Source organism: Ovis aries, chromosome 12, assembly GCF_016772045.2.
Source record: "Ovis aries strain OAR_USU_Benz2616 breed Rambouillet chromosome 12, ARS-UI_Ramb_v3.0, whole genome shotgun sequence".
NCBI lineage: Eukaryota > Metazoa > Chordata > Mammalia > Artiodactyla > Bovidae > Ovis > Ovis aries.
The window spans coordinates 28,610,890-28,754,756 of record NC_056065.1 but is presented as its reverse complement, the minus strand read 5'-3'; the positions used below and the strand labels follow the sequence as shown (position 1 = coordinate 28,754,756).

At 45.8% G+C, this 143,867-nt stretch overlaps 2 protein-coding genes and 1 non-coding gene across 6 annotated transcripts in view; 2 read left to right on the top strand and 1 right to left on the bottom strand.

Moving 5' to 3' along the window:
• Positions 1–7,081: 7,081 nt before the first annotated feature.
• TRNAG-CCC (transfer RNA glycine (anticodon CCC)) lies at positions 7,082–7,154 on the bottom strand. The gene has a single exon. It is a non-coding gene; the product is annotated as a tRNA-Gly (tRNA).
• A 47,497-nt stretch (positions 7,155–54,651) lies between these two features.
• Positions 54,652–95,761, top strand: PARP1 (poly(ADP-ribose) polymerase 1). The gene is made up of 23 exons (XM_012187147.4): positions 54,652–54,948; positions 60,325–60,490; positions 67,371–67,495; positions 68,997–69,211; positions 70,619–70,718; positions 72,558–72,674; positions 73,271–73,447; positions 75,936–76,080; positions 77,827–77,967; positions 78,613–78,855; positions 79,118–79,186; positions 79,300–79,432; positions 81,535–81,730; positions 84,737–84,865; positions 87,716–87,799; positions 89,438–89,560; positions 90,093–90,221; positions 91,669–91,767; positions 92,264–92,416; positions 93,332–93,459; positions 94,208–94,269; positions 94,823–94,937; positions 95,216–95,761. Exons 1-23 carry the CDS (start codon positions 54,829–54,831, stop codon positions 95,295–95,297), a joined length of 3,051 nt encoding a protein of 1,016 aa, XP_012042537.2. The 5' UTR covers positions 54,652–54,828; the 3' UTR covers positions 95,298–95,761.
• A 41,446-nt stretch (positions 95,762–137,207) lies between these two features.
• Positions 137,208–143,867, top strand: part of LIN9 (lin-9 DREAM MuvB core complex component) — a 90,335-nt gene continuing 83,675 nt past the window's right edge. For all 4 annotated transcript variants that reach the window (XM_060396056.1, XM_042257148.2, XM_042257149.2 and 1 more), the window contains exon 1: positions 137,208–137,538. In XM_060396056.1, coding sequence (XP_060252039.1) covers positions 137,460–137,538 — 79 coding nt within the window. In that variant the 5' untranslated portion in view covers positions 137,208–137,459. The remainder of the gene's footprint in view (positions 137,539–143,867) is intronic.

Here is a 143,867-nt window from a genome sequence, read left to right as displayed (position 1 = left end):
TTAAAGAACTCTGGGAGAGACTCTCCTTCACCAGGAGTCACCACATCAGGAGGATGCGAATCCATGGCAACCAGCATCCATGGTACCCGCAATGAAGTAACATGAGCAGGGGTCAGCTTGGCCAGATGAAAAGAGAGAACGTCCCCAAGAACTTTAAGCAACTGGACCTAGCTGCGCCAAAAGGGACAGCAACCCTGTTATATCAGTAAATAGAGTTTCTATTTTCAAGAAAGAGTTCTGTCAACCCCAGAATTCATGATAATATAATGGTTGTATATTCATGCTATTATTTTCATACCTCCTCATGGTGCTCACGGAACATTTATTAATGTTCACTGACTTACAAATATAGGGTGTATACAACAGTTGAAGTTTTTTTACAACCACAATTATCCTCCAAAGCAGCTAAGCTAATTCTTATGGGGCTAGAGCACAGGACAGAGTTCCATGAACTGTAGGTTACCATAGCTCCCACCGTACCCCTTCGAAACATACCTAGAAAATGTACAAATGTCTCCTGAACAGTCTTGGTACTAAGAATTGATAGTATTACCTGTAAATGTATCTTTTGCCACCTTGGCCAACCAGATCTGTATAGGCAGATTAAAAACAGGAAATAATTTTTAGGATGGACCCACTCATCCTGTTGTGCCTCTTTTATGATCACCCAGAACCTAACAGCAACAATTACAATCACAATCATGAAAATACTACACATCTACACTTTTCTAACCTAGAATACTAACCATAAGGTCTGGTTATTCAGTTCAGGAGGCCCAAGTGTCCTCAATTCAGCAGGAATGATCAGGGCTTGGCAAATTTGATTTAACCGGAGTTCCAAAGAAATGACTTGAGGAACCAGAATGACTATTTATTAACTTAGAATGAGAAACATGACATTTAACATTTAATTGACAAGATTGGAGAACTTACGTTGTCTGCTCTGAACATTGTCTTCTTGGTAAGAAAATCTACTTGAAAAATTGAATTAAGGAGGCCAGTGGGTAAACATGAAATGAGACTAATGGCCTTGGATAGTCATACTGTTTGTTTTCCTCAGGCTGGAATAACCAGATGACTCATGTTTGTCCAGTTGTCAGAGGGTCATTTCCACAGGTCAGAGCACACTCTCTAACAGACAGAGCCACAGACTTCCTAAGAAATCCTTCCATATTCATGCAATAGTTCCCTCTTCCCCTTCTGCTCTGGGCATTCGAGACGTTCTCATCACTCAAGGCTAATTTCAATAAAAGACTCAGAAGAAGGTAAGCAGGAATGGGAAGAATCTAGAAGCTTCTCTGGTGGACTTTGCTGGTTGCCTACCCCGCCCTCCTAACAGAACACCAATTGAATCCTGGGGCCATGTTCATTCCATGTAGCCCATGTGCTTCAGTTCAGTTCAGTACAGTTGAGTCACTCAGTCCTGTCTGACTCTTTGCAACCCCATGGACTTCAATACACCACGCCTCCCTGTCCATCACCACCTTCCAGAGTTTACTCAAACTCATGTCCATTGAGTCGGTGATACCATCCAACCATCTCATCCTCTGTCCTCCCCTTCTCCTCCTGCCTTCAATCTTTCCCAGCATCAGGGTCTTTTCTAAGGAGTCAGTTCTTCGCATCAGATGGCCAGAGTATTGGAGTTTCAGCTTCAGCATCAGTCCTTCCAATGAATATTCAGGACTGATCTCCTTTAGGATGGACTGGTTGGATCTCCTTGCAGTCCAAGGGACTCTCAAGAGTCTTCTCCAAGACCACAGTTCAAAAGCACCAATTATTTGGCGCTCAGCTTTCTTTATAGTCCAACTCTCACATCCATACATGACTACTGGAAAAACCATAGCTTTGACTAGATGGACCTTTGTTGGTAAAGTAATGTCTCTGCTTTTGAATATGCTGTCTAGGTTGGTCTTCACTTTTCTTCCAAGGAGCAAGCAAGCGTCTTTTGATTTCATGGCTGCAGTCACCATCTGCAGTGATTTTGGAGCCCCCCAAAATAAAGTCTGCCACTGTTTCCCCATCAATTTGCCATGAAGTGATGGGACCAGATGCCATGATCTTAGTTTCCTGAATGTTGAGTTTTAAGCCAACTTTTTCACTCTCCTCTTGCACTTTCATCAAGAGGCTCTGTAGTTCTTCTTCACTTTCTGCCATAAGGGTGGTGTCATCTGCATATCTGAGGTTATTGATATTTCTCCTGGCAATCTTCTTTCCAGACAGACTGTGTATCTAGCCCAGCATTTCTCATGATGTACTCTGCATATAAGTCAAATAAGCAGGGTGACAGTATACAGCCTTGACATACTCCTTTTCCTATTTGGAACTAGTCTGTTGTTCCATGTCCAGCTCTAACTGTTGCTTCCTGACCTGCATACACATTTCTCAAGAGGCAGGTCAGGTGGTCTGGTATTCCCATCTCTTCCAGAATTTTCCACAGTTTGTTGTAGTCCACACAGTCAAAGGCTTTGGCATAGTCAGTAAAGCAGTAGATATTTTTCTGGAACTCTCTTGCTTTTTCAATGATCCAACGGATGTTGGCAATTTGATCTCTGGTTCCTCTGCTTTTTCTAAATCCAGCTTGAACATCTGGAAGTTCATGGTTCACGTACTGTTGAAGCCTGGCTTGGAGAATTTTGACCATTGCTTTACTAGCGTGTGAGATGAGTGCAATTGTGCGATAATTTGAGCATTCCTTGGCATTGCCATGTGCTTCAGGAGAAGTTAAACTATCACCAGCTCTAGGAGCAGCTCTAGGACCAGGAGCTGACTGTGGCTCAGAACATGAACTCCTTATTGCAACTTCAGACTTAAATTGCAGAAAGATGGGAAAACCACTAGACCATTCAGGCATGACCTAAATCAAATTCCTTACAGTGGAAATGACAAACAGATTCAAGGGATTAGATCTGATAGAGTGCCTGAAGAACTATGGATGGAGGTTTGTGACATTATATAGGAGACAGTGATTAAGACCATGCCCAAGAAAAAGAAATGCAAGAAGGCAAAATGATTGTCTGAGGAAGCCTTACAAATAGCTGAGAAAGGAAGAAAAGCTAAAGTCAAAAGAGAAAAGGAAAGATATACCCATTTGAATGCAGAGTTCCAAAGAATAGCAAGGAGAGATAAGAAAGCCTTCCTCAATGATCAATGGAAAGAAATAGAGAAAAACCACAGAATGGGAAAGACTAGAGATCTCTTCAAGAAAATTAGAGATACCAAGGGAACATTTCATGCAAGGATGAGCACTAAAATAAAAGACAGAAATGGTATGGACCTAACAGAAGCAGAAGATATTAAGAAGAGGTGGCAAGAATACACAGGAGAACTGTACGAAAAAAGATCTTTATGAACCAGATAACCACAATGGTGTGATCACTCACCTAGAGCCAGACATCCTGGAATGTGAGTGAAGTCAAGTGGGCCTTAGGAAGCATCACTACGAACAAAACTAGTGAAGGCAATGGAATTCCAGCTGAGCTATTTCAAATCCTAAAAGATGATGCTGTAAAAGTGCTGCACTCTATATGCCAGCTGCTGCTACTGCTGCTAAGTCGCTTTAGTCGTGTCCAACTCTGTGCGATCGCATAGACGGCAGCCCACTAGGCTCCCCCATCCCTGGGATTCTCCAGGCAAGAACGCTGGAGTGGGTTGCCATCGCCTCAAATTTGGAAAATTCAGCAGTGGCCACAGGACTGGAAAATGTCAGTTTTCATTCCAATCCCAAAGAAAGGCAATGCCAAAGAATGCTCAAACTACCGCACAATTGCACTCATCTCACACATTAGCAAAGTAATGCTCAAAATTCTCCAAGCCAGGCTTCAACAGTACGTGAACCGTGAACTTCCAGATATTCAAGCTGGATTTAGAAAAAGCAGAGGAACCAGAGATCAAATTGCCAACATCCGTTGGATCATTGAAAAAGCAAGAGAGTTCCAGAAAAATATCTACTGCTTTACTGACTATGCCAAAGCCTTTGACTGTGTGGACTACAACAAACTGTGGAAAATTCTGGAAGAGATGGGAATACCAGAACACCTGACCTGCCTCTTGAGAAATGTGTATGCAGGTCAGGAAGCAACAGTTAGAACTGGACATGGAACAACAGACTAGTTCCAAATAGGAAAAGGAATATGTCAAGGCTGTATATTGTCACCCTGCTTATTTAACTTAGATGCAGAGTACATCATGAGAAATGCTGGGCTAGATAAAGCACAGTCTGGAAAGAAGATTTCCAGGAGAAATATCAATAACCTCAGATATGCAGATGACACCACCCTTATGGCAGAAAGTGAAGAAGAACTACAGAGCCTCTTGATGAAAGTGCAAGAGGAGAGTGAAAAAGTTGGCTTAAAACTCAACATTCAGGAAACTAAGATCATGGCATCTGGTCCCATCACTTCATGGCAAATTGATGGGGAAATCACTGCAGATGGTGACTGCAGCCATGAAATCAAAAGACGCTTGCTTGCTCCTTGGAAGAAAAGTGAAGACCAACCTAGACAGCATATTCAAAAGCAGAGACATTACTTTACCAACAAAGGTCCATCTAGTCAAAGCTATGGTTTTTCCAGTAGTCATGTATGGATGTGAGAGTTGGACTATAAAGAAAGCTGAGCACCAAAGAATTGGTGCTTTTGAACTGTGGTCTTGGAGAAGACTCTTGAGAGTCCCTTGGACTGCAAGGAGATCCAACCAGTCCATCCTAAAGGAGATCAGTCCTGAATATTCATTGGAAGGACTGATGCTGAAGCTGAAACTCCAATACTCTGGCCACCTGATGCGAAGAACTGACTCCTTAGAAAAGACCCTGATGCTGGGAAAGATTGAAGGCAGGAGGAGAAGGGGAGGACAGAGGACGAGAAGGTTGGATGGTATCACCGACTCAATGGACATGAGTTTGAGTAAACTCTGGAAAGTGGTGATGGACAGGGAAGCCTGGTGTATTGAAGTCCATGGGGTCGCAAACAGTTGCACATAAGTGAGTGACTGGACTGAACTGAGCTTAGGAGCAGGTCTAATTAGTCTCCAGGCACCCACATCTCCCGTGATGTGATTGGTTCCAAAAAGAACATGAGACCTAATATAAGCCAATCAGTGGTGGCTTCTGGAAAGTGAGCTTCACTTCCCCTCTGTGAATATTTTCCTATTTGACCATGAGGCTGAATTTCAGGCTTCATCTTGGGCACCAGCCTGAAGATGAAACCAGCACCCACAGGAGGTCTGAGTAAGAGGTTCACAGAGAAACAGAGCCAGAGGCTGTGGATGGTGTCTCCCCTGACATTGACCCCACACTAGGACTTGAGTATGCCAGACAGTAGATGTCCTTATTGTTTAAATGAGTTGAGCTATGTTTTTTATTACTGGCAGCCACAGGCAACCTAACTGAACCATTTCCTCATTTGAGGATTATTTGGAGAGACAGGAGTGTTTGTTTGGTATCCTGGGGCAGAGTAAAATAAACTCATCTCCTTTAACAGTCATTTGATTAGATGCTGAACAAATGTAGGTGGAACAAGGATCCTCACAATCAGATCCCTCATTAGTTAACTCATACACTTTACTTCCTCCTATTCATAAAGACAGTCCCAACCCAAGAAAAAGAGGAAGGAGGAAAAGGTGAAATACTATGACTGGTGCAGGGGAGAGTTTGAGAGTTTTATATACAGCAGTTTATCAAATGAAAGCTTCAAGGAGCCTGTTGGGTAGCTGGGTCTTCTCCAGGCCTGGCCTAAGGTTCTGATGCTCCTGGGGGTTGTGGGGGAAGGGCGGGGGTGGGGTTGGGAGGGTGGAATGGGATGAGCACAGGGGAGGGAGGAACCAAGAGTTACATTATTCAGAACAAGCTGTCCAAAGATAGCCCTAAGGTATCTAGAACCTCCCCTCTTCATCTGACTCCTGCCTCATCCTTCATAGATAAGACTGTGGCTCAGCTGGTAAAGAATCTGCTGGTGCTAGAGACCTGGGTTTGATCCCTGGGTTGGGAAGATCCCCTGGAGAAGGGAATGGCTACCCACTCCGGCCTGGAGAATCCCACGGACTGTATAGAACATGGGGTCGCAAAGAATCAGACATGAATTGATGCTTTTGAACTGTGGTGTTGGAGAAGACTCTTGAGAGTTCCTTGGACTGCAAGGAGATCCAACCAGTCCATTCTGAAGGAGATCAGCCCTGGGTGTTCTTTGGAAGGAATGATGCTAAAGCTGAAACTCCAATACTTTGGCCACCTCATGTGAAGAGTTGACTCATTTGAAAAGACTCTGATGCTGGGAGGGATTGGGGGCAGGGAGAAGGGGACGACAGAGATGAGATGGCTGGATGGCATCACTGACTCGATGGACGTGAGTCTGAGTGAACTCCGGGAGATGGTGATGAACAGGAGGCCTGGCATGCTGCGATTCATGGGGTCGCAGAGTTGGACACGACTGAGCGACTGAACTGAACTGAACTGAACTGAGCGACTTTCACTCGTACACTTGTAAGTTATTAGGGAATCACTGACCAAAAGTGCCCGTCTTGGCCAAGAGCAATGATAACCACTCACACGTGTTGTCTCACAACAGAAGGTCCCTGTGAGGAACGTAGTGCTGCCTCTGAAAACAAACCAGAATTCAGGAGGGGCCAAAAGGAGGGAGGAGACACCAGCCCATAATATTGTCCTATCAGCCTCCTAGAATCCTTTGCACTGGCGTCTATGTTGGCTGAGAGAAGCCTGTGTCACCAGGGACCTGAGTTCTGACCTGAGTCAGACCAAATATGTGCCAAGCAAGATGTCTGGCCAGAGACAACCCAGAAACTAATCCCATCCCCTTGAAACTTGAGGCTGTGAGCCACATGGCAGAGCAGTTCTCCTGGATTCCCTTACCCTGATGCTCTCTGCCTGGGTGCTCTTTCCCAACAAAGACTTTCTCTTTGTCAGCATGTGTGTCTCCTCAGACAATTCATTTCTGAGCGTTACTTTTTGTTTGTTTGTTTTTTAATACTTGCTTTTTAAAAAAATTTTGGCTGTGCTAGGTCTTAGTTGTGGCACGTGGGTTCCTTAGTTGTGGTATTCGAACTCTTAGCTGTGGCATATGGGATCTAGTTCCCTGACCAGGTATTGAACCAGGGCCCCCTGTATTGGGAGTGCAGAGTCTTAGCCACTGGACCACCAGGGAAGTCTGAGTGTTAGATAAGAGCCCACTCTAGGGCCCTGGAAGGGGGTCCCCCTTCCTGCAACAAAATTATAAGATAGAAATATTCACTAAAATATCTTTTAATAAAATTTAATATATAAATATTTTTAAAAGTTAAAATATTGTAGTGAAGAACGGACTAGGTAAAACAAAGCTGGCTATAGGATGTATGTAAGCCAATTATGGGAAGAAACTTCCATTTCATAAAAACATTAAGTAAGAGACTATATGACAGTCGGAGGGCTCCCCTGATTCCACCATGACACTTGGCCTGAAGAGGAGAAGATGTTGAGAGAAGACACGTGAACAGAGGTCTTGTCGAGCAAAGCTGACTTGCTATGTGGCCCCAGAGCTCAGGATGCCTCCCAAGCTTTCTTCTCCCTGCCCCCTGCCATCTCCCCGCCCATCACCACTCAACACGCTGAACTGGCCAAAGCAGCTTCTCTGTGACTAGTGCTCAGCAGCCAAGGCTATTGCTTCACACAGCGCTGCACAGATGTTAAAAATGGATCCCAGGGCAAAGTTTCATGGGAGCCCCTACCTGGGCCTTCCCACCCATGAGTGGAACTGAGTTTGGCTGAACAAGGAGAAGTTTCTCAAAGAGTGAGAAAGCACGTGTGTTTATTCTTCAGCGAGGAGAGGCTGTTTAGCCTAGGAGTTTGGGTGAAGTGGATTCTCTGCCGTGGGAATAGCCTCAGGCAAGTATAGACTCCAAAGTAGCTGAGTGGACAGAAGCCCCAACCCTCTCCCCACCTTTCCCTTTCAGGCTAAGCTCTAACCAGGACTCCACAGCCCCAGGACCAAACCCACTACAGAGAGGGGAGCAGAGTAGCCTCCATCAGCATTTTCAGCCACTAGAACTCAGCCTGCTTCAGAGTCCAGCTTTGGTTTGGGGCTTTTATTTTTTTTAATATATTCATTTTTTTCTCATTTTCTTTTCTTTTCTTTTTACAGATTAATTATTTCTACTTTTAATTAAAAAGTTTATATAGTCAACTTTTTTTTCGTGGGTTTTTTTTAATTTTAGTTTTTTATTTTATAAATTTTAAAATCTTTAATTCTTACATGCGTTCCCAAACATGAACCCCCCTCCCACCTCCCTCCCCATAACATCTCTCTGGGTCATCCCCATGCACCAGCCCCAAGCATGCTGCATCCTGTGTCAGACATAGACTGGCGATTCAATTCAATTTTTTTTCTTTCAAATTCAAGTAAAGAAGAAGTAGGCAAAAAATCCTACTACCTGCCAGCAACTAGAAATGAATGTAACAAGAGTTGGGCAAGACCTTAAAACATATGGAAGGACACAAAGGAAGGCTGGAACCAACGGAATATTATGCCATTTTTTAGATAGGAAGACTCATAATAAAAAAAAAGTAATTCTCCAAAATTTAATTTATAAAATTGAGACAACCCATTACAAATCACAACAACAACAACAAAATACTAATTTTTTTAACCAGACAAGCTGGTTAAAGTTTAAATGAAAAAATGAACAAGAATATCTAGGAAAATGCTGAAAAAGAAAAGCAATGATGGGAGATGAGGCCTCCCAGATAGTAAAATATGTCTATATAAAACTTTAGTAATTAAAACAACTCGAACACACAGACCAATGGAACAGAGTGAAATTTTTTAATGGGCCCCCAAGTATAGGAATTTTGTATATGATAAAAGAGGCCCTCAGATTGATGGAAGAGATGAACTATTCAAAAAATGGAGTCGGGAAAACCAGATAGTCATCTGGAAAAAATAATTAAATAGGAGTCATGCCTCACACCACACAACAGTATACGATCAAATGTTCAAATAAAAGAAGAAAAAGAACCATAAAATTACACATCCCGAGTCCAGTTCATTCACCTCTCAGGCTTGGGCTACTGGCTGCATGGAGAACACTGACCACGGATGCCATAGCCTGCTTCCCCAGCCACTATCTCCATCTCTGGGATGTTACCCAAAAAACTGAGTTCACCTCTCGGTGGCTGTTGAGGAAAAAAGACAAAACCAAGCCAAAGATTTGAAGAAAGAAGGATTCGTTGCTTGGAACAAGTAAGAAAAGTACAAAGATTTTTCCCAAAGCAGTGTCTCCCCAACAACACAATTGGGGAAGCTTTAAGCCAAGGGAACAGGTGTATTCACGAAGGAGCGTAGGAGAATTCAACTTAGAATTGGAGCAAAGGTTGACAGAGCCCAGGCTTTAGCTGAGTGAGGTCACAAGGATCTGAAAAGGTCAACATCTCCTTTCCATCCTCTGCCTGGGTGGGGACCTTACTTCCTACAGAACTCAGAGATACATATCAGATTGAGGTGTTGATTTTACAGGTACACTCATTTGTCAAAACTCTTTAAAAGGGACTTCCCTGGTGGTCCAGTGATTGAGAGCTTGCCAGCCAATGCAGGGGACACAGGTTCGATCCCTGGTCTGGGAGGATTCCACATGCCACAGGACAACTAAATCTGGGTACCACAACTACTGACGCTGAACACTGGAGGCCCCGAGCTACAACTGCTGAGCGCACAGGTCCTAAAGCCGGTTCTCCGAAACAGGAGAGGCCACCACAATAAGAAGCCCTGCACCGCTGCTGGAGAGTAGCCCCGGTTTGCTACAATTATAGAAGGACTGCGTGCAGCAATGAAGACCCAGTGCAGTCATAAATAAAATAAATATTTTTCAAAAGAATGTTAACTATTCAGAAAAAAATTCTTTAAAGGGTGCAATTAAAATAAGTCCATTTTATGTATGAAAATTTAGTCCAATAAAGAAGATTTTAAGACTATACTGAGATATGCTGCACCTATCAGATTGACAAAATTCCAAAAATTTGATAACACATTCTATTGGCAAAACTGTGAGGAAAACCACTCTTATCAGTATTGATTAGTACATTTACAGATGGCAATTTGCTGAATTAATCAAAATTACAGCTTCATATGGGTTTCCCTGGTAGATCGGACAGCAGAGAATCCATCTGCAATGCAAGAGGCCTTGCAGGTTCGATCCCTTCTGGGTCGGGAAGACCCTTTGGAGAAGGGAATGGAAACCCACTCCAGTATTCTTGCCTGGAGAGTCCCCAAGGACTGAAGAGCCTTGCAGGCTACAGTCCATGGGTTCACAAAGAGTCGGATACGACTCAGTGATAAGCACAGCACAGCTTCATATTCCTTGGCCTAGCAATTACGCTTCCAAAGATTTATCCTATAGGAATACTTAGGCATAGGTAAATTTATATATATATACAAGGCTTTTTACTGCAACATAATTTGGAATAGCAAAAGTTTGGACACAATCTAAAGGCTTATCAATAGGAGACTTTTTTAAAATCATGGTATTATCATGTTCTAAATCTGGCCTCCCAGATATTAAAATATATTATGAACCACAGGGCAACCATACAAACATTGACGATGCTGTTTGTATTGATAAAGACCTCTGAGATATATTGTTAGGGGAAGGTAAGGTACAGAGCAGCATGTATGTATTAAAAAAGGAGAAATTTAAAAAAAATGTTTCATTTACTTATATATGCATAAAGAAACTCTAGAAGTATATACATGTTGTTATAATATTAGGATAAACCAAAAGATATAATGAAAAAGAGGAGGAACCTGAAGGGAAACTGGCAGATGGACCTATAATGAAGACTCATCACTGATTTTTAATTCTTTCTGGCTGCACTGGGTCTTTGTTGCTGTGTGCTGGCTTTCTCTAGTTTCAACAAGTGGGGGCTACTCTCTAGTTGCAGTGCACGAGCTAATCACTGCGGTGGCTTCTCTTGTTGCTGCTCCCAGGCTGTAGAGCTCAGGCTCAGTAGTTGTGGCTCACGGGCCTAATTGCCCCACGGCATGTGGGATCTTCCTGGACCAGGGATTGAACCCATGTCCTCTGCACTGACAGGCGGACTCTCAATCACTGGACCATCATGGAAGTCTTGATTATTTTCTTAGTTTGGGACCATGAGATATAATATCTAGTTGGAAATTCTATGAAAAAAATTTTAAATTTAGCAGTATAGAAAAATATACCCCTCCCTCCCCCCACAAAAAGGAGGAGAGGGGAATGAGGAGAAGAGAAAAATCCCCCAATGTTCTGGCACCACAGCCAGCAGTAACACTGGTGACCACTGGCACCTGGAAAGAGGTTTGCTCAAAGTCTCTCCTGGCTGTGTCCCAGCTGTCGTAACTCCTTCCCAGTAGAGCTGGCAGAGAGCCTGCGTGATGGGGGCCCTTGCAGGCACTGTGTCTTAACCAGTGTCTGCAGGCCATAGGATCATTTTGTTAAGGAGAACCGAGCTTGGCTAGCTCACCCTCTCCCATCTGTTAGGCTCAGATACCAGCCAGCTTCAGAAAGTCCAGTTATTTCTGTTGTTCCCCAGGGGTATGTCAGGTGTGCTAAGGAACAAGTCCCGGCTGTCACTTTCCCTTCCTCTCCAGATACGGTCTCCTCCAGCAATGGCTGCTGCTGGAGCCTTGGCTGACTACCAAGAATCGAGAAGGCGCATCGCTGCTGCTTCTGGGGCCATTGACCCCGAGGGCACCGCTGGTGCGGCTGATACGTTGGAGTCCCTGCTCAGGCTGCTGGCTGGACAGTGGCCTGTGGCGGAGCAGGAACAACAGCCTCTTTTCTGCAATGTTTTCCAAAGAGGTCCTAAAGCAGGGCTGCCTGCACACTGATGATCTGGAAACATAGTTGTTGATGCGCCAACACTCATTCCCCTCAAATGACTGGTCTAATCCAGTCCCAGTAATTCCATCTGCACATCACAGCTGGAGCTGCCGACCCTCAGGACGGCACAGTAAGAGACAGAAAGAGCCCTGGAATCAAGCCCGAGAGTCTGATGAGCTGTAAACTTTTCTATTACAAGAAATAATAATATTGTCTAGGTCATTTTGAGTTGAGGTTTCTGTTTTAAGCAGTTGGAAGAATCCAAATTGATTCCTTTGAATCAGAGAATTTTAGTGAGTATATAGCTCTTCACCTTCTCTCCCTCCTTGGTCCATGGAGAGCGGGGCCAGTGAAAATCCAGTGACAAATCTCACACTGGGCTCACAATCTCCCTCCCTGGAGACTGTGCCAGGAGCAAGTCCAGCTTACACAGGTAAATGGCACTGGCTGGGTACTGGGCCATGACTTCATACTTGGGACATGGTGGAAGCATTGGAGTTGTGACTTGCACTCAAATCTTATTGGCCATGTGCTGGTTCTCCACCTCCAGTGAACTGTTTGCCCTCCTTAGACCTCACTATCTTACCTATGAAACAGAAAAAATACAGTGTCTACCTTAATGGGTTTGTCCATCTCTTCATTCACTCCCCAGAACTTTTTTGAGTACAGCTCATGTACCACTGGGCACCACCTGATGTGAAGAGCCGACCCATTAGAAAAGACCCTGATGCTGGGAAAGACTGAAGGCAGGAGGAGAAGGGGATGCCAGAGGATGAGATGGTTGGATGCCACCACCAACTCAATGGACACGAGTTTGAGCAAGCTCAGGGAGGTGGTGAAGAACAGGGAAGCCTGACGTGCTGCAATTCATGGGGTTGAAAAGAGTTGGACCTAACAGAAGCAGAAGATATTAAGAAGAGGAGCCAAGAATATACAGAAGAACTACGCAAAAAAGATCTTCATGTCACAGATAACCGGGATGGTGTGATCACTCCCCTAGAGCCAGACATCCTGAAATGCAAACTCAAGAGGGCCTTAAGAAGCACCACGATGAACAAAGCTAGTGGAGGTGATGGAATTCCAGTTGAGCTATTTAAAACACTAAACGATGATGCTGTGAAAATGCTGCAGTCAATATGCCAGCAAATTTGGAAAACTCAGCAGTGGCCACAGAACTGGAAAAGGTCAGTTTTCATTCCAATCCCAAAGAAAGGCAACGCCAAAGAATGCTCAAACTACTGCACAATTGCACTCATCTCACACGCTAGCAAAGTAATGCTCAAAATTCTCCAAGCCAGGCTTCAACAGTACATGAACTGTGAACTTCCAGATGTTCAAGCTGGTTTTAGAAAAGGCGGAGGAACCAGAGATCAAATTGCCAACATCTGCTGGATCATGGAAAAAGCAAGAGTACCAGAAAAACAGCTATCTCTGCTTTACTGACTATGCCAAAGCCTTTGACTGTGTGGATCACAACAAACTGTGGAAAATTCTTAAAGAAATGGGAATATCAAACCACCTTACCTGCCTCCTGAGAAATCTGTATGCAGGTCAGGAAGCAACAGTTAGAACTGGACATGGAACAACAGACTGGTTTCAAATAGGGAAAGGAGTATGTCAAAGCTGTATATTGTCACCCTGCTTATTTAACTTATATGCAGAGTACATCATGCAAAATGCTGGGCTGTATGAAGCACAAGCTCTAATCAAGATTGCTGGGAGAAATATCAATAACCTCAGATATGCAGATGACATCACTCTTATGGCAGAAAGTGAAGAGGAACTGAAGAGTCTGTTGAAGAAAGGGAAAGAGGAGAGTGAAAAACCTGGCTTAAAACTCACATTTAAAAAACTAAGTTCATGGCATCTGGTCCCATAACTGCATGGTAAATAAATGGGGAAACCATGGAAACACTGGCAGACTTTAATTTGGGGGGGGGCTCCAAAATCACTGCAGATGGTGACTGCAACCATGAAATTAAAATGCTTGCTCCTTGGAAGAAGAGCTATGACCAATATAGACAGCATATTAAAAAGCAGAGACATTCCTTTGCCAACAAAGGTCCATACAGTCAAAGCTATGGTTTTTCCAGTCATCATAAAGTTGGACCATAAAGAAAACCGAGTGCCAAAGAATTGAAGCTTTTGAACTGTGGTGTTGGAGAAGACTCTCAAGAGTCCCTTGAACTACAAGGAGATCCAACCAGTCAATCATAAAGGAAATCAGTCTTGAATATTTGTTGGAAGGACTGACGTTGAAGCTGAAACTCCAGTACTTTGGCCACCTCATGTGAAGAGTTGACTCACTGGAAAAGAATCTGATGCTGGGAGGGATTGGGGGCAGGAGGAGAAGGGGACGACAGAGGATGAGATGGCTGGATGGCATCACTGACTTGATGGACATGAGTCTGAGTGAACTCCGGGAGTTGGTGATGGACAGGGAGGCCTGGCGTGCTGCGATTCATGGAGTTGCAAAGAGTCCGACACGACTGAGTGACTGAACTGAACTGAACCATGCTGGGAAAGATTGAAGGCAGGAGGAGAAGGGCACAGCAGAGGATGAGATGGTTGGCTGGCATCACCGACATGAGTTTGAGCAAGCTCAAGGAGTTGGTGACGGTCAGGGAAACCTGGCGTGCTGCAGTCCATGGGGTCACAAAGAGTCGGATACGACTGAGTGACTCACCTGAACTGAACTGAACTGAGCAAGTGAACAACCACAATACATACAAGTGTCCTAGGTGCCAGGAAATAAGAAAATTAAGTGAGATTTCAGGTGAAAGATGTTCAATAACCTTTTTCACTGAAGTCAGGGAACTGTAACCTTTTGGAGCTCAGGAAGCCAGGACTAGGAACTTTGAGTCAGGCATCTCCTGTTAGCAGTGGCCCACTGCCCCAGTCCACAACAGAGGGGTGATTCCCAGAATGCGTAGACCCCCACTCCTGGACCCTGCACCAGGAACTAGGAGGTGGGGGTCGGAGAGAGGCTGGGCCCCGCTGTCCAACAACCACCAGACACCAAGGGGCGCTGCAAGCCAGCGGGGTTGGGGTGGAAGACAAACTGTCACAGTTCAGGCACAGAAAGGCCTGGGAGCCAGATCCTGATGGTTAATCCACAGAGGCAGTGGTTGTGAATCCAGGCTTCAAGTCCTTGTCATGATCTTTTCCCACCAGACTTCACTTACAGAAGCTCAAATTCATAAAGTTACTAAGCATTCCAAGGGCACCCACTACAGAGCATTAAACCTAACACCTGCAGGCACTTCTATCTGTGGGGCCCTGTACAACCCATGTGCTCACCTCTGAAGCCAGGCCTGATTTGAGGCTATAATTATAGGTGCTCAGAAAATGCTTGTTAATTAATTTGAGACTCTTTGAGAATTTAAAGCAACTGGAAATCTTCACTGACATTTATTCGTCTTGCTGGACCATGGCAATGCTTCCCCAAGTGTGGGCCCATGGGCTCTCGTGGTTAAAATGCAGATCCCTGGGGCCCACTCCAGACCTCCTTAGTCAGAATTGGGAGTGAGGCCTGGGCATCTTCACATTTATGGCTCATCCTCAAGACTCTTTAAGGACTGAGAGACTGAGAACCACTGAATTCAGGCTGTGAGGCCAGAAAGCATGGGATCTGTTGATGGATCCCATGCTCTATGTCCCTATTCTGCTGCGGACTTCTCTTGCCTGGGACGATGCTTTGTCTTCTGTCTTTAGATGGATATAATGTCTGACTGGCTCACCCAGCAGGGCTTCTGTAAAGGCCACTCCCTCCGGGTCTGTGGACAGGCCCAGCTCCTCTTAGGACCCTCTGTGCTTGAGCCAAGGAACCAGGTTTACGGGATTCACATCTGTGAATGCAACCCAAGTCTTTGGCTCTTCAGCCTCGAGGCTTTGCTGAAGAAGTGTCTGTTTAATTCTGTTGCCCATTCTCCTCCATCCTCCCACATATCTTCATCTCCTCATCTAGTGCTGAACACATCCAGTAATGGGAGGGTTTATGATGGTCATGAAGGTAGCGACCTGGGTGCTACTCGCCCACCTCCTCTGTTACGTTCCCCAGCTGCTTCCACCCTAGGGCTGGTCCTGAGCCTTGGGCTGTCTGAGCTTTGGGTCACCAGGGCTCCCAGACTGGGCTCCATCCACACTTCAGACCCGACCCCTCTGAGCAGCCAAGGGGGAGGTGGGAGGAGAGAACAAGCATGGAGGTTCCCCAGAGAAGCACTTCACTGCCCGTTGAATTAATGTTCTCAGCAGACATCTCGAGTTTTATGAAAGCCTGCTTGCGTCTGATAGACTAGGGCAAATCAGGAAGGGAAGCTGCCACTCCCCAGAGGCTCTGCCTCTGCAGAAGGGAGTGTCAGTTGCTTCCCACAGACTGTCCAGCAACAACCACTCTAAAGAGTGTTATCTCCAGTTGATGTTCCCTCCTTTCCTGTTATGGCAAACAGGCTGGGTTCTGTCTACGAGCTGAAGCCTAAGGCTGATCAGAATAACCATCATGGAGTCTAAGCCGCCTCCATCGCTCTGAGGGGCCAGCCATTCCTGGTCCCCTTGCCTCATCTATACATGGATAGTCGATGCAGCCCTCCACCCAGAGCCCTCGCAGGACCTGGGACTCCAGTGTTCCTACATACGACAAGACCAAGATGGCAGAAAACCCCACAGCTCTGGCTTAGGCCCCTGCTTTGCCAACTGATAGCTCAGTTGGTAAAGAACCCGCCGGCAATGCAGGAGACTCCGGTTCAATTCTTGGGTCAAGAAGATCCACGGGAGAAAGGATAGGCTACCCACTCCAGTTTTCTTGGGCTTCCCTTGTGGCTCAGCTGGTAAAGATTCTGCCTGCAATGCGGGAGACCTGGGTTCAATCCCTGGGTTGGGAAGATCTCCTGGAGAAGGGAAAGGCTACCTATTCCAGTACTCTGGCCTAGAGAACTCCATGGACTGTATATAGTCCATGGGTTGGAAAGAGTCCCACATGACTTTCATTTTCTTTTCTTCTCTGGAAGGGAGTACAGAGCCCTGAGGCTCAGCTTCAAGGGTAAAAATCTCCCATCTCCAGCAGCCCAGCCCAGGGGAACGCCCAGCTCTGCCAGAGGTGAGCTGACAGCCTCAGACCAAAGCCTGGATGTCCCTCTCTAGGGATAACCTAATTTGACTTCCATCCTTATTCATCACTGTCTCCAGCAGGCCCCATGCTTTCATTAACATGGTGGAGTCTGGAGCCCGCAGCTGCCCGGGTTAATTGGAATTCCACGCCTCCAGCTAATTGGAAATTGATAACCGCCTCTGGGTGAGGAATAAATCGTGTTTCTTGGCAGCCCAAGGTCCTCACCCCAGGCTGTACTCGACCGGGTCTGTGCCCTCCCCTGGGAAATGCACCATGTTCATCGTTCCAGCCTCCCTTCTGATGGGCACAACGTTGGTAATGCTTCCTTGGGGGGTCAGGTACCTGAACAGGGAGCAGCCCAGCCACACCCTCCAGGCCCTCACCACCCTCTGTGCAATTCCAGGACGTGCAGGCAAAGTGAAATTCTTAACCAGAGGATGCAGATAACCCATTTCGTCATTTATAGGAGGATATATGTTTTTTCACTTATGTGGGGAAAAACCTCTTAAATATGTCCAATCAGAGTGGTGACTCAGTTTAACAATGTTAATCCAAACCTCAGCATGTGTGCTGTGAAATTTTAAGAGTGCCAAGCAGGGGCTGTCTAACCCAGCAATTGTGCTATTATAGGTGCCATGGAAATCCCCCACCAATTGCAACTCCAGTTTGTTTTGGGATGGCTTCTCAGAGCTGTCCGGAATCAAAACTGAAGAGCCCAAAGCTGGGGGGGGGGGGGGCGGGCGCGTCAGAGGAGTGTGCAGACGATGATGCTGGCTTGAAGCGCCATATTTGGGCATCTGACTCTCTGGTAAGTGTGAAAGTTCTCCTGCCCAAGGGCACCAAGATGAACTGCTGCCTGGAGAACCATCTGTGATCAAGGAACAGACCAAGCACAGCTGGGCACCAGTCTCCAGGCCTGGCTCCTCACCACCATGCCTAACCAGCTCTCTCTCCACTTGCCTACAGCATCCCACAGACAGGATGGCCACGTGGGTGGAAGCTGTGATCCTTCGCTGATGTCCCCACTGGCAGTTCCTGGAAAAAGGCCCAGATACTTGCCTCTCAACACACTGCCTTGTCTCCCTCCGCTACCGTGGCTTCTCAGAGAGACAGCCTTGGCCAGCTCTCCCCCATCCTATGCTCCTTGGGCCCCCTGTCTTTCTCTCTGGGACTGGGGGCTGAGAATCTCTCTAGTCTTGGCTCTCAGCTGGATGATTGAACACTTTAATTTATTTGCCAGGAGATGTCTTTACAGCTCCGGCCTCAGTCATTCTCCCTGCAGCCATCTGCTGGGATGGGTATAATTCAGTGCCAAGAGGGCTCTGGGATGTACTGCTTGAGATAAAACTGCTAGGAAGAGGGCTTGGAGAAGATCAAAGCAGAGGGAGAGAGAGGCTTCTGGCTGGGGGTGGATCCTGCCCCAGCTGGGGGCTGGCTCAGTGCTATCTCCATGCTGGCTGCGCCTTAGAATCACCAGAGGAGCTTTAAAAGTGATGATCCCCGAGCCCCACCACAGACCAATTAAATAAGGCATCCCATGTTTTTAAAAAGCTTCCCTGGTGATTAAGTTCATCCAGAGATGAGATCAACAGGCTCAGCTACGGCTGCTGGGGAGGGAGAGAGAGGGGGTCACTCCCAGCTGGAGGGGTGTCAATCCCACACACATCTCCTCCCAGAGAACAAGGGGATGGGGGTGTAGACCCTGGGTGTGTGCTCCTGTCTCCAAGAGAGGAGGTTGGCCTTGCAGAGCTGGCTGGGGTGGAGGGGGGTGGGGGCAGTGGCCTGCTGCTCAGATGCCCCAGAGAGTAACCAGCGAAGGGGGCCCCAAAGTGGCCAGGCCTCTTTCTGTGTTTCCTTTCTTCCTGATCCCACCTCCCGCTCCCTGCACCCCTACCCACAACTTTATCCTCTAAATCCTCCCCATCCACTAAGGCCCGACTCAGACGGCACCTCCTATTCATTCAACAAGCAAACACATAGCACCTACTGTGCAGCAGGCACTAGTTTCTGGGGGTGGGAAGTGGGGACACGGTTCCAGCCTGAAGTTGCTCACTGCAGAGGGACCCTGGGAATCACAGCTCTCCATAGCATGCAGTAACTGCCATGGGGGCGATCTCAGAGAGACGGCTGTGAGACGTCCTGAAGAGAGATCTTCACTTTCATGCATTGGAGAAGGAAATGCCAACCCACTCCAGTGTTCTTGCCTGGAGAATCCCAGGGACGGGGGAGCCTGGTGGGCTGCCATCTATGGGGTCGCACAGAGTCGGGCACGACTAAAGCGACTTAGCAGCAGCAGCAGCTTGGATGAAAGGGATCTCCAGGTAGTACTGGTGGCAAAACAAACAAACAAAGAAACCTGCCTGCCAGTGCAGGAGACAGTAAAAGACTCCAGTTTGATCCCTGGGTCAGGAAGATCCCCTGAAGGAGAGTATGGCACCCACTCCAGTATTCTTGCCTGGAGAATCCCATGGACAGAGAAGCCTGGCAGGCTACAGTCCATAGGGTCACAATGAATCTGACATGACCGAAGTAAATTAGTATGCACACACAATGCTTGGATGAAAACTAGGAATCCTAGCTGCTAGACCAGGGGCTAGAGGTTAGAAGCAAAGTGGCCCAGGCTCTTGCTCTGTTTGAAAGCAAAAATGTTTCAGGGAGGCAAAAAAGGCAAAAATAGGTACGATATTTATTATTAGAGACACAGCACAATTTATGGGAGAGCACACAGAGAAACAGTTTATTTATTTAAGACAGAAGCAAGGCAGAAATGAGCACTGGAAAGAAAGGGTATGGGTGTCCTCTCTGATGAAGAGGTGTAAAGGAGCACTAAAGAGGTGATGTAAATCACTTATATAGGACTGTCCTTCTGGGTCTTTGTTTACCTTTGGTCAATTATCTTGTTTCTATTTTCACACCAGTCAGGTGTGACCCTCCCTGATGTGCATGCACAATTTTTTTGCTAAGATGGATCCCACCACAGAAGCCTGTGGGTGCATGTCCACACTTATTATGCAGTGGGGCCCCCTCCCTTTTTGACCCCCGAGAAGCCTTCCAACACATATGCAGACAGGGAAGTTTTCCTTGACCTCAAGAGTGGGCACCTTATCTCTTTACTCCAGCAGAGCTCAGCTTCTGCCACTAGCTTTGTCCTTTGAGTGTTTGGAGGAAAACAAAGCTTCAGTTTTACTCCAGTTGACAAACACCAGTTGTCCAGCCCAGGGATCCATCTATCTCCTACCTCAGGGTTGCTGGGAGCACCTGAGGGCCTTCTTAATGAGACTTGAGGTCTTCTAGGGGGATGCAACACTTAAGCAAAGTTTTCAGGGGCAGTAGTGTTCCTTGGAGGCTTTCTCGGGCTCTCACAGCCTCAGTTAACATCCCTCTTTTCCCTGTGACCAATGCATGGGCACCTTCTCTACATCAGGTGTCCTGTAACAGGTGTTTTGTGGCTGTACCTGAGAGCAGAAATGAGGTGCTTAGGTGGGAGGAAGGAGACTTGGCAACCCCAAAGCCTGGCTTGGCAACTGGTGTGCAGTAAATACCCAATGAATGGTTGTTGAACTAAATCCAGCTCTGGCTCTCACTTTTGTTGGATGAGGGGCAGTAAAGCGAGGGCTTTCCTACAGTCGTATCCTCAGGCCTCCTTGGGCCCAGGCCCCCCGCTCCTCTCTGTGTGCTCCGGGGTGCAAGCAGGAAGAAGGGGAGGGAAGGGCTGTGGTGCACGGCTGTGGGCCTTGAGGAGGAGTCCAGAGGCTGCCCGGCAAGAGGACAGGAGCCAGGCTTTGAGGGCAGCATCCTCTCTGGAGAGTACGGGTGGCCAGGCCTTCTCGCCTGAGGGGACGGGTCCACCACCATGGATCTGCTCTAGGGCTGTGCACAGTTTGCAGGAGGGCTGAGGGACAGAGAGAGACTGAGAGGGCCTGGAGGTGTTCTGTGAAGAAGAAAGGGAAAAGTGAGGAAAGAGAGCGTGTGCAGTATGTGGCAGTTTGAAGTGAGGAGAAGGTCAGAGAGGAAGAGAGACGTGGCCTAAGGCCACTGGGAGGCCTTGACCAGCAGCCTTGCCAAGTAAGAGCCCCAAGTCAGTCTCGCAGACTGCGCCTCAGCTGCTTCTCCCACCAGGCCCAGAGGTGGATAAGGGTCACCTGTGTGAGATTTTTCAACGTACACTGGCTCAGGTCCAGCAGTCCTGAAGATTCTGATCTAGGCAGGGGCCCAAGATGTTTGTTTGAGGGGGAATAAAGGAAAGGAATACACGTAACGTACTTAGAAGGGCTCACACAAGCACTCAATACATCTTAGCTGTTTTATTCATTAATATCCAAAAAAGTCTACCTATTTTGAGTATCGATGTGGCACTGACAATCTCACATTGATAATCTAACACCTCTGCCATCTGATAGAAAGAGAGATGGAAACTAGTAAATTCAAGGAGTGCCAGATCCGATCTTTCATCTAGGCCTGCCTGTCTGTCCAGCCTCCAGATCCATCTCTCTGTTCCTATCTCACACAGTCATGGTCCAGGCCACCATCACCCCCCAACCAGGGTGGCTCCGACAGCCCCTGTTTTTCTCTGCCTCCTGTCTTGCAACAGAGCAACCAGAGAGACTGTCTAAAGGCACATCTTCCTCCTCTCCTGCCAGTTCCCAAATCTCTTTTAAAGTGTGCTGCCAGTGAACAAAGCGAGACTGCCAAACTGGGGCGGATTAGACCTTTCCCCAACATCACGCTTACTTGTGCAGCTCCAGTGATGTGTGCATGGGGGTGTGTACGTGTATGGGACACCATCTAGTGGACAGCAGGGCAACTTATTTCCAGACTATGAAATGGAAATAGGGCTTCCCCAAGCCCTGGTCAAGCTTCCTAATATCAGAGATTTAGTACATAGCCAGTTATTAAAAATAAAGATGTCTTTGACTCCACAGTAAGATCAATGTGGCAAAGGCAATTTATAGCCTGCTTGGAAGACCCTGACTCTAGGCCCAGGGAAGGGAAGATTGGGTTGTTTCAAACAGGGGGTGACCTGGCCTCCAGGGCAGCTCTGCCAATAAATGCCTGACCATCAGCAGTGCTCCTAGTGCCCAGGGCCTCCACTGCCTCGTCTGTAAACAAATGCTTGTGCTAGATTAATCCCAAACCCCTTCCAGCTCTAACAGTCTAGGTCCTATCAGATCACACTACCCCTGCTGACCACAGCTTTCCTGAAAATGGGGAAGTGTTAGTCTCTCAGTCATGTCCGACTCTTTTGCGACCCCGTGGACTATAGCTCCCAGGCTTCGCTGTCCATGAGATTCTCTAGAGAAGAATACTGGAGTGGATAGCCATTCCCCTCTACAGAGGATCTTCCTGACCCAGGGATTGAACCCAGAATTGCAGGCAGATTCTTTACCATCTGAACCACCAGGGAAGCAGGGAGATGATATAATTTATCATCCAAGACAGGACACTTTCTTCCAAGAGAAAAGCTAGAGCAGGTGGACACCAAGACTGCAGGTGTGAATTGGACAGTCCTTCTCGAACCAGGACAAGTGACTGGCCACCTATAAAAAGGCAGCTCTTTGGAATTATCCTAAAATGTCGATGTTCACTCTTGCCATCTCCCATTTGACCACTTCCAATTTGCCTTGATTCATGGACCTAACATTCCAGGTTCCTAGGCAGTATTATTTTTTACAGCATCACTCTATACTTCCATCACCAGTCACATCCATAACTGGATGTTGTTTTTGCTTTGGCTCAGCCTCTTCATTCTTTCTGGAGCTATTTCTCTGCTCTTCTCCAGTAGCATATTGGGCACCTACCAACCTGGGGAGTCAGTCTTTCAGTGTCATATCTTTTTGCCTTTTCATACTCTTCATGGCATTCTCAAGGCAAGAATACTGCAGTGGTTTGCTATTCACCTCTCCAGTGGACCATGTTTTATCAGAAAATTTGGAAAACCCAGCAGTGGCCACAGGACTGGAAAAGGTCAATTTTCATTTCAATTCCAAAGAAAGGCATCTGTTGGATCATAGAAAAAGCAAGAGGTTTCCAGAAAAACATCTACTTCTGCTTCATTGACTACACTAAAGCCTTTGACTATGTGGATCACAGCAAACTGTGGAAAATTCTTAAAGAGAAGGGAATGCCAGACCACCATACCTGTCTCCTGAGAAATCTGTGTGCAGGTCAAAAAGCAGCAGTTAGAACTGGACATGGAACAATGGACTAGTTCCAAATTGGGAAAGGAATACATCAAGGATGTATATTGTCACCCTGCTTATTTAACTTATATGCAGAATACATCATGTAAAATGCTGTGCTGAATGAAGTACACCCTGGAATCAAGATTGCTGGGAGCAATATCAGTAACCTAAGATAGGCAGATGACACCACCCTTATGGCAGAAAGCAAAGAGGAACTAAAGAGCCTGTTGAAGAAAGTGAAAGAGGAGAGTAAAAAAGCTGGCTTAAAACTCAACATTCAAAAAACTAAGATCATGGCATCTGGTCCCATAACTTCATGGCAAATAAATGGGGAAACAGTGGAAACAGTGACAGATTTTATTTTCTTGGGCTCCAAAACCACTGCAGATGGTGACTGCAGCCATGAAATTAAAAGATGCTTGCTCCTTGGGAAAAAAGCTATGACCAACCTAGACAGCATATTAAAATGCAGAGACATCACTTTGCCAACAAAGGTCCATACAGTCAAAGCTATGGTTTTTCCAGTAGTCATGTATGGATGTGAGAGTTGGACCATAAAGAAAGCTGAGTGCCAAAGAATTGATACTTTTGAACTGTGGTGTTAGAGAAGACTCTTGAGAGTCCCTTGGACTGCAAGGAGATCCAACCAATCCATCCTAAAGGAAATCAGTCCAGAATATTCATTGGAAGGACTGATGTTGAAGCTGAAACTCCAATACTTTGGCCACCTGATACAAAGAGCCGACTCATTAGAGAAGACCCTGACACTGGGAAAGACTGAAGGCAGAAGGGGACAACAGAGGATGAGATGGTTGGATGGCATCACCGACATGACGGACATGAGTTTGAGCAAGCTCCAGGAGTTGGTGATGGAGAGGGAAGCCTGGTGTGCGGCAGTCCATGGGGTCACCAAGAGTTGGACATGACTGAGCAACTGAACTGAACTGAACTTGGAACTGTCAGTCACAAGATGAGGGTGTACTCTCAAAATCCAGTGCTTTCCATGCCTGTACCAAGGACAGAGTGAAAAGGAAGAGTGTCACTCAGCCCAGAGTGCCTTAATTTGGGTTCCCCCAGAAGCAGACCTGACTCAAGGACTTGGGTGATGGCTTATTTTGGAGTGGGAGGGAGGTGGGAAAGAAATGAGACATAAGAGGGACTGTCACCAAAACAGGCTACTTTATCAAATGGTTCCCTCTGAGGGCAATTGAAGCTTAATCCAGAAGGAAAATTCTAGAAGCTTCAGAATGATCCCAGCACCAGGGCAAGGGAGCTGGAGCATTTCTACATCATCAACCAGAGCAGATCTCAGCTGCTGGAATGGAGATGAGACATCCTGAGTAGAGGAGACAGGAGGAAGTGGAGAGGGGGTGGGCACCCACAGAGACTGCTACACTGGGCTTGGGGATGTTTTCTTTCTTTTTTTTTCTTCTGCTTTTTAAAGTATAATTGCTACACAATTTTGTGTTAGTTTCTGCTGTACAGCAATGTGAATCAGCTGTATGTTTACTTATATGCCCTCCCTCTTGGACCTTCCTCCCATTCCCCACTCCCATCCCACCCCTCTAGGTTATCACCGAGCATTGAACTGAGCTCCCTCTGCTATAGAGCAGCTTCCCACGAGCTACCTGTTAATATTTTATACATGGTAGTGTGCAAAAGTCAGGCGTACTGTTCCAGTTTGCCCCACCCTCCACTTCCCGCTCATGTCCACATGCTCCTTCTGTGTCTATATCTCTATTCCTGCCCAGTAAATAGGTTCATCAGTGCCGTTTTTCTTGAGGGAAACATTTTCATGGTATATAGGCAATGTTTCAAACAAAAAGAAGGAAGGGATAAGAGATGCCTCATACTTACTTAATAAAAAACTGGGGGTTACAAGTATACAGGAACCCACGAGCACCCCCAAACCCACCACCATTGAAGTTAGGAGGGAAGGACTCTTCCTCACTCCTTGTGGGAAAGATTTTCCAAGCACAGTCCTGGCATCTCCCTCCTCCTTTACTCCCCTGCCCGTAGGAGACAGATGCACCCTTGTTCCCACACCCATGCAGGTCCAGGCAGGCTCCCAAAGTCCGCCTCTTTCTGGAGTTCAGTATTAGCAAGACGCCTGACCCAGAGTTTTATCCTCCAAGCTGGCCCCTCTCTGTAAGAAGGGGGATGTTTTTCTTTCCTCTTTTATTTCTCAATGCCTCTAAAGTCCAGGGTAGAGAAGAGGGTGCTGTTTGTTGGGGAGTCACTGGGACACCCAGACAACAAGCAAGACCAAGCCACCAGCTGGCCCCTACCTCACCCATCCCTTCAGGTAGCATATTGCCCCTATTTTTGTGCTCCCTCACAACTGTTTTTTTCAGTGTCTGTTTGGAGATGGTTTTGTCTGGATTTTTTTAAAAAATTGTCTTGGAAATTGGAGAGGCGAGGTGAGCACAGCAGGAGATTTGGTGACAGTGTCTGGGACCATCCTGGCCACAGGGAGCTGCATGAAGCCCCTCTCACTTCCCCTCCGCCTGCGGTCATCTGTCTGAGGAGAGTCAGGAGGAAGTGACTGGCTGCCGCCTTCCTTTCACAGGTGAGGAGCTGGGATCCAGAGTGGAGACCTGAACACAGCGCTGGAGTGGGTTGGTGCTTCCTGCACTGTTCAGACGAGAAGGCACGGTGCCCAGGGGACCCAGGCGCTGGTCCACTCTGTGGATCCAGTCCAGAGCGCAGGGATAGTCCTAACCTCTTTCCTAAAAGGACGATAGCCCTGACCAGTTCATTCCAAATGCAGGTCTCCACTGGGGTGCTGATGTTTTCAGTAGTAAATTAACACATGAATCCTAATTTTCATATCACTCTCTCAGTTGGTTTCCAACTGCTTTCTTCTGGGTAAATGAATAACACTGAGTTATGAGACTCAGACAGCTGAGGATGAGAGACTAGAACCTGGTGAGCCCGTCAAGACTCGGCCAGCTGGGCCTGTCCTAAGTATCAGCGACCTGGCCTTTCTCTGGAACCACCATCTTGTCACATCTTCAGTCACAATCCTTGAATGTGACGATCAGAGCCTGGGCTCTTCACAGGCTGGTGAACACTGGCCAGAGGCCATTCATTCAGTAAATGTTTACTGAGCTCCTTGTATGGGCCAAGCTAGGGGCTTCACATGCATTATCTTATTGAATGTTTACAGAAGCCTCATAGGTCCCACTGGTATTATGTCCCTTTCACAGATGAATAGATGGAAGATTAGAAAGGTTGGGACCTCGTTCAGGGACAAGAGCTAGGGCCAAAATTCAAACCCAGGTCCTCCTGAGACTTCAAAACTTGGGCTATAAACTACTGTGCCCCGTGTGATGGGAAGAGGACACAGACCACCAACAAGGCACCCTGTCAAAAGCTCTCCTCCTCCCTTGTTTTTTGAGAAAACTATATGCTGTACTTGTCAAAGGACCAGTTCTGTGATCTCCCAGAGGAAAAAAGCTTGCTTCTCACAAGCATGGATGAATGCCGAGTCCCAAAGAGGGTGTCTGCTAATGGACACCCAGTACCTGTTAGGCACAGACCCTTGGTAAACTGTGATGGGTTGGCAGGAGGCTGTTGATTCATTGTTCCTCCCTCAAGGATGCTGGAAGTGGTCCTTTGGGGAGGCACCCAGTTCCCCCTGGGGCGAGGACAGTTGCCCTTCCCTGTCCTTGTCTATTCTACAGACAGACCCCTGCAATCAGAGGAACAGCACTTAGCAGATAGGCACTGAAATGGATGGGGTTCCAAACCCATTACATGTAGAGCCAGACTGTTCGAGGGCCTTGGGCTCCCCAGCAGATTCCTCCCCTCCTCTGTGGGCAGAAAAGATGAAAGTACTATGGAGAGCTTCCATAGAGGTTTGTTTGTTGGTGGTGTATTGTTTGAAACTTTTTATTATGAACTATGTGGGACTTTCCAGGTAGTGCAGTAGTAAAGAATCTGCCTGCCAATGCAGGAGACACGAGAGACTTGAGTTTGATCCCTGGGTCAGAAAGATCACCTTTAGTAGGAAATGGCAACCCATTCTAGTGTTCTTTGCCTGGGAAATCCTACGGACAGAGGAGCCTGGCAGGCTACAGTCCATGAGGTCGCAAAGAGTCAGACACGGCTGCAGCAACTTAGCACTCACACACGCATTCCACTGAAATGTGGGTTGTTTCCATTTGGAGTTGTTATGAACATCCTGCTACCAACATTTTTGCAATGATCTATTCTTGATACTCGTGGGCAAGCATCTTTCTAGCAATAGAACTATGGGTCAGAGGGATGAACAAGTTCAACTTTATTAGGCAATGGGTAGTTGTGATTTTATTCTGCACTGGGGTTGGCTCTAAATGGGGAAGTTGCCATTGTTTATTTATTTTGTAAACATTTGATGAGCTGTTTTTGTGCCAGTCACTATGCCCAGTAGAATTTCAAAGATGAACCAGATACTGCCTTTGTCCTGAAGGATTCACAAGTTAGATGGGAAAACCAGCTATGTGAGCAGATTATTTTAAAACAGGATTCAGCATATGGTTAAGGAGAATCCATGAGTTTACTCTAGGCTCTGGGAAGCTCTGAAAGAATGCCTCTTTGGTTGTGTCTCCCGGGCATAATCGCTGGGTCTGGAGAGGGGTCCTTGCCCTCCGTGTCCTACCTGTGGTACAATCGAGGTGACTGAGCCTGTCTTGGGTTGTCCTGGCCTCCTGAGTCTGCATCATTGCTGGTTTGCTCACTGCCACTTCTTTACACCTCTGCCCACACCTTCGTCTCACAATGAGAGAATGCTTCTATCCAGAACTCTAGCCCTCAACGCATATAAATTGATCATATTCCTGTTGGACAGAGTGGAGAAAGCCTGGGCTGGAATGGCTGTGTTCTCTCCCACTCTGCCCTCACTAGCTGAGTGACATTTGGGAAATCACAGTACCTCTGGTCTTGTTACCGAGAGTGTATGGGATCCGGCTGCTCGCCACTCAAAAGCCGATAAACAAGCCAAGTTGATGGAAAGGAAAGCTTGCTTTATTTCAGATGCCAGCAGCTGGGGTTTGGGGGGCTACATGCAGAAATACCACAGTACATTTCTAATAGTCATCTTCAAACTGGTCATCAGTGTTCCGACCAGCATCATCTTGGTTGTTTTAGGTACAGTTAGTCTTCAGTTCCAGGGTCTATTTCTTCCCATTTCTTTGCGGCTAATTCTCAGAATTGTGGCAGCTGTTGTCCTGGTCACAGTCTGGTCATCATGCAGTTAACTTTTCACCTGGTGTTTTTGTATATATAAGACAACTCATGGGATATGCCTCATAATATTATCTATAGCCCTTGTGTGTGTGTGTTAGTTGCTCAGTTCAGTCGCTCAGTCGTGTCCAACTCTTTGCAACCCCATGAATCACAGCACGCCAGGCCTCCCTGTCCATCACCAACTCCCAGAGTCTACCCAAACCCACATGCATCAAGTCGGTGATGCCATCCAGCTATCTCATCCTCTGTCGTCCCCTTCTCTTCCTGCCCCCAATCCCCCCCAGCATTAGGGTCTTTTCCAGTGAGCCAACTCTTCACATGAGGTAGCCAAAGTATTGGAGTTTCAGTTTCATCATCAGTCCTTCCAATGAACATCCAGGACTGATCTCCTTTAGGATGGACTGGTTGGATCTCCTTGCAGTCCAAGGGACTCTCAAGAGTCTTCTCCAACATCATAGTTCAAAAGCATCAGTTCTTCAGTGCTCAGCTTTCTTTATAGTCCAACTCTCACATCCATACATGATCATTGGAAAAACTATAGCCTTGACTAGATGGATCTTTGTTGGCAAAGTAATGTCTCTGCTTTTGAATATTCTATCTAGGTTGGTCATAACTTTCCTTCCAAGGAGTAAGCGTCTTTTAATTTCATGGCTCAATCACGTCCAACTCTTTGCAACCCCACGGACTATAACCCACCAGGCTCCTCTGTCCATGGAATTCTCCAGGTAAGAATAACTAGAGTGGGTTGCCATTCCCTTCTCTAGGGGATTTTCCCAACCCAGGGATGGAACTTGAGTCTCCTGCATTGCAGGCAGATTCTTTACAATCTGAGCCAGCAGGGAAGCTCCTGAGAGGAAACTAAAGATCCTTGCCTCTGCTTAATAACTACATTATTATTGCTTAGTCTCCTTTGACTGTTTCCCTTTGTTTCAGCATTTCTCACTCCTCTGATTAAACTTATTCTTTGATTAATGTTTTCGACAGACAAAAGGCAGGCAGAGGACATGGGGTGGGGGCGAGGACCGTAGGGTCCTGCTCCGTTTCAGTTTGAACTGTAAATCCAGACCAGACACAGCTCCAAGATCCCTCCCTGTTTTCAAAGTCTGGGGATGGGGACTTCTGGCCCAGTGGTTAAGACTCCATGCTTCTGGTGGGAGGTAGGAGGTTCAAGAGGGAGGGGACATACATATACCTATGGCTGATTCATGTTGATATATGGCAGAAACCATCAGTGTTGTAAAGTAATTATCCTCCAATTAAAAATAACTAAATTTAAATTTCAAAAACTTAAAAAAAAAGAACTCCATGCTTTCACTGCAAGGGACATGGGTATGAGTTGAATCCCTGGCGGAGGAGCTAAGATCTTGCAGCACAGAAAAAAAAAAAATTTTTTTTTTCAAGTCTGGGGGTGGAGAGCGGGGGTAGAGGGTTGCTATTATTGTATTCCAGGGAATTAAATTCAACTCAAGTTCTTTCTCAATAAGTCAAATCACAAATCACACTACATAGGGTTCTACTTTCATTCAAACAATCAAACCTTAAAACATTACATTATGTGTGTATTTAGTTCTAAAACTAAATTTTCTGCCCTCTGAAATTGTACAGAAAGAAGAATCACTGATTTTGATGCTATTTTTTTTAAAGTAATAGTTATTGAACAATAAATCATAACAGTTGAAAAAATGCCTCTGTGTGAAATGCAGTTAGGAAGTCTGCATTCTGATTAAAATTATGTAATGATTTCCACGGCAGTTCTGTTTCATAAATACAAAGTTTCCCAACTGTATGGTAATATAACTGTGGCTTGGGGAAGCTATTACCCACTTGAATTAGTGAGCTACCTGTAGCTTTATTTTCTTCTCTTTTCTCCTTTGTATGTTTTTTTTAAATAACAAAGAAATTAAACAAGATTGTCTCAATCACTAAGAGAACAGGGACAGAGATCTTCAAACTAGAAATATGGGAATGAAAATGTATACTATTCGTGGCTTTGCTCTCTCTCAAGAAATGAGCTTGCTGCCAGCATTTAAGTTCCTGCATCAGCCTCAGACCTACGGATGAGGCTTTGATCTCTCAGCAGTTCTTTCTAGAACATTTCAGTCCATCACAACAAAGCCCCAATTCATGACAGAAAATCAACGTCCAGGACAATTGCACGGGCTTAGCAGGGAACATAATTTTCTGAGGCAACTGTGAGTTTCTTTATGTAAGTCTCATGTTTCAAAAAAAACTAGGCTTATTTGCTGTGTGAAAAAGGCGCTCAGGAGAAAACTGGCCTCCATGCGCAGAGAGGTGGGGCAGCGCAGCTGGGCTCAGACCAGGCTCAACCTGCCCACCGAACTGAGCCCGCCACTGAGGGGCCCTGCATCTTCACCAGGCCCTGTTGGGTTTGCTCCCACCTTTTTTTCTTTTTTTTTAGATTTATTTTATTTGTTGGCTATGGTGGGTCTTCGTTGCTGCACATGGGCTTTCTCTATTTTCGGTGAGCAGGGGCTCCTCTCTTGTTGTGGAGTGCAGGCTCTAGGCAAGAGGGCTACAGTCGTTGCGGCTGGAGGGCTTAGTTGCATGTGGTGTCTTCCTGGGATTGAACCTGTGTCCCTTGCATTATAAGGCAGATTCTTAATCACTGGATCACCAGGGAGATCCATACTCCCACTTCTTTCAAGGCAAGTCAAAGAAAAAAATTTTTTACGTATTTATAAATGCCAACAAAGGTCCGTCTAGTCAAAACTATGGTTTTTCCAATAGTCATGTATAGATGTGAGAGTTGGACCATAAAGAAAGCTGAGCACCAAAGAACTGATGCTTTTGGACTGTGGTGTTGGAGAAGACTGTTGAGAGAGTCCCTTGGACTGCAAGGAGATCCAACCAGTCCATCCTAAAGGAGATCAGTCCTGGATGTTCATTGGAAGGAGTGATGCCAAAGCTGAAGCTCCAAAACTTTGGCCACCTGATGCAAAGAACTGACTTATCTGAAAAGTCCCTGATGCTGGGAAGGATTGAAGGTGGGAGAAGGGAATGAGAGGATGAGATGGTTGGATGGCATCACTGACTCAGTGGGCATAAGTTTGAATAAGCTCCGAGAGTTGGTGACGGAGATGGAAGCCTGGCGTGCTACAGTCCATGGGGTCGCAAAGAGTCGAACACAACTGAGCGACTCAACTGAACTGAACTGAAATGTATTCCCGGGTGGCACTAGTGGTAAAGAATCCACCTCCAGTGTAGGAGACCCAAGAGACACAGGTTCAATCCCTGGGTCGGGACGATCCCCTGAAGGAGGGCATGGCAACCTACTCCAGTATTCTTGCCTGGAGAATCTCATGGACAGAGGAGCCTGGTGGGCTACAATTCATGGAGTCACAAAGAGTTGGACACAACTACGTGACTGAGCACGGATGTATTCAGTCATTCATTCATTCAACAAACGTTTATTAAATTGTTTATCATACGCAGATGCAAGGCTAAGAGTTAAGAATACAAAAGAATTCATTTTATAACTTACCTATATTGCCAAGTAGTAGAGCTGCGTTATTCACTCATTCATTCATTCACAGGGCACTGCAAGTATAATATGGCTAAGACTCTCAAGGAGCAAGTGCCAGTCCTTAAAGAATTTGCAGTTTAGTAGGAAGTGCAATTGGCATGATGAAGGCCATTGTAGGGGCTGCCTTCCACTCATTCATTCATTGATTCATTTCTACAGAAGCTGTTTTTCCTAAATTGCCTGACCCAGGTGTCCCTTTGGAATAATCTATGTTAACTATTGCCAATCACTCGAAAAGTCCAGAGCAATCCCATTACTCCTTTTCGAGATGCGGCCTCCAAGTGTGTCCTGCTCAGGACTCCTTAGCTTGTAGATCGGTACTAGGGGGTAGAAGAGAACAAAACTTAAGAGGCCCAAGAAAATTCTTGAGAGAAATGGCAGAACCCAACCTCTCCATCTCTCACTAAAACTCCTCTGTCTGAAATGGTTCCATCTGAGGTCTGCAGCAACAATGTCCACGAGGGCTCCGAAGATACCAGGGCTCAAGACTGATGGGAAAAGGGTACTGGTTACAGCACAATTGTAGCCTGTGTATGGAACTAAACAGTTGACTCTCATGGACATTCCTCATCCCCCACCAAAGGGCTCCATGAAGGCTCTGGTCCTAAGGTGCTCCTTCAGCTCAAATAACACATCTTTCTCATGCACGAGGCTCAGGAGGCAGTCATCAAAATGAGAGGAAGCCCTGAAGTCCTCCATGCCACCATATTTATGTCAGGAACTGCTCCAGGCCCCAGGGACCCAGCAGTGAACAAGAACCGGATGCACAGAGAGCCTGCATGCGGACACCTTCTGGGGCAGCCACCAAAATGTGAGTAGAGCCAGAGTCTTACCGCCTTCCTCACCTGAAAGTAACATGGCTTTGCTTTGTTTCTAAGGCTGCAAGTTTTACTTATAAAATCAGGGCAGCAGCAAGGCTGTAATATTGTGGCTTTTTAAAAAGGAAGACAGCAAAGGAGGGTGAGGCCATGCGTGGTAGAGGCGGCCATGGAAACAGGCCTTCTCCGCCTCTCATTCTGCACAGACCCCTGGCTCCAACCGCCCACCACAGTCTCCCAGCGTCATTTCTGTCTTCCCTCATCATGCAAGAGCATTTGTTCTTCTCATCTCACTCTGTTAATAAACCAGGCAACATAATGTAGGGTAGAGAGCATTTGGAAGTAGGAACAAACAGGGAAATAAAGTAAGGCATATTTATATGTCATTTTAAAAGAACTATGACTCTTATAGTAAACAATGTGGGAAATATTTTTTTAATGGGCAAAAGGTAGAACAAGAAATTTCTCTTACTCTTTTTTTATTATTATTATTCTTTTGGCCACATCTCTTGGCACGTGGGAATTTAGTTCCCCCACCAGGGATCAAACCCATGCCCTCTGCAGTGGAAGCACACAGCCTTAACCACTGTACCGCCAGGGAAGTCCCAGAACAAGAAATTCAAGAAGAAGACATTGAAATAGCCAATGAATATATAAAAAGATATTCAATTTTGTTGAGAGTCAAAAACTGTTTAAATAAAAAATATTAAAACCCAACAATACTAAATGTTGGTAAAGATATGTAACTAATGGAACTCGGACACAGTGCTCTCAGGGGTGTAAATTGGGAGGAATATTTTGGAAAACTGTCAGAATCTAATTAAATGTATGCAAACCCTATGATTTACAATCCCACTCCTAGGTAAAACTAACCTAAATTGGAAAGGAGCTCCAAAAGTTATGTATTGTGTTGACCAAAAAGTTTGTGCGGATTTTTCTGCAAACGTGACAGAAAACCCAGGCAAACTTTTTGACCAACCCAATACATTCTGCTGCTGCTGCTGCTGCTAAGTCGCTTCGGTCATGTCCGACTCTGTGTGACCCCATAGACGGCAGCCCACCAGGCTCCACAGTCCCTGGGATTCTCCAGGCAAGAACACTGGAGAGGGTTGCCACGTCCTTCTCCAATGCATGAAAGTGAAAAGTTAAAGGGAAGTCGCTCAGTCATGTCTGACTCTTCGCGACCCCTTGGACTGCAGCCTAACCAGGCTCCTCCGTCCATGGGATTTTCCAGGCAAGAGTACTGGAGTGGGGTGCCATCGCCTTCTCCGAATACATTCCAGTGGATAGTAATGAGACCTGGACCAACCAAAACCACAGAAACAGCCTAGATATCCATCAAAAGAAGTACATTGAAGTGTGGTCACCTGGTGGAATAACATGCAGCAATCAGTGACCAAAGTGCCACGCAACCCTGGGGTGAATCTCACAGACACAATGGTGAGCAAAAGTTAAGCATTAAAGAGCACAGAGTATAGGAATCCATTTGCATGAAGCTCAAAAGCAAACAAAACTATAGAGACAGAAGCCAAGCAGTGGTTGGTGGGAGGTAATAACAGGGAGCACACGTGGGGGCTGCTTTTGAGGAGCTGGGGATGTTCTGTATCCTGAACTGGGCGGTGGTCATGCAAAGGAATTCCCTCAGTAAAAATCCATCAAGCTGTTTGCTCAAGACATGTGCACTTTACTGTATGCATGTTATTCTTCAATAACATCATTACAAAGAAAATCAAAAAATCATTAGAGTGTCAAAATTCAAGGGACTGTACATTTACCCACACATTCACAACTTCCACCAGATGTTAGTCTCAAACGCTGCTGGAGGGAGTATAAATCAGTATAGCCTCCTTAAGGAGCAATTTGCCAGATTCTCTAAAAGTTTTAAATTCATCATCCCACCTCTAGGACTCTGTCTCAGAAATCAAAGCAGAGGTGTACAAAGACAAATGTGTAAGGGTGGAAACGGCAGCATTTTTTTTTTTAAAGAACAACAAAAAAAGTAAGTAACAATCTAGATTTTTATAAAAGCCAAGTAAATTAAGGGGAGAGAGACTGAGCGGATGTCATGTAATATCCAACCCACCCCAAATCCCATGAAGCCAGAGAATAAAAAATATTTTTAAATTTATTTGTGTGTTTATTTATTTGGCCACCCTGGGTCTTAGTTGCGGCACTCGGGATCGTCCATCTTCGTCGCAGCATGTGGGGTCTTTCTAGTTGCAGCATGTGGGATCTAGTTCCCTGCTGCTGCTGCTGCTGCTGCTGCTAAGTCGCTTCAGTCCTGTCTGACTCTGTGCGACCCCATAGATGGAAGCCCACCAGGCTCCCCCGTCCCTGGGATTCTCCAGGCAAGAACACTGGAGTGGGTTGCCATTTCCTTCTCCAATGCATGAAAGTGAAAAGTGAAAAGTGAAAGTGAAATCCCTCAGTCGTGCCCGACTCTTAGCGACCCCATGGACTGCAGCCTACCAGGCTCTTCCGTCCATGGGATTTGCCAGGCAAGAGCACTGGAGTGGGGGGCCATTGCCTTCTCCGCTAGTTGCCTGACCAGGGATCAAACCTGGGCTCCCTGCACTAGGAGTGCAGAGTCTTAGCTGCTGGACCACCAGGGAAGTCCCCAGAGAGGAGATATGTTACAGTAATTAACAAGCCCGTACCAGCACAGGAAGACAAGAAAGCGTGCCATCGGTGTGTTCTGATCACCCCCTCCTCACCCCGTTAGTGAGGGAGTGATCCCTGCCCTAAATAGTATGACATGCAGCTGACACTGAGCAGATGAGGGTGACAGCAGCTTCTTAGTCACCTGCATCACAGCGTCGGGGGGAGGGCACACACACCAGGAAGGGCCACACCAGGGCTGCGCTTGGGAGCAGAGTGAAAAAGCGGTGACTGTTGGAGGCAGGCTTTGTAGTGACAAGGAGATGGGCTGATCCTTGGTTTCCATGGTTGGGGGATGTCATTGACTTGTTTGAGCAAATTTTCAGGCTGGCAGGAAGGTAGAACCCCTTTGTTTGAGGCTGTGGACCAAGAATGTCACCTGCCGTTTCAGTGAGCAAGGATGCTGTGGCCTTCAAGTCCTCAGCCACTGCAGTCACCACTGATGGTGTGTCCTGAGGGAATTCGGAGTGGAGAAAAACAGGATACCGGCCCTAGATAATTAACGTACATATCAAAGCACAATTCCGTCTTCCCGTACATAGAAAAGCACTACATTCACTAATTTGATATGTCTTTTTCTTTAAATTACCAGTAATCTTTTGATGTCTAACTACCTGTTTTTTGTTTGGTTGATTTTTTTTTTTTTTTTTTTTTTGCAAAATCTCCTGGCTCCTTCCTTGTCTCTTTCAAACAGGCCCTCAGAGTTATATGAGAGGCTGCCTCCTGGGCTTAAGTCCTCAGTAATGTAGCAAATAAAACATAATTCTCAACTTTTCGACTGTGTATTTTATTTCCAGTCAGTGAGATTCAGGTGGGTAGAATGCTGTAGCCCAGTTGATGGAGGAACTAACACGTGGGGAGCCTTTCGTGATAGGAGAGGGGCACGCTGGTGAGAGCCAGGGAGCTCAGGGTTGGGTCCCGTGAGGCCCAAAGATGGCAAGGCAGGACATGGCATCCCAGGTCTTACAACATACGGTGGACCAAGACCTCAGAAAACCCCAAACGACAGAGAGTAGACAGGGTGGGATGTGTGGGGAAACTCCCAGACAACACCACAGCAGAAGGTGCCGCAGGAGCAAGGCTGGGTGTTGGAGGATGGAGGGAATGAAATTTGCCCACTGAACTGAGAAGGCATCTTGAGACTAAAAAAATGAGGCAGGTCACTCCTTACAGTCAATGGATTGGTTTATTATAGAGTCACTTACTCACATGGTGGGAGCATAATCAGGTTGATTCGGAAGACTTTGCAGCTGCTCTCCACACCTGGGACAATTTTATAGTTAATCTAGGAAATGAGGGCAGGGGCTCGGAAACAGCACATGCATTCCTAAGTCAGGACTTACAAATGACTAACTAGTCTCATGGGCACCAGGAATATATCAGCGAAGGTTTCCATCATTGTCTAGGGAATAACGGAGCATAGAGGCTACATGGTCCTAATAATTATTAAACAGTATCTACTAATTACAATGCCCTTGACAACTGAGAAATGATTTGCTGCACAGTACAGTCCTGGGTAGGGTCAACAGAAGGATAGGAGAAACTGTGAGTGCCCAAGATGGAGTCAGTTATGCTAATAGCTATACAGTGGCTAAGGAAAGCTGCACACACAACAGCTAAAAGGGGAAGAGGAATTTAGGGGCATTAGTCAAGGCTATGAGGGCGCATCCAGGTTAGGTGTGGGAACTGGAGAGCCTCTTGTGGCTCCAGGCTTCTGCTATCTCCAGGAGGACTGGGAACTCCTGCAGGCAGAATAACCTACCAACACTCCCATTGCAGGAGCACACACCCACTCTCACCTCCCCACAGACTAAATCACCAGACATGGGCCACGACAAACAAAACCAGAGATGAACATACATGCAATCTCTAATACACACATCAGCAGATGACCAAGAACCACTAAAGGATTGAAGACTGCCAACACTACAAAAATCACGCACAGTAAACCCCAGAGACAGCTCTGGTTCAGAGTTCAGGTGATTGGTTACAGTGTGCTTCCTCCCCATGCTTGTCCTCGAATAGGGGCAGGATAAATTTTATTTTTGGAGGAGATGGAGGGCAGGGTATATATAAAACTCTTTGGAGAAAACATAGAGGAAAAGCTACATGATGCTGAATTTCAACAGTGATTTTTTTTTTTCTTTTTAGATTTGACCAAAAGCTCGGGCAACAAAAGTAAAAACAGATAAGTTAGACTACAAAATTAATTAAACATTAATGAAAATTAAAAACTTCTGTGGATTAGAAAATGTATACAACAGAGTGGGAAATCTATAGAATGGAAGAAAATATTTGCAAATCATATATTTGATAAGGGGGATAATGTTAAAAATATATATAGAAGTTCTACAAGTCAAGAGTAAGAAAACAAACAACTCTACTACAAAATGGGCAAAGGACCTGAATAGTATTTCTCCAGATGTTCGAACACTGACAAGCATGTTAAAAGATGCTCAACCTTACTAACCATTTAGAGAAATGCAAATCTAAACCATGTTGAGACCATCTCACACCCATTAGAATGGCTACTATAAAAAGAAAAGAAGAGCACAGAAAATTACAAATATTGGGGAGGATGTGGAAAAATTGAAATCTTTAAGCAGTGTAGATGAGCATGTAAAATGGTACAGTTGCTGTGAAAAGCAATATAGTGGTTTCTCAAAAATTTTCAAACAGAATTACCATATAATCTAGTAATTCCACTTCTGGTTATATATTCAACATAACTGAACATAGGACCTCAAGTAGAGCTGCATTACTCGCAATAGCCAAAAGGAGGAAGCAACCCAAGTGTTCATGGACGGGTGAGTGGATAAAATGTGGTGTACACATACAATGGAATGGAATATTATTCAGTATCAAAAACAAAGGCAATTCTGATACATACTACAGTATAACATGGTTGAAACTTGAGGACATTATGCTGAGTGAAATAAGCCAATGCCAAAGAACAAATACTATATGATTCCACCCTTATTTGAATACCTAGAACAAACCTCCAATTCATAGAGACAGAAAGTAGCAGGGTAGGTGCCAGGAGTTAGAGGAAGGAAGAAATGGGAAGTTGTTTCATAAGTATACACTTTGAGTTTTACTGAACAGAGTTCTGGAAAGCGGTTTGCACAACAACATGAACGTATTTAACACTACATTCCCTTAGAAATGTATTCAACACACTTGAAAACGGTTAAGATTATAAATATTATGTGTATTTTGTCATAATTAAAATAAAATTTAAAAAACTTTTGATTAGTTGATATTTTCTATTTTACCTTCATTCTTATTTCACTAATCACTGATTTCTGCTCTTATTTATTTTAATCTGTCTTTATACTTAGAATTTATTGTTTCTGTCACTTCCCCTTTTCTACCTATTTTTTTTAAGTTGGAGTACAGCTGATTTATAATATTGCGTTAGTTTTAGGTGTATGGCAAAGTGATTCATGCATATATATATATATATTCTTTTTTCAATTAATTTCCATTACGTACTATTAAATATTGAACCTAGTACCCTGTGCTATACAGTAAACCTTTGTTACTTATTATCACTTCTTGTTTTAAAAAAATTTTATTGGAGTATAGTTGATTTGCAATTTGTGTTAGTTTTTGCTGTACAGCAAAGTGAATGAATTATATGTATACAAAATGATATATCCACTTCTTTTTAGATTCTTTTCGCATATGGATCATTACAGAGTATTGAATAGAGTTCCCTGTGCTATATAGTAGGTCCTTATTAGTTATCTGTTTTATGTATCAGTTCAGTTCAGTTCAGTTGCTCAGTCGTGTCCAACTCTGCAACCCCATGAATCTCAGCACGCCAGGCCTCCCTGTCCATCACCATCTCCTGGAGTTCACTCAAACTCACGTCCATCCAGTGCGTGATTCCATCCAGCCATCTCATCCTCTGTCGTCCCCTTCTCCTCCTGCCCCAATCCCTCCCAGCATCAGAGTCTTTTCCAATGAGTCAACTCTTCACATGAGGTGGCCAAAGTACTGGAGTTTCAGCTTTAGCATCATTCCTTCCAAAGAACACCCAGGACTGATCTCCTTTAGGATGGACTGGTTGGATCTCCTTGCAGTCCAAGGGACTCTCAAGAGTCTTCTCCAACACCACAGTTCAAAAGCATCAATTCTTCGTCACTCAGCTTTCTTCACAGTCCAACTCTCAAATCCATACACGACCACTGGAAAAACCATAGCCTTGACTAGACGGACCTTTGTTGGCAAAGTAATGTCTCTGCTTTTGAATATGCTATCTAGGTTGATCATAACTTTCCTTCCAAGGAGTAAGCGTCTTTTAATTTCATGGCTGCAGTCACCATCTGCAGTGATTTTGGAGCCCCCCAAAATAAAGTCTGACACTGTTTCCACTCTTTCCCCATCTATTTCCCATGAAGTGATGGGACCAGATGCCATGATCTTCGTTTTCTGAATGTTGAGCTTTAAGCCAACTTTTTCACTCTCCTCTTTCACTTTCATCAAGAGGATTTTTAGTCCCTCTTCACTTTCTGCCATAAGGGTGGTGTCATCTGCATATCTGAGGTGATTGATATTTCTCCTGGCAGTCTTAATTCCAGCTTGTGCTTCTTCCAGCCCAGCATTTCTCATGATGTACTCTGCATATAAGTTAAATAAGCAGGGTGACAATATACAGCCTTGACGTACTCCTTTTCCTATTTGGAACCAGTCTGTTGTTCCATGTCCAGTTCTAACTGTTGCTTCCTGACCTGCATATAGGTTTCTCAAGAGGCAGGTCAGGTGGTCTGGTATTCCCATCTCTTTCAGAATTTTCCACAGTTTATTGTGATCCACACAGTCAAAGGCTTTGGCATAGCCAATAAAGCAAAAAAAAGATGTTTTCTGGAACTCTCTTGCTTTTCCATGATCCAGCGGATGTTGGCCATTTGATCTCTGGTTCCTCTGCCTTTTCTAAGACCAGCTTGGACATCAGGGAGTTCACAGTTCTGGGCATATGTCAATCCCAGGATCCCAGTTTATCCCTCCACCACCCACTTTCCCCACTGGTAACCATGAGTTTATTTTCTACATCCATGACTCCATTTCTGTTTTATAAATATGTTCATTTGCATAATTTTTTATTTTCACATATTAGTGATATCATATGATATTTGTCTCTTGTCTTGCTTGTTTCACTTAGTATGGTAATCTCTAGGTCCATCCATGTGCTGCAAATGGCATTATTTCATTCATTTTTATGGTTAAGTAATATTCCATTGTGTATGTATATACCACACCTTCTTTATCCATTCATTTGAACATTTATTACCACTTCTTAAATACAGACATTAACTCATTTTGAAAAATGGGCTTTCTTCTTTTTTTAAAATAAGTAATTAAGTCTATAAATTGCCCTTAGAGGGCCAATCTTGCTGGATTCCACAACTTTGAAGCAAAATGTTTCCATTATCATTTAGTTCTGGGCATTTTAATTTTTTTTATTTTGTCTTTTTTTTTTTTTATAAAGAATTACTTTTTTAAAAAAAAAAATCAAGGTATAATTTACCCGCAATAAAATACACAGGTCTTAAGTATTAGTTTGGTGAGTTTCAGCAATTGTAAACCCCTAAGTTATTAAAACACAAAATAACATACAAAACGTTTCTATTACCCCATACCTCTTCTAGTCCATAGTCATCCACCCATACCTACTGTAATTACCGTTCTGATTTCCATCACCAGAATCATACAGCATTAATATTCTGTAGTTGGCTTCTTTTGCTCAATATGATGTTTTAATATTTATCTTTGTTATCAGTAGTTTATTCCTTTTTATTGCTGAGGCATAGTTCTTTGAAAGAATGTAATATAATTGGTTATGTATTATCCTATTGATGGGTGTTTGGATTGTTTCTAGTGCTTGGCTATGTAAATAAAGTTGCTATGATTCTTTTCTTTTTACAGAATATGTTTTCATTATTCTTGAGTATCTAGGAATGAAATTCTTGGATCATGGCATAGACATATACATAATTTTATGAGAAAGTGTCAAAGAATTCTCCAAAGTAGTTGTTCCATTTACAATCCCACCAGCAATGTGAAGGAACTCCACTTCTGCCACATTTTCACCAACACTTGGAATTGTCAGCCTTTTCAATTGTAGCTGTTCCGTTGGGTATGAACTAGTACCTCATTACGGTTTTAATTTGTACTCCTGCTGACTCATGCTCTTGAGTTCCTCGTTTTCTTCCCTGAGATGTCTATTCTTTTACATGTTTTTATGAGGTTTCTTGTTTGCTTAATATTAACATCTATTGATTTCAAACTCTTTTTCAGGCATACTTGTGCAAACATAGTCTCAAATTCTATAGCTTGCTTATTTAGCATCTTCATAGTATCACTTGAGAAGCTCAAGTTTTTCATTTTGATGAAGTACAATTTATCATGTTTTCTTTCACAGAAACTGTCTTTATTGTAGAGACTTATACTCAGCTCTTTGAAAGATAATGCACGTTCTTTCTCTGCATGCTTATGGCTTTGTGTTCAGACCATGCATAAACACTACCTCAGATGTTTCTCCAAGTTAAAGCACTCTAAATTATGGGTGACTCCTTCAAATTGGTGTTTGCTTTACTAGCATGTGGGGTTTTTAATTATAATAGTATTAGCACAAGAGGAGTCCCTTTGCCAGGCCCATCAAGATGTGCAGTTTTCACTTCCACTGATACCTCAACATTCTCCCACTCTGTTCTGGCCTCCTTTATTGTGTGATCAAACTGTGGAAGGCATTCTGAGACCTTGCCTGTTTTCTCCCTTAAGGCCTATTTTGTGTCTTTCTCTCTTAAAACCTAGGGGGCTTCCTGGCAGCTCAGTTGGTAAAGAATCTGCCTGCAATGCAGGACACTGTCTGCAATGCAGGAAACCCAGGTTAGATCCCTGAATTGGGAAGATCCCCAGAGAAGGAAACGGCAACCCACTCCAGTATTCTTTGTGTTAATTTTCTAGCTAACCTTGATGTCTTTAGCTTTTCCCATAAAAGATCTATTTCCCTCTGGAATCTCTCTGATCAATACTACACGGTTTTGCTGTTGGAAAATCTGGTGGCAAATTGATTCTTGTTCTTTTGAGTGTTCTGCTCTTTATATAGGTTTTGCCATTTTGTCTTTATTTTTGGTATCCTTACACTTCTGTATGAGTCTATAGGTGGGTTTTTCCTTTTCCATCTGAAATTCTATGGATCTTGCAACCGAAGGTTTTTCGTGTTTGTTTGTTTTTAATTTGGGGGAAATACCATCAGTATTTCTTGAAATAATTCCTTCTCTCCATTTCTATTCTTCTCTTTCTGGGATAGAGAAGAATAGGGATTTCTATTATTCAGATATTAGGATTTCTATTTCCTGTCTTCAGTTTGGTAAGTGGCAATGCCAGTATTCAAAACAATGCATCTTGGAGAAGGATCGGGATTGTGGAGAAACCGGAAGAGTTTACTGTCTTTATTTGCAATGAAGGTATTTACGTATTTATTTTAAATATTTATTTGGCTGCATCAGCTCTTAGTGGCGGCACTTGGGATCTTTAGTTGCAACATGTGAACTCTCAGCGGTGGCATGTGGGATCTAGTTCCCTGACCGGGGATCGAACCAGGGCCCCCTGCACCGGGAGCGTGGAGTCTTTGCCACCGGTTAGTCAGGGAAGTTCCCCTAAGGCATTTATTTTATTTTATTCTATTTTATTTTCTTGGCCACATGTGTGGCATGTGGCATCTTAGTTCCCCAATAAGGAATTGAAACCCTGCCCCCTGCATTGGAGACACAGAATCGTAACCACCGGATCACTGGGGAAGTCTCTGCAATTAAAGTCTTTATGAAAAGTAATAGCATAAACTTTTTCAAAGACAAACAAACAAAAGCATGACATACATACAAAATCTGAAGAATATGGAAAAAACATAATTCAGGATAAAGTACATAGTCTTAAAGTATATATTGGAAAGCAATAAAAATCAGTAGCAACTTAGGGAGGCAGGAGGTTAGATTATGAAATCGAACTTTCATCTTTTGCTCTGTACACATTTATTTTCTCTAAATCAGCTCTGCCCAAAAGAAATATAATGCAAAACCCTTCTGTAATTTCAAACTTTAGCCATTTAAAACAAAGAAGCATAAAATTAATTTAACAATATATTTTATTTAATCCAATATTCCAAAACACTATCATTTCAACATATAATCAATATAAACAAATTACCAGTGAGATATTTTACTTTAGTTTTTTCATACTAAGTCTCCAAAATCCAATGTGCATTTACACGTACGGCACACCTGAATTCAAACTCACCACATTTCAGGTGCTCTGTAGTCACACTTGGCAAGCGGCTGCTGTGTTGATCACAGCCCTGGCAGCTCGGTTGGTAAAGAATCTGCCTGCAGAGCAGGAGGCCTGGGTTTGATCCCTGGGTGGGGACGGTCCCCTGGAAAAGGAAACGGCAACCCACTCCGGTATTCTTGCCTAAAGAATTCCATGGACAGAGGAGCCTGGCAGGCTACAGTCCATATCTCAAGAGTCAGATATGACTTAGCAACTAAACCACTAAACCTAAATATTTTACAAAATGGATGTGTTTGTGTGTCTTGTGTGAAATATGAAAACTCAGTACAGATAAACATAAATAACATTATCATCCCTCCAAACAAACCAACAAACCAACAAAAGTATGGTTCATCTATTTTATAAATTTGCAAGCAGCTATTGAAAGGAATGGGATCTCTGGGATACAAAAAATGTAGGGTACAGTATGTATTCAACTCATACTGTGTGTGTAAAGAATCTTGCAGGTTATAGGCTGAACCATAAACAATGATGAAGGATGACCTCTGAGCTGTGGGAACAGGTATAGGGAGATATTGGGAACAGGTATAGAAAGGCTTTCATTCTTTATTCTATTTATACCTGTGTTGTTTAATTTATTGTTTGTTTTTGTTGTTTAGTTTTATCAAAGAAAAACCACAATATGTCCCTTAAATTCAGTCTCTCTCACACACATACACCTCTCCCTAAAACAATAATATCTGGGCTCTGGGGCTCCTCAGGCATCTCTGGAGGTCCTGAGAGATGGTGAGCACATGGGGACGCATTTCCTTGCCCCTGCTTGGTTGTCCATCCCCACATACAACAAGAATTGAGGTTCCTGTGGAGCTAGCTATACAATAAAAAGAAAATTGAGGGTACTTCAAAAATATGGATTTGATTAAATAAACACTTTCTGAGGGCCAGCTAAATGCCAGGCATCAAGCTGTCATACAGAAAAAATGTTGAGTAAAAGAGAGTTTCTGCCAAGGAAGAGCTGAAACCTAGTGAGGGGCCAGGTCTGGCCACAGCCGGCTGCAGTACAAGGAAGGGTCTAGAAGACACCAGAGCTTTCATCAGAGAGAGAAGGATGGAGGAGACAGTGGCGTAAACTGTAAACTGAGAGGGAAAGGCAGAGGCTCAGTTCTCTTCCTGGCTTTAATACCAGGTGACACTGAGCTGTCCATTCTTCTCTGCTTATCTCCATTTTGTTATCTGAAATGAAAACAGCTCCTGGAAGGACTGTAACTTAAAAAGTGAACACACAGCATAGAGACAGAGTCTTCCCTGAGAAGAGAGGGTAGCTGCCATGCTGTGAGGGAGCCTACATGGCAGCGAGGCCATGTAGAGGGGCTTCAGCCTACAGCTCAGCCAAGAGCCAGCTGCAGCCACCAAAGGAAGCCTTCGAGCTGACTTCAGCCTCATCCCCCTCTGACTGCAACCACCTGAGACCCTGGGTGAGACCCATCTGGTTGAAACCAGCAAACCCCCAGGAACATGGTTGGTAATGACCATTTGAAAAGACCCTGATGCTGGGAAAGATTGAAGGCAGGAGGAGAAGGGGACAACAGAGGATGAGATGGTTGGATGGCATCACTGACTCAATGGACATGCATTTGAGTAAGCGCCAGGAGTTGGTGATGGACAGGGAGGCCTGGTGTGCTGCAGTCCATGGTGTCACAAAGAGTTGGACACGACTGAGCTACTGAACTGAATGACCATAAGTGACTTTATTGTTTTTCACCTCATAGTTTTGAGTGGTTGCTTATGCAGCAATGGATAACAGGGAAGTAGCAAGAGGTGGGAGAAGAAAATGGCAACCCACTCCAGTGTTCTTGCCTGGAGAATCCCAGGGACAGAGGAGCCTAGAGGGCTGCCGTCTATGGGGTCACACAGAGTCGGACATGACTAAAGCGACTTAGCAGCAGCAGCAGCAAGAGGTGAGAGGACAACAATGATTGAGTACCCCATTTTAAATGAGCAACAGCCATTCAGCTCCAGCCAATTTTTGCCACATGAGAATTCGAGGTCCAGGGTTCCCACATTTCAAGTTAAAACAGAAATCCAGGCTTTTATGAGAAACATTCAGGTTTTGAACTGTTTGTTAACACCATCTTAAGCCTATTTAAGACAATGCTGTGGGCCAAATGTGGCCTTCAGGCCACCAGCTGCCTGGGTCTGGTTGGACAAAGTGGAGTAACTATTGTCTGCCTAGCCCTTTCTTTCTCTGGAGACGCCCCACCCCACCCCATCTATGTAGCTGCTATAGAGAAGCTCCATGTTCTTACGTGACCAGACCTCTGAGTCTCTGTTGGATTGGTTCAGGGATAGGCATCTGATCCACACTGGTTTCATCAGAATTCTCACTTGAAATGTTTTATGCAAAACAGAGGGGGAAAGACCCTCCCCCTAATGATACAAGCCATAAAAAAAAAGAGAGGTCAAGAGACATCAGGGGTCTTAATCTCTGCTGTACGTAGCAGAAGCCAGTCTTCTATGAGAAACATGTTCTGGAGAAGTGGCAACAAGAAGCGGAGATAGTCCCAGAGGCATCTCAGTCCCTGGATCCCACCGTCTCTACCACCATCCACATTCAGTCCTTCCCAGGTTTGGTTGATTCTTCCTTCTCTTCTTGGGGCTTCCCTGGTGGCTCAGATGGTAATCTGCCTGCAAGGCAGGAAACCCAGGTTTGATCCCTGGGTCAGGAAGATCCCTTGCAGGAGGAAATGACAACCCATTCCAGTATTCTTGCCTAGAGAATTCCATGGACAGAGGAGCCTAGCAGACTACAGTCCATGTGGTCACAAGAGTCAGACACGACTGAGCTACTAGCTTTGACTTTCCTTCAATTATACGGCTACTTCAGTATTCTCTCCCCAAATTGCCCTTCTGATCAATCTTCTTTCTAGCCAGATTTCTGTCATGTGTAATCAAAAAGTATTTGTTTTTAATTTCACTATTTATTTTTGGCTGTGAAAGTGCTGCACTCAGTATGCCAGCAAGTTTGGAAAACTCAGCAGTGGCCACAGGACTGGAAAAGGTCAGTTTTCATTCCAATTCCAAAGAAAGGCAATGCAAAAGAATGCTCAAACTACCGCACAATTGCACTCATCTCACATGCTAGTAAAGTAATGCTCAAAATTCTCCAAGCCAGACTTGAGCAATACGTGAACTGTGAACTCCCTGATGTTCAAGCTGGTTTTAGAAAAGGCGGAGGAACCAGAGATCAAATTGCCAACATCCGCTGGATCATGGCAAAAGCAAGAGAGTTCTAGAAAAACATCTATTTCTGCTTTATTGACTATGCCAAAGCCTTTGACTGTGTGGATCACAATAAACTGTGGAAAATTCTGAAAGAGATGGGAATACCAGACCACCTGACCTGCCTCTTGAGAAATCTGTGTGCAGATCAGGAAGAACTGGACATGGAACAACAGACTGGTTCCAAATAGGAAAAGGAGTATGTCAAGGCTGTATATTGTCACCCTGCTTATTTAACTTATATGCAGAGTACATCATGAGAAACGTTGGGCTGGAAGAAGCACAAGCTGGAATCAAGATTGCCGGGAGAAATATCAGTAACCTCAGATATGCAGATAACACCACCCTTATGGCAGAAAGTGAAGAGGAACTAAAAAGCCTCTTGATGAAAGTGAAAGAGGAGAGTGAAAAAGTTGGCTTAAAGCTCAACATTCAGAAAACGAAGATCATGGCATCTGGTCCCATCACTTCATGGGAAATAGATGGGAAACAGTAGAAACAGTGTCAGACTTTTTTTGGGGGGGGGGCTCCAAAATCACTGCAGATGGTGACTGCAGCCATGAAATTAAAAGACGCTTACTCTTTGGAAGAAAAGTTATGACCAACCTAGACAGCATATTCAAGAGCAGAGACATTACTTTGCCGACTAAGGTCCGTCTAGTCAAGGCTATGGTTTTTCCTGTGGTCATGTATGGATGTGAGAGTTGGACTGTGAAGAAGGCTGAGCGCCGAAGAATTGATGCTTTTGAACTGTGGTGTTGGAGAAGACTCTTGAGGGTCCCTTGGACTGCAAGGAGATCCAACCAGTCCATTCTGAAGATCAGCCCTGGGATTTCTTTGAAAGGAATGATGCTAAAGCTGAAACTCCAGTACTTTGGCCACCTCATGTGAAGAGTTGACTCACTGGAAAAGACTCTGATGCTGGGAGGGATTGGGGGCAGGAGGAGAAGGGGACAACCCAGGATGAGATGGCTGGATGGCATCACGGACTCGATGGACGTGAGTCTGAGTGAACTCTGGGAGTTGGTGACGGACAGGGAGGCCTGGCGTGCTGCGATTCATGGGGTTGCAAAGAGTGGGACACGACTGAGCGACTGGACTGAACTGTGCTGGGCCTTCACTGCTGCACGCAGGCTTTCTTCAGTTGCAGTGCACCAGCTTCTCATTGCAGTGGCTTCTCTTGTCGTGGATCACAGGCTTATCTCCCCTGAGGTCTGTGGGATCTTCCAGGACCAGGGATCGAAACCATGTGCCCCTCTTTGGCAGGCAGATTATTAACCACTGGACCACCAGGGAAGTCCTAGAGTTGAAAACAATTTTTTTTTTCCTTTTTTAAAAATGTATTTTTAATTGAAAGGTAATTGCTTTACAATATTGTGTTGGTTGTCAATGTTTTGATACAGAAATTCAAGAGAGGGTTTTGAGCAGAGTAGACATCATGATCAACTTTATTTTTTTAAAAAAGTTAACTTTGGAGGTTTGACAGAAAACAGCAAAATTCTGTAAAGCAATTATCCTTCAATAAAAAAATAAATTAAAAAAAGAATCCAAAAAAAGAGGTGGGGGAGATATGTTATAGCTATGGCTGATTCATGTTGACATTCGGCAGAAACCAACACAATTCCGTAAAGCCATTATCCTTCAATTAAGAATAAATCAATTTAAAAATATATAAAAACGACAAATTTGGCAATGGATGTATTGGAAGGGTGGGCAGAATAACACTGAGGGGCAAGGTGGTAAAGATGATGGCAGAGGGAGGGAGAGGAAGGGCCAGGGAGGCAGCAGACAAGGCTTAAATGAGCAAGGAATGAGCTGTCACTAGGCCTTTCAGGTTCATGTTCTTATGTGAAAACGGATTCAGAAACACCTGGAGACGCTGCTGAGGCAAGTGAGAGCGAGGGGCGCTGAGCAACTCTGCCTCCCTGGGGAAAGGTTACTAAACACCGGCGGGGCAGAGGAGGCCCTGAGAAGCCAGACGCCAAATGTCGTTATAGGCTCTTTGCATAAACTTACCAGAAGGAGCCCAGGAAAATTCATCCAGATGCTTCAATCATTCTCAAGTTATTCTTTACATGCTCAGAAAGGGGACTTCCCTGGCAGTCAAGTGGTTATGACTTTACCTTCCACGGCAGGGGGTACAGGTTCGATCCCTGGTTGGGGAGCTAAGATCCCACATGGCTCATTGCCCAAGAAACCAAAACATAAAACAGAAGCAATATTGTAACAAATTCAGTAAAGACTTTAAAAATGGTCCACACCAAGGAAAAAAATCTTAAAATGCTCAGAAAGGTGAAAAGCCTTGTCTGATGAAGAGAAAGGAAAATGTCAAAAGTGGACAAGGCCTCTTATCAAACTGAAATGACAACTTTTATTCCTCCCAGGCGATGGCACCCCACTCCTACTCTTGCCTGAAAAATCCCACGGACAGAGGAGCCTGGTGGACTTCGGCCCATGGGGTCACGAAGAGTCGGACATGACTGAGTGACTTCCCTTTCACTTTTCACTTTCATGCATTGGAGAAGGAAATGGCAACCCACTCCAGCGTTCTTGCCTGGAGAATCCCAGGGATGGGGGAGCCTGGTGGGCTGCCGTCTATGGGGTCACACAGAGTCGGACACGACTGAAGTGACTTAGCAGCAACAACAGCAGCAGCATTCCCCCCAAAATGGAAAAAAAAAAAAAGTTCAGGGTTTCCAACCACCCAAAAAGCCTCCTTTGGCCGGGTTCTTGTGTTTGGTGTACCACCCCAAAACCAAAGAGGATCCTGGTCTGCCTATTGGCAACGAGGCAAAGAAACTGGGAGAGATGTGAATGACAGCATTGCAGATGGCAGGCAGCCTGAAAAGAAGACTGTACTGTGGAAGGAAAAGTACCAAAAGGATCTTGCTGCATCCTGAGCCAAAGGAAGGCTGATATGGCAAAAAAAAAAAAAAAAAAAGATGTCAAGACTGATCCAAACAAGAAAAAAAAAAAAAAAAAAAGAGGAGAAAGACAAGGAGAGATAAATGAAGAGGAGGAAGATAAAGACAACAAAGTTGAAGATGATTAGTGATGAATGAAGCAGTTCTAGGGCAGCATTTTTTTTTTCCTTTCTTATCTGTCAAGCATTTAACCTCCCTGGACACAATTCATTCCTTTTAAATTTAAAAAAAACAATTGAAATGTAAAACTGTGTAAGATTTTCTTTTCAACTGCCCCTTTGGGGGATGGGGGATTATTGTTAACAAGAATTCCCAAATAATATTTTAGACAGCCCTGTACTGGTGCTGTTTTTCACGGCCACCAACCTCACCTGGTATCGGTTTTGGTTGTAAATCAGCATGGGAATTAAAAGCAGCTTCATGTTGGCGCCCAGGACAAATTAATTATATAGGTGCATGGTTGTTTTCTCAGTTATCTCTCATGCAGCTTATAGGAAATAATTGTTCTGTTACTGAATTGTCCCTTGTAATTGGAGGTAGGAGGAGTTATAACAGTTTCATGACAGTCTAAATGCTTCTAAGTAAATAGAATAGTGTATTAGTTAGAAAAAAAAAAAGCTTTTATGGCATTCTCAGTTCAGTTCAGTTGCTCAGTTGTGTCCGACTCTCTGCGACCCCATAGACTGCAGCACACCAGGCCTCCCTGTCCCTCGCCAATTCCTGGAGTTTACTCAAACTCATGTCATTAAACTCATTGAACAGGTGGGCTGTGCAGAGGAAGTACCAAATGTGGATTCATTCATTCACTCAACCAATATTTTAAGTGCTTGTGCACTCAGGATATTACAACAGGCAAAACCGCTGCCCTAGTGGAGCTTGCTGCTGCTGCTAAGTCACTTCAGTCGTGTCCAGCTCTGTGCAACCCCACAGACGGCAGCCCACCAGGCTCCCCTGTCCCTGGGATTCTCCAGGCAAGAATACTGGAATAGGTTGCCATTTCCTTCTCTAATGCATGAAAGTGGAAAGTGAAAAGTGAAAGGGAAGTCACTCAGTCGTGTCCGACTCTTAGCGACCCCATAGACTGCAGCCCACCAGGCTCCTCTGTCCATGGGATTTTCCAGGCAAGAGTACTGGAGTGGGGTGCCATTGCCTTCTCCGCTAGTGGAGCTTACATTTTGGCAAAGGAGACAGACAATAAACATATACGTATATGAAATATGCTTAGAAATAATAAGTGCAAAGAAGAACATAAGCAGGGCAAAAGGATGAAGATAGCGTACAGATGAAGAATCTTAGCTGGGGTGGTCACAGAGTCATGTGAGCAGAGGCTGAATGAAGAGAGGGAGTGAGGCTTCTGCTCACTGGTAAAGACTATTGGGTGGGTGGGGGTATAAATGCAAATCTCCAGGGTGGGAGTGGGCTTGAGGAACATGCAGGAAGCCCAAGTGGCTGGGACAGTGGGAGCCCTCAGGAGATGATGGCAACAAAGTCAGGGAAGCAGGCAGAGCTCAGGTGCAGCCATAGGAAGAACTCCGGATTTTATTCCAAGTGTGATGAAAAGCCTTTAGGTTTTGGACGTGGAAAAAACACAGGTTGAGACCTAAAGTGACCTCACATGCTTTCATGGGGAGAAAAAGAATGTAAAAAGGCCAGCAGGGAAAGAGACTCTCCCGGAACCGCCAAATATGCAGGCGGTCCCGAAACCAGTGCTATGTTGATGGGAAGATACTGAGCGACTGTGGAGGTCAGGAAGTCAACATTCAGCGATGGATCGGATATGGAATAGAAAAAGAATCAAGTCGGACTACAAAGCATTTAGCCTAAGCAATGCAGAGAACCATGGAACATTTGCTGAGGTAGAAAGCACTGGGGGAGGTTTTGGACATTACTGGAGGTCCATGTAAGATATCCAGACAGAAATAGCAAGTAGAGGGGTAGAATATACCTGACTTTCCTTAGTGTTCTTGGGCAGGAATTCCTCTCACCTTTTAAAAATTGAACTATAGTTGATTTACAAGGTTGCGCTCATTTCTGCTGTACAGCAAAGTGATTCAGTTATAGAAATTTTTTCATATTCTTTACCATTAGGGTTTATTACAGGGTATTGAATATTGTTCCCTGAGCTATCCAATAAAATCTTGCTATTTATTCAATCTATGTATAACAGTTTGCATTTGCAAACTTTCAATCCAACCTCCCACTTGGGAAGCATAATCCGTTCTCTATGTCTGTGAGACTGTTTCATAGATAAGTTCATTTGTGTCTTATGTTAAGATTCTTATGATATCACATGTAAGTGATATCACATGGTATTTGTCTCTCATTTCACTTAGTATAATAATCTCGTCAATATTCTTGCCTGGAGAATCCCATGGACAGAGGAGCCTGGCAGGCTACAGTCCATGGGGTCGCCAAGAGTTGGACACGACTTAGCGACTAAACTACTAATCTACTACTAGGCCCATTCACAAAGCTGCAAATGGCATTATTTCATCCTTTTTTATGGTTTATACTCCATTCCATTCATCTGTCAATGGATATTTGGGTTGTTTCGACACCTTGACTATTGTATAGAGTTCTGCTATGAACATAGGAGCGTATGTATCTTTTCAAAGTATAGTTTTGTTCAGATATATGTAAGGCAGGGATTCTTAGCCTTTGTGTGTGCACCCAGGGCCCATTTGTCAATCCAGTGAAGTCTATGAACCTCTAATGCAATAGTAGCTTCCAGATACACTATCCGGCAAGTTATCTGAGAAGTCACAGAACAGAAAGCTCCACAGACTAAGATGCTTGAATTGCAGGGCTTCTTAAATCAATTTGAAACACCTAATTGACATCTTCTGCAGCAAGGAGGACAACATGGGGTGGATAACATACCCAGGACAGGCTGGAGGAGAAATGGAGCACCCCATCTAAACCTGGGGTCCTGCCATGTTCGTTTGTTCTGTCTCTCTCTGAGACTGACAGTGGGGTTATGAAGACTGGAACTGAGGATGTTCAGAGTTATTCAACAGAGAGTGAGTACCTGGAGCCAACCCACAGTCACCTATCGGAAAGACACAGGGGCAAGCACACCTGGCCGCAGATGTAGCTAGCCAATAACCTGCTGAACAGACGTGGGTTTTATCTGCAGTTCTTGAGCAGAGCACATGGAAGCCAGAATGGGATCACAACATTATCACCAGTGAGTGGCTATTAGGGATGACACAGTTGTCAACCCAGAGGTCAAATGATGATGCCTGTTGATTTGGTTATCCTCCAAGTAAAATTCTTTTATTTGTTGCATCGTATATTCCACTTACTCTATTCATATGCAACACATCTAACAGGTCACTACTTAAGCTTCTTGCCTAGGTCTGTCTCACAACCTACTAGCCCACTCAACATCTGCATCTCAAAAACTTCTGGCTTTTTCTTACTGTATGTTTAACAAGTTTTGTTTCATTCATTCTGTTTATTTTCCTCTACAGAATGGAATATTCTCAAACAGAGCATATTCCATTATAATCATGTTTTAGATGAATAAAACAAAATGCATAGAATTGAAAAAGAAACCAGGTATATACAGTTCTACATTAAATAACGAGACCCAAGGCGATGGCACCCCACTCCAATACTCTTGCCTGGAGAATCCCAGGGACGGGGGAGCCTGGTGGGCTGCTGTCTGTGGGGTCGCACAGAGTCGGACACGACTGAAGTGACTTAGTAGGGTGGGAGGTCTTTCAGTGACTGAAATTTAAGCACTGATGTGCTTAATACTGAGTTCTCCCTGTTGACTAAAAAAAGATGTACAACTTGAGAGTTGTGAGTTAAGTTTTATTTGGGGAAAAATGGGGACTGCAGCCTGGGAGGCAGGATCTCAGATATCTCTGAGAGACTGCTCCAAAGCAGCAGTGGGGGGAAAAAGTCAATATATAAGATTTTGGTGAAGGGGGAGTTCACTGCGATGAAACACTCATTTTACAAAAGGTTTTTGTTAGTCATGAGGATCTGATGTCACCATAAAGGGATTTAGTGCTTCTCTAGATGTGAGGAGATGCAAGGACTGAGATCATAAAATCTGTTCCTAAACACATCCAACTATCTAAAGACCTGTCCCATCAGATTCCCTGGAGCACAGAGTGCCTCACTCCACCCTGAACTCCCTCAGGGTTGTTGAAGGTCAACAGCTTTAGCAGCATGGGGTTCAATCTCTGTAGAGGCAGACGGCAAATGCCTTTGTTGTCATTGGCAATGCTCTTGGTAAGTGCCAATTTGTACCCAGCAACTGTAAAGTGACATGAAAGTGCTGTGATAACGATTGATGAGACTCCCGAAATTTGTATCCATGCATTAAAATTCAGATGAAGGCGATGCTAGACTTCAGTTAGTATTCGGTCCCAGTGGTCCGCGGACTGTAGTCAAGCCCAGGCGAGGGCCTGCCCAGGTCCTTCGGCTGCCAAAGGACTTTCCCCAGCCAGTCCAGATCTGGCCGCCCTCAGGGGAGAGGGGACACATGCATTAAGAAGCGACAAGGGTGGAATCAGCTGTGAGGACACTTAAGCCTTCCTGGGGACAAACAGTTAAAGGAGACAAATGGTGAAAGGACTGGCACCCCGTCCTTCCCAGAGCTGCAGGCGAGGGGTCTGCCCCGCCTCTTGCCTCCAGCATCCCGGAGGATGGTCGCGCAGCCGCGGGCGCCGGGGAACTACCGCCCCCACCCGCGGCCGGTAGGGGGCGAGCGCGCGCCGGCGGCCCCGCCCCTGCGCACGGGCGCCGGGGCGTGCCAGCCGCCAGGCATCAGCAATCTATCCGGAGCGGCGGGTGGCCTGCGCGGCGTGTTCGGAGGCGGTGGCGGCGGTTCAAGGCGCCTGGCCGCCTGCGGGTAGCGGATCGGTGGGTGAGGTGGCAGTAGCAGCAGCGGGTCTCCAGATCGCGGCGTCGGGCTCCCGGAGCTGTAAGCGGCAGGAGAATGGCGGAGTCTTCAGACAAGCTCTATCGGGTCGAGTACGCCAAGAGCGGGCGCGCGTCTTGCAAGAAATGCAAAGAGAGCATCCCCAAGGACTCGATCCGGATGGCCTTCATGGTGCAGGTGCGGGCGGAGGGGGCGCTTTGTGCGCGGCCGGGCCTTCGCGCGTCCGAGGAGGGTGGGGGGAGGGCCGGCCCGGAGCCGTGGGCCTGGCCGACCGCTCCCAGCCAGCGCGGGGCCTGCGGGCACAGCTGCTATCGCGGGACAAGCCCGCCGGGTGGACCCTTCTTCCGTCAGGTTTTGCTGATCTTGCAGGAAAAGCCCGGGAAATACGGTCTGAAGCCGGTGGGGCCTTTTACTTTGTGAAAATAGGGAGCCGCTTCTAGCCTTAGTTCTGGGTTTATTACCATACGCTTCGGGAAGGAAACTGACTCGTGGTTTTTTGAAGCTAGTCTGGTTTTGACCTACCTTGTTTTTTGAAGCTAAGTCTGGTTTTGACCTACCTTGTCCTACATTGACGGTGGCGACTGGCAAGTGACGATTTGGATTTTTTTTTTTAATCGGTTTTTGGCTATCATTTCAACACCCACTCACTCTTTTTTTTTTAATTAATTATGCAAAACTATGTAAGTCGATGTCATTTCAGTACAGTGCGTTCACTTTTGTCTTACGTTATGGTTTAACATTTTCCCCCAAACTTTCCCAGTTCACAGAACGTCGTCTCTGTAGCTATCCGGTTTGAGTAAGAGTGGTTCCTAGTGATTCTCATCTGGGCTTATTAATAGATTCAAGATTCCCTCCAGTGGTCCCTGAGGCTTCCGAGCAGGCCAGGAGGGGTGTTGGAGTGAGGTGGTGTGTCTGAAGACCCCTCCCAGGCAGAGAGATTCCTGCCACTTCCAGCTTCCCAAAGCTCCCGTCTGTTTGTGTAATTCTAGTTCCCACCCTTCCTGTCCTCCCCACCCTAAGGTAAAGCTGTTGTCCAAGCTTAGTGCTCATGGTCAAGATAGCTTGATTTTCCCTCCACCGGTGAGGCAGTAGGTATTTTAGGAATGACTAGGTGGTATTGCTGCATTCGCAGTAGTTAGGTGGTGTAGGGGAATGGGTATCAGTGTGTACTTGGGCTATCTCATTTCATAATATTGTTACCAAATCCCAGCTCAATCTGCTTACTGCCCGACAGGCTAATTGAAGCAAGGAATACTAACTTTATTATTTGGGAAGTCAACTGACTGAGAAAATGGCAGACTGTTGTCTTAAAATCAGCTGTCTTGTTGGGGTCTGGATGCCAGCTTCTTTTATAGGACACAAAGGGGAAGGAGGTGAGAAAGGAAAGATCATGTTCTTGCAAATCTCTCCTGAAATGGCCAACCATAGGGAGGGGAAAGAAAGAAACTGAAGTTGCTTGGTCGTGTCCAACTCTGCAACCCCATGGACTGTAGCCTGCTGGGCTCCTCCATCCATGGGATTTTCCAGGGGTTGCCATTTCCTTCTCCAGGGGGTCTTCCTGACCCAGGGATCGAACCCAGGTCCCCGGCACTGCAGGCAGATTCTTTACCATCTGAGCCACCAGGGAAGCCCTTAGAGAGGGGATGTATGTGTTAATCACTTAAGGCAGAGGGGCAGGGTGCCCGGAGGCAGGTTATTATATATGATTATAATAACGAGCAATGAAAAATAAAGGTTAAAGTCCAATAAACAGATCCTGATCCATCTGGGAGTTCTCAGGTGGCACTAGTGGTAAAGAACCTGTCTGCCAATGCAGGAGACCTGAGAGATGCAGGTTTGATCCCTGGGTCAGGAAGATCCCCTGAAGAAGGAAACGGGAACCCACTCCAGTATTCTTGCCTGGGAAATTACATGGACAGAGGAACCTGACAGGCTCCAACAATATGACAGGGGTTGGCATCGTCATCTTAGTATCATTCTCAGGACCACCTAGCTCACTACCCAACACTTATCGCTTAGTAAACACTCACTGAATACCGGTTAGGTTCTAGGCGTTAAGTACCAGGGGCACAAGGACAGACTCCATTTCTGGGAGCTCCCAATTTGGTTAAAGGGGTGATGACTGGTAAACATTGCTGTGCTGGGGTGGGTGCCACCTGATGGAGCTGTGCCCATGGCATGGTGGGTGCCAAATTGGAGCTCACCACAGAAGTGGCAGAAAGTTGAGGATGGAGGAGTAGACGAGGCCTCCTGTTTGAGAAGCCTTATCTCCCCCAGAGCGTCTTTTCATTTCATCCTAACGTTTGGGTGGCTGGCTGATCTCGTGAACTCCCCATTAATACAGGGGCTCTTAACCTGGAGTCTGTGGGATGGCACATAGAATTCAAGAGGTCCATGAGTTTCAATGAGAAAAGATTCCTGTCTTCCCTGGACTTCGGTTACAATTCATTACTTTCTACAGTTACGAATGGAAGCCCCAAAGCAAAGGCACATTAACAGTAACTGCAGTTTTTGTCATCAGTAGTAGTTATTTTCATATCATTTACAGTTGTTGGGGATTTTTTTAAATAATCATTTATACTCATCTCAACAAGATCGTGGGCTTCCCTGGTGGCTCAGATGGTAAAGAATCCACCTGCAGTGCAGGAAACCTGGGTTCGATCCCTGGGTTGGGAAGATCCCCTGGAGGAGGGCATGGCAACCTATTCCAGTATTCTTGCCTGGAGAATCCTCATGGACAGAGGAGCCTGGCAGCCTACAGTCTGTTGGTCAGAGTCGGACATGACTAAACAACTAAGCATGGCATAACATGGCAACAAGATTACAGTAGTTGTTAGCAATAAGATTACAGTAGTTATTAAAGCGGTACTGTATCTTGTTATTTAATGCTTTAAAGTTTGTGGTGAAGGACAGGGAAGCCTGGCGTGCTGCAGTCCATGGGGTCGCAAAGAGTTGGACTGAGCGACTTGTAGATTACTGTATCCCAGTCAACTTTTTAAATGTTTTCATAATTATTTTAATACCATTGACTTCCTTTGTGAACTTACACATTTTATTGTGCATTTTAAAATGTTAGTCTGAGAAAGGGACATCCATAGGCTTCACTGGACAGTCAGAGAGGACCCTGTTCTATTGGGACGTGGGTGAGGAGTAAAGAGGCTGGTTGGCTCTAGTCCAGGCAGTTCCACCAAGTGAGTAATCACTTTCTAAACTAAATAAAGTGTAACATTCTGGGCTCTCCTGCTTACTTGTTAGTGAAGGAAATTTTGTTATTAAAATTAAGTATGATTTTTCTCTAATGGTAATTGAGGGTGGAGTTTACACAAATGTTTTGTAGGTCCTTTAGGCTGAGCTGGTGAAGGCCAGAAAAAAGAAGCCTTTCTTCCCCCACCCCTCCTTTGGATTTAAATACCTTCTTTTACATTTGTGTGGGAGGATTGTTCTTGGAGTATCAAATACCTGATACTTTAGCTGGCAGGCCCTGGGGCAGCTTGGAGGGGAATGCACCCGACCTTGGTGTTCTTGGGAGGGCCTGCAGGAAAGGCCTGCTGCCTTTCTTCCTTTCTTCGTGGTAACAGTTGCTTTGCACTCTCTGGGGTAGGCTGGCCCTGGTGTGGCCTCTTTTTTATAGCCCATTTCTCAGGAAGCAGCCTGAGAGTGGCTCGGTAAGGACCCTGGTACGTGGTGGGCACTTATGTTTGCTGAGTCTACAGCCAAGAATTCTGCTCCTTACTGGAGCCCCGCGACTGCCTGGTGAGGCAATAGTCTTGTGACCTTAGCCTGGTTACTTTCTTGCCATCTCATCCTGTCCTGAGTTCTTAAGTATAAAGCTTTGCACAGATCAAGGGTTCTTTCCTCTGGAGGGAGACCAGTGGCCTCAGCAGTCCTGGAGTTTGTGCCATGAGTATACCCTGGTGGAGGCTTTTCATGTTTGGCACTGTGCCGGTGGCTGGGGACACAGCACTCAGGCCAGAGTTAAAGGAGCACGTATGGGGGCCTCAGAGAGCCAGGAAGAAATCGTGGCCATAGGTTCCAGTGAGGGGTGGGCAGAGCCATGAGTCAGGGGCCCCCTCTCTGCACTTAAAGGAGGCTTAAAGAGGGGCTCCAGGGCAGGCAGAGCCAGGTCAAGGCCACTGCAGATGCTGTAACAAGACGCCCAGGCGTTTAAGGATATGTTGGCTGCCTTGGTGAACGTTTGAGAGCCAGGACACGAGTCTGTTCTCTGAAATGACATTTGTTGACTGGTTGTGGATGGAAGGGCTGTCTCGGAGTAAGCATCTTTCCCACAGCAGGAGCTCCTCCATCCTTCCTTTCTTCCTCTTCCCTCCAGACCTGGGGCACCCCACAAATGTTCTGAGTGCCTGCCGTGACTGTGCTGGCAAGACAGGCATTGCATGGCGCCTCTCTGGCAGCTCCTGACCCGACGCAGGGCACAGGCCTTGATCAAATAATAACCCAAATGAATCTTAACTCTGGGGAGCTATGGGAAGGGGCATCTGTCATGGGACATGAGGAAGTGCTGTTGGCTCTGGTTAGAGCTGGGGAGCCCAGGGGACAGCCATTGCCGCTGTAAACCCACGCTGCGCAACCCTGCGTCCTTGTGCCCCAGCCGTTAACCCTGTATTGTATTCAATGCTGTCTATAAAACCCAGAGAGAGGCTGCTCACCTAGTAGGAGAGGGCCAGTTGGGAGAGCTTGTCCCTGCTTTTCCTTAGCACTTTCTGTGTCCGCATGACTCCATCCTAAACGTTCTGCTGGGTGTTTATTTTTAACGCTGTTTTATGCCATCTGCTTGACATTTAGATTTCTGTCCTATCAAAGCAGATGTTTGGCACCTTCAGTCAGAAGAACCGTTTGTGTATTTTTAAGTACCTCTTCCTGCCGAGCGACGTAGAGCAGCGTAGTGGAAAGAACCGGGGCTGAATCACCTGCTGCATGTCTGACCGCACCCCCATGAGACTGTGAAATGAGGGTGCTGGTTCCTCAGAGACAGCTGTGGGGTGGCCCATGGTGGGTGGTGGGCAGCAGGGTCCCTCCAGCCCCTGGGGGTGGGGTGCCGCCCTGCCGGTCCCTTTCAGTCTCCCTCATGGAAGTCCTTCATTCCGTGCACATCTGCCTGGCTGCTGCCGGCAGGCCACTTCTCTGACACATCTGCTCAGCCTGGCGCTCATCGGGGACTCATTCCCCGCTGTCCTAGGTGCATGGAGCCCTGGGGGCCACGCGGGCCCTGGCGGTGGTCCGCTGGGGGGGGGGGGGCGCCAGAAAGCAGGACGGGCACCTCCTATGCCCTCGCCAAGCTCTGAGCTGAGTTTGCGACGGAAACGCAGTGGCAAGTTTGGTAACCGCGCTCAGGGCTGAACGCTAAGCTGAAGTGCCGGTCAACCCCACGGGATGGCCTGGTGCCTGTCCCAGGGCAGGCAAGGCAGCTTCCTCAGCTGAGGGGTGGGTGCCGTCCTCTGTTGACAGATAAGCAAGGGGGTTGGGGATGTCTGGTGCTGAGGCCCGCGCCTGAGGCTCACAGCTCTTTTTCCACCTCTGATTCCGCCCTTCTAGTCGCCCATGTTCGATGGGAAAATCCCACACTGGCACCACCTCTCCTGCTTCTGGAAGGTCGGCCACTCCATCTGGCACCCTGATGTTGAGGTGGAGGGGTTCTCTGAGCTCCGCTGGGATGACCAGCAGAAGATCAAGAAGATGGCCGAGACTGGAGGAGCGACAGGTGTGTGCCCAGCGGGGAGGTGCGGGGGTCGCCCCAACCCTGGAGCTTCCTGGGCAGGGGCCTGCTCTGTGAGAGCAAAGAGTAGGTCCTTCAGCTCACTCTCCCGTTACTCCAGCAGCATCCCAATGACCCAGAGTTGTCCTGTTGGTACAGGATATGTTAACTTCTAGATGCTTGAAATGTAGCCTTTAAATTTGCTGTGGTGGTTATCTTACTAGACCCTCTTTTAGAGTGGTTTCAGGTTCACAGCACAATTAAGCAAAAAGTATGGAAAGTGGAGAGTTTCCACAGAGGCGTGACCTCTTCCACCTTCAGCTTCTCCCAGCAGCTGAAGTTACGTTGACACATCAGTTCACCCAAAGTCCAGAGTTTATATCAGCCTTCAGTCGTGGTGGTGTACATCTTTCCTGTAAGGGTTTGGGCAAATGTATAATGACATATCCATCATTATAACGTCATTCAGAGTATTTCCATTGCTCTATAAAATTCCTCTGCATTCTACCGGTTCATCCCTCCATCTCCCAACCCCTGGCAACCACTGATGTTTTTCCTATATCCATAGTTTCATCCTTTCTAGAATATTGTGTCGTTAGAATCACACAGTATGTAACCTTTTCAAATTGGCTTATCTCACTCAGTAATATACATTTAAGTTTCCTGCATATATTGTCACAGGTTGATAACATTTCTTTGGGGCACTAAATATTCTACTGTCTGGAAGCACCACAGTTTATCCCTTCACCTACTAAAGGACACCTCAGGTGCTTCCAGTTCTGGCAATTATGAATAAAACTACCATAAAATGTCCCTACGCAGGGTTTTGTGTGGACATAAGTTTTTTAATCGTTTGGATAAATACTAAATACCAAGGCACACGGTTGCTGAATTGTATGGTTAAGAGTATCTTTAGACAGCAAGCTTCTTCCAAAGTGGCCAAACCATTACATTCCTACCAGCAGTGAACGAGAGTTCCTGTTACTCCATGTCCTTACCAGCCATGTTTGTTACCAGTGTTTTGGATTTTGGCAAACTAATAGGTTTATAGTGGTATCTTGTTTTAATTTGCAGTTCCTTAGTACCATATGGGCAAAGCTAACACAATTCTGCTAAGAGAATACACTGGTCGTAGCAGACACCCTTTTTCAACAACATAAGAGACACTTTACACATGGGTAACACCAAATGGTCAATACTGAAATCCGATTGATTACATTCTTTGTGGCCAAAGATGGAGAAGCTGTGTACATCAGCAAAAACAAGACCTGGCGCTGACTGTGGCTCAGATCATCAGCTCCTTACAAAGGTGCTGAATTTTAAGCAAAATTCAGGCTTAAATTAAAGAAAGCAAGAAAAACCACTAGGCCAGTAGGATCTAAATCAAATCACCTATGATTATATAGTGGAGGTGATGAATAGATTCAAGGGATTAGATCTAGTAAACAGAGTGCTTGAAGAACTGTGGACAGAGGTTTGTACTATTGTACAGGAGGCAGCGAACAAAACCATCCCAAAGAAAAAGAAATGCAAGAAGGCACAGTGGTTATCTGAGGAGGCTTTACAAATAGCTGAGGCAGGAAGAGAAGCAAAAAAGCAAGGGAGAAGGGGAAAGGTTACCCAACTGAATGTAGAGTTCAGGAGAATAGCAGGGAGAGATAAGAATGCTTTCTTCAGTGAACAGTGCAAAGAAATAGAAGAGAGCAACAGAAGGGGAAAGACTAGAGAGCTCCTCAAGAAAACTGGAAATAGCAGTGGAACATTCCATCCAAAGATGGACACAATAAGGGACGGAAACGTTAAGACCTGATAGAAGCACAAAAGATCAAGAAGAGATGGCAAGAATACACAGAAGAACTGGACAAAAATGATCTTAATGACCTGGATAGCCATAGTGGTGTGGTCACTCACCCAGAGCCGGACATTCTGGAGTGTAAAGTCAAGTGGGCCTTAGGAAGCACTGCTGCCAGTAAAGCCCGTGGAGGTGAGGGAATTCCAGCAGGGTTATTTAAAATCCTAAACGATGTTGCTATTAAAGTGCTGGACCCAATACGTCAGCAAATTTGGAAAACCCAGCAGTGACCGCAGGACTGAAAGAGGTCAGGCTTCACCCCAGTTCCCAAGAAGGGCAGTACTATAGAGTACTCGTCTCCCGTGCTACTAAGGTTGTGCTCAAAATCCTTCCACAGTACGTGAACTGAGAACTTCCAGATGTTCAAGTTGGGTTTAGAAAAGGCAGAGGAACCAGAGATTAAATTGCCAACACTCATGGATCATAGAGAAAGCAAGGGAATTCCAGAAAAACATCCACCTCTGTTTCACTGGCTATGCTAAAGCCTTTGACTTTGTGGTTCATAACTGTGGAAAACTCTTAAAGAGATAGAAATACCAGACCATCTTAACCTGTCTCCTGAGAAACCTCTATGCAGGTCAAGAAGCAACCGTTAGAACCTTATATGGAACAACTGATTGGTTCAAAATTGAGAAAGCAATATGATAAGGCTGGTTATTGTCACTTTGTTTGTTTAATTTATATGCAGAGCACATCATGCAAAATGCCAGGGTTTATGAGTTACAAGCTGGAATCAAGATTGCTGGGAGAAATATCAACAAACTCAGATATGTAGATGATACCACTTGAATGGCAGAAAGCGAAGAGAAACTTAGCCTTTTGAGGGTGAAAGAGCAGAGTGAAAAAGCTGGCTTAAAACAACATTCAAAAAACTAAGATCATGGCATCCAGTCCCACAACTTCATGGCAAATAGAAGGGGACAAGGTGGAAGCAGTGACAGATTTCCTCTTCTTGGGCTCTAAAATCACCGTGGACGGTGACTGCAGCCATGAAATTAGAAGACAGTTGCTTCCTGAAGACAGGAAAGTTGCAGCAAACCTAGACAGTGTATTAAAAAGCAAGAACTTCACTTTGCCAACAAAAGTTTGTATAATCAAGGCTGTAGTCTTTTTCTAGTAGCCACATATGGATGTGAGAGTTGGGCCATAAAGAAAGCAGTGCTGAAGAGTTGATGCTTTCAAGCTGGTGCTAGAGAATACTCTTGAGAGCCCCTTGGACAACAGGAAGATCGTTCAATCCTAAAGGAAATCAACTGAATACTCATTGGAAGGACTGATGCTGAAGCTGAAGCTCCATTACTTTGGCTACCTGATGCGAAGAGCAGACTCATTGGAAAAATCCCTGATGCTGAGAAAAATTGAAGGCAGCAGGAGACGAGGGCAACAGCAGATAAGATGGTTGGATGGCATCACCGTTTCAATGGACGTGAACTTGGGAAAACTTCGGGAGATGGTGAGGGACAGGGAGGCCTGGAGGCTGCAGCCCACGGGGTCACAGAGAATCAGAAACAACTTGGAGGTTGAATAGCAAGAAGTACCATATGATTTTGAGCGTCTTTTCACTTCGTTTTATTGAGTTCATCATATAGTTTGGACAGCAGTGTGGCTTATATCTTTTATTCTCTTGGTGCTATCTTTCACAGAGTAGACATTTATTATTTTAATAAAATCTGACTTATCAATTATTTCTTTTATGTGCTGGGTCTGGTACCATCTCTAAAAAGTTATCACCAGGGGCTTCCCTGGCAGTACAGTGGTTGAGACTCTGCGTCTCCAATGCAGGGGGCACAGGTTCAGTCCCTGTTTGAGGAGCTAAGATCCCACACACTGTAAGGCACAGCCAAAAAATTTTAAGAAGAAGAATAATTGATAAGTAAATAAAAAGTTACCACCATACCCAGATGGTGCTAGTGGTAAAGAACTCACCTGCCAATGCAGGAGACTTAAGAAACCCAGGTTCAATCCCTGGGTTGGGGAGATCCCCTGGAGGAGGAAATGGCAACCCACTCCATATTGCCTGGAGAATCCCATGGACAGAGGAGTCTGGCAGGCTCCTGGCAGTCCATAGGTCACACAGAGTCAGCCACGACTGAAGAAACTGAGCACCATACCCAAGGTCAGCTAGATTTTCTCCCATGTTATTTTCTAGAAGTTTTATGTTTAATCAATACGTTTAAGTCTGTGATCCATTTTGAGTTAATATTTGCCACAGGTGTAATCTGTCTAGATTAATTTTTTTTGCACATATATGTCTTATTGTCCCAGCACCACTTGTCGAAAAAGCTGTCTGTTCTCCACTGTGTTGACTTTGCTCCTTTATCAAACATCAGGTGACTGTATCTGTGTGGGTATACTTCTGGACTGTGTTCTGGCTTATTTATCAGTTTCGCCAGCATCACACTGATGCGATTATATAGCTTTACAGTGAGTCTTGTTGCCAGGCAGTGTCAGTTCCCTGACTTTGTCCCTCTTCAGTATTGTGCTGGCTGTTCTGCGTCTCCTGCCTCTCCGTATAAGCTGCAGTCGGTTGGTCAGTATCCACAAACTTAACTTGCTGAGATGCCTTTAAATTTTAAATGGTCGGTTTTTGTTTTTTTTTTTTTTTTTAGTCATCCTTTGAAGGCTATCTCCTGAGACACTATTCTCATTTCTCTGCCTTCCTGTGAACTGACCCAGTTTAACCTATGGTTGTGACTTCAGGCTGTTGTTGAGAATGAGAAGTTTTAAATTGTCCCAGATCCTGTAATTTGGAAAGAACTATCATTAGTATTGCAGGGTGTCTTATTAGAAAATGTGTTTCTATTCAAATATTGATGTTTGTGTGTTTTTACTCCTGCAGAAAAAGGATTCTACCTTAAGTATAATACTTTTTTAAAAACGTTCGGTCACCTTTTCTTTGTGATAAAATGTACATAACACAGTGCTTACCACTTTAAGTGTACATTTCAGTGGTGTTAAGTGCAATTCACAATGCTGTGCAGCCATCACCATCATCCTGCTTCAAAACTTTTTCATCTTCCTAAACTATTGCTTCATACCCGTTAAACATTAACTCCTCTTTTCTCCTCCCCTTACTCTCTGACAAACGCTGTTTCTGTCTGTGAGTTTGATTACTTCTAAGTACCTCATACTAGTGGAATCACACCGTACTTATCCTTTTGTGTTTGGCCTATGCTGTGTTTGTCCATCTGTGTCTGACTTATTTTACTCCACATAGTGTCTCCAGGGTTCATTCATGTGGCGTCTGTCAGAATTTCCTTCCTTTTAAAGGCCGGATAAGAATTCTGTGATATGGCTGTTCCACATTTCATTTCTCTGTTCATTCATTGTTGGCATTTGGTTGTTTCTGCCTTTTGGTAATCGGTGAATATTGGTATGCATTTATCTGATGCTGACCTCGTTTTCTGTTCTCTTATGTATATACTCATAAGTGGAGTTATGAGTGGGATTATCATAAGTGAAATTATCATATCAATACTCTACGTTCAGTTTTTGTGTAAATTGCAGTACTGTTTCCCACAGCGGCTGTGGGATTACGCATCCCCAGCAAAAATACACGGGTTTCTGATTTCTCCACATCCTTATCAACACTTTTGTTTTCTGGAAGTTTTTGGTTTTTCAGGATTTTTAAAAATATCCTTAATGTTTTGAAGTGATATCTCATAATCTTGATTTGTATTTCCCTGTGGTCTACACATTGCATTTTACAGTTTAATATTTACTCTTCTCATGTTAAAAGTTACAGATTTCCGTCATTATTGTTTAAGATAACATTGTATTCATTTATTCAGATCTTGCTAAATTTTGTGCGTCATTTGAGTATTTGGCATCTATTACAGTAATTTGATTGAATCCTTGCCGCATTGCTTTATCAGTTTTTCCAGTTGAGCTGAGACACCTGGAGGTTAGTTGAGTGCCCCAAGGTTAACATGGTGGTGAACTCCAGTGGCAAGATTCAAGTCCAGACGCTCTGCTTTTGAAACTAGGCTGTAAACCATTTAGCTCTGTTACAAACAGAACAAATTTCTCATGTATCCTGGGCATCTATCCAGTTATTTAATTCTAAGAGGAGGAAATACTGCTAAAAGAGATGAACTGTTTCAAGGTGTGTGTGCTAGCCTGCCTTTTAGAAAGCTTGTAGCAGTTCTACCTGTACCAGCAATGTGTGATGTACTTGTTTTCTCCACTTCCACACCATCCATCCCTAAGTACTTTCGTTACTTTTCATTCTGCTGGACATGTGTTTCATCATCAGGAAGCTTCATCTTTGAGTCAGTGTTCTTGTTGTAATATCTCTTTTCTCACAGTAACTGTTTGTAGTATTTTGAAATTTTTCATCCAGAATTTTTAAAATAATACACAGTTATATGCACAGACTTGAAGTGCACAGTTCAGTGAATTTTGGCAAGTGCACGCACACGTCTAACATTCACCCATCAACAAGAAGCCCCAGAAAGGTTGCTTGGGTCCTTTCCGAGTCATCGTTCTTAGCATGTAACCACTATTCTGATTTCTGTCCCTTTGGGTTAATTTTGTGTGATTTAGCATTTGGGAGAAAAAGCAATAGTCTCTTTTTCTCTTGTACACTGCTTTTGCTCAGCATGTCTGTGAGACTCATCCAGGTTGTCTTATGTGTCATCAATTCTTTTTTAATTACTAAAGAACAGGCTTTTGACTATAACTCAGTTTGTTAGTTCATTCTCCTGTTGATCTACTATGATACATCGTAGTAAGCACTTACTAAGTTCTTTCAAAGTGAGGAAGGGGGTGCAGAGGAGGCCGGGGGTGGGAGTGTTAAAGACCACCACCAGCTAACATTATGCTGTGTCCAGGAGCCTGAGAAAATTTTTAATTTCATTGCAGGAGAAGAAACTGTTAACCAACCACAGTAGTTAGAAACAAACATAGATGAGATGGACCAACTGTGGTTGCCCAAAACACAAGGTGTTCTGGTAGAGGTATCCCAAGAGGTAGAGGAGGACAGGGCTCTTTGGAACTACGCTAAGGCTGTTGAAACGAGCATGGCTGTGTTAGATGTTTCAGGCAAAGGCCAGGATGGAGTTGGCAGCAAGACGGAGAAGACGCTGATTGACTTTGGGGCAGGGTACGCCAAGTCCAACAGGAGCACGTGCAAGAGCTGCATGGAGAAGATAGAAAAGGTGAGAGCCTGGGGCTTGGTCTGTCTGACTTTCTGGGTTTCTTACACTGGATGTCACTGGATAGCTCAAAAGAAAAAAGAAAATAGGGCTTTAGGTGCTGGGTAAAAATAAAGTGAATCATCTTAGTAGCGACAGGAGATAACTGACTTTTCTTGTGGCAGATCTAGCCCTGATCATTCACAGTGCCGTCCTTGTGTGTCACTGAACCTGCTCTTAGGAAACCTGGGAGAGTTTGGAAAACATGTACACAGTGGGTCTCTTCTGGACCCCCGAAGGGCTGCAGGAAGCTGTTGGTTGTGTTTTATGGTAGACTCAGTTTAAGGAGTGCGTTTGTTCCCTAGTGTCAGCCTTCCAGGCTTTCTTCCGCTTAGCCAGGAGCTTCTTCCATCTCCTTCCTTTCCAGCTCTCACCCCTGTAGGATGATAGCTGGTCGGGTGGAGTGATGGCTGAGTAGCTCAGACGCAGATCGAGGGGTTGGCCTGTGCCCTTTAGCCTCGTTACCAGAGATCCTCTCGTCTTAGGCAGACATTCTGGTTAATTAATTCAAGGCACTGATGAGAAGTTTCCACCTCCTCAGTATTGTCTAGGAAATTGAGGCAAGTCAGTGAGCGTTCAGAAAGGAAAACCATGAAACTGCTAGATCTTCTCCAGCTGCCTTCTACCACAAGAATTTGAGGCAGAAGTTGAGTTTCAAAGGGAGCGCCCAAGGCTGTGTGTCGTGGAGTGTGGCCAGGCCTCAGGTGGAATTGTGTCAGTGCTGCTTGGTCCGCGTTTCCCCACCTGGGGCTCACGGGCCTGAAACCCATAGGGATGTCAGACCTGGGCAGGATGGCAGGACTGGATGCTAGCTTACAGGTTTGCTACTGCATTTTAGGGAGCCTTCAGCTGCATAAAGAGACTGAGGGGCTGGGTAGGAGGTTGCAGAAGATCCCTGCTAGGATTGAGGCCTGCTCTGTGTCCCTCAGGGGCTTCCCTGGTGGCTCAGATGATAAAGAATCTGCCTGAAATACAGGAGACCCAAGTTCAATCCCTGGGTCGGGAAGATCCCCTGGAGGAGGAAATAGACAACCTGCTCCAATATTCTTGCCTGGAGAATTCCTTGGACAGAGGATCTTTATGGGCTACAGCCAGTGGGATTCAGAGTCAAGTAGGACTGAACGACTAATACTTTCACTTCTGGCTCCCTTGAGCCTGGAGTATAGCGTCCCAGGCATTGTTCTTACCTCTGAACCGGGGTCTGCAGAGTGTCCTCAGGGTGATGTTACCACTTTATCACTTGCCCAGGCAGCTGGGTGGGTAGGTAGCTAGTTGGACTTAACCTTATTTAAAAATAGGGAGCAGAGGCTTCAGGGTAACACAATCCTTAATGGCATAAAAGAACCAAAACCTTCCAGCAGCCCTCTTATCACCTTCATTGTGGACCTGGTCGCCCCCAGGCCGCCCCGATGTTTGACCACCCTTCCTTGTCTCTCTTTGGTAACACATGTGGATTCTCCTACAGGGCCAGGTGCGCCTGTCCAAGAAGGTGGTATACCCTGATAAGCCCCAGCTGGGCATGGTTGACTGCTGGTACCACCCAAACTGCTTTGTTCAGAAACGGGAGGAGCTGGGCTTCCGTCCCGAGTTCAGCGCAAGCCAGCTCATGGGCTTCAGCCTCCTCACCGCAGAGGACCAAGAAACCCTCAAGAAGCAGCTCCCGGCCATCAAGGGTGAAAGGTGGGTAGAGGGCTGGGGATGGAGGGTGTCCATGGGGCTTCAGGGAAGGGTTTCCCGCAGGCCCAGAGTATGTATCAGACTGCTGCACCCTCCTGACTGCCCTGTCTGGGCGTCCCCCTGACTGGAGTCCGCCGCCTTTCCTCTCACCACTCCATGACCCGTTCTCACGTCCCCGTAGCATCCTCAAGTGCAGAGGCGGCCTTCAAGCACTGTCTCAGTTCTAAATGCGTACGTTTAGGACTTCCCTGGTGGTCCTGTGTTTGAGAGTCTGCCTTGCAGTGCTGGGGACACAGGTTCAACCCCTGGTCTGGGAAGATGTGACATGCCTCAGGGCAGCTAAGCCTGTGTGCCACGACTAGGGAAGCCCATGTGCCTTAGCCCACGCTCTGCAACAAGAGAATCCACCACAATAAAGACGTCCTCGCACCACAACTAGAGAAGGCCCACACTCAGCCACAAAGACCCAGAGCAGCCATAAGCAAATAGTAAATTTTAAAAATGAAATAAGTGCACAAGTTGATTGTACAGCACATGTGGCTCTGGAATGTCAAAGAAAACTAGAAAGTCAGAGGCATGGATTTTAAAGTCCTCAGGGCACTTTGACATTCAGTATAGGTGTAAGAGGAATGTATAAGCTTCCATTTATGCCGTAACCACCAGAATGGGTTGAGCACTTATGGTACACTGGGCATTGTGCTAAGCCTTTTACAGGATAATTCATTTAACCATCACCATGATCCTACAAGGTAGAGGGTATTCTTTTCCCCCACTTTAATGAATGCGGGAAAATCCAGGGGTTCGATCTCAGGCCAGTGTGACAGCTGAAAGCATTAACCACCATGGCTGGCCTGCCCTGTTTCTGGGGGCTACTGATGACCCTTGGTGCCCTCTCTCAAGTCAGGGGCGATGCTCCTTGGTCAGCAGTGTTTGCTGACCTGGCTGAGGCAGACCCGCTGGCAACGCCTAGACTACTGCTTCTTGTTGAGCTTGAAATGATAGCCTCCCGCTTCTGAGAACAGCCTCTTGGCCTCAGGAGCAGCCCCATGTCTTAGCTTGAAAGACTCAGTGCCTGACATTGGTGCTTTGACTTCTGCGGTCCCTGCCAGAACCTTCCAGGCCATCTGGTCTATGCCAGGAGATGGGTGGCACTTTGATGTCAGATGGGGCCTAAGCCCTGGGTGCTGCGCTGCGTTGTTCCAAGGCTCTGGAGCGACCGCTGGCCCGTCCTCGCAGCTGAGTGTGTCTTGAAGTGGCAGCTGCAGACCTGAGCAGACGGCGAGCTCCTGAGTGGGCAGCGCCTGGCCGGGCTGTGTTAGAGTGCCGGGAGGATGCTGTGTCACCCGAGGCCTTGGCTTTCAGGGTCTCAGTGGTTCTGGTTCTTTCTCTCACATCCTTTGTCTCTTTCAGAAAGAGAAAAGGCGATGAGGTGGATGGAATAGATGAAGTGGCCAAGAAGAAATCTAAAAAAGAAAAAGACAAGGAGATTAAACTTGAAAAGGCCCTCAAGGTGAGTCCGGAGCTGCGTGTCTCCTCTTCCCATTCAGTCTAATTCTCTTCCTCATTCTGGGGAGAAAGTTAAAGGAGGTGTGGGTGTCCTGCTTTATAAGAGCTTGTAAAATTCCCAAATTGATAGCTGCTGTTCAGTAGCCTGGCTTTCCCCCCAGGCTTTCTTCCCTCCTCCAAAGCAACGTGAAAGCATCCACAGTGGGCTCTCAGCGTCAGACCAGTGGCCAGGCTGGTGGGAGCCGAGCTGTCGCTTCCCACTCAGCAGCCTCGTGCTGGGATGGGCGTGTCTTGCCTCAGCCACGCAGTGCATCACCGCATCCCAGACCTAGAGCATGTTGGAAACTGGGTATTGAATTCAAGGATGCTGAATGTTCTCGGCACAGAGAATGGCTGAAAGAGATAAAATTCATGTTTGTTTTTTTTTTTTTTTTTTAATGAAAATCTCTTCTTGGGGGAAAAAAAATAGAAGGCATATAGTAAAAGGAGAAAACTGCCCATGAGATCAGTGGTCATTGGCCAGAGACATTCATCACCATGTTGGTAAATGTGTGTCAAAGTAAAGTAAGAATTATTAACCAGAAAATGGCGAGTGTGTGTTTGGGAAACTAGGAGGGGGCCGTCGGTCTCTTCTTGGGGGTGTGATTTCCATGCTTAATACGAATCACAGACTCGGTGTGGGTAGTCCTTCAGTTTAAAACGTGTCTGTTTTGTGCCAGCCCTGGCTGCAGGGCTGCTACAGTGGGTTTGGTGTTACTCCTTCCGTGCTCCGCACGCTCCCCAACCCGGCACAAACGTTTGTGCTGGCTTCCTATCCTTGGTCGCGTAGGTGACATCTTTCTGCTGCTTCCATCTCACCTTGTGCCTTTAGACTTCTTTCTTGTCCTCCCTTGTTCCTTATGCTCTCTCGTTCCAAGGCTCACCATGTGGTCCTGCAAGGGTGGATTTTTTTAATTGTATATTTTATTAAAAAAAAATTATGCATACTTATATTTATTTTCACTTTTTTTTTTGGACCACACCATGCAGCATGTGGAATCTTAGCTTCCCAACCAGGCATTGAACCCGTGCCCCTTGCAGTGGAGGCACGGATTCTTAGCCACTGTACCACCAGGGAAGTTCCAGGGGTCCCTATCCCTGAGGCCCTTACTGAGGTGGGGCCGGGGAAGCAGTGTGTGTGATGCATCTCTGTCATGGGAAAGCCCTTCTCACCCGGTGCTGAGGGCTGGCATTTCCATCTGTCTTGCAGAGGTGGGGGTCTCAGGCCTAACTGGGCATGACCCGCCCAGTCCCCTAAAGCGGGAGGAAGCACTCCCCTGCCCTGGCTGTGCTGTGGGGAGGCCCCTGCCTTCCTAAGCAAAGCACATGTGAGAAGAAGTGCAGTGACGGGAAAAGTGCCCACAAAGAGTGAGCACTGCATAAATATTACCACAGAGACTTATAGTCTGTTCACGGTAGTGAGCATAATGCACGATTGAGGCAGTTGGGGTGTTTGGGGTTTGTCCCTGCTCGCTCGCGGGTAGTTGGGGAGCCGCCCCTCCTCCCTTCAGTGCTGGGTGTTGGGACAGATAAACCCGGTGCCTTCCTGCTTGTGTGTCCTGGGATTTGTCTCTGAGAGGCTGGTTCCGGGGACTCCAGTGCCCAAGTGCCCAAACCCCAGGCCAACTCGGACACGGCGCCCTGTGCTGGGAGCAGAGTCCTGGGGATGCGGCAGCTCCGCTCAGTGCAGGGCTGTGAAGCAGGGCTATGATGGGAGCCGAAGGGTCCAGGGTGGACCCTGTCTCTGGTTGGGCTTCTTTCTCTGCAAAGAGCCGATCTCTCAGCTGCTGGCTGTCGTACGCAGGCCCAGAACGACCTGATCTGGAACGTCAAGGACGAGCTAAAGAAAGCGTGCTCGACGAACGACCTGAAAGAGCTGCTCATCTTCAACAAGCAGGAAGTGCCCTCCGGGGAGTCGGCGGTGAGCTGCCCTTGTGTTACGGGAGCCGCGAGCCAGGCGGCCAGGCCATGTGCGGTGACTGTCCCGGTGCAGTGTGGGAGGCCCTCCGGTTGAACACCTGCCGGTATTAATTGGGAGCGGCATTCCACAGTCGTGTTGCATGGTCATCACCATTGAGGTCGCCATTTGCGGGGCAGGAGGGGGCAGGCGCTCAAGTGCTGAGGTGGGCCACACGTCTGCCTCGTGAGTTCATGCCACACACTTGGGCCCAAAGAGCTCTCTCTGCTGTTTCCTCCCAGGCTCCCCGGGGACCACGAGGGCTGTTTCCCCAGCAGGCCCTGCCATCACTCCGGTGCACTCAGAAGCAGTGGGTTCTCTGGGCTCTCCCTCTATTTCTAAGTCACCGAGGGAAGGGAGAGCTGCAGGAACACTTCATGCGTGGACATAAGATCCAAGCTCCAACCATGATCCGCCTCTCCGGGGGAATGTTAGGGAGCCTCAGGGCACTCCCTTGTTTAGCAAGTGATGTCTGTGCAGATTCTTCATCCCACATTGGCAAATGTCCTCTCACGGCCCCCCGCCTTCCTCCCTGACGTGTTTTTCTTCACTGGCTTCAGATCTTGGACCGCGTGGCCGACGGTATGGTGTTTGGCGCCCTCCTTCCCTGTGAGGAATGCTCGGGCCAGCTGGTCTTCAAGGGCGACGCCTATTACTGTACCGGGGACGTGACTGCCTGGACCAAGTGTATGGTCAAGACACAGACGCCCAACCGGAAGGAGTGGGTGACCCCAAAGGTAAGTCAGGTGGGAGGTAGGAGCAATCCTGGGATCTATTAACAGAAAACCTGGTCCCACCTCCCATGCTTGTCCATACTCGAGGCCACCACGACTGCAGAGTAGAGTGTCTCAGACCTCTTTACATTGGGGCCTTCCTCATAATCAGAATATAAAGTTATGTCACTGGTTCTGTACATTTGCAAACTACACAGATGGAGAATCAGTGCACTTCCTGCTGGAGCACAGGTTTGTCCAGCTGGTGTGAAATGCGAAGACTGTGAGTCACTTTTAATTTCTGTTTCTCTCTGCCAGGCACTGTCCTAGGCACAAGGGACACAGTGGTAAACCAGTGGCGATTCCTGCCTTTATAACAGGAGGGTGCTTCTCAAGGACATTTCCTTGCCTAGGTTCTGGAGGAGGAGGAGGAGGCCCCAGGGTTCACTTGTCCCCCGTCACCTCCCTGCTGAGCTCTTAGAATGCAGAAAGCCTCAGTTGGGCCACCTTGTTAGGAGCCGTGCTGCTGGGGAGCATGCAGTGTCGGGGCGGGCTGCTGGAGGGACCCAGCACCACCGGGGACGGTCGTGGCCCTGCTGCTCACTGGGCTCTGGGGTTGGTGTCTGTCAGGTTCCCTCACAGCCTGTGTCTTCTCCTGGGGGTGGAGCATTTGGACCAGCAGGGTATGTGACTGTCACCTGCATCAGGGCTGATCGCCGCTTTCCCACGTTTTCCCCTTTGCACGCATTCTTTTCCTGCCTTCTCTCTCCCCTACCGTAATTATGGAATACCCCCAGTGCAGCTGCTCTGAAACAAATCTGACTCTGTCGCTGCCCCACCCTTAAAACCTCACAGTGATCCCCCATTTCTTCCAGAAACATTTTCCCAGTTCTTCTGAGAATGCCAGTGTTACGAGCCCGTGTGTGGTATTTGTATCCCTTTCAGTATCTTAGGTTGGGGAAAACATAAGATTGTTACGTGAGCTGTTTTGTGTTGATATGTCAGTTGCGCTGCATCTGTGTGTTGATTTCTAAGGGTTGTTATAAAAGGATACCTGGATATGCAAGATATTTTGTCAGGTCAACAGAGCTTGCTGCCCAGGCGAACCCATGGACTTGCAGGCCCTGTGTAGGGCCTGTGCAGCCGCCGGGGCATCTCCTTGGCTTGAACCCCCTTTCCCAAAGCCCCCCGTGGTCTGACTCCAGCTGCCTTCTGCAGCCCCTCTTTGGCTGTTTTATTCCTCTTCACAGACTGCTCTTACCACACGACGCACGTTCTCTCTGTCTCCGTCTCACCCCTTCCCCAGTCCATCCTCGTCTGTGTCTCTTTCATTACACACTCCACAGTGGGGAACCAACTACAGTTGTATGTTCCCAGAACATCACAATACCCGTCCGATGCTTTACGTAACTGCCTGCTTTGCAGCTTGCAGCCAGCGGAGCAGGTCACTGGCTCTGAGGAGCCCTCCCAGCGTTCCCAGTGTTGCATCACTTTAGCACGCCTCTGGTTTAGAAGCCAGCTCCTATACGGAAGTTGCCTTCTTACATCTGACTCTCAGTCAAGGCTGAGTTCGTTTCTCAAAGGCCAGAACTCTTTTAAACCCACTGAGATGTGTGGCACATGTTAGATGCCCAGCATATGTTTTATCTGCTGGATGGTCATTGACCATGGATCTAGCAGGGAAGGACTGTTTGTTTTTTTAACTTTTTGTCTTGTATTGACGTATAGCCAGTTAACAATGTTATAAACAGTGAAGGGATTCAGCCATACATATGTACATATCCATTCTACCCCAAACTCCCCTCCCATCCAGGCTGCCACATAACATTGAGCAGAGAGGTCCGTGTGCTCTGGTGAGGAAGGACTCTGTTGGTGGGATGAAGACTTAGGAGAGTAGGGATCTGGTACCCCTGAGCCTCGTGCATGTGATGTTTACTGCGTGACCACTTAGAGCAGAGCCCATGGTGACACCTGGGGTGCAGCTGGACACTGACCATTGTCGGGCCACCTGCATCCACGGTCGCTTCTTCTAGGAAGGGAAGAGAATTGTCTTGATTTCCTTCTAGGTAATAACCTGTCTCCCGGGATGTGGAGAGTCTGGGGGGCTTTTGGTCATGGAAAGGACATATGACCCCAGGACAACGCCTCTTGTCCCTTAGGATTGCAACTCGAGAGTGAGGCCCGAGGGTTGTAATCAGGTTCCAGCAGGGGTCCCTTGACCAGATAATTAACAGATGTTTTTCTTTTTTCTTTTTAAAGAAAATATTTTTCTTCTTAAAGCGTCACAGTACCAGCTCTATTATAAATGTAGAAGCACTAGTAATAGGTACTATATCAACAGTGTTTCAACTGTTATTGAAATACTATATGAACTGTATTTCATACCAAAAGCCTCCAGTCTTCCTATTTTGTCATTCTTTATTGTAAGAAGAAAAAGATTCTCAAATTCTTTGCTCTGTCAGTTGGTTATTTTGTGGGAGAACTGGTGTAACTATAACTTAACGTTTTTTAGGAATTCCGAGAAATCTCTTATCTCAAGAAACTGAAGATCAAAAAGCAGGACCGTATATTCCCCCCAGAGAGCAGCGCCCCGGTGGGGGCAGCACCCCCACCCTCCTCAGCTTCAGCGCCTGCCACTGTGCCCTCTGGCCCCCCAGGTACAGCTCTGGGCCCAGCCTGGGTGGGGAGGGCTGGGGCCCTGAGCTTAGCGGGAAGAGGGGATCCGGCTGGGTTCTTCTCCTGTTGGTTGATCCCATGGGGAAACTCTGCCCTTGTTCTCCCCTGCCCACCACCAGCAGGAGGAGGAAGGCTGGGGAGGGGCTTCTGAGAAGGATCAGGGCTACGGTTGCCTGTGGGGACGCTGTCCTGCCTGCCTGAGTCTGCATTGCTGAGCAGAGTCAGTCCAGGCCTCCCCTTTCTGCCTCTGGGCAGGGCCCCCACCTCCACCCCCACCATTCATCCCCAGCCAAATGTGACATTGGGGCTCTGTCCCCTCTGTGATCGACATGAAAGGTATTCCATACGAGCAAAGACAGGGAGATCAGTCTGTGTTTTCCTGACAGAAAGGGGCCACTGTCTTTGTTTACTGAGGGATATGTGGCATAGTTGTGGCCACCGTGTGGCAGGTGGAGGGAGAGGATTCATCTGTGAATGTCAGCCCACCAGTGCCCTCCCTCCATCCCCCGGGGAGAGGTCGTGTGGTCATCCCGAGTCACCCTGCCGTTTGCAGGTGGGCTGGTGGGGTCGGCATCCGGGCCCTGCGCTGAGGGTCCCCTCTGCTTTACCCTCACTTGCAGTTCACAGCTCAGTGGTTCTGTTCGCTTTGGAGACCTCAGCCAGCTTTCAGTTAAACCCTGTGGGTGTCCCTGGTTGTTCCCCCCTCACAGTTCAGTTTAGTCGCTCAGTCTTGTCTGACTCTTTGCGACCCCATGGACTGCAGCACGCCAGGTTTCCCTGTCCTTCACCAATGGCCGGAGCTTGCTTAAACTCACGTGCATCGAGTTGTTGATGCCATCCAACCATCTAATCCTCTGTTGTCCCCTTCTGTTCCTGCCTTCAGTCTTTCCCAGCATCAGGGTCTTTTCCAGTGAGTCAGTTCTTCACATCCACTGGCCAGAGGATTAGAGCTTCAGCTTCCAGTGAATATTCAGGACTGATTTCTTTTAGGATTGACTCTTTCGATCTTGTGATCCAAGGGACTCTCACAGGGATGGCTTAAAGGATTCCACAGCATCACATATGGAAACGTGTCACTAGCTCTATACATTTCCATTTGCAACAAATAGAAGGCACACTCCTGATCCAGGTCTTCCTGGCCTGGGGTTAGTGCTGAACACCTGAAATGCCAGGGTTCTTGGTGCCTGAATCCATCTCAGCTCAGTGTGGTCCTGCTGACCAGGGCTTCCAATGGTGGATGAGACTGATTTTTCAAATAGGGTTGATTAATAAATATCCTGTGAAGATTATAGTTTGTTTCTAGTTGTGGAATGGGGGGAAAAAATAACAGAAGGAATTGCGAGTTAATATGATGACTCCGGCTGCCCACCACTGCCCAGACCCCTGGTCCTTCCTTGTCTGTGGTGCAGACCCAGACGCCCCCAGACATCCCTGCTCATGGCCTAATTGTAGAACAGTATCAGTGCATGGCTCATCCCCAGCTGGCCCTTGCTGTGCTGAGGACTGGGTGCGGTTTGCTGTCCTCTGCTTTCCTGGTACTCTAGCTCTTTGCTGTTTACATGGCCTTTTCCCTAAGGAGACCCATTTCTCCCTGATCAGAGAGGGTGCTGAGGCCGTTCGGGGGCCTTGCAGCCTGTCTGACTTTTCCCTGGGAGCTGCTGCCTAGTTTTCTGCTCTTCCCTACGACAGGCAGCAGCCTTGTCCCATGATCCTGTTTGCCATTCCAGACAAGCCATTATCCAACATGAAGATCCTGACTCTTGGGAAACTCTCCCAGAACAAGGATGAAGTGAAGGCCACGATTGAGAAACTCGGGGGAAAATTGACAGGGACGGCCAACAAGGCCTCCCTGTGTATCAGCACCAAAAGTAAGTCTCACCGGCCTGAGAACCAGGGGGACCCTGTCTGTCTCTTGTGATTGTGTTGAGCCCAGTGTCCGACACACATAGGGACCCTAGAAGTGTGTCTCTTACCGTGGGCATGGTTCAGGTTCTCTGTGAAGGGGCCTGGGCTCTCATAACTTGGCCTTGGTCCGTGTTATGGTCTATGCTCACTTGTCTGAAGACCAGCCCACTCTTCTTGTCGCTTAGCACTGTTTACAAGATGTTTGTAGATTTTCCACTGGAACAAAAGTTCACAGCTTAAGCAGGCTTGAAATGCAGAGTTCAGAGGGTCCACAGATTTCTTTACAGGCTTATTATACTGATGACCATCTTAAGTCTCCAAGAGCAGAAAGCACTACACCACTTTTCCCATACAAACCTGACTCGCCTTCTCTGTGAAATCCTTGTTGACATCTGGTTCTGTAGAAGGGTTTAGAGAAAGCAGCTCTCATTCATCACACCTTAGAAAAGGAGGGTTGTTGCTAGTGGTAGACAATTGTCAAAGGGAGCAAAGTTCCTGACTGCTAGATTTTGAAGGAAAGCAAAACTGAGTGGGGAGGAAAGTACCAAGCAAGTAACGACACTGGAGTAATCCGAGATTTCGCTTTTTGTTCCTTCCAATTTGAACAGAGGAGGTGGACAAGATGAATAAAAAGATGGAGGAAGTAAAAGAAGCCAACGTCCGCGTCGTGTCTGAGGACTTCCTCCAGGACATCTCTGCCTCCACCAAGAGCCTTCAGGAGTTGCTCTCCACCCACCTCTTGTCCCCCTGGGGAGCCGAGGTGAAGGTGGAGCCTGTTGAAGCAGTGGCCCCAAGGGGGAAGTCGGGGACCGCGCCCTCCAAGAAAAGCAAGGGACCTGTCAAGGAGGAAGGTGAGGCCCTGAGCGGCCCCATCGGGTCCACCCATGCAGAGCTTCTCCCTTTGTGCCCCAGTGGTCTGATGAGTGCTGCCCCTACTAGCTTTCTCAGTTCGTCTTCCCTTGACACAGAATGGCAGCAGCTTCAGGTGGTGAAAGGCAACACACATATCCTGTGTTGACTCTGACACAGGCAAAGATGACTCACTTGCACTACCTGCCACCTTCCCCTTTCTGGTTTATTTTTAATGTTTGCATTTCTCTGTTTCCTTCCAAGGTACCAACAAATCTGAAAAGAGGATGAAATTAACTCTTAAAGGAGGAGCAGCCGTCGACCCTGATTCAGGTGAGGAAATGGGAGTAGAGTGGGCTGCCAGGTTCCCTGGTCCTGGGGAACCAGCTGGGTCCCCTCCCTCCCCCCACCATGGGGGCAGACTCTCAGGAGCTCTGTCCTGACAGGTCTGGAACACAACGCGCACGTCCTCGAGAAAGGTGGGAAGGTCTTCAGCGCCACCCTCGGGCTCGTGGACATCGTCAAAGGGACCAACTCCTATTACAAGCTGCAGCTTCTGGAGGATGACAAAGAGAGCAGGTGCGCCAGGGGGCGGGGAAGCGTCCAGAGGAGCGTGCTCCTGAGAGTAAGGCCCCTCGGAGCTGGGCTGTCCGCGCACCTGGGGACCAGCCACCTCTCGACGATCGTAGGTGTGCGGTGATGTCTTCAGTGAAGGAGGGAAGAGGCCGTGGGCCCTGGACAGCCTTGCTGTCCTTGGTCGTCCATGTCACCTCAGGCTCTTGGGTTACCGAAGGCGTTTGGGTTTGCTTCTTTATTTATTTTTTATTTTCAGTGTAATGAAGCCAGGTAAGAGCCGGTCCTAGCATGCTGAGAGACTGGGCTGGCTTGACTGCCCGTACTTACCTAGTCGAAGTGGTCCTCCGACATGCGGATGGGCCCCTGTTACAGCCACTGTGGAATGGGAGCTACGTGTAAGCGGGAGAAGTGTGTGAAAGGAACTCTTGCTAAACCCAAATAGCGGCAGAAAAGCACTTTGTATTTTGAACTTGACCTTTTCTTTTTAGCAAATGGAAACAGTTTACCCGTTGAAGTCCAAGAGATTCAAAAGAGCTTTACTAGTTGAAAGGCAGACCCCTGAGAGAATGTCAGCAATTGGCAAATCTCGGCAGCTGCAAGTTGTAGGCACTGGCAGGCTCAGGCTCTTCCCATTTCTTCAGCTTCTCACAAACCTGCCATTTAAAATGTGAACCTCGGGGACTTCCCTGGTGGTCCAGTCATTAAGACTCCATGTTTCAATCCCTGGTCGAGGAACTAAAATCACACAGGCCACACAGCACAACCAGAAATCAAAAGACTGCCAAGTCTATCCATATGAATGAAAGAAGGTTTTAAAATGTGAACCTCAAAGGGCACATAACATCTGTGTGGCAATTCAAAGTTTGTAAAGAAAATCCTATATCATTTAGTTTACTGCTGACTCTTGTTGGAGATTTGAAGATAGGGTTTCTTGCTTGTAAAACATAACTTCCAAAAGCTAGCTTTGTATTGGAGTGCAGGAGGAGGAATGGGGTTTTTGTAAAAACGCAGAGTGCTATAGTTCGTAAACCGCAGGCAATGAGAACAGAACTGTCTACTACCAACGCACAAGAAGTTATACTGGTGATTTCAAATGGGTGGCTTATCCTGGTGGCCTTGATTTATTGGTTTTTATAGGGAAATGCCATTATGGGCTGTTAGAAGATGACAAGTTAGGTCCATGTGGTATCTTCCAAACATTTCTAGAGGGGGAAAAAACCAGCAGAGAATGAACTTATATGCCTCTGGGCAGTAGCCCAGAAAACCAGCAGGAAGCACCAGCTTTTCTTTGAAATCTCTGATTTTACTGCTATATCTGTACTTACTGTGGTGTGAGATTTAACTTCTGTATGATTTTCACTAAGAAAAATGCACTCCCCCAAAGCTAGGCAGCCCTGCCCCTAGAGTACCTGGGACTTAGCTCTAGCTTGAGATGAAAACTGAGTATATTAGCCTAGGTCTGCAGGTGGCTGACCCTGTGGACCACTCCCCTGCCTCCTCCCATTTCATTGTATCTCAGCCTCTGATCTGAGTCAAAGGTTCTTCATTCCTTTTAGTACCTATCGTTAATGAATGCATAACTTCCGGGTAATACTTGCTGTGTTTATTTGGGAAAAGGAATGGGATGTTTTTATGTAAAGGCCTCTGGAGAAGGAAATGGCAACTCATTCCAGTATTCTTGCCTGGAGAATCCCATGGGCAGAGGAGCCTGGCTAGCTACGGTCCATGGGGTCGCAAGAGTCGGGCATGACTTAGTGACTAAACCACCGCCACCACCATGTAAAGGCCTCGATTTACTCCTCAAGTTCAGCTGCCAGATCCAAGGTTAAACTGTTCTTTGGTACTTTTTATAGCTCACTTGCCAGTATGATATGGAAGGGCATTTTAAAATTACTTTAAACTTAACAACTCTCAGTTTAATAGAAATTAAAATAAAAGTTGTTTAATACTGGTTCCTTTTGTTCCTCTTTGTCAGTTACCATCGTTTTGGGTTGTTTACAACTCTTTTCTCCCTCAAGGGAAATAGCAGGGAGAGGAAGCTCATCCTGAAATATGACCGGACGACCTGCAAAATTATATCTGATGCTCTTCTCCTCTTCCCACAGGTACTGGATATTCAGGTCCTGGGGCCGTGTGGGCACGGTGATTGGTAGTAACAAACTGGAGCAGATGCCATCCAAGGAGGATGCCATTGAGCATTTTATGAAATTATATGAAGAGAAAACCGGAAATGCCTGGCACTCTAAGAACTTTACAAAGCATCCCAAGAAGTTCTACCCTCTGGAGATTGACTATGGCCAGGTAATCATGCTCTGACACTTGCTAGTGCTAGGAAAAGGTTTTCTTTTAAAAACCTGCCATGGAAAAAAAAAAAAAAAACCTGCCATGAATCAGATGACATCATTGATGAATTCCACCAAGTATTTAAAGAATTAATACTGGTCCTTCGTAAACTCTTCCAAAAAACAGAAGAGAAAGGAACACTTTTCAACTCGTTATACAAGGCCAGTATTATCCTGATAACCAAAGACAGATAAAGACATCACAGGAAAACTACAGACCAATATAGTTATGGATATAAATGCAGCACCTTCGGTAAAATACTAACTGACTCTAGCAGCACACGAGGATTTAGGCGCCGTGATTGAGTAGGATTTTTCCCAGGAATGCAAGGTTGGGTCAACATGCAAAAATCAAATCAGCGTAGTGTAACATGAGCAGAATAAAGGATAGAAGCCACACAGTTATCCTAAGGAACACAGAAAAAGCATTAAATAAAATCCATGCCCTTTCATGAATAAATCTATTCCATGAAGTGTGAGGTGAAGCTTGTAAGAACAGTGTGAGCATTTTCAAAGACTGTCACAAAGGAGCAGTCTTTGAAGTTGCTCCCTAAACTCAGGGAGGAGGAGTTCATAGAGGTTGCTTATCTGAAGGTCACGTGACTCGCTTTATCATCAAGATAGAATTATAGTGACTACACTGGGTCATAGTTTTTAGTCCTAAATTATTTCCTGATAATTTCCCATTATTTTTATTTGTAGCTTAATCGTCTCCCTTTATATTACCAGGCAACCTTCCAGTGTCTCTTCACTGATCCTGTTGAGGCCATTTGTTTTGACAAAATTCTTACGTTGTTTCTATATGAAAACCTGTTGCTTTTATAATGAGGGGTGATACACATTTATTATGCAGAGGGAAAGAGATTTATTACAGTGGTACAGGTTTTAACTCAAATCTTTGAGGTCTAACATGTCTCAAAGGGGGATTTGAAGAATTTATAAACTGTAAGTTCTCTAGTTTATAGAGTGTCATGAACTTTACCATTAAAAACAGAAATTAACTCTTGTGTAATGTTGGGGTAGAGAACTTGGACTTGAGTGTTAGACATGCTTGGTCTAACTCAGCAGTGCTCCCTACTGAGTTTATTTTTTGCATTTCAAAAAGATGTACAGTTGAACAACACAAGTTTGAATTACATGGGTCCCCTTACATGTGGAATTTTTTCATTGTAAATCCTGCAGTTCCATACGATCCGTGGTTGGTTAAATCCATGGATGTGCTGAGGATAGAGAGAAACCATGTAAATTGTATGCACATTTTCAACTGCAAGGAAGGGTAGCTAGCACCTGAGTTGTACAAAGGTACAAAAAAGTTAAGCTTAAGATATACGTCTGTATATTCTTCTTTTCAGTTGACAGGTGCTTTTTGCCATCACAGCCCTGGAGTCTTTCCTTACCCACTGTGTCACCAACCACCCACGTTTTGCCTTAATGTTCTAGGAGTATTTCCCCGTGTCCTCTAGAGCGGTGCTGTCCAACAGAGAGATGCAGCCACTTATGCAATTTTAAATATTCTAGTGGCTACATTTTATGAAGTAAGAACAGTGAAATTAATACTATTTAACCCAGTATGTCCAAAATATTATCATTTTGATATGTTGATATCAAAATATCTTTCCTTTTTTTTTTTAACTCAGTCTTTGATAGCTGATGTTTTTCTACCTCTTAAAACATATCTCAATTCAGAATGACCACATGTCAGAACCAGGGGCTACTCTGTTAAATGGTACTGAACTAGAGCATCATTTCTTAAATCTGTATAGAATTCCATCCTCTGGTAGTAGTAATAGTGTTAGTTGCTGAGTCATGTCCTACACTTTGTGACCCCATGGACCCCACCAGGCTCCTCTGTCCGTGGGATTCTCCGGGCAAGAATACTGGAGTGGGTTGCCATGCCCTCCTCCAGGGGATCTTCCCGACACAAGGATCAAAACCCAGGTCTTTGGGTGGCTGTAGTTTGTAATTTACCAAACAACACTCTCCCATCCCCCAGTTAGATATTTAGATTATTTCTAGGTATTTGCTATAATGATGCTGATGTACATATCTATATGCCTTTTTGCTTACTATCTATCCTTAGAGTTCCTGGTTACAGTATATGCATATAAATAAGGCTTTTTAACGTAGTAGTAGTTTGCCTTCCAGTAAACTAGAAGATAAGAATGCGTGTAAAGACGTGTGTTTCAGCATTGAGAGTAGATCTGCTGTGCCACTGACAGCAGTAGCCCTGAGACTAGCACACGGGTTCTTCTCTGCAGCTTCATTAAGCCAAGCAGATTCCAGGAGCAAAGCCCAGCACCAGTTCCCCTCATTCAGGCAGGGTCTTCGCTCAGCCTGGGATCCCCAGCTGGCAGGAGTTAAAGTCCTGTGTTGTTAGAATATTAGGAAGAGCAATCCCAGGGAGCAGGGGTGAGGGGTAGGGATGGTGCTCATATGTGCTTTAACGCTGTCAAGCTGCCTGGCAGGAAGTGGGACTGGTTGCTTGATCCTTTGGCACTATAGAGAAGGCTGTGTGAATTCAGTCTTGGGTGAGGCAGTGTAAGAGAAGAAAGGAGGCAGAATTTGTCCATCAGTCCAGTGTGCCTTGGGTCCAAGGTTTGCCCTTGTAGGTGCCAGCACTTCCATGTTGGGCATGAATGGGCACTGGGCACCAGCAACCCCAGCATGGGAGGGAGTGTGGGTGCCTGCAGGTCTGCCTGTGCAGAACTTGATGCTTCGGCGGTGTCTGGAATAAGAATCGGGAGCAGCCAAGAGGATCTGGGGTGCACAGGCAGTCTCATCCTGTCCGTACTCAACATGTTTCTCCTGACATCTAATGCCAAACCTTTTACATGCTGCCTTTTTTTTTTTTTTTTAAGCCTTTTTTGCCATTGGCACGCCATCCTATATCCTTTCTCTGCCAGATGACACTACCACAACTTTGCTTGGGTTGTTTAATTGAGTCTCTTCCTGATTTTCCCTACAGGATGAAGAGGCAGTGAAGAAGTTGACAGTAAACCCTGGCACCAAGTCCAAGCTCCCCAAGCCAGTGCAGAACCTCATTAAGATGATCTTCGATGTAGAAAGTATGAAGAAAGCCATGGTGGAGTATGAGGTTATTGCACTTTTGTTACGTTCGTGAGCATTTGCTGGGGTGGGTGATTGGAGTGCTGAGTTGGCAACGAGTTCAGTGGCTGGTCTTCAGCCTGAGGCATACAGGAGCGCTGAGGCCTGGGGTACCTACACTTTCACAGAGAATCATTGGCCTGTTGTGAAATAGATGGTATGTTGTCCCCATTGCACTTTTTCCCTTGAAGTTGCCATAAAGGCATGTGGAGCGTGGTTCTTTTGTGGCTCAACCAAATAGGCCGCTCAGAGTTGTCATGGAAGTCCAAGATGGAGCCCATTTACAGTGAAAGAACTGTTAGGACCAGCAGTGAGCTGACACTTGCTTCATCCCATAAAATGCATACCAGCCAATCATAGGGGTGGGCTGGGGGAGGGGAGTGATGAGTGAATCAGTCATATTTCTATACAAGAAAAAGTGGCAGGGACCACCAGCCAGGGTCAGGTGCTCTGTGTCCCCTGGGAGATGCATGTTCTTGCTGCCTTGAAGCTTGGAGCCGCTTTGAAAAAGAAGCAGGGACCAGCAGAGTGCAAGAGTTGCAGATTAGCCTTGACCATTCCTCCTCTTCACCAGCTTGCTTCCTCTCTGCTTCTTCCAGCCAGCCTTAGAGAAGGCAAGACAAATCTGGGTTGTAGAGACCACTAGCAGCTACTCTTCCTCAGCCCTGCATCTCCCTGTCTTAAGCCCAGCCTGGCAGGACGGCTCGGGCTCTGCTGTTGTTACAGTGCTGGGTCATGTCTTAGACAACCCCTAACAGGTGTGAAGATAGCTAGGGCTTGTGCAGATATCTTGTTCAAGTAGATATACAACGAGGCTTCTGGCTGGGAGGTCTGACAGGTTTGAACAGCTTATGGGCAGGCTCAGCAAGAATGCCTAGAGAAGAGGTGTGCTGGAGTGGTCAGGGGCATCTTCATTTCATGAATCTTTCAAAAGAAAGGTCCCACATACCCTTTCTGATTTTCTGTACTCTGGCTTCTCTGTGACTGATAGAATTTCTCAGCTGTCATCAGACCCAGTCTCTTTCTATGAAAAATTTTTTTTATATATATTGTTTTACACTCTAAAATGGGCTTTCCCTGGTGGCTCAGATGGTAAAGAATCCGCCTGCAATGCTGGAGACCTGGGTTCAATCCCTGGGTTGGGAAGATCCCCTGGAGGAAGGCATAGCAACCCCACTCCAGTATTCTTGCCTGGAGAACCCCCATGCACAATGGAGCCTGGTGGGTTATAGTCCATGAGGTTGCAAAGGGTCAGACATGACTGAGCAACTGAGCACACACACTCTAAAACAACCTAGAGACAGGGAACTAAGTGGGATGAGCATGGGGCACCTACTCCCAGCCCAATGGACTCCACGTGGGATGGGGTGGCCAGGTAGATAAGGAAACATAGTAACCAGGGACGCTGTGTGCTCCCTGTGAGGCAGGTGAGTCCTGAGCCCAGAGCAGAGTTGGAGCCGGGGTGGGGGGAGGGTGTGTGCTGAGTCCAGAGCCCACGCTCCAGCTTTGAAGCCTCCTTCCCCGACCCTGCAGCCCACAGTCGGGAGTGGAGGTGGCTTGTGCTGGTTGAGCCCTTCCCTTGTTCTTGTGGGCTGTGTCTGTGCGTTTGAGGGTGTAGGTTAGAGAAACCAGGTCTTTATAAAACAAGCACCAGAATTACCCAGCTCGGGGAAATGCTTCCCTCAGAGTTGCTGCTGTCACTCTGGTCACACTGCTCTTGGAGCGTATCTTCTGGAGTCCCCTCTTTAGAATTGCTTTAGAGCCAACTCACAGTCCATGCTTGGATCACTCTGCTCTTTTATTATACTACGTCCATGGCTCAGAATACATTATCCACCCTCTTTCCTGGACTGCACTCCAACTGTTTAACTCTTCCCAGAAACCAGCTCTCCCTGGGGATGGATGGATGGGCAGTACTGAGAATGCAGATGCTGTCACCACTGGTCCCTGATTGGTGCCTGTTGGGCTTTGAGCACCTTCACATCCTCTTAATATTTCATCTAGTCAGATAGCAGTTCCACTTCTTGAGTGCTTGTCCAGCTCCATCTTTGTTCCAGGCCCTGCAGATACTAGCCCCAAAGATGGGCTAAGTGCAGTCCTGGGGCCTGGAGCTCAGGAGGTCTGCTGGGAACAACCCTAGAGACAGCAGTTCAGGATTCAGAGCAGGGGGCCCCATAGGGGGCTGCCAGAGGAGGGGGCCTAGCCAGCATTTAGGCAGGTCACTCCCATAGGGAGTGGGTGCCTCGCTCGTTAGCTGGTGACCAGACCCCTGGCCACAGAGTTCATGCTTCCCCACTGCAGCCAGCTCCCTGCCTTCCTGCTGGTTCCAGGGTGTTGTGAGCAGCACTGTTGTAGGGACAGATGTTTAACCTTCAGGGTGACTGATATGACGGGTACAGTGTTAGCTTGATGTCAGTATGTATGTTCAGGAGTGTGTCCTTTTAAAAATAATTTTCACCACTTCATGGTTATTTTCTGGCTGGGGATGGCCTTGGCTCTGAGACCCCAGGGAGGGCCTCACTTGGGAATTAGATGAGAGTCCTGCTGTGTTTTCTTCAGAAGTGTGGGACTGTTTCAAACCCAGTGTAAGGGTGGGGGTTTGGCTTATCTCTGCCATAAATGAACAGGAGTCTTCTCTCACAGACTCCCATCCACTGCACTGGGGGTAGGGCTGCAGAGCCTGTGGAATTAGGTCACCAGGTCTCCTTAGGAGGACCAAACAGACTGTCTGCTTCTTTCGGAGCCCGGGAGGCGTGGGGTGATGTTTGGTCCGGCTCTCCCATCATCGCACTGGACAGTGCCCAACTTTCAAAGGGAAAAAATCCCCCTGTCTCCTCAGATTGACCTTCAGAAGATGCCCTTGGGGAAGCTGAGCAAAAGGCAGATCCAGGCTGCATATTCCATCCTCAGTGAGGTCCAGCAGGTAAGACACCAACCTCTCCTCCAGCTGCCCCATGTTGGGGGCAGGGGCGTCTCCTGGGCTGCCTCTTGTCCTCAGGTGGGGAATACAGCAGTACATTTACTCAAGGTTAAGAAAATAGACATACTGATTCCTGCTGATATAGGTGGTTTTCAGTTCACCAAGTATGACAAAGTAAGATGATCACAGTCCTAATGAATTAGCAGTGTTTTCAGTTGTCAGATATAAAGTAAACACTATATACCTGATGAGGAATTTCATTCTCCTGCCTCGTAAAAACGTTCTGATTTTATTTTGTGTGTCCTTAAGAGAGGCTGAGTTTATTTGGCAGTTACTAGGAAATCATCAAGTAGCAAGTTAAATATCACATTGCTCTTGCTCATGTTCATTCCATGTCAACTTGCTGAGCATCTCCCAAGGTGCCTCAGTCCCCAGTGTCTTCCAGCCTCTGCCCTGGAGGGTTCCACCTGTGTTTGGGGGTCACACATGAAAGAAGAAAACCACACAGAACGCTGAAGTCAGACCGGGGCAATGGACTCTGGCTGATGCTGGAGAGGAGGCCCTGAAACATAGCGGTTAAATCTAGTTACAGCCAGTCCTGATCAGTTGATCAGACTCTTTCCTTGTTACCCACTGCCGGAGACCTGAAAGACTTTCCTCAGCCTGAGCTCTTTCCCATCCCAGAATGTCCAGGCGGAGGGGCTGGGGTGGTGTCCTTTGCCTGTTACACAGAGCAGCGTGCAGCATAGGCAGAGGTTTACAACGAGGACAAGCCCGTGTCGCCGCTAGAAGCCCACCTAGGGCTTCAGGTGCTGACTTGTTGCCCCTTTACCCTCCTGTCGGCACCAAGGGTGTCTGCCGAGCGTGCACTGACTGGAGGTCCAGCTCCTCCGTGTCTTTGCGCATTTACGGAGCACCTTCTGCGTGGAGCGCTAACTAGCGGTGCGGCGTGGGGAGGGGCTCACCTTTCTGTGCTCGTCCTGGCCCACCCCAGCCCACCCCCGCCTTAAAGGTGAAGGTCAGTGGCCAAGGGGGCCAGATTGAATTTTTAGCAAAGGGTCTTTTTTCCTCCCCCTCAAGCTTTGTTTTTTTGTTTCTGTTTTTTTATTGTATCAAGTCTTAGTGGTGACATGTGGGTTCTTTGTGGCAGTGCACAGGCTTTGCTGTAGTTGGTAACGCTTGGGCTTAGTTGCCCCGTGGCATGTGGGATCTTACTCACATTCCCTCCATTAGAAAGCAGATTCTTAACCACTGGACCACCACGAAAGTCCCCAACAGTTTGTTGTGAAATCTTTTCAAACATGCAGAAAGTTGAAAGACTTCTGTAGCGACAGCCAGCGCGCCCACCACCAAGATGCCCCAGTGAACGTTTTGCATAGCGGTGCGGGGTTTGTGGGTGTATAAATGCACAGCTGTCTGTACAAGTGAAATCGTGTACGGGAAGCCCGTGTGTCCGGAGCCACCCAGTTTGAGGATGGGATGCTGCCGCTGTCCAGCTGAGTGACAGATGCTGCAGAAGGTGGTTTCCCGGCCTGGCCACAGACTTGGTGGCAGCACCCGGCTCCCAGAGGAGAAAGTCCGGGAAGGTGCTGGGAGCGCAGCGGAGCCTCAGGTTGTTCCCTCTGTTCCCTCCCCACAAAGGCACTGTCCCAGGGCAGCAGTGACTCTCACATCCTGGATCTCTCCAATCGCTTCTACACCCTGATCCCCCATGACTTCGGGATGAAGAAGCCCCCGCTCCTGAACAACGCAAACAGCGTGCAGGTAGCACCGCGGCCCAGGGGGGGCCGCTGGTCTGGGCTCTGCGGGGTTGGGGGGTCACTCCCTCATCACTGCCCCTCTGTGTTGTGATCCCCGAGGGCAACAGCCTCTCATTTCAAAGTAGGGTTTCTCCCCATATTAGGAGCCTGCCCATGGGTAGAACAGTTGGGTTTTCCTGCCCTTGCTGAACCATGTCAGTCTGGGGAAAAAGAACCATAGGAGAAGGGGGAGCATCTTTGTCTCTGCTTTCCCTCTCTCCTTCATTAGGGAGCCAGGGAGAGGTCTCCACCTGTTACCAGTGTGTGGGAGAGAAACCCCCACCACACAGCCATGTGGTTGCTGCCTCTTCTGCCCTGGAGAGCGAGCCTCCTTAGCATTCCAGAGATCCTTAGGCGTGTTCCCTGTGAACAGAGAACAGGCTGTCCCTGGACACCTGGGCAGGACCTCGTCACTGTCTGTGTTAGACGTTGTCTGGGTTCTGGGTGAGTCTTTCTCCCTCACCTTGTACTTAGCTCTAGGTTTTCCTTTCCTCCAGGCCAAGGTGGAAATGCTAGACAACCTGCTGGACATTGAGGTGGCCTACAGTCTACTCAGGGGTGGTTCTGATGACAGCAGCAAGGACCCCATTGATGTCAACTATGAGAAGCTCAAAACTGACATTAAGGTAACAGGGCCCGCCCTTTCTGAAGCATCCGACCCTCTGTCCCAAGAACAGTGGTCCCCAAACTTAAACATGCGTCAGGATCTCCTAGAGAGCTTGTTAAAACAGATTACTGGGGTCCAAGGATTGACCATCCTGGTAAGGTTCCTAGGTGTTTCTGCTTGTGGTCCTCTGAGAACCTCAGAGCCTTCACCTGTAAAGAAGCACCTTGTTTGCGAGGCAGGCTTCCAAGTCAAGGCAAGCGCCTGATGGCAGCCGTAATAAAGCTGCAGCGCCTAGATTCATGTTCTCTGGAGTCAGAGTGGCCCTGTTGGTGCACACAGTTCTTGAACTTGGGTCTGTTGGAGGCTTGGGCAGAAAGCACCCTGCCTTGGCCAACCGGAGACATTTTTGCCTTCGCTGCAAGCTTGCCCTGGCTTTGAGCCTGGTCTCACATCTCACATGTGCCTCATTTCACAGCCCATGTCCTGCCCTGCAGTGTGAGGAAGTTCAAGTACACTAGGATCTGTTCAGCCTGGTGTCCTGTGTTCACATAACTTAAAAGAGCCTTTGCTCCGTGCTTAGGACAAAGTATAGCTTTTATGTGGTGTGCGGGTGTATGCAGGGTAGGATACCAAACAGCCTGGTTCTTCATGAAGGGGTTTGTTAATGTCTCCATTAATGATTGTAAAGCCATTTAATTAAGAAGCAATGAGGAGAACTAGAATTTCTACATTCTCTGAACTTTGGATTAGACTGAAAATATAAGTCCCATCACACGCTCATTGGTTTAGGCAGAGATTCCATTATTTGACGGTTATTTAGTGCACATTTGCTCTGATCCATGATGTCCCTGTCCCTGAGGATTCAAATGGAGCACCCATCACCGTCATCAAAAGCCCTAGAGTCTGTCGTATCCATGCTGCTTTTGGTTGCAAGTCTTGGCTGCAGGGTGTCTCCTGGCCCCTGGGCTTTAAGTCATGGTTCAGTTCAGTACACACAAGCAAAAGTCGTTTCCGACTCTTGGTGACTCCGTGAACTATAGCCCACCAGGCTCCTCTGTCCATGGAATTCTTCAGACAAGAATACTGGAGTATCATTTCCTTCTCCAGGGGATCTTCCCGATCCAAGGACTGAACCCAGGATCTCCTGGTTAAGCTATGGTTAGGGGGACTGTTACCTGAGAGCCAGCTAGCTCCTCAGTGTAGAGGTTCCCCGCTCCCAGACGGTGAGCCCCACGTTCCAAGCTTTTGTGATGGCCCAAAGCATAGGGTTCTAAGGCAGGAGGGAGGCTGGGATCATGCAAACAGGAGATGCCCGAGGAGGTGGGGCCCCTGGAACACAGGCTGGCTCTCTTCCACCCGGGCTCCACGTGAGCCACGAATTACTTGTGTGTCAGCCGAGCCTATTGTTGTTCTCCCTGCCTCTGTGTGGCTCTCCTTGCTCTGATTCAAAGACGCTTTATTTCTAGGTTGTGGACAAAGATTCCGAGGAAGCCGAGATCATTAGGAAGTACGTGAAGAACACTCACGCGACCACACACAACGCATACGACTTAGAAGTCGTCGACGTAAGGCGCTCTCCTCCCCCTGCCCCCTTTGTGTCCGGCCAGCTCTTCCCTGCCCATTCCTCTGACCTGGGCCTGGGTAGAAAAGAGTGGTTGGCTTTCTTTAAATAACCAGAGGAAGTGACGCAGTTGTTTGTGGGACACAAAAGTCCATAGTCTTGTGGTTTGGGGTTGGCTTTTTATTCTGTTTTAAAGGACATTTCCTACCTACCATTCCAAAAACCTAGTTCTAACCTAGTTTTGGAATCAGAACTATTAGGAGACATCCAAATAAAGTGCCTCAGGTGGGCCTCTGCTGCACGCAGTATGAATTTAGCTGCTGGTCCCTGCTGGACAAGACCTTGAGTGGCCTGTTGCCGCATCCCAGCCTGACACCTTCATACTGCAGAAGGCCTCACGTGTCCCAGCTCTGTCTGTGTGTCTTGTCAGATCTTCCAGTTCCCCCATAGTAACTGGTGGCTCCTTACACTTCTCTCTTTTATGTAATAATTCCGACCAGATCTTCAAGATAGAGCGCGAAGGGGAGGGCCAGCGTTACAAGCCGTTTAAGCAGCTGCATAACCGGAGGCTGCTGTGGCATGGGTCCAGGACCACCAACTTCGCGGGCATCCTGTCCCAGGGTCTCCGGATAGCCCCACCTGAAGCGCCTGTGGTACGTGTCTGGCCTGGGAGCCATAGCAGGAGAGGGGTGGGCTCTGCCCATCTCTGCAGCCATCTCCACTTGAGCCCTGTGGGTACCTGTGTGGGAAGCCTCTGGGTGCCTCTGTGACCATGCGGCCTTGTTTAAAGATGAAGGCGCAGCTGTGGTGGGTAAGGTGAGCGTTGCCGCATGGCCCTTTCCTGACCTCACTACCGAGCTGCGCACAGTTTCTGGAAGAGAGGAAGTGAAGTGTTTTCCAGACCTTGCTGTGAATGATAATTGGGTGTTGACTGGCAGAGAGCACAGACTTTGGCCACAGGCCAGGCTGAGTCCCAACCTACCTCTTGCACCTCCCAGCTGGGTACCTCCAGTCTGCCTCGGTAGAGCCCAACCCAGACCCAAGTCAGACCGCTGTGTCAGCTGCTCAATTAAAGACATGACCCACAGGCAGAAACTTAAGAACGGTCTGCCAGGCCCCTTGTTCTATAGTTGTAAAAAGCGAGGAGCTTAATGACTGGACTCATTAGTGTGGCAGAGTCCACTGTGCTGTGCAGCGGCAAACACACTAATGTCTCTTGACCCCATTTTCCCTTAAAGGAATAAAAAGTATAGCTGTGTTTACTGGGCGTTCACATGCGCCACACCTTGGTCTAAGAAGCGGCTAGTAGCTCATTTAATTTTCACAGCAGCCCCATAGGGTTCTTCTCCCCAGTTCAGTGAAGAAAGTGGGGTCCAGAGAGATCCAGTGACTTCTCACAGCCCCTGGGCAGCAAGTGGAGCTGGGATCTGAGCAACCTGCTCCCGAGCACGGGCCTCTGCCTGCTGTGGGGGCCATTAGGAACCTGTCACGGCTGTTCTCTTGGCACCTGGCTCACAGTCAGCACTCCCGTGAGAAGGTTTTCAGCTGTCCCTTTTCCATCCCTCCAGACGGGCTACATGTTTGGTAAGGGGATCTATTTCGCTGACATGGTCTCCAAGAGTGCCAACTACTGCCACACGTCCCAGGGAGACCCAATAGGCTTGATCCTGTTGGGAGAAGTTGCCCTTGGAAACATGTGAGTAACCCCAGCTCTGGGGCTGGTGGCACTTGATGGGGGTGGATGGGGTGAGCTGCAGGAAGGCACTTCTCCTGGCTAGGGGTGATCCTGGAAATTCCCCACCATAGTTAAGAGGATCCACCAGTTTGGCGGTGGGTGTCAGATAGCAAGGCAAGTTAAGTGAATGAGGGAGGCACAGAAATGTTTCACGAAACCAAGACAGGAAGATAGCTAGGCCTCAGGAACTGGCAGTTCTGCTCTTGCTGTGGACTAGGAAGCACAGAGCGTGGTTACTTCGTAGCCCCTGTTCCCCTACTGATATTTAGATTTCCTGTCTGAGACCAACTCAGGTTGAATTGGAATCTTAATGCCAGTTGCAGATTCCTTGCAGAGAAAATCTGATTGACTTAGCTTGGATTGGTTGTCCACCTTAGACCATAACCCAAAGAGAGCAGGGTTATGTAATAGACCAGGAGGGGTCTCAGGGTCCTAGACTGGACAAAGTTCCAGAATGGCAGCTACACCGTAGCTCTAATCAGGCCCTGGAAGTGGCCTTCTGGCAGTGATCGTTGGCACCAGCTGTTCAAAAGGAACTATACCTTCCATGTCCAGGACCAGAGCAGAGGGGAGCTCCTAGCAGGGAACGTGGACTGGGCTCTCTGAGTGTTAGTCTCAGCAGCTTCCGTGGCCTTGCTCTGTTGTTCGTACTGTTGGTCTGAGAGCCCAGTGACCTTAGAGGCTCTTCTGAAACTACCTTCTCTTATAGGTATGAACTGAAACACGCTTCGCATATCAGCAAGTTACCCAAGGGCAAGCACAGTGTCAAAGGTAATGTGTTTCGGAAGCTGCTGCTGCAGATACCCTGGACTGCACAGGGAGGGGGCTTTCTTTCCCCCATAGTCATGGTTTCTGTGGCTAGCTGTTACAAGTTCTTTTTTTTTTTAATGTTTGACTCTGGCCACAAATGACCCTGGTTTTACAAATGCCATAGAAAAGTTCTGGTTCCAGCTTCTAATAACCAAGTGCACTGGCTCTGGGTTCTAACCTGACTCTTAGCTTCAGTATTGAGGGCCTTCTGGTGGCATAGTGGTACCTGGAGCTTCTTGAATTGCTATAGCTCATAGCCCATAATGACTTAGGACTTCCTTCTGCCTGGGTGAAGTGAGGGTGGGGATTCTACTTACCAGAAAGCAGGGTGGGGGCACTACTATGCTGATGAAAATCAGGCTGAAACTTGGTGTATACCTACAGCTTTATGTCTGGAAGGAGGGCACAGTATTGGGTTTTGTATGTCTTTTAAATGTATACACAGATCTCATCTGTCTGGAGCGTTTTTGGCATGTTTCCACAAATCATATCCCGTCTGCCTTCTGTCCTGCAGGTTTAGGCAAAACTACCCCTGACCCATCGGCTAGTATTACTATGGATGGTGTGGAGGTGCCTCTCGGGACAGGGATTTCATCTGGTGTTAATGACACCTGTCTGCTGTATAACGAGTATCCTTTTACAAGTGTGCTGTGCACGCCTCAAGCAATGGTCTGGGGCTGTGAAGTCACTTATATGCAGCCAGTTCACCCAGGGGCGGGCTGGCTCAAGACTGTCCTGTGGTGTGTCTCACGGGGAACAGTTCCCCTTAGTGGTCTCCCCGGTCAGGATGAGAGACCCAGCCCCCGACCTGGGAGGGTTTGTGGGGTGTGGCCGTAGGCCGGCTTATGGGCAGCAAGCTCGCCCTCCTTTGTGGAAGCGTTTGTACCTTGACACACTTCCCCTCCAGGTACATCGTCTACGACATTGCTCAGGTGCACCTGAAGTACCTGCTGAAGCTGAAGTTCAACTTTAAGACATCCCTGTGGTGAGCTGTGAGGTGTGCAGGCTGGTGACTGACGTGCTTTGCACTGACTGACCAGGCAGAAACCTCAGCTGAGTTGTTGAGGCGTAGTAGCTTCACTCAATCTCCTTAGAAAGGATTTTATATGAACACTTGGTCACACGTTTCAACGATTTTCCCAACTTTTCAAATCCCTTGATTGTTGTATTGGGCGGGGGAGTGGGCGGGGGGTTGTTTTGGGGTTTTTCTCCTGCCAGCCATAACCCTGGTAGGTATAACTGACATTAGAGAAAAGTTGGGGAGGGTCTTAACTGTGTCTAGATTAGTCCAATGAAAGAGCCTTGCAAGCCACATTAGAACCTCTGCCTTACTGGTTTCCCCAGGGAAGGAAAAAAAATAATCTTCTACCCTTGTTTCTAAGTATTCATCTTTAGTTTTGGAAAAATGTTAAGTGTTTATTTTGAGGTCAAAATAAAAACTAATTTCATACTATTTAAATTTCCTTTTTTTTAAAAAAAAAAAATTTGTATTTGTTGTCACCCTTTCCAGCCTCTTGTTTTTCTGTGAGACGTGTTGGGAGACCACAGGGAGGAACTTTAACAATTTCTCATACTGAGAAACAAAAGGCACTTTCCTTTTCTAGAAACTCTCGAACGTGGAAGCTCTTGGAATACGTAGTAGTTTTAGATTGCATTTGAAATTCCGTTTTCCTCTGAGCAATTTTGTCTTCTAAATTAAGACTAGCATCACCAAAATACCAAAGGGCTAATAGTAATTCTGGATTAAAATGGAAATGGCTCCTGTCCTTATGTGTGTTTGGTCTCATTCTAACTGCAGATCTATTAATCTTCACAGTGCAAGGTCCACAGAGACTGTAGGGGGATTGTTTGCACCCATATCCATGAAACCCCAGAACGTGCCAGGCAACATACAGCAGTGGCCAGTAGGAAAGCCCCTTCTGAGTAACAGCCAAGCATAGGAGACCATGCTTCTTTCTCTTCAGTTTATCAGATAGTTAGCAGTGATAAAACCCGTGTCAGCGTGCTCTTCCTTTCTGTGGAGTGTTTTATCTTACATATACTGTATTGCCTCCTACCACTACTGTGTATTTGAGCATGGTGCTTATTAAATATTTACATTTAAGTTCCCTGAAAGCCAGGATGGTATCTTATGACACTTTAAACCTTCTACAGAAGGAGAATGGGAAGTGAGGGCTAGAAGGTAGAGTCACAGGTAAGAGAACGCCTCAGAATGAGCTGTTGTCGCAGCCCCAGACTTACACGGGTGTTCTGGGTCAGAGAAACAAAGAACAGACGTCATTCCAGACAGGAAAGAAGAAAAACACATTTTCTCTGAGTTGAATTTCATCGAAGTGATGATAGCAGCAAATGCAGTTTATGAACTGTGACTTTGTTCATTGTAGCCATGTTTGTGGCTTTCTGCAGTTAATAAAATTTGAGGGCCATACAAACCCAAGTTAGGGTGTCAGATTTCAGAAATGGGCAAACCAGCTTCTTTATCTTTTGTTTGGTGTCCCTAACTTTTTGATGAAAATCCTTAGCAAAATCAACCTTAGGCCCCTCTCCTGGTTAGCTAGCCACTCAGTAATGCTCTCAGACTCCCTGGATCCTGAATATTCTGTACTCTTCACCATTTTTTATTAGCACAGAGAAGGGCAATTACCAGCCCCCACCCCTCCCCGCACCACAGTACCTGATTAAACAGAGTATTTTTAGGTTGGAGTGATTGCTTAATGGGTTTTCTATAATCAGAACTGATTTCTTTCTTAAAGAGAGATTCTGATTCCATACTTTTCTGCTAAAAGAGGGAACCTGCCATGTTATGTTTCAGTATTCTTTTTTTTTTTCTTTCTTCACTTTACAAAAATTCAGGTTAGCAGCTAAAATGTGTGTAGTTTGTTTAAAATTGTAAATCATACAGAAGCACAGGGTGCCTGGTGAGCCAAGGTGCAACCCTGGGCCTCTGCTGGGAGCTGCCCACTCTCCTGCCTTTGCCTGGAAATGCCCTTGGACAGCAGCAGCTGCCAGAGACAGCATTTGGCTCACGTTTCAGTCCACACTGTTCCACACAGCATGGCACACACCCGTGGTTTAAATGTTCTAAGCAGAAGCACCACCCATCACTCCAATGTGTTAACCAACAGGTTTTGCATTGGCAGTTCTCTCTTGCTGCCCTCTTTTGGAGGCTGAGAACAGCGCCTCGAACAACCGTGTGAGAGCAGGCCTCTGAAGCTGCTATAGTGATGTGATGACTGGAGCTTCACACTGGGGTGAACCCCAAAACACTGTGCTTTTAGGGTCCCCATAGTTAAGCCCAGTGGCAGCTTGGCCCCTGGCACATGGCAGAGTGTGTGTTCTGTGTTCAGTGTTCACGCTGAAAGCCCTTTGACCTGCTCCAGACACCTTGTGTCTTCTCTCCATGAGGATCTGAATATGAGGGATAGATTTATCTCTGACCTGTTGGGCTGGTTTTAATTACTCTCTTTATCACCCAGCTACTTTAAGGATTTCATATTTCCAAAGTAGCATCGCTTCCTCTTCAATTCCCCAAATACTGGGAGTTGTTTTTTCACAGGAACGGTGTTCTAAGTAAGGCTTTTCATATTATGGCTTCCTGGGGGCTTATAGCTGGTTTTGTGGGGTCCAGAGCAGTGATGACCGACATCCCACCACCCGCCTCACTTCTGCCCAGTATCCTTTGCCTGAAAGATCACCAGGCAGCTCCTATTTGCATTTCTCTGGCTTAGGAGAGCAAAGCCAGGCCAGGATCTAGGTTATAAGTAGGTACATTTTTGGAGACTCATTTTGGAGAATGAAAAGATAATGGCCTGCAAACATTTTCCTCAGGTAAGAGGTTGCCGACTGGTGGACAGTGCTGGTAATGGGGGCACTTGGGCATAGCCCTATTCTGCCACTGTGCCTTTCTGGGCAGGGGGTCTCACCTTGTAGCAATGGGCTCGTGCCCATAAGTCAACTGGTTTTGCCACATGTCCCTTCACCCAGAAGTGGCCTCATTGAAGGTGGAATGGGTCCTAAAGCTGAGCCAGTGTGCCAAACGGGGTGAGGCTACCCCACAGGGCCTGTGAGATGTTAGTTCCCCGGTCGGGTCAAACCCTTGTCCCCTGCATTAGAAGCATAGTCTTAACCACTGGACTGCCAAGGAAGTTCCCCAGAATATGTTTTAGATCAGATACCAGCCTGTGGTCCTAGAAGCAAGGGCTGGAGTGGGCATAGCTCCTGACTCTTGCCACGTGTGACTTCCCCTGGAGCTCTGCTGGTTTGGAAGTCCAAGGCCTGAGAGAGACATGCTTCCCTAGGGGCCACAACAGTGGTTCCACCGAGTTGGAAGATAAGGCTGCCGCTTTAGGGCTCTAAAAACCACAATCCTCACAAGCAGAGAAAGGGGTTACTCTATTGGCTAATGTGACTGATTACCCAGTGGGAGATTTGGGCGCTGGACCTTGGAGATGAAAGGACAGTCTGCAGCCCAAGGGCTTCTCAGCATCACCCTTGTCCATGGCATAGTTGGATGGGGGCGGGGGAGGGGGCGGAGCTGCAGCCAGTGGAAGTCAGCAGCCCGTGACAGTGGTGGGGCTGTTGAGGACCTGACCCTCAGGAATGATGGTTTGGGCACTTCACCAGGTCAAAAACATCAGCTAAGGTTCAGACTGAGGGCGGCAGAAATAGAAGGAGGCAGCTATAGGTCACAACTGTGGTTTTATGACCCGAGCATAAACAACTGAAACAACCAGGTAGGGGGCTGTAGACAACTGGCCTGAGTGGCCTGAGCCTAGGATTTGAGATGATGGGTTAGAAGGGCTATAAATGTAAAATTGTTTATAAAGTGTCTGTAAATGTCAATATAGGGCTTCCCTGGTAGCTCAGCTGGTGAAGAATCCCCTTGCAATTCAGGAGACCCCAGTTCAATTCCTCTGTCAGGAAGGTCCCCTGGAAAAGGGATCGGCTACCCACTCCAGTATTCTTGAGCTTCCCTGATGGCTCAGATGGTAAAAAATCCACCTGCAATGTGGGAGACCTGGGTTTGATCCCTGGGTTGGGAAGATCCCCTGGAGGAGTGCATGGCAACCCACTCTAGTATTCTTGCCTGGAGAATCCCCATGGACAGAGGAGCCTGGTGGGCTACAGTCCATGGGGTCACAAAGAGTCAGACTACTGAGCGACTAAGCACAACACAGCCAGATGTCAATAAGGTTACATTTGTACCCCCAAGCTCCCATACATAATTCAGTAGATCCTGAACTCAGGGATGCTGTTGCATGAGAACTGGTGGTGGGTTCAGCTTGGGGGAAGCAAGGTTCAGGGCCCAAAGGAGAGAACCCCTGTCTTCCCAGGGTCATCTGAGTCCTTTCAATCAGGGCTTTTTCTCTTGACTGCAGAAAGATGAATCAGGGCTTTGCTGGTGGCTCAGTGGTAAAGAATCCACCCACCAATGCAGGAGACAGTGTCTGCATGCCACAGGACAACAAAAGGCGTGAGCCACAATTACTGAAGCTTGCACACCAAGAGCCCGTGCTCCGCAACAAGAGAAGCCACCACCGTGAAAAGCCGGGGCACTACAACTAGAGAGTAGCCCCTGTTCTCCACGCCTAGAGAAGGAAGGCCGTGCACAGCAGCCAAGACCCAATGCAGCAATGAATCAATACATTTTAAAAGGAGAATGTCAAAAAAAGGGAAAATCTAGCCATTCTGAATGCCTGAAATCTCTTGGTACCAACCTCTGAGTTGCTCTGAGAATGTGTGCTAATTCCTATAAAGCACTTGGCATGGCTCCTGACCTTGATACGCCCTCAGTAAACCTCGGCCATTATTGTTGAAATCCTAACGGATACCTTTGCCTGGAGTGTGAGTTGAAACAGGAAGCTCCAGTTTTTTTAAAAAAAAGAAATGGTCTTCCGTAGTGGTCCAGTGGTTACGACTCCACCCTTCCACTATAGGGAGGCACGGGTTTGATTCCAGGTGGGAAAGTTTTTCATGCCATGAAGTGCGACCAAAGGAACAAGACTAAGGAGTAAATCCTATGCTCATTGGGAGCCATTGGACAGTCAGGAGGAAGTGAAAGAAATGTGAAACTGTGAGTCGCAAAGTCGTGTCTAACTGTGTGATCCCATGGACTATAACTCTCCAGGCTCTTCTGTCCATGGGATTCTCCAGGCAGGAAAGTGGAGTGGGTTGCTATTCCCTTCTCCAGAGGATCTTCCCCACACAGGCATCAGGAAGAAAAGCCCAGGGTTATAAAGATGACCTTATGCCCACATTTTCAATCTCTTGTGAAACCTCAGTGACACTGGCATCCCCTCAGTGTGCCTTCATTCTCCGCCCCTCCATATCACCCCCTTAACTGTAAAGGGACAGATGCGCCAACAGCGCTCCCCCAGGCCCAGCCCTGCTTCCAGCCAGGCCTCCCAGGGCTCAGAATAGCCCAGCTGCTGTCTCAGCAGATGGCCAGTCTAATTTTAGCCATGTGGTGCTCACCCAGAGACCAGGCTGGGCTGTTTAGATTTGAATAAGCCAGTGTGTGACTTTGGTTTGGAGCCAATAACAAAGCTTTTGAGCTGTTATGATCTGTGTCTGCCCGTGCTTTACAGGCATTCCAGAAATATAATTTTTGAAGTATTTTGTTTCTCTAAACCAACAAGAGCCCAAAGTGTAAAAAACCAGCAGGCAGTCAAGCCTGCAGTGTGGTGGGAACCAGCCAGGAGACTGAAGATGGACGGGGGTGAGAAGCAGACGGCGTTGTGGACTCCTGCCCTGCTCCCCCAGCAACGGGCAGGTGGCTGGGCCTCGGTATCCAGGGCACACCTACCCCTCGATACTGTCTTTGTCAAAACACAAGAAGAGAGCCTTAGCTTCCCAGTGCATTTCCTGAACCATTTCTTGTTGATGGGCTGTATTTTTGATGCTGTGGAAGGACTGTGATCAGGAAGAAATTAACCACAGATGTAAACAAGAATGGGCTTCCCAGGTGGCGCTAGTAAAGAACCCGCTTGCCAATGCAGGAGACGTAAGAGACTTGGATTCGATCCCTGGGTAAGGAAGGTCCTCTGGAGGAGGGCATGGCAACCCACTCCAGTATTCTTGCCAGGAAAATCTAATGGACAGAGAAGTCCATGGCATCACACAAAGAGTCAGATGTGACAAGCAACTTAGCATGCACACACATATAGTCCCTTAAGGTAGCATGAAGTGGCAGATGTGGAAACTGAGTCTGGGAGAGGTGAGACTGTCCAAGTTCCCACCACAGATTGGAATTGAGCAGGTTGAGAACCTGTGTTTTCCAGCATGATGTTTCTTACACGTCATCCCCTATATATGAAGACTGCTTTGCATACAAGTTCTCTCAGAGAGTTAAGACAGCCCAGTGTGGAGACCCGTGATATAGCCTGCCTTTGCCTTTCTGTGAGCTGATAGTTGAGGAAGTTGAGGACCCCAGAAGACAACTGCTAGAATGAGAAGACCAGGCTCTAGTTCACAGCTTCCAACGCTGGGTCTGTGAATGCTTAGAAGGTGCTGGATGGTCATCAGGGAATGCATTGAGTCAGCAGCTGCTTTCAGCGGTAAGAAAAAGAAAGCAGGAACTTCCTGGTGGTCTAGTGGTTAAGACTTTGCCTTCCAGTGCAGGGGGCATGGGTTCAATCCCTGGTCAGGTAGCTAAGATGCCACATGCCTTTTAAACAAAAAAAACCTAAAACAACAGAAGCAATATTGTAACAAATTCAATAAAGACTTTTAAAATGATTCACATTTTTTTAAAAATCTTAAAAAAAAAAAAAGAACAGGAAAGCAGTTCCAACAATAATAATACATGTCTTCTCTTTTGGGGGCTCCAAATCACTGCAGATGGTGATTGCAGCCATGAAATTAAAAGATGCTTACTCCTTGGAAGGAAAGTTATGACCAACCTAGACAGCATATTCAAAAGCAGAGACATTACTTTGCCAACAAAGGTCTGTCTAGTCAAGGCTATGGTTTTACCAGTAGTCATGTATGGATGTGAGAGTTGAACTATAAAGAAAGCTGAGAACAGAAGAATTGATGCTTTTGGACTGTGGTGTTGAAGACTCTTGAGAGTCTCTTGGACTGCAAGGAGATCCAACCAGTCCATCCTAGAGGAGGAGATAAGTCCTGGGTGTTCATTGGAAGGACTGATGTTGAAGCTGAAACTCTAATACTTTGGCCACCCGATGCAAAGAGCTGACTCATTTGAAGAGACCCTGATGCTGGGAAAGATTGAAGGTGGGAGGAGAAGGGGATGACAGAGGATGAGATGGTTGGATGGCATCACCGACTCAATGGACATGAGTTTGAGTGAACTCCAGGAGTTGGTGATGGACAGGGAGGCCTGGCGTGCTGTGGTCCATGGGGTCTCAAAGAGTCGGACACAACTGAGCGACTGAACTGAACTAAACTGAACTGTCCAGAAGTGGACAATGGCAGGATTGCTTAATTCAGCTCTGTTTCTCTAGATGGTGACAGAGTGGCAGCTGGACTTCTAGCGTCAACATCCAAAGGAGGAGAGAGTCGGCCCCTCATCCTTCCCTTCTTACTAAAAAGATTTTTGACTTTTTTATACATTGATTTACTTCTATGCTGGGTCTTTGTTGCTGCTCCCGGGCTTTCTCTCGTTTCAGTGAGTGGGGGCTACTCTCTTAGTTTAGGTGTGTGCTGGATTCTCCCTGCGGTAGCTTCTCTTGTTACAGAGCACCGGCTCTAGGCGTGCAAGCTCAGTGGTTGCGGCGCATGGGCTTAGTCGCCCCGTAGCAGATGGGATCTTCTGGGACAAAGGATCAAACCCGTATCCCCTGCATTAGCAGGCAAATTCTTATCCGCTGTACCACCAGAGAAGTCCCAAGACAGACTTTTCTCCATTACTCCTAGTAGACCTGGTCTCACTGGCCAGGGCTGGGACACAGCTGTGAGGGAAGTTAGACCCAGAATGTCTGGTGTTTTCAGCCTGTTTAGAGGGAATTGGGCTCTACCAGCAAGGGCCAAGGGGGTCAAGAATGGTGGTCGAGTGCATGTCAGTCCCTGGGAAGTGGATGGGAAGGAAGGTGAGGCCCAGGCACACTTTTTTCCGGGCAGTCGGTCCATAGAACCCATCAGATTCTCAGCAGTCCATGAATGCAAGGCCTTCCCAGAACCATAGCTGTGGAGAAACTACACCTCACCAGCTGCTCTGACATTCTGTGGTGTTCCTGAAGATAGATACAGACCATCAGAGAAATAAAAACAGTTGTCCGGGATAGTTTAAATGGCAGTACTTCGTGCTCATCTTGGACTTCCCTGGTAGCTCAGATGGTAAAGACTCAGCCTGCAATGCAAGAGATCTGGGTTTAATCCCTGGGGTGGGAAGTTACCCTGGAGGAGGGCACGGCAACCCACTTCAGTATTCTTACCTAGAGAATGGACAGGGGAATCTGGCGGGCTACAGTCCATGGGGTTGCAGAGTCGGACACGACGGAGTAACTAAGCACAGCACGGTGCTCATCTCACAGGCAAAGTCAGGCTTCACTGACACTGTCGAGGTCACGGTCAGCAACCCATGGGAATGCCAAGCTCTTCTTTTCCTCTTTAGCTTTATTTTTTGCTGTGAGCCCCAGGGTCCTTGCCCAGAAGATGATCACGCTCTGCTTGTCTGGAGCTGAACTTCTTCATCTGAGTGGGCGCTGGATTCCAATTGGACTGGTGGTGATTCCATTCCTGCTTGGGTTGGGGCAGCCACTGTGGTTTCCAGGACACCAGGAAACGGCTCCAGCTGGCTGGGCCAGTCTGAGGAGAGCTTGCTGCACTGGGTTAGTGACTCCCTAGGGACAAGGGCCAGTGGGTCCAGGCACCGAGAGCTGCCTTGAACCTGGTGAGCTGCAGCCTGGCCGCCTCGGTTACCAGCCCCCACTAACCCTGGTGCAGGGGATCCCTTCTCCTGGAAAGCCCTGATTTATGGCAACAACTGTGGAAGCACACCTAACACCCCTGCCAAACAAAACACATCTCATCTATATTATGTTGAACAAGCACAACTTGTGGATCGAAACCATTTACAGTAAGTCTGTATACAAATGAGTTCTATTCCAAGAATGCGTTCATGAGTTTAATTTGTTCGTAAGTCAGAGGTAGCCTAGGTGCCCAACTAACACAATCAGTTATATAGTACTGTGGTATGTTTTAGTCGCTCAGTCGGGTCCAACTCTTTGTGACCCCATGAACTGTAACTCATCAGGCTCTTCTGTCCATGGGATTCTCCAGACAAGGATACTGGAATGTGTTGCCATTCCCTTCTCCAGGGGATTTTCCTGATCAAGGAATTAAACCTAGGTCTCTTGCATTACGGGCTTCCCTGGTGGCTCAGAGGTTAAAGCGTCTGCCTCCAGTGTGGGAGACCCAGGTTCGATCCCTGGGTCGGGAAGATCCCCTGGAGAAGGAAATGGCTACCCACTTAGGTATTCTTGCCTGGAGAATCCGATGGACAGAGGAGCCTGGCAGGCTACAGTCCACAGGGTCACAAAGAGTCGGACACGACTGAGCGACTTCACTTCACTTCACTTCTCCTGCATTGCAGGCAAATTGTTTACTGTCTGAGCCACTGGGTAGCCACTATAGTATGATAGGTTTATAATACTTTTCTGAAAAATAATACATAAAAAGCAAAAAATAAAAGTTTTAATCTTACAGTATAGTACTCTGAGATCAAGGAGATTAAACTAGTGAATCCGAAAGGAAATCAACCCTGAATATTCATCGGAAAGACAGATGCTGAAGCTGAAGCACCAATACGTTGGCCACCTGATGTGAAGAGCCGACTCATTAGAAAAGCCCCTGATGCTGGGAAAGATTGAAGGCAGGAGGAGAAGGGGACGAGAGAGGAGGAGATGGTTGGATGGCATCACCGACTCGATGGACAGGAGTTTTGAGCAAGCTCTGGGAAGTGGTGATGGACAGGGAAGCCTCGAGTGCTGCAGTCCATGGGGTCACAAAGGGTCGGACATGACTGAGCAACTGAACAGCAGCAATAGTACCCTGAAAGGTGCGGTAGTACAGTACAACAGTTGGCATACAGGGAACGGCATCCAGTGAACAGGCAAGAAGAGTTACTGGGGGAGGGAGAGGAGGTGGGAGCCAGAAGAGCAGAAGGATCATCGGCAATAGAAGATGGAGGGCAAGCTGCAGTTTCACCCATGCCTGATGTTGATGAAACACTGTTCACATCTGAAATTGCGAAACTTGAAGGTTTGTATGCAGGGGACTTACTGTATTTTTCTCCCACCACCCTTTTAAAATTGTTCGGTGAAGGAAACTTTCTGCTGCCACTGGGAAAAAAACTGCAGGCAGGCCCTTGACTTCCCTTCTATAAAAGCAGATGGTCTTTTACACCCTATGGTGACTCTAAGATTCAACCATTTCAATTCAGCCCAATCCAAGATGACAATCAAGTCTCCAGACTTGGTTTTAACGTTACCATTTCTCCCTCCTTTGGCTCTACTGGGCTTCAGGCTGGAGACTAAGATGGGAAAGGGACACAATGGTTCTCTGTCAGGCACTCCTCTTTCTGTCTGAGTTTCTGGCCAGTTTCAGGGTCCCAGAGAGGAGAAGGAAGGGAAGCAAAGGCTGGAGGCTGGGTCAGGTCCCCCCTACACAGGCACCTGGCTGATCTGTCTCTGGCAGCTACGTGACACTGACTTTCTTAGGGTGCTTTCATCAGCTCTCAGGGAGTGCCTCCTGGGCCCCTTGAGCCTGGCAGGTGTGTCTATTGTGGTTTCATGGGGCAGGTCTTTAAATCATACATTTGCCTCCAGGTTTTCCTGCTGCCAGGCTCCCCCCCAAACACAGGCAGCTCCACTGGACAGGCCACGAGGGGACCTCTCACTGTACTCCCCCTGGTCACCCCTGTGCCCCCCGACTCCCACCCTGACTCTCTAGAAGTTTGGCCAGTCCCAGCACAGTGACCCTTTCCAACCTCCACTCTCCACTCTGCAACCTCTCCTGCAGAGCACTCGATCTGTTCTGTATTCCCTGGTGGAAGACAGACTCTAGTCCAGCATGCCCCAGGCTGAGGGCTTCCAGACAAGCCTTCCAAGAAAGTCATCCACTTCCCCTTCCTGGAGGAGAAAGATGGGTTCTCAGCACAGCTTTTTATAAGATGCTCCCCTATTACATGCTGACTTCCTTTATATCCCCAACCTGACTGAGGGTTCTAAGATTCTTAAAACTCTTCTCGGACTGTTTCCTGCTCATATCAATTGTATTTCAGAGTCTCCATCAGAACTACAGTCCAAATACCCTCTTGCACACTATTTACAACCAGTGTTTTTGCCTGGAGAATCCCAGGGACGGGGGAGCCTGGTGGGCTGCCATCTATGGGGTTGCACAGAGTCGGACACGACTGAAGTGACTTAGCAGCAGCAGCAGAGATAGACATTATTATCCGTACTCTCCTGATGGGAAATAGGCACAGTGAGGCTAAGTGACTTGTCCAAGGTCCTACAGCTAGGACTATTCTCAACACGCCTTTTATTGCCTGCCATGCACTCCTGCATGCTTAGTCATGTCTGGCTCTTTCCGACCCTTTGGACTATAGTCTACCAGGCCTCTCTGTCCATAGGGTTTTCCAGGCAAGAATACTGGAGCTGGTTCCCATTTCCTTCTCCAGGGGATCTTCCCAACCCAGGAATTGAACCTGCCTCTCCTGTGTCTCCTGCATTGCAAGCAGACTCTTTACTCACTGAGCCATCTTGGAAGCCCTGGCCGCTACACAAATCCTGCTGAATGGGTAGACCACATGACAGTCCCCTTCGCCTAACCCAAGGCCAGCAACTGATGGTCAATATGTTCAGTGATCTGTACAAAGAAAAAAAAAAAGAAATGATTGCTCTCCCATGGAATGCTTTGAGGGTGACGGAAAGGTTATATATTTTGATTGTGAAGTCAAAGTCATTGAGTTACACACTTTAAACAGATGCATTATTAAGTTATACCTCACTGAAGTTGATTTTGAAATATCAATCAATTAAATAATAATAATAACCTCTGGCCCCTCAGTGATGAGGGACTAGAGCTGAGATGTCATTATGCAGACGTGGAGCTGGGGACTAACTTGGACTTTGCATGAAGAGCTAGTGGAAGTCATCAAAGGGAAGGGAGGTGCCCAGCAGATTTCCAGAGAAGTCACTCAGCTCCCACCTCAAGGGGAAGAGAAGACTTTAGCTCCTGACTTTCTACTTCCCTCTTTCTGTTTCCTTCCTTCGGACTCCCAAGGCCTCTGTAGCCTTATCGTAAGGCTTCTCCTTTTCTTGAGCCAGACCAAGTGGACAGCTGTTCTCCACCCCAGCAAAGGGACCCCAGTGCAGGCTCTTGGGCCCAAAGTCCCTGTCTGAGTTCCCAACTGTCACGTTTCTGCTGGGCTGGCCCTTTCCTTCTGGGGACCGCATATTCATCCAAGTACCCTGACATCTGATGAGCTCTCCCTCACATCCCCATATAGCACCTACAGGGCCTCTCTGGGAAAGGGGCTGATGAACAGGGAAATGTATGATGGCTGTCTGAGGCCAGACCCAGTCTGCTGCCTGCTGGTGTGGCTCCTGCTTGGAGGAATGAGGCAGGGAGAAGCCATAGAAACTAACCAAGCATGTGAGTCAAAGGGAGCACCTGAGCCCACTTTCTGCATAATAGAGACAAGAAGGACAGGGCCACTGATGCCTGAAATGAAGAAAGCACTGGTTTGCCCAAACGAAGGAGGTTGGTGTGACTGTTCTGAGCCCTTGTAGCTTGAAGGGGAGGGGGCCTGGCATGATGAACCCACAGCCAAAGCCCAGGGCAGGAGAACATGGTCTCCAGATACACTGCCTGGGCTTTAGTCCTGGCTTTACCCCAGTTGTGAGACCTTGGACAGGTTACTAAACCTCTCTTTGCCTCATATTCCTCATCTGTAGGTGAGGATCACAGCACCTACTCATGCAGTTGTTGTGAAGGTTTGGGACAATTTTTGTTTCTTTAGTTTCCATGAGTTAGAATGTGAAGTACTTAGATCAGTGCCTGATACAGTGTGCTTTTGTGGCCATATGGCTTCAGAAAGTACCTCAACAGTCAATACCAAGCTCTTCTCACCCGCCCCCAGCCCCAAACATGCCCCTCCTCTCAGCCAGCTCTGTCAATTTTAACCATTTCAACTTGCTTAAAGACTTGAAAGTCTTGCTGAAAGACCTTAAAACACACTTGTTTTTACATTTCACTTGCTTATCCCACTATCTACGTATATTCATCTCATGAAAGTTGAAATTAGATTTAAAATTTAGTTAACAAATTAAATTTTTAAGTTATATTTTAAATATTTAAAAGATATTCATGAAGCAATTCTATAAGAAAAATTGAAAATATACTGGCATAGGAAAAACAAAAACAAAAAAGATTGAGAAGAAACCTCCAAAATGTAAAAATAGCAGTCTCTATGTGGTAGCCTTATAGGTACTTTTTACGTTCCAGTTTTTCACATTTTCCTGCAGTAAGCCTTAACAATCAGAAAATAAAAATAATCAGCTTCCCCAGTGGCTCAGCAGTAAAGAATCTGCCTGCAATGCAAGAGATCCAAGAGACATGGATTCAATTCCTGGGTCAGGAAGATCCCCTGGAGAAGGGTATGGCAACCCACTCCAGTATTCTTGCTTGGAGAATCCCACGGGCAGAGAAGCCTGGCAGGCTACAGTCCATGGGGTTGCAGAGAGTTGGACACGACTGAAGCAACTAAGCATGCATGCATGCAATAAAAACAATAAATCTTTTTTAATGTAGTTGGAAAGTCAATTTTCCTGTTACACTCCCATTATTTCTGCTCTTTACTACAGATAAGCACTGGTCTTTTTGTTTTTAAATTAATTAGTTAATTTGGCTATACCGGGTCTTAGTTGGTGGCACTTTCATGGTGCCCTGCAGGATCTTTTAGCTGCGGTATGTGGGATCTAGTTCCCTGACCAGGGATCAGACCCGGGTACCCTGCATTGGCAGCATAGAGTCTTAACCACTGGACCACCAGGGAAGTCCCCTTGAAGTCTTTTCTGAGATTTCCCCTTGAGAGACCCTGGGTGCCCTCAGCTGGAAGCAGAAGGCACTGTGCAGAGGGGCACAGGCACTGCTGGGTGACTTTCTGGAGCCCCCCTCCAAAGCCACCTCCTCAGGCACCTTAGGTGGGGCTGTTTATCTCCAAGACGCTCGTGCCTTCAATTCCAGAACACAGACCTGCAGACTGCTGCTGGCCTTGGTTTCTGAGAAAACTTTTCCCAGGCTTTGCCTCTGGGTGGGTTATAATCACCCACTGGTAGAGTCAAAGGGGCACTCATTTCTCTGCACTTCCAGGGACTGACCATCTTTTCTGACTGGGAAGTTGGGTTTTACCAAGGAAAAGGTCCACTTGGTCAAGGTGGACCCCAAGGGGAGGGTGAGCTCTGCTGGCTGGTTAAAGATAAGGTAGTGAGGAGCTGTGGAGCGGAGGGAAGACAGTGATAAGCTTCTGGAACCTCAGGAACTTCTCCACATGGGTCCTGACTGTTAGCAGCCACCTGCTCCCTAGTGATTAGCAGGAAAACTCTTGAAATGGAAACGGGTCAATGTGCTTGCCTTTGATAGCAGCAAGAAAGAGGGAAGCAGGGAGTTCTGGGTGGCCCTCCTCAGCACTCCAAAGAGTAGAAGGGTGAAGGGTGGGTCAAGGCCTCCTGCAGAGGGGATCATATCTGGGAGGATGGTCCTGATACAGGGGACTCTGGGCTGAGCAGCGGGAAGTCCAGGGTGGAGCCCCCAGCAAAACTCACCTTCACATTATAAATCCCACATCCTAAGTCAAGCTCAGGAAGCCTGATTTAGAACCCACGTAGAGATTTCCCTGGTGGTCCAACAAGACTCTGCACTTCCGCTGCAGGTGGATGCTGGTTCCCTCTGTGGTTGGGGAGTTAAGATTCCATATGCAGCAAGGCCCAGCCGAAAGAATAAAATAAAATAAAACCCAGATAAATATTAATAGTAACTTGTTGAATTTTTAGAGGTCAAAGATACTTCTTCATAGTATCTTTTAAGTTTGTCTATGACATCTTCATTGTTTACTTATTCATTTAACCAACACTTAGCTATAGTATGTTTTATTTGCCTGGTTCTAAGTCCTTCAGAAAAAGATCAATACATTGAAACTACTGTATTTTATCTTAAAACTAGAAAATAATTAATTGAAAAATCTCACTCCATATTTTTTGTAATGTTTAAGAGGAAAAACATAAATATTTTTTTTACCTATCTTTTACACAAAATTCAAGGCCATAGGTGCTTTCAACTAGATTGATGGTGTCTCTTTGTAGTTGTCATTTCTCTATTTTAGGCATGAAACTCAGCCAGCTTATCTATCAGTCATCCTACAGATTTCAGGAAGTATATGAAACAGTGAGAACTTCCCCCTTTAGGATGCTATGTGTCCAGTTAATCTGCCAGGCCCTACTGTGCTTGGTAATGAATGGTGCCCCACCAGAGGTTGAGCCCCCATGACAGGGACACACAGAGGCTTAACTTCCTGTGGACAAGAGATTAACAGATGTTATCTGATGCCTGAGGAGTGGGCTCCTTGTCCATTTTCCACGGTGCCTTCAGGCCACAAACGATGTCCACTTCTATCCCAAGAAGCCTGTGAAGGGACACCCCCCTCCCACAGACGCAGTTTCCCAAGTACCTCCCATTAAAAATCAGATCTCTGAGGAAACCGCAGGGCCTGAGTCTGACTGTTCTTGTCACAGGCTCTCTCTGTTCCAAAGGTGATCAAAGAAGCAGCAAGAAGCAAAGCTGGCAGCATTTCCAGGCCAGGAAAAACACCTGCACCCTGTTTTTAAAACCCTTTGCTCCATTGATAATTTGCCCCAAGGTGCTCAGCTGAGATATTTCAAGGGCAGATAGCCAAGTGTATTAGAGCTTTTCCCCTTTCATCTATCAAAGCACTGGATTGAGAAAGTCATTTTATATCCAGAAAACTATATGCCTCTCTGTTCTGAAAGCAGAAAATTATTACCAAAAAATTATTTTGTAGAAAATCTTTTAAAAATCTAAGTAAAAAATATATCCTGTTCTATTCCAAGGAACACTCTTGGAACGACTGTCTTAGAAGTTGCTTTATTTAATGGAAAGCAAATAAATTTATGGGCTGAAATTAAACAAGTCATCAGGAAATCAGTGAATGGATCTGAATGCATCACTTAACCTTCATTCTCTCTGATAGACGATGAGAGCTACCTTTCAGTTCAGTTCAGTTCCGTCGCTCAGTCATGTCTGACTCTTTGCGACCCCATGAATTGCAGCATGCCAGGCCTCCCTGTCCATCACCAACTCCTGGAGTTCACTCAGACTCACGTCCATCGAGTCAGTGATGCCATCCAGCCATCTCATCCTCGGTCGTCCCCTTCTCCTCCTGCCCCCAATCCTTTCCAGCATCAGAGTCTTTTCCAATGAGTCAACTCTTCGCATGAGGGGGCCAAAGTACTGGAGTTTCAGATTTACCATCATTCCTTCCAAAGAAATCCCAGGACTGATCTCCTTCAGAATGGACTGGTTGGATCTTCTTGCAGTCCAAGGGACTCTCAAGAGTCTTCTCCAACACCACAGTTCAAAAGCATCAATTCTTCAGCACTCAGCTTTCTTCACAGTCCAACTCTCACATCCATACATGACCACTGGAAAAACCATAGCCTTGACTAGACAGACCTTTGTTGGCAAAGTAATGTCTCTGCTTTTCAACATGCTATCTAGGTTGGTTATAACTTTTCTTCCAAAGAGTAAGCGTCTTTTAATTTCATGGCTGCAGCCACCATCTGCAGTGATTTTGGAGCCCCCCCAAAATAAAATCTGACACTGTTTCCACTATTTCCCTATCTATTTCCCATGAAGTGATGGGACCGGATGCCATGATCTTCGTTTTCTGAATGTTGAGCTTTAAGCCAACTTTTTCACTCTTCTCTTTCACTTTCATCAAGAGTCTTTTTAGTTCTTCTTCACTTTTTGCCATAAGGGTGGTGTCATCTGCATATCTGAGGTTATTGATATTTCTCCCGGCAATGTTGATTCCAGCTTGTGCTTCTTCCAGCCTTTACTTTCAAAACTGATAGTCCTATTTGGTTTTGGGGGGCTTTGTTTGTTTTTTAGTTTTTGGCCCAGCCTAGCGGCATGTGGGATCTTAGTTCCCGGACCAGGGATTGAACTGGCACCCCCTGCAGGGGAGGCAGAGTCCTAACCGCTAGATCCTCAAGGAAGTTCTAGTCCTACTTGTTTTACCTCATGCTGAGGGAGGTCTTGAAATCCCAGCCAATCTTTCTCTTAAAATGTATTCTCAACTCTCCAGTCTGCAAATGACAGTGGCTCAGTACTTCTGTTCTGCTTTAGAATGAAATTGAGTGATATGGTGTGCTGCGACTCATGGGGTCGCAAAGAGTGGGACACGACTGAGCGACTAAACTGAACTGAACTGAACATTTAGAATGAAACAGAATGTAAGACAGTAAATTACAAGGACTTTGGATTAAAAACCCAGAAGGAGGTAAGAAAAGGCATAATGTAAAAACAGTGGCTTAAACTATAACAGGGGGTAGAATACTGAGGGTTTTTTTTCTTTTTTTCTTGTTTTGTTGTTTTGCCAGTTTTTACCTGTCCTTGCCAATTTCCTGATCATGGGTTGTTAGATTTTCATCTGTTGGAGCTCAAGGGAACCTGCGGGGAATCTGTGAACCCTCAAATTTGACAGGTTAAAATGTTGTTGTATGAGGGTGTGTTGATTCTAAGATATGCCCACAAATTCTTTGATAATTCTCCCCTCCAACAATGAAAGTTGATTCCTCTCCCCTCCTTGTGTGCTTGTTTGGTGACTTGCTCCCAGAAGCGAGACATAAAGGCACTGCCTACAGGCCCTCCTTGCTGTCTCTCTTAGTTCACTTGGGGAAAGCCAGCCACCACATTGTGAGGACGCCAGCAGCCCTCACCAGCCACATGAGTGAGCCACCTCAGAAGGGGGTCCGCCCAACTCAGTCCAGCCTGTGGACCAGGGTTTCTCAGCTTCAGCATTCTTGACATTTGGGGCTGGATCATTTTTGTGTGTTGAGCTCTCTAGTGCACTGAGGGAGATTTAACAACATCTCTGACCTCCACTCCCTAGATGCTGATAGCACACACACCACACTCTTGGTGATAATCAAATATGTCTTCAGACATTGTCAAACGTCCCCTGAGGGGCAAAGTCACCCTCAGCTGACAGCCACTGTGTTAGATGACTGCAGCCCTGGTTGACTTCTCAGCTTTAACCTCATGAACCAGAATCTCCCAGCTAAACTGCTTCTGAATCCCTGACCCACAAAAACTGTGAGATAATAAGCCACTATGTTCTCAGGGGTGATTTATTATGCAGCCATAAGTAATCAGTTCAGTGGGCATGTGAATTTTCAGAGGGAAACAAAGGTCCTTCTCTTCCTTCGGGTTCCTGGGGCACCTGACCCTAAAAGGTTTAAGAACCCTGGATCTAGTCCAGCCTCCTAACCTATGTAAAAATCCTTTCCACAACATCCTTGGGTGTAGGTCAAACATATACCACTTGGATACTTCCAGTATTCCTACTTCATAACATCACTCAGTTCATTTATTTTTTTTCCGACAGTGACTTGTACTGAGCCAAAATCTACTGCCTGAGCTCCTGCCTGTGTGGCTGGTGACCTGTGTATTTTCATTTGTCCTTCCCAGCTCCTCAGTCCCTATCAAACTTAGCTTTCCTCTGCCCTGTCTTCATTTTTTTTTAAAGACCCCTGTTAACTAGTAAAATGTTTCTTGCTACTCTGAACATATCAGCTCCAAAAGATAGTGCATATTCTGTGTAGTATTTGTGGAATAAGAATGCCAGGCAAGGGGCTTCCCTGGTGGCTCAGTGGTAAAGAATCCACCTACCAACGCAGGAGACACAGGCTTGATCCCTGGTTTGGGAGGATCCCACTGAGGAACAAATAGGCCCCTGCTCCACAACTGTTGAGCCTGTGGTCTAGAGCCCAGGAGCCACAACTACTGAAGCCCGCTCACCCTAGAGCCCGTGCTCCGCAACAAGAGAAGCCACTGCAAGGAGAAGCCATGCGCCACAACAAAGAGCAGCCCCGACTCATCGCAGCTGCAGAAATCCTGCTTCCAGCAGTGAAGACTCAGTGCAACCAAAAATAATAGATAAATGAAGAAAGAAAGAAGAGGGGGTGCCTTGCCCTGGGTACTCTGAGTCTGGATGCCTAGATGTGCCGTGACCATCAATCACCACAAGAGGAGCTCTCTCAGGGACAAGGTGATGTGCTGAGAAGAGCAGAGCAAGAAGAGAGAAGGGCCCAGGCCCTGCTAATCTCCCTAGATGGCACACCCACCAGCCCGAGGCTGCCCTCCTCCAGCAGTCTCGTTACCTGAGACAGTACTACTTTATTGTTTAAAGTCACTCTAGTGAGGGTAGTCTGTTACTTGCAAAGATCCTAACTGATACAATTAAGAATTCTCAATATATACAGGACTCACTACATAAAGGCCACCTGACGTGAAGAGCCACCTCATTGGAAAAGACCCTGAGGCTGGGAAAGATTGAAGGCAGAAGAAGGGGATGACAGATGATGGGGTGGTTGGATGGTATCACCGACTCAACGGACACGAGGTTGAGCAAACTCCAGGAGATAGCGAAGGACAGGGAAGCCCTGCATGCTTCTGTTCATGGAGTCGCAAAGAGTTGGACACAGCTTAGCAAGTGAACCACAGCAACATAAAGGACTTTAGAAAGATATTCCTCATTGGAGGGAAAGCTCAGGAGTGGGGAGTGTGTGTGTGCGCTTGCATGTGTGTTTGCCCCAGGGGAACAGCAACATCTAAGGAACAAATGAAACAGAACAGGAAGGCAGAGGAAGATAGGGGAATAAGAAGCCAAGAGCTAAACATAGACAAAAACCCATATATATCATTCAAGAGGAGATTATGTTTAGAAGAGGAATTAGAATGATACAGGAAGAAATTAAGAGGAGGTGCTGAATAAATTTGGGAATTTTAAAATGCTGATGATTAATGGAGAGGCAATATAGTTTTCAAACACAGAGGCCCAGGTAAAGGACGAGGAATTAAAGGACTAAGGTAGTAGGAGAAAGCATCAGTTCTAGGACCAGGTGAGAGGAAGCAAATGCAGAAATACCTATTAGATATCCACTCTGTGTTTGCTCATGCAGGTGATACAATAAATCCAAGAACAGTTGCAGCCAAAGTACAAGATTTTCTCTCAAAAAAAGCAATGGAGAGCATTTTATCCTGCACATAAGATGCACACAATAAATACTGCTTGAATCAATTAGGAACAATATTTGATCAAGAAGCAAATTATTGGGTTAGGGTTATTGTGTCTTTGGAGCAGAGGGAAAGGAAAATTAGCAGAGTGGCTAGAGTGATTCTGGAAGGGACCATGGAATACATGAACTGAGTCTTGAAATTTATAGAGAATTTATTTGGGCATGGAAAAATGCGTAGAGACTTAATGATATTGTGGTGGGTCATTAAATTCTTAGTCATAGATGCCTGGCAGTTGCTGCAGTCTAAATATGTCCTATTATTATGATCCAGAGACAAGCATATTATCAATGCAGTAGAATTGAATGTGTGACTAATTGTTTTTAATTTAAAAAGTAAAAAGGATTTCATTCAAACAGAAAAATGTATGAAAAAACTTGAGTGACTAATATATTCTTTCTGCCACTCTTTTCAGTGTTAGCAGTTCTTACATTTTTTAATTAATAAACAGGCACCACAAAGAAGCTTAACTGAAAGAGAGTCTTTGTTAAGCTTGGTGCTTGTGTCACTAAGAAATTGAAGCTGTCATAGTCACTCTGAAGTGAGGAGCGTAAGCTGCCTGACTGCTTCTTGCTAGCCACGTGATGATGAAAAGCTTTTTAAACTCTAGGAACATCAGTAAAATAAAGATAATAGTAGTGCTTCTCTTAATAGATTGTGAGAATTATCTGAGAAAAATGAAGGTAGTGCTAATTAATGACTGGTACATGCTAAGTTGGAGAAGGCAATGGCGACCCACTCCAATACTCTTGCCTGGAAAATCCCATGGACAGAGGAGCCTGGTAGGCTGCCGACTGAGCGACTTGACTTTTACTTTTCACTCTCATGCACTGGAGAAGGAAATGGCAACCCAATCCAGTGTTCTTGCCTGGAGAATCCCAGGGACGGCGGAGCCTGGTGGGCTGCCGTCTATGGGGTCGCACAGAGTCAGACACAACTGAAGCAACTTAGCAGCAGCAGCAGTAGCAGCTCTTATTTAAAAATACTTAGTATGTGCTGCTGCTGCTGCTAGGTCGCTTCAGTCGAGTCCGACTCTGTGTGACCCCATAGATGGCAGCCCACCAGGCTCCGTCGTCCCTGGGATTCTCCAGGCAAGAGTACTGGAGTGGGGTGCCACTGCCTTCTCCGGAAATAAGAGCTACTAGTCATTATATAAGACTTCCCTAGTGACTCAGACTATAAGGAATCTGCCTTTGGTGCAGAAGACCTGGGTTTAATCCCTGGGTCAGGAAGATCCCCTGGAGAAGGGAATGGCTACCCTTATTATATAAAATTTTTATAAAATAAAAAATTATTATATAAATGCACAATAACAATTATCACAGGCATGCAAAACAGTCTAAGGCTTCAAATCAAATGGGCCAGAAAAAAGAAAAAAAAATAATGACCAATAATTATGAAATAATCACCAAATAACCAAAGTTACCTACTATTGACATTTTGGTATATTGCCTTCCAGTCTTTTCTCTATATAAAATGTTTTGGTTGTAACCATACTACATGTACAATTTTGCATCCTACTTTTCTTTAAAATTTACCACCTTCAAATCAATGATATATTTCTAAGTCTGTCCATGTACAGTCTTCTGAGCTCTTTGTTATTAATAATGTTTTTGAATTTGCAGAAAAACCTTCATTAGTGGGGTTTCTGAAGTGTCAGTCTGCCTTGGTCAGTGATGCTTTTCACCCTGTTCTGTGATTCTTGAGGACAGTGGGCACCGTCTGATTCAACTTTGTTCTCCCAGCTCTAAGCAGGTAAGTGCCTGACATCAGGGCAGGACTGAGGATACTCTGGCTGAATGAATGAATGAGTAAATGAGTAAACAGGGATGCAGGTTGCTTGAAGTTTATTTAAAGATTGAGGAGATCATTTTAAGGTCAACCAGCTTTATTTGATTTGAATGCTCTCTCATGCACATGTGGCAAAACAGGATCATGTCCAGATTCAGTTCAGTTCAGTTCAGTCGCTCAGTTGTGTCCAACTCTTTGTGACCCCATGAACCACAGCATGCCAGGCCTCTCTGTCCATCACCAACTCCCGAAGTCCACCCAAACCCATGTCCATCCGAGCCGATGATGCTATCTAACCATCTCATCCTCTGTCGTCCCCTTCTCCTGCCCTCAATCTTTCCCAGCATCAGGGTCTTTTCCAATGAGTCAGCTCTTCACATCAGGTGGCCAGAGTATTGGAGTTTCAGCTTCAACATCCGTCCTTCCAATGAACACCCAGGACTGATCTCCTCCTCTAGGATGGACTGGTTGGTTCTCCTTGCAGTCCAAGGGACTCTCAAGAGTCTTCTGCAACACCATCAATTCTTCGGCACTCAGCTTTCTATAAAGAAAGCTATAAAGTCCAACTCTCACATCCATACATGACCACAGGAAAAACCATAGCCTTGACTAGATGGACCTTTGTTGGCAAAGTAATGTCTCTGCTTTTTAATATGCTGTCTAGGTTGATCATAACTTTCCTTCCAAGGAGTAAGTATCTTTTAATTTCATGGCTGCAATCACCATCTGCAGTGATTTGGGAGCCCAGAAAAATAAAGCTAGCTGCTGTTTCCACTGTTTCCCCATCTATCTGCCATGAAGTGATGGGACTGGATGCCATGATCTTCGTTTTCTGAATGTTGAGCTTTAAGCCAACTTTTTCACTCTCCTCTTTCACTTTCATCAAGAGGCTCTTTAGTTCTTCTTCACTTTCTGCCATAGAGATTATTATTCTTATTTTTTACACAACCTTAGGTCTTTTCCCAATAATGGACATTTGGGGTGCAATGCAGAAGTACACTAAAGATCCAAAAAGCTTAATGAACCTGAAGCAGGAAAAAAATAGACAAATGCCAAAGGACATTATAATCAAATTGCTGAAAACAAGCGATAGAGATCTTAAAAGTAGAGAAGAACAAAGATATGTTACATCTAGAGGACCGAACAGTTTTCATTAGAAACAATGCAAGCACCCGCCCCCAAAATGCCATCTTTAAAATGCTGAAAGAAAAAAAGTTACCAATCTAATGAAATAGAGATACTTTCAGATAAGCAAAGGCTGAGGATAATTTCCCGCAGAATTGCATTATTAAGAAATGCTTTTAAAAGAGTTCCTCAGGTTGAAGGAAAATGATACCAAATAGAAAAGTCAGAGCAAAGAAATTAAGAGTGGCTGAAATGAAAAGTACATGGATCAATACCAAATAGTTTCAAAAAATCTTTAAAAGACAATTGATAACTTAAAGAAAAATAAAAATATATTTTGAGCTTTATAACATATATAAAAATAAAATATATTAAGACAGTAGCATAAAGTTCGTGAGGGGAAAGTGGAGGTATACTATTAAAAGTTATTGTATGTAAAGTAGGATAACAGTATTTAAAAACATGTGGTTAAATTTTGTATTATAAATTCTAGCATGAACACTAAAAAAAAGAAATAATATAGAAGTATAGCTAAGAAATCAATAGAGAAGAAAAAAATGATATTCTAAAAATAATCAAAGTTCAGTTCAGTTCAGTTGCTCAGTTGTGTCTGACTCTTTGCCACCCCATGCACGCCAGGCCTCCCTGTCCATCACCGACTCCCGGACTTCACCCAAACTCATTGTGTCCATTGTGTCGGTGATGCCATCCACCCATCTCATCTTCTGTTGTTCCCTTCTCCTCTTGCCCTCAATCTTTCCCAGTATCAGGGTCTTTTCCAATGAGTCAGCTCTTTGAAACAGGTGGCCAAAGTATTGGAGTTTCAGCCTCAACATCAGTCCTTCCAATGAACACCCAGGACTGATCTCCTTTAGGATGGACTGATTGGATCTCCTTGCAATCCAAGGGACTCTCAAGAGTCTTTTCCAACACCACAGTTCAAAAGCATCAATTCTAGAATAAATGAATGGAAAAAATGCTAACACCAATCATAAGCAATCTAAACTAATATCAGACAAAGTAAATTCTGGAATAAGGAGTACTACCAGAGATTTTAAACATTTTTTCATGGTGACAAAAAGGACAGTCCAAGAAGATAAGAATCCTAAGTATGTGTCTACTTGGTAAATGAAATTCAAAATAGAGGAAACCAAAAATGAAATGAGAAATAAATCCACAATGACAGTTTCAAATTTCAACAATTCTCTCTGGGCAATCGATAGGTTAAGTAGAGAGAAAACCAATAGGTGCAGATTTGAACATTATCAGTCAACTCGACCCAACTGTTACTTACAGAACATGCCACCTAATGACTGCAAAATACACATTCTTCTCAAGTGCAAATGTAACATTCACCAAGACAGTCTATATCCCGGGCATGAAACAAGTCTCACGTTTAAAAGGACTGAAACAGTGCAGAGTATGTTCTTTGACCATAAAAGAATCAGAATGGCAACAACAACAAATTAAAAAAATGACAATATCTTCACCTTCCAGGGTAAATCTCATCCAATTAGATGTTCATGTGGCCTTTTCTCTCTCCGTTCAGTTCAAGCAAACTCACTAGTTTGAAGTATTTTCATAGTTGAGACCACCAGGTAGAACTAACCATTCTATTTCTTTTGCCTGCACTGTATTCGGTATGAATGTCTGTATATTAGTATGAATATATGCCATGCAATAAATACAGAGATTATGCTGACATTTTATGTACAGACACACATGTAATTCTTATTTTGTAGTCAGTCTCATCTGATCCTTTCATTTTTGATAAAGGACTGACTCTAAAATCAAATTTTAAAAATACGATAAACTACAATGGAATATAATTTGCAAAAATGCTGAGTCAGGATGCTGTACACCTAAAACTAACACAGAAGGTACTTCCCTCGTGGTCCAGTGGCTAAGGCTCCAGGCTCCCAATGCAGGGGGGGCCTTGGGTTCAATGCCTGGTCGGGGAACTCGATCCCATATGCTGCAACTAAAGATCTCACATACTGCAGCTAAAAAAAAGATCCTGCGTGCTGCAGCTGAATTAAAAAACAAACAAAGGAAAACTAACACAATATTGTAAATCAATGACACTTCTGTTGGGAGTACTGCTAAGGCTCAACCTCTCTCTGCACCTTGAGTCCACCACTTTCTTTTCTGTGGATTGGCTTTTTCTAGCCACAGGGAAGAAAACACAGGCAAAGAAAAGGACACATTTGTGCCCTACTGTGTAACCATTTGGCAGGTGACTAAGTCCAGTCTTTCGGACCCCATTCCACAATCCTTATAAGAGAGAATCACTGATTCAGTTTCCTGTTCTTGAACCAATCACCTGTGGCAAAGTGAGAGAAAGCAAATCAGATAGGAATTACTTTTGAGCCAATCAGCTGTGACCTGCAAGTCCTAGAGGAGACACGTTTCAAGTCCAGCTGTGCTTTCTTGGTTCTTGCTTTCTGACTCAGCCCTGGGACCTTCTGCTGCAGCCAGAGCAAGGATATTTAGGACAGGATAGACATGTGCTAACAGTGCCTGAAACAAATATTGACAATTCTGATGAGCAATGATTTCTGTTTCTGGCAGTGATGTATATTCTTATCCATGAAAACGACAACAAAATTAGACCTAGAATCAAAATGAATTGTGTCTTGGATGAAAACATTGCGAAAAGACTATTGCATCAAGCCTTAAGCATCATCTTATTCAACACAGAAAATCAACTCCTGATACAGCAGAGATCAGATGCTAAAATTTCCTTTCCATTTTGTTTTACCAGCACTTGCAGTTATCCATGAAGTCATAAAGGGGGAACTTGAAGAAAATAATGCAATTGAAATACAAAGGGCAGCATAGAGGCCTTTAAAAGCTGAATTAGTGATTTCCATGGCACAGGTTTCCCCATAACATAACTAACTTTTTAAATTTTATTTATTTTTGACTGCGTCTGGTCTTAGTTGCAGCCGTGGGATCTTTTCCATTGCAGCACATGAGCGTCTCTCTAGTTTGTGACACGTGGGCTTAGTAGTTGAAGCATGTGGGCTTCGTTGCCCTGAGGCATGTGGGATCTTAGTTCCCAGACCTGAGTCCCCTGCATCAGAAGGCAGATTCTTAATGACTGGACCACTAGAGAAGTCCTTTTTTAAAAACTTTATTGGGGATATAGCTGATTTACAATGTTGGGTTAGTTTCTACTGTGCAGCAAAGTGAATCAGTTATACAAATACATATATCCACTCTTTTTTAGAGCCTTTTCCCATATAGGCCACTACAAAGTATTGAGAAGAGTTCCATGTACTATACAGTAGGTTCCTCTTCTTTATTTATTATTTATTTAGGTTATCTATTTTACATATATTAGTGTGTATATGTCAAACCCAATCATCCAATTTATCCCTCCGCCACATCCTCTGGTAACCAGAGGTTTATTTTCTACATCTGTAACTGTATGTCTGTTTTATAAATAAGTTCACTGATAGTTTTCTTTTTAGATTCTACATATAAGCAATATCATATGGTATTGTCTTCTTCTGTCTGACTTACTTCACTCAGTACAGCAATCTGTAGGTCCATCCATGTTGATGCAAATGACATGATGTCATCTTTTTGATGGCTGAATAATATTCCATTGTGCGTATGCACCACATCTTTATCCATTCCTCTGTTGCCTGACATTCAGGTTGTTTCTACATCTTGTCTATTGCAGATAGTGCTATAATGAATATTGGTGTGCATTATTCTTTTGGATAGTGATTTTTTCTCTGGATATACTCCCAGGAGTGGGTTGCTGAGTCATATGGTAACTCTATTTTTAGTTTTTTAAGGAACCTCTGTAGCAACTACACCAGTTTACATTTCTACCAACAGTGTAGGAGGGTTCTCTTTTCTCCATACCCTCTCCAGCATTTACTGTGTAGATTTTTTTGTTTTGACAACGGCCATTCTGATTGGTGTGAGATGATACCTCATTGTAGTTTTGATTTGCATTTCTGTAATAATTAGTGATGTTGAGCATCTTTTCATGTGCTTTTTAACCATCCATGTGTTTTCTTTGGAGAAATATCTATTTAGATCTTCCATCCATTTTTTCATTGGATTGTTTGTTTTTTCAATATTGAGCTGCATTATCCATTGGTATGTTTTGGAGATTAACCCCTTGTTGTCGGTGGCTTCATTTGCAAATATTTTCTTCCATTCTGAGAGTTGAAAGACAATTTTCTAATGAGAATTCACTGCAATCTGATGACATTTGGGGTGAAATTAGGTGCATTTTGCTTGTAAGGAAGAATGTATTAATAGCTTTGGATTCCAATGCCTGTGAGATTAAGAGCGATTAAGTTCTCTCCAAGGGAGAACAAGATTTCTGCAGCCAGTGGTGTAATCAAGATAACTTCTGGGTTTAAAATGATCTCATATATACCATGTTCATGGATTGGAAGAATCAATATAGTGAAAATGAGTATACTACCCAAAGCAATTTACAAATTCAATGCAATCCCTATCAAGCTACCAGGCACATTTTTCACAGAACTAGAACAAATAATTTCAAGATTTGTATGGAAATACAAAAAACCTCGAATAGCCAAAGCAATCTTGAGAAAGAAGAATGGAACTGGAGGAATCAACTTGCCTGACTTCAGGCTCTACTACAAAGCCACAGTCATCAAGACAGTATGGTACTGGCACAAAGACAGACATATAGATCAATGGAACAAAATAGAAAGCCCAGAGATAAATCCACACACATATGGACACCTTATCTTTGACAAAGGAGGCAAGAATATACAATGGAGTAAAGACAATCTCTTTAACAAGTGGTGCTGGGAAAACTGGTCAACCACTTGTAAAAGAATGAAACTAGATCACTTTCTAACACCGCACACAAAAATAAACTCAAAATGGATTAAAGATCTAAATGTAAGATCAGAAACTATAAAACTCCTAGAGGAGAACGTAGGCAAAACACTCTCAGACATAAATCACAGCAGGATCCTCTATGATCCACCTCCCAGAATGCTGGAAATAAAAGCAAAAATAAACAAATGGGATCTAATTAAAATTAAAAGCTTCTGCACAACAAAGGAAAATATAAGCAAGGTGAAAAGACAGCCTTCTGAATGGGAGAAAATAATAGCAAATGAAGCAACTGACAAACAACTCATCTCAAAAATATACAAGCAACTTCTGCAGCTCAACTCCAGAAAAATAAACGACCCAATCAAAAAATGGGCCAAAGAACTAAATAGACATTTCTCCAAAGAAGACATACGGATGGCTAACAAACACATGAAAAGATGCTCAACATCACTCATTATTAGAGAAATGCAAATCAAAACCACAATGAGGTACCACTTCACACCAGTCAGAATGGCTGCGATCCAAAAATCTGCAAGCAATAAATGCTGGAGAGGGTGTGGAGAAAAGGGAACCCTCCTACACTGTTGGTGGGAATGCAAACTAGTACAGCCACTATGGAGAACAGTGTGGAGATTCCTTAAAAATTGCAAATAGAACTACCTTATGACCCAGCAATCCCACTGCTGGGCATACACACCGAGGAAACCAGAATTGAAAGAGACACATGTACCCCAATGTTCATCGCAGCACTGTTTATAATAGCCAGGACATGGAAACAACCTAGATGTCCATCAGCAGATGAATGGATAAGAAAGCTGTGGTACATATACACAATGGAGTATTACTCAGCCGTTAAAAAGAATTCATTTGAATCAGTTCTGATGAGATGGATGAAACTGGAGCCGATTATACAGAGTGAAGTAAGCCAGAAAGAAAAACACCAATACAGTATACTAACACATATATATGGAATTTAGGAAGATGGCAATGACGACCCTGTATGCAAGGCAGGGAAAGAGACACAGATGTGTATAACGGACTTTTGGACTCAGAGGGAGAGGGAGAGGGTGGGATGATTTGGGAGAATGACATTCTAACATGTATACTATCATGTGAATTGAATCGCCAGTCTATGTCTGACGCAGGATGCAGCATGCTTGGGGCTGGTGCATGGGGATGACCCAGAAAGATGTTATGGGGAGGGAGGTGGGAGGGGGGTTCATGTTTGGGAATGCATGTAAGAATTAAAGATTTTAAAATTTAAAAAATAAAAAACAAACAAAAAAAAAATAAATAAAAGCAAAAAAAAAAAAATAAAATGATCTCATAGATTTTTCTTTTCACATGTTGGGGTAACTTTATTTGAATCAGTTCATTGAACTTTAGAACACATGAATATAAAAGTTCACGAATGATTTTACAAGTACTGAAAAACTGGTCCACATTAAAAGGGAGTGATGATGACCTCAGGCCCATGACTATCAAACTCAGATGTGTGTTCAATAGTCCTTGAAACGTTTAGGTATCCGCTTTTCCTCAGTGTACTGTCACTTGAATAAACAGGTTCCTTTGAGGAACAACTAGGAATCATCGGTGTTCACTAGCCATACGGATCAATGGTGCTTCTGCCTGAGAACTTGGCCAGCTCTTCCATCAGTGGGTCCCAGATCTGTATGTAATTTGGCTCAGGGTTGGGAAATGAGCAAGGCATCAAGACTTTTTATTAGGGTGACTGCCCTCCTGTTCCTACTCCTCCAACCTTACCTTGACTGTAGATATTAAGTAGTTGTTTTGTTGGCTACCCACCTATTTTGCCCCTAGAGACACCATATCTTATTAACTATTTCCATTTCCACATGTTTCTGTGAGTCAACTCCCTTGGCTGTCCCTTCAACCATGCCAGTTTTTGTGGTAGAAGCATCCCCCACCCACACTGCTTTCCCATGATTAAGCACTGCCATCTGGCATCTGTTATTTTTTTAAAATTCTTTTATATTTAGTTTTGGCTACATCAGGTCTTAGTTGTAGGCTCAGTAGTTGATCTGTGAGATGTGGAATCTTAGTTCTTCAACCACGGATTGAACCCATGTCCCTTGCTCTACAAAGCAGATTCTCAACCCCTGGACCACCAGGGAAGTCCCTAGCTGCTGTTATTTTCAATAGGCCCCACATCATTCCCAGCACTCTTAAGGAGACCAGCCTGCGACTGCCTCTCTTACGGTCACCCCTGGCCTTCAGGGGAGAGCCACTGCTGAATTTCTCCGCACTAGCCCATTCTGATTGACATGTCCCCTGGGCTCTCCCAAATAGCTCACTTCTCTGCTGATTCTTCTGGCTTGTATGAAGTATCCATTCCAGCACACCCGCCTCTCTGAGCCCATTTACTCCTTCCTCTACAGTCTGCCAGGGCAACTCAGGTATTTCTACTTCATTCAGTGTAGACTGTTGCTTTCTCCAGGCTTCTTTGTGATATTGTAGTAACCATTGAGATTTTTGTCAGGACATTAAATCCTACGTCCCAAGAGAAAGTCCCCAAGTCAATGAATCCTTCCTCATCCATTTCGTATTTATTTTAAATAAAATTAATATTTTATTTATTTAAAATTTTATTTTAAATATTTTAATATTATATATATATAGTCTTTCTGATCAATAACCTTCAAAATCCAATCTAGGGACTTCCCTGGTGGTCCCCCTGGACTAAGACTCCATGCTCCCAATGCAAAGGACCCAGGTTCAATCCCTGGTCAGGGAACTAGATCCCACGTGCCACAGCTAATGATCACACATGCCACCACTGGAAGATCTTGCATGCCACAATTAAGACCCAGTGCAGCCAACTAAGTCAATAATTTTTTAAAAGTCTAATTCAAAATCTCCTGGTTTCTACCAGTATGTGCTGGGTAATTCTGGAAGCTCCATCTGGTGTAATCTCTCTCCTTTTTCAGTCTTAAGCTGGGATTTAACCTTGGTTATCAGCCTAGCAATCAAGAGAGTGTGACTGGGGTGGGGGAACCCTATTGTTTTGTCAGAGAGAAGATGCTTCAGTGTCTTCCTGAGTGGGAAGAGAACTAGCTCTAAAAGAGGGCTGGATTCCTCTACACCTCCGAGGGTTCAGGAGAGTCTGCACAGCCATATCCTCAGGAACATCCTCCTACAAGTCTCCTTCCCAAGAAAGTGTGTTAGTCACTCAGTTGTGTCCAACTCTTTTGCAATCCCATGGTCTATAGCCCGCCAGGCTCCTCTGTCCATGGAATTATCCAGGCAAGAATAGAGGAGTGGTTAGCCATTTCCTTCTCCAGGGGATCTTCCAGACCCATGGATCGAACCCTGGTCTCCCACATTGCAGGCACATTCTTTACCATCTGAGCTGCCAGAGGAAGCCCTGTCAAAGGACTCCAGGTTTCTCACCTAGGACTCTGACCTAGGCATGACATAACCTGTCCCGGCTGAACATTTACATGTCTCTGGAGCTCAATGACTCTAGCTATTAAATCCTACTCTTACTCTTTTGCTGTGTTCTTTCTTCATGGAGGCAATAAAGACCTCTTAATAAGCTAGCCAAGAACCTTCTGGCTCTCCACTTAGCTTTTAGGTGTTGGATAACTTTTTTTTCATTATTCCTATGCAAGACATCAGTACAACTTAGTAATAACCAGCCAATCCACTGTCCTTGTAAGCACCATTTTCCCCTTTTCTTTCAATGCCTGAATCATTGCATCAGTGAAGGTGTGTTCCCCTCCCATGGGATATTTTTGTAGGACATCACAAATGAAATCTTCAGTTACCAATGTGCCAAGAATTATGTCCCACATTCCACCTGGGTTGGGATATTCCCTGCCAGCCAGATGATGAGTTATCCAGTTCAAAGTTCATTGTAACACCTGCTTTTCCAGACTATTTCCTAATACATACAGTTCCAGTTCAGGTGCTCTGAGAAGCAGATGTCAGGAGGGAATCAGATATGCAGAAGATTTATTTGGGGAAACATTTTTGAAAGATAAAGTAGAGAGGGAGCAAGAGGGTGTGGGGAGAGCCTCAGAGCAGACTCCAGGTCTGACACCTGTAAAAGGAGATGAAAGGAAGGGAAGAGCTTCTCATAGGAGGAGGCTCCAATTGTAATGCAGCTCCAGGACTGTCTTGGGCAGGCCAGTTGGGAGACTGTGTTAACTATGCTTTAATCACTTTCAATGTTCGATTGCTGGAAGGACTCACAAGACTCCAACAGCTTACACTCATAGTTTTTTTGTTTATGTGTTTTTAGACTTTATTTTTAAAGAGCAATTTTAGTAGCAAAATTGAACAGAAGGTACAGAAGTTTCTTATACACCCCCTGTCCCCCACACATGCACAGCCTCCCCATTTACACATCTCCCACCAGTGTGGTACATTTGTTACAACTCATGAAGCTACGTGGACACGCCATTATCTCTCAAAGTCCTCAGTTTACATTAGTGCTCACTCTTGGCACAGGACAATTTTTCTATTCGTTTTTATTTGTTTACTATTTGGCCATGCCCTGTAGCATGTGGGGTCCTTGTTCCCTGACTAGGGATTGAACCCATGTCCCTTGCATTGGAAGTGTGGAGTCTTAACCACTGGGCCACCAGTGGTTAAGGAATTCCCAGTCCCCAGCAAAGTTATGCAATGAAGGGGCTGGAGATCTCAGGTACAGGCTTCTTTGTTCACCCACTGCTGGATCCCACAGGATGCACTTTGTCTCCAGGTCTCAAACCACCATTAGCTTGTGTACCAAGGAGTCTAAAATTGACTCATGGTGGAGATCACTTAGAGTGAGCTGATAGTGTAGGCATATTCTAGCTCCATGACCAGCTCTAATCATTAAAATCCCCAAGACTCCACCAAAGAAACAACTATTAATCAATGCTGACAAACTGGTATATCTTGCACCCCAAATACAGACCAGCAGTCACAGAACAGCATTTATTATGCTCCACAGTGTTGCCAAGGGTCACCGTCATGTTGCAGGCAGCTAGATGAGTATGCAGCCAATCCAGACCATGCCATGCAGGAGCCCCAGGGCCAAGATTGCCCAATATAGGAGGCCCATGTTGAGTACAAATGGTTTGGCTCTGGCAGCTCTGCCATGCTCAGTTACTGGCTAGGAGCAGCCCGAGGAGAGCCTGACATCAGCAGAAATGCTGAGCAGACCTTAGGGTGCAGCAGGGGGGCCGCCAACCAACTGCATTCCTCACAGCTGGAGATCTACAAGGCATCTATTATCATAGCTAGCAAAAGTCACTTCAGGAAAAGTTTTTCAAGCTCCCTCTGACTCTTGTGTGACCCATGTTTATTTCTCTAGTTTTCCTCTTGACATATCTTAAAAAAAAAAAAAATTTAATTAATTAATTTATTTGACTGTGCCAGGTCTTAGTTGCGGCACGTGGGATCTAGTTCCCCTAGCTAGCAAGGGTCAAACCCAGGCCCTCTGCGTTGGGAATGTGGAGTCTTAGCCACTGGACTACCAGGGAAGTGCTCTCTTGCCATATCTTAAACTCTCCAGCCATCCTGAACTACTTAAATATCCTGGAATAAAAGTCATTTACTTTCTCACTTCTGGGCCTCTGTTCATGACCCTCTGCCATTAATACTATTAGTTTGTTCTTCCACTTCCTTCCCCTAACTTCTACTCATTCTTCAGGTCTCAGTTCAGACACCATTTCCCTACGAAAACTTTCCTGCTCCCTGCCCCTGTATAGCATCCTGTCCTCAACCTCATAGCATTTATCACACGACTGTAATAGCTGGAAGAATCTGTGTCTTCCACTAGTCCACACAATCTGTAAGGGTAGGCACTATGTCACATTGAATGTTACCTAAAGCATGTCACACTAGGTGCTTAATAAATATTTGCTGATCAACTACTGGATAATTTCACCCTTTTGAATTGCTTAGAATCTGAGGGTTTAGAAATGAAAGCAAAATCAATGATTATTCAACTCTTAATGTTTTCTTACATCCCATAGACATATACATGTCCTGAAGGGACAATCTTTTTGGGCTAGAATCCGTAAATCCACTTCATGAAGCCATCTTTCTGGTTTGGGCAGCATTGATGACGTGGCACTCCTTATCGGGTAGTCTAATCCCATGCGCCCCCTAGTTGATGTTCCTCAATTCATTTAGAAAATTTTAGACAATGATTGAGTATGTTCATTTCTGTGGGGAGTATGTTTTTCTACTTTCCCTCTCATGGGATAATCTACTACAACTTTTTCCATAGTTTGTTATGAAAGATACTTGGTGAAAGAAGTTGCTCTTATTCCTTCAAGGAAATGATGTTTTTCCTTAGGCTTGACTCCATTTTGTAGAATGAAAAACAAAGAGATCCTCACTAAAAAAAAAAACAAAACAAAACTGGGATATGCTACTAAAGTTTGCTGAGCATAATGTCTTTAGAAGTAGTTTCTCATAAATACAACTCACAACATTTAGTTTTTTCTTGGTACGGTTATGGAAACAAGACATAGGAAAGAGTGGCAGGAGATGGTGTTTCTGTGTTGGGATATGGGCCAGGTGTTTTTCAGAACTGATCTCATTTAGTTCACAGTAAAGCCTTAGGAAATAGGTTTAATGATCCCCTCCTCTGTTGTTGTTTTTAAACTAAATGATACTTTTACCTGGGTTTCAGGAAAAATTGGTATTGGATGACCCTCTTAAGGGTCATTCTAAAGAAATAGGATCTGCCAAGAATTCAGTTTGCATCTTCCTGTAGTTACTTGGGTTGAACAGGAAAAGCAGCTTCTCTTTCCAGCATAATTTGCAGAATAGGAAGTAGAATGTTCCGCAGAAAAGACAGAGTGGACAGGAAAGCATTTGATATCGGTCTTTTGTTTGTATCTATCGTTTAAAATTGCTCAGCAGGGGGCAGTTGACTTTGCATCTTCACTGAGTGACTTAGAAAAGGATTCTACAAAAAGTGACTATGGGGGGATTTTCCTGATGGCTCAGACAGCAAAGCATCTGCCGGAAATGCGGGAGACCCGGGTTCGATCCCTGGGTCGGGAAGATCCCCTAGAGAAGGAAACGGCAACCCACTCCAGTACTCTTGCCTAGAGTACTCCATGGATGGAGGAGCCTGGTGGGCTACAGTCCATAGGGTCACAAAGAGTCAGACACGACTGAGAGACTTCACTTTCTTTCTTTTCGGTGGTAAAGAATCTGCCTGCCAGTGCAGGGGATACAGGTTTGATCCCTGGACCGGAAAGATCCCACATGCCTCGGAGCAACTAAGCCCAAACGTCATAACTACTGAGCCAGGGCTCTAGAGTCCGTGAATCGAAACTACTGAAGCCTGTGCTCTGAAACAAGAGGAGCCACCGCAACGAGAAGCCTGGGCACCACAATGAAGAGTAGCCCGGGCTTGTCAAAACTAGAGAAAGCCTGCCTGCAGCAACAAAGACCCAGCACAGCCGAAAGTAATAAATAAATAAACCTTTTTTTTTTTTTTTCCAGTGACTACCAAAGATTTTAGATTGAGGTAAAACCCAAAGAGTCTGAAAATAAGATTTATGTAACAACTTTATTGAGAGATATTGCACATACCATGAAATTTATCTATTTAAAACTTATAATTCAGTGGGTTGTAGTACATGCACAGAGGTATGCAGCCATCACTGCAATAAGTCAATTTTAGAACATTTACTTCACTTCAAAAGGAAGAGTTGCATCCTTGGGTAGTTATTCCGGATTCTCCCCCACCTCCAGTCCCTCCTCTGTCTCCTCAACTCCATCCTTGTGCTGTGATTAGTCGCCCAGTTGTGTCCGACTCTGCGACCCCATGGATTGCAGTCATGGACTGCAGCCCGTCAGGCTCCACTGTTCATGGGGATTCTCCAGACAAGAATACTGGAATGGGTTGCCATGCCCTCCTCCAGGGGATCTTCCCAACCCAGGGACTGAACCCAGGTCTCCCACATTTGCCAACTCCAGCCTTACGTAACCATTAATCTGCTTTCTCTCACTATGGATTTGCCTATTCTGGACATTTCATATGAATGGGTTCATACAATACGTGGTCTTTTGTGACTGGCTTTTTTCACTTAGCATGTTTTCAAGGCTCACCTATGTTGTAGCATGCATTAGCACATTTCTTTTTATGGCTAGGTAATGTCCCATTATTACTATTACTATTATATACCACTTTTTTCAACAACTGGTTTTATCATGAAAGTAACAAAATCTTACTGTAGAAAAATGATAAATACAGATATAAAGAGAATAAAAATCACTCATAATCCTACCACTGAGAGACAGCTACGATTGTATATCTTTTGTTTCAGATTTTAGTCTCTGCATGTGTATTTATAAATAAGATCACATTGTGTATACTATTTGTACAATGTGTATTTTAATAGTGGTAAAATATACATAATATAAAACTTACCATATTAACTATTTTTAAGTGTACAGTTCAGTAGCATTAAGTATATTCATACACTACACAAACATTACCACCATCCATCTCAGAACTTTATCTTTCCAAATTGAAGCTCCATAACCATTAAACAGTAACTCCCCATTTCCACCTCTCCCAGTCCCTGGCAACCACCATTCTGCCTTCTGTTTCTATGAATGTGAGTGAGTGAGTGAGTGAAGTCACTCAGTCATGTCTGACTCTTTGCAACCCCATGGACTGTAGCATATCAGGCTCCTCTGTCCATGGGATTTTCCAGGCAGGGGTACTGGAGTGGGTTCCCATTTCCTTCTCTAGAGGATCTTCCCGACCCTGGGATCGAACCCGGGTCTCCCACATTGCAGGCAGACGCTTTACTGTCTGAGCCACCAGGGAAGCCTTATGAATCTGATTAGCTCATGTAAAAGGAATCATACAATACTTTTGTGTGTGCGTGTGACTGGCTTATTTTACTTAGCATGATGTCTTCAAAGTTCATCCATACTGTGCATATGTTAGAATTTCCTTCCTTTCTGAGGCTGAGGAATAATATAATACCCCATTGTATGCATTTACCATATTTTTTTTATCCATTCAATATTGATGGACACCTTGGTTACTTCCACCTCTTTATTATTGTGAATAATGGTTGTATGAACATAAGTCTACAAATATTTCAAGACCTTGCTTTCAACACTCAGAAGAAGTAGAATTACTAGAGCATATGATTTTGCTGTTCAATTTTTTTGAGGAACCACCATACTATTTTCCATAGTGGCTATACCAGTTTACATTCCCAGCATCTGTACACAAAGATTTCAATTATTCCATGACTTTGTCAACACTAGCTATTATCTGTCTTGTTGAGCATAGCTACCCCAGTGAGTGTGAAGTGGTATCTCATTGTGGGGTTTTTTTTTTTTTATTTGTTATTTATTTATTTGGCGGCACCAGGGTCTTAGCTGTGGCATGTGGGATATAGTTCCCTGACCAGGGATTGAACCTGGGCTCGCTGCATTGGGAGCCTAGAGTCTTAGCCACTGGACCAACAGGGAAGTCCCTCATTGTAGTTTTGATTTAAATTTCCCTGACTAATGATATTGAGCATCTTTTCATGTGCTTATTGCCTTATATCTTCTTTGGATCCTTTGCCCATCTTTGAGTTGGGTCTGCGTCTCTATTATCTTTTTATTATCAAGTTGTAAGATTTCTTTATATATTTTGAACACAAGTTCCTTATTAAGCATGTGATTTACAAATATTTCTCCCATTCTGAGGGCTGTTTGTTTTTTTTTTTTTTTTTTGCTTTCTTGATAGTGTCCTTTGAAGTACCTGTGCATTAGTGCTAAGTCATTTCAGTCGTGTCTTACTCTTTGCTACCCTATGGACTGTTGCCACCAGGCTCCTCTGTCCAGGGATTCTCCAGGCAAAAATACTAAAGTGGGTTGCCATGCCCTCTTCCAGGGGATCTTCCCGATCCAGGGATCAAACCCAGGTCTCCTGAATTAGCAGTTGGGTTCTTTACCACTAGCCCCATCTGGGAAGCCCTTGAAGTACACAAGTTAATACAAAAATAACTCAATATTTGAGTTTCCAGCCATGGGACTGGAAATGATCAAACAATATCCCTAAAATGTGGCTATGTTTATTTTCCTTATGACTTATTTTCATGACTATTGTCCTTGTGAAATTTTAGGGTTTTTTTCCTTCAACCAAACAATGACTCCCAGCTGAATATTGCTCAGCCATTAAAAAAAAAAAAAAAGGATTTGAGTCAGTTCTAGTGTGGTAGATGAATCTAGAGACAGAATGAAGTAAGTCAGAAAGAGAAAAACAAATATATTAACACATATATATGTAATCTAGAAAAATGGTGCTGATAAACCTATTTGCAAGGGAGGAATAGAGACGCAGACACAAAGAACAGACTTGTGGACACGGTGGGGGAAGATTACGTGCTATGCTAAGTCACTTCAGTCATGTCCGACTCTTTGTGACACTATGGATTATAACCCGCCAGGCTCCTCTGTCCATGGGATCTCCAGGTAAGAATAGTGGAGTGAGTTGCTACGTCCTCCTCCAGGGGATCTTCCCAACTCAGGAATCGAACTCACATCTCTTACGTCTCCTGTGTTGGCAGATTGGTTCTTTACCACAGTGAGGGAAGGAAAGTGTGGGATGAATTCAGCGAATAGCTTTGAAACATATACATTGCCATGTTGCAAAACAGATAGCTAGTGGGAAGTTGCTGTGTAACACAAGCAGCTCAACCCAGTGTTCTGTGACAACCTGGAGGGGTGGGAGTGAAAGGGAAGTTCAAGAGGGAGGGGACATATGTATGCTTATAGCTGATTCATATTGTTGTATGGCAGAAACAAACATAACATCATAAAGCAATTATGCTCCAATTAAAAATAAATTTTTAAATGTTTTAAATAAACAAGAAACAAACAATGACTTATATAATCATGTCATTTTAAATTGGAATACACAATTGGAGGAAATTTAACAACATCATGATGGATGTATTATCCTCACATCATAGAGGGAGAAACTGAGGCTCTGAGAGTGGGCTAGATTCCTAATTCTATCACCCAGTCAATGTTGTCCTTGAACAAGTCACCAGATTGTTGGAAGGATCAAGTAAGCAATGATAAACATCCTCATATAAATATCCAATAAAGAATCTCATTGAAAATAATAGTTCAATTCCTTGTGTGTAGTCACAAAGCTAGTAAGTGGTAGATCTGAGGCTGAGATACAGCTTCAGACTTAGGAGTGTGAGAAGACTCATTTAGGGTTCTTATATAAAATGCAGATTACTAGTGGAAAAAGAGTACATCAAGGCTGTATATTGTCACCCTGCTTATTTAACCTATATGCAGAGTACATCATGAGAAACGCTGGGCTGGATGAAGCACAAGCTGGAATCAAGATTGCTAGGAGAAATATCAATAACCTCAGATATGCAGATGATACCACCCTTGTGGCAGAAAGAAGAACTAAAGAGCCTCTTGTGAAAGTTAAAGAGGAGAGTGAAAAAGTTGGCTTAAAGCTCAACATTCAGAAAACTAAGATTATGGCATCCAATCCCATCACTTCATGGCAAATAGATGGGGAAACAGGGGAAACAGTGACTGACTTTATTTTTCTGGGCTCCAAAATCACTGCAGATGGTGACTGCAGCCATGAAATTAAAAGTCGCTTGCTCCTTGGAAGAAAAGTGAAGACCAACCTAGATAGCATATTAAAAGCGGAGACATTACTTTACCAACAAAGGCCCGTCTAGTCAAGGCTATGGTTTTTCTGGTAGTCATGTATGGATGTGAGAGTTATAAAGAAAGCTGAGCGCTGAAGAATTGATGCTTTTGAACTGTTGTGTTGGAGAAGACTCTTGAGAGTCCCTTGGACTGCAAGGAGATCCAACCAGTCCATTCTGAAGGAGATCAGTCCTGGGTGTTCATTGGAAGGACTGATGTTGAAGCTGAAACTTCCAGTACTTTGGCCACCTGACGCGAATAGCTGATTCATTTGAAAAGACCCTGATGCTGGGAAAGAGTGAAGGCAGTAGGAAAAGGGGACAACAGAGGGTGAGATGGTTGCATGGCATCACTGACTCAATGGACATGAGTTTGGGTAAACTCTGGGAGTTGGTGATGGACAGGGAGGCCTGGTGTGCTGCGGTTCACAGGGTTGCAAAGAGTCGGACACAACTGTGCAACTGAACTGAACTGTTGTGTATATGTGTATGTGTGAAAACTGCCTTAAAACCTCGTTTGCCTGCCATAAGTTGTTTTTTTCTTTGTAAGAAGGTAGATCAGAATGTGATTAAATGGCGCAGAAGGGGTTAAGTTACCAATGAAAGAAGGATTACTTGTAAAATTTAGTCACCCCCTCTCCTTTTACACCCTGATTCACCTCCTCCTGCCTCAACAAGCGGCAGCACCCAGTTACCCAAGGCACAAAGTTGGCATCCAGTGATACTCTCTAAAGTAAAGTGGTAGTGGCAATAGCTAACATTTGAGCCAAAACGTGTTCCAGGAAGTATTATGAGGTCTTTAGGTTCATCAAGTCATTTATCCTCAAAACAACCCTGTTATTATGAGAAACTGAGGCACAGAGAATTAAGTTAAGAAACAAATTTGCCTGAGATTATACAACTAGCAGCAAGAATCCCAGGCCTTGGGGCTCCCAAGTCCACCGTCTGAAGCTCTAGGGTGGTTGGTACTGATTATCTGTTCTCCTTTGTCTGCCTGCCCCAGCAGGCTTTCCCCTGACTGGTTTCCAGAACTCTCAAGTTGTCACACTCAGTTTTCCACATTTTTATTCTACAACACAAATGGAAACATGCCAGCCCTACCCTTTAAAACTCCACCTATCCATTGCTCCCGTGCTCTTAGCAAGTTCAGCTCCTTAGCCCAGGCTGGCCTGTGTTCTGCCTCCGTCTACCACCTACCTCCGTCTACTACCTTTTAACTTTTTAGTTCCTGGAATTCACCCATGTTGTATTCTCATTGCTTAACTATCTCCCTCACCCCAACCCCTCCCCCACATATCCCTGGAAAGAAAGGACTGGCGCTCAATAACATTGTTAGATGAACTGTTGAAAAGCAAGGGTGGTTTATTATTGCACAATTAATGTCTGAAAAATGGTGAAATCTTCCCCTGGGCTTCTTTCAAAACTGGATGATTTCTCATTCTGTGTTCTCATAACATTTCCATCAGGATACTTCATCTTGAAGTGTTACTGTCGGGTTTTGTCTGTATCCTCTCCAAGCCTCCACTTCCTGGTTCTGGAATTCTCTCCCAGCTCACTACATGGTCTACTGTGAATGGATCAAAGAGCTGAGCAAAACAGTTCTTCGGCTGCCGACCCAAGTGACTAACTTCATGACCTCTCAAGGTCTCCCCTCCAAGCTCCACGCAATTGGAAGGAGTGGCCCCAGTTGGCGAGGGGCTCCGGGCACCGCGAGTCCGGGGCAGACAAGCTGTGGGGCTGAGGCGGTCCAAGCCCTCCTTCCCGGCCCTCCCTCCAGCTCTCCGGAGAAGGGAAGGAATGGAAACGTGGGAGAAACGTGGGCTTGGGGAGCCGTGAAAATTTTACGAGTAAAACCCCCTAGGGGAAGACGGCCAAGAACCTGGGGCCTCTCCCCGTGCCAGGCCCACAGGTGATGCCTGCCATCCCCACTCCTTAACCGGCCCGGGCCTCCTCCCCACCTTCCCTCCTTTTCCCCACTCGGAATAAACAGCCTGCAGTTCCCGCAGCTGCAGCGAGAGACGCGAAACGCGCGGCCGGGAGCGAGCCGCGGAGGAGGAGGGCCGCGCGGGCCGGGAGAGGGCCCGGGCAGGACATATTAGCTCGCGCCGCGCCCCCCCGCGCTCCGGCGCCGGGCCCGGGCAGGGGCGGCGCGAGATGGGCCTGTCCGCGCGGCCTCCCTCCCCCTCCCTCCGGCCCGGCCGGGGGCGGGGGTGGAGGGGCGAGACGCGGCCCCACTAGGGTGTATACCCTCCCCAGGCAGGAGCGGGCGGAGCCGGGCCCGCCTCAGCCGGCCGCGGCGGGAGCAACGCCGCGCTGCGCCGCGGGCAGCGAGCTCCGCATTCGAACCTCCCTCGCAAAGACAGTCTCCGCCCCACAATGCACCGCGGCGGGCAGCCTTTGAAAAAGCGGCGCGGCTCGTTCAAGATGGCGGAGCTCGACCAGTTGCCTGATGAGAGTGAGTAGCACCTCAAAGCACCCCCACTCTTCCCGCCTGCCGCTTGCCCCCGGGTTGCATCGGCCGGGACGGGCGGCCGTGCCCTCTGCCGAGCAAGTGAGCTGACTGCCAGCCCCGCCGCGGTCCCCTAGTCCTTCCACCTCGGTGTTGCCGCCGCGTCGCCGCCTTTGTTATGGTGTCTGTGTGTTGGTTTCTGGGGTGTGTGAGCGCCAGGGCCGGAAACCGAAAGCCCAGGGGTCCAGCCCGTGCGAGGCGGAGGCAGTGGCAGCTCCCCTGGCCCTGCTTGGGCCCCGGGCCGCGGTGGGGGAAGAGCGGCCCCCGGCCGCGGGGGCTGTCCTCGCCGCTTGCACCGTTCGCCTGGCGCGGAGAGACGCCTGACGGGGTTATGTAACTCGTTGTCCGGGGGCCGAGAAGGTCTCGGGCTGGGGAGAGGGTGGTCGCAGCCCTTCTTCTTGCCTGGGTCTCTGATCCTGTCCTGTCACAGTTTCTGCCGCTGCGGGCACTTCTGATCATCCCTGCCCTTCCTATCTTCCTCCGGTGTGTCCACCCCGAGAAGCGTTTCCGTGTCAAAGGGCTGGCCCCTTCCCCTGGGACCACAGGTGGCTGTGGACCTTTCCAGAGGTAATACAGACAGGGTCCACAAGGTTGAGGGAGCCCCCATCCGACTGACTTTCTTCTGTGCGTGTGTGTCTTAGGAATCCTGGGGGTACCTTTATGCGGGGATGTGACCATCACACCAGGCACGTACAGTACTCTTCCCTGATTCCCACCCTGTGCATTGCCTCCCTTAACCGTGTTTACTCATCTGATATTCACTTGTGTTTAGTAAGTAAAAGCACTAATTCGTAGTTTAAGCACATTAGAACTTAATTTTGTAGTTTACGATGTTGTATAAAGTATACAGGATAAAGGCAGATATTTTAGTTAATCACAGAAGAGACCTGATTCACACTCACTATCCAGTTTATGTATCCGTGTTATTTATGAGAGTTTTAGTATAAAGAAAACAAAAGTGATTTAACAATCACTGTTAAATCTGTCCGTGCAAGACCCTTAAATTGAGGGCTGAAAACAGCCAATTCTGTTTTCCTTGTGTAGTCATATCATCTTAATGTGTTATAAAGTTGAAAGTTCAAGTTGCCAGACCGGTAAAAAGTTGTATTAAGAGAGTTTGTGTTTCAGATTTGCTCTAGACCAGTGCTGAGTTCCAATGGAACTTTCTCAGCGATGGAGATTGTTCTGTTTTACAACATCCAGTAGGGTAACCACTAGCCGTATTGGCTCTTGGAACTCTTCAGAAATGGCTGCAGTGACTTTTAAATTTCATTTGATTTTTGTTAACTTAAGCCTAAATAATTACATATGGCTATTGACCACTGTATTGGACAAGGCACAACCATAGACCACCAATGAATATTATTATTTCTTGTATGGAGAATGCTTTTGTGATTTAGGATGCTCCTAAATAAAGGTAGGCCTACACAGTGCACTCATCATCTGGAAATCTTTGCTCTCTTTGTCATAATCTTTTATCACCTCTTAGAAGTCCCAGCCACTTGATAACTTTCATTTAGAATGACACACTAGGGTTCAAGTTCCAGCTACACTGTATACTGTAGTCATTTATATTACTTTGTAACATCTCTGGTACACTAGGGTGTGTGTGGCGTGCACCTTAGCTTGTCCAGTGTATGTCTTGTTTAGCTTGACCAGAGCTTGTTGAAAGCAGGGATTAATTTACCTGGTTTGTCACACAGTGCCACAAGTCAGGTGTGTGTGTGTGTGTGTGTGTGTGTGTGTGTATATACATATATATATATGCTTAATTTAAATGGAATTGAATGTAGGGTAAGAGGCATGGTTAATGACTGGAGCAGAAGTTATTTCAGTTTGATACTACAAGTAGCAATATGTTTCTCAGATTTGGTCAAGGGAGCTAGTTATAAGTTATCCAGTAGTCTGTATAACATTATCAGTGAAAAAGCTACCATTTATTTAGTCCTAATTATGCACCAGGTGCTGTGCAAAGCATATTGGATACATTTGCTCATTTAATCCTCATTCCAGTTCAGGTAAGTACTCTTAATGAGGTAGTTGAGGCTGTCTTCAGCCCAGAACTTTGCAGTGAGCCTCTGTGCTAAACAGCTCCTGCTCATTTCACACATCGTCTTAGAGGCCCCTCAGGCTTTATGGGTTCAAGATCTACCTCATCATCCTACCCCAGTACAGAGAGACTTTCCGTGGTTCTGGTTGAATGAATGGCTCCACTGCAATCAGCTAAAACCTAGACTGAAGTTACCTTGCTCACTCCCCATATTTAAGCTTTTACTAAATATTGTAACTTTTACCTTTTAAATATCTCTCAGTTTTCCCTACTTTTTTACCTTCATCCTCATCCAAGTTGTCACCATCTCTTCTGCATGATTCACTTCAGCCTTCCATTAATCCACCACCCTAACCCTCGCCCTCAGCCTACACACAGCCAGAGATCCTTTCGAAATATATGTATGTCATCCTATTGCTGAAAACTCGACTGACTACGAGACCCTTTGTGGTCTGGCCATTCCCCATCTCTCCAGCACTATTTTGAACTACTCTTCTCTCATTCTGTCCCTTTGAGCTAAACTGGACCTTTTTCAATCCATATAATCACTTGGCTTTCTTTTTTGTAGGGTCTTTGCACGTGCTATTCTGTCTACATGGAACGCTCTTCCTTCCCCTCACTTCCAGTTAACTTCTACTTTATCCGTTAGATCCCATTTTAGGCTTCTATCCTCCCTGACAAATAATGCATCTTCTTATTAAATGTTTTCATACCACTGTGTAATTTCTTAGTGGCAGCTGTCACAATTGCAGCTTTGCGTTTGCTACCTTTGGTTAGAAGCCCTACCAGAGAAGGTGCCATTTCTGTTTTTCTTCATGCTTGCAGTTTCATGCTTGACAGCTGGTTTCTTTCTCCACTCTTTTTTCATACCACCCTTCTCCTGCCAATGAGTCCCCAAGCATAATATTGCCCCCTACCCTTCCTTCATATTCTAAGTGATCTACCTCAGGGCTTTTTTACTTGCTGTTTCTACCACCCTGACTTGTTGCTTTGACCTCCTGTTCTCTCATCACTAGTCTTTTTCATGAGTTACCTTCTCAGAGAAGCCTTCCGTAACTACCATATGTAAAGTTAGTTACTCTCCACACTGCGATCCCCTGCTTATATCCTTTACAGCAGCTACCACCATTGTCATTGTCATTTTATGTTCTTGTTTATGGTATGCCTCCTTCTGCTACACTGTAAGCTTCCTGAGAACAGAGGCTAGTGCTATGCTATCTCTCAAGAAAGGAAGAAGCTTAAAGGTAGTAGGTCAGAATCTGCAAGATGCACTCCCTGCCTTCATGGAGCAGAAACGATATCCTTACAGCTCACATCTCTTCCTTTAGATCTCTGCTCAAATATTACCTTTCAGAGAAGCTAATCATGAGCACCTTTTATAGAAACAGTCTTCCCTCCACCAGCTCCCACCCATCTTGCTTTATTTTTTTTTTCCAGTGGTGCTTATCTTCCCTTGGTATGTGTGTATGTGTTTATTTCCCCTCTGTAGGATGTAAATTCCCAGGGGAGCATCAGGAGCATGGACTTTGTCTGTTTTGCATGCTGTCCGTGTCCCCAGTGCCTACAGCAGGGGCCAGGATGCAGTCATACTCTCTGAATGAGTGAATGGTTACTGCTTTTTCTCAGATGAACCCTGTTTTTCTTGGTAGCTACGTGGATATGTTTTGCTTCCCAGTTGTGTTGTATTGTTTGATCCTTCTTAGCAAGACCTTATGGCCCCTCTCCTCCACCTTTCCCTTTACAGCTTTACTGCCTTTGGTGGTTAAACTTCAGTTTGCCACGCAGAAGCTATTAAGGTGCCCTTTTAGCCATTCTCCACATCTAGGCAAGAGAATAGGTGGAAAGCAAGAGTGGCTTTGATATTGGTGGGTTGTCTGTTCTATAAGCCTCTCGAGTACTGCCTCGAAGAGAAGTGAGTTGAGGTTTAGGAGACCTGAGATGCATAAAAATGTTTCATAGGCAGAACCATGATACTTTATCTGTTACTTCGCATTGAAAGTCTGTTGTCCATTTGTATGAGTTGTAAATAAATCATTGCTCCTTCTGTCTGGTTTTTGTACTTAGTTCATGCTTTTCTATCTTCTACTTTATCCCCTGAGATATTTATTTATTTATTTATTTATTTTTGTGTTTTGTGTAATATCATAATGGACTGGCTCTTTTTAGATGTTCAGTTCAGTTCAGTCTCTCAGTCATGTCTGACTCTTTGCGACCCCATGAACCCAGCACACCAGGCCCCCCTGTCCATCACCAACTCCCAGAGCTTACTCAAACTCATGTCCATCGAGTTGGTGATGCCATCCAGCCATCGCAGTCGTCCCCTTCTCCTCTTGCCCCCAATCCCTCCCAGCATCAGGGTCTTTTCCAGTAAGTCAGCTCTTCGCATCAGGTGGCCAAAGTATTGGAGTTTCAGCTTCAGCTTCAGTCCTTCCAGTGAACACCTGGACTGATCTCCTTTAGGATGGACTGGTTGGATCTCCTTGCAGTCCAAGGGACTCTCAAGAGTCTTCTCCAGCACCACAGTTCAAAAGCATCAATTCTTCAGTACTCAGCTTTCTTCACAGTCCAACTCTCACATCCATACATGACCACCGGAAAAACCATAGCCTTGACTAGACGGACCTTCGTTGGCAAAGTAATGTCTCTGCTTTTGAATATGCTGTCTAGGTTGGTCATAACTTTCCTTCCAAGGAGTAAGCGTCTTTTAATTTCATGGCTGCAATCACCAACAGACATTTATAACAAACCACTTAGAAACCTGCCTTTTCTCAATATAAGTAAATGGCTAACCTTTCAAATAACATCACTACTGCCTGGTCTTACATTATATATTTTTTAAGCATAAATGATGTCATAGTAACAGATGAAAATTAGTTGGTTCTAAAATAAAATAAATTTTAAAATGAGGAATGACTATAGTAAAAGAAAAGGTGTTCTAAACACTTTTTTAAATTTAAAAAGGGAGATTTTGCTCACTAATAATTCTATGAATAATTTCTATTTTGGACCACAGAAAGGTTTTTCCCTCCCTGTTACTTTCTTTTATTGTGATATAATTAACGTATAACATTGTATTAGTTTTAAGTATGAGTATAATGATTTGATATTTGTATGTATTGCAGAACAGTTGCCACAGTAAGTTTAGTTAACACCCATCACCACGCAGATACAGTTTTTTTCTTGTGATGAAGACTTTTAAGATCTACTCTTTTAGCAATTTTCAGAAATATAATACAGTATTGTTAACTTTAGTTACCATGCTATATATTACATCCCCAGGACTTATTTATCTTATAACTGGAAGTGTGTACCTTTTGACCCCCTTCACCTATTTTGCCTATCCTCCACCCCTGCCTCTGACAACCACCAATTTGTTCTCTGTATCTGTCAGTTTGGTAGGTTTTTTTGTTTTTTTTTTTTTTTAATTAAAAAAATTTTATTACTCTTTTTTGGCCATGCAGGGTGGATTGCGGGATCTTAGTTCCCTGACCAGGGATTGAACCCTGGCCCTCAACAGTCAAAGTGCAGAGTTCTAACCACTAGACCGCCAGAGAAGTCCCTTTTTTATTTTTTCTAGGTGTCCCATATAAGTGAGAGAGATCATACTTTATCATTTTTCAAATGACTTGGTCTTCTTTGCAGTATACATATCCAACTCTGAGATTTTCAATTTAGTGCTCTCCCTCTCCCATAAAAGGTTCTTTGTCTATCAGTTTTCCTATAGCTCCTCACCCAAATATCCTGTATCCTTTATTTACACCAGAATCTTTAGTCCAGTGTTTCTCGTTATGGGCTTGAGAGTTACCTACAACAGAATCCCCTGAAGGCCTTTATTAATCCTTTAGTTTCTACGTGCAGGAGGAGCTTCCGGGTTATTCTGCTATATACTGTTTTAGTTAGTGAATCCCTCCAGCTTTACGCTAGTCCTTCTTGGCTTCTCTGAATGCCCTAGTCAGACTTGTATCTTTCAAGCGTACATACTCGCATTCATAGACTTCCATTCTAGACTGTTATGACAGTCCCTGGATCATTTCCATTTTCTCTTTTCTCTATTACCACTTTTGATCTTTGCCTCAATAAATGTCAGTTCCTTTTTTCTTTTCCTTCTCCAGAACCAGCACACTTTTGGTTGAGGATCAAAAATTGCTTCTGTCCTTACTCCTCCTCTTTCCTCTCTTTCTGTGTTTTTCTATCTTACAAAGTTCACCAGTTCTCATAGTTTCAA

What these genes read in the sequence shown, in the direction of transcription:
- PARP1 (XM_012187147.4), top strand. Translation starts at nt 54,829, where the DNA reads ATGGCGGAGTCTTCAGACAAGCTCTATCGGGTCGAGTACGCCAAGAGC. An exon ending in CCCCACCTGAAGCGCCTGTG is followed by an intron (nt 92,417 to 93,331) that starts GTACGTGTCTGG and finishes CCATCCCTCCAG; the next exon opens with ACGGGCTACATGTTTGGTAA. An exon ending in ACCTGTCTGCTGTATAACGA is followed by an intron (nt 94,938 to 95,215) that starts GTATCCTTTTAC and finishes CTTCCCCTCCAG; the next exon opens with GTACATCGTCTACGACATTG.